This window comes from Peromyscus eremicus, chromosome 14 (genome assembly GCF_949786415.1).
Source record: "Peromyscus eremicus chromosome 14, PerEre_H2_v1, whole genome shotgun sequence".
In the NCBI taxonomy this organism is placed as follows: domain Eukaryota; kingdom Metazoa; phylum Chordata; class Mammalia; order Rodentia; family Cricetidae; genus Peromyscus; species Peromyscus eremicus.
Window position 1 is genome coordinate 28,729,451 of NC_081430.1, and position 108,248 is coordinate 28,837,698.

The window sequence follows — 108,248 nt, forward strand, 5'->3', positions numbered from 1 at the left end:
TAGAACCAGGTGGGAAATCCAAGTAGAGATACAGGGAGAAGGGCAGAGTCAGGGGATATGCTGCAAGCTGCCAAAGAACAAGATGTAATAGAACACACGACACAATAGGCAATACGTAGATTAATAGAGATGGACTAATTTAAGATGTAAGAGCTAGCTAGCAATAAGCCTGAGCCATAGACCAAACAGGTTGTAATTAATATTAAGCCTCTGACTGGTTATTCGGGAACAGGTAGATGGGAGAGATTTGTGCATCTACAGAAATATTCTCTATGGGTTACCATCTAGAAGAAAGTCACTAAGGAAAAATGGCCAGATTGACTTGGGGAATAAAAAATAAGCTTTTTTTTTTGTCTTAAATTACAGAGGTTTTGTGAATTATTTATTAGTATAACATCTTACTGTAATTTAGTTAAAAGTAATATACCTGTTTATTTGTTTATTCATTCATTCATTTATTTATTTATCTATCTGTTTTTGAGACAAGATCATTCTATGTAGCCTTGGCTAGCCTGGAACTAGCTATGTAGATCATGTTGGCATTGAACTTACAGAAATCTGCCTGACTCTTATTCCTGAGTATTGCAATTAAAATGCCTGGTGTAATAATGACTTTTTTAGGAGTTGTTTAATTATGGAAGCCACATAGGTAAGTTTATCTCCAATTCTGGGTATTCATTATGATTTGCAAATTACACATATCCATTAATCAGCAGATAAATGTTTAATGAAATTTATCTGGTTCAAACTCAGAGATTTACCTACCTCTGCCTACAGAGTGCTGGACTAAAGGTGTGTGTCACCACTGTCTAGCACCTGTCACTACTTCCTTAGGAGCCAAGCTAGCTGGAGGGCTAGGATATAGATGAAAGCAGATAAATTGCCAGGTGTAGTGGTATTTGCTCTGCCCATGCCCTTAGGTTATAGGACCCGAAGGAGGCAATGCTTCTTGCCGTTATACATGACCTCTTAAAAGGAGAGGTAGGCCGGGTGGTGGTGGCGCACGCCTTTAATCCCAGCACTCGGGAGGCAGAGCCAGGCGGATCTCTGTGAGTTCGAGGCCAGCCTGGGCTACCAAGTGAGTTCCAGGAAAAGACGCAAAGCTACACAGAGAAACCCTGTCTCGAAAAAAAAAAAAAAAAAAAAGGAGAGGGAGAGGGAGAAGGGTCACAAACTCCTTCTCCCTGCTGCCTGCTTCCTGTTGTGATCCAACTGCCAGGTAGATCAGAGGAGGACTTCAGAGTCTGCAACCAGTCTCAGAGTAATGGGTAAAATTGTCTGAGATTCTTGATCTCGGGGTCGTGAGTTCTTCCTTCTGAAGACTTCAGAGATTGCTACTGGGAAGACTTATTTTTCACTGTGGAAAACTTGAACATTATTAATATCAAAATGGAAAGTTCAGGTTTAGGGATTTGAGGAAGGATTTCCAGAAATCAAGGATAATCACAGGAAGAAACAGAATCTTGACAATAATGGTCCCTAGATTATTGGTTTTCTTCTGTCTCACACCAGTAGGCTCTTCTGATATGAGACAGAATCTCCTAATTTTTCTTTTAGCAATATGCTTAGGTTTAGAGAAGGAGAGAGCCATATTACAACTCCCAAACTAGCTTGATTTATAATTGAATCAGGATCACAGCTATTCTAGAGTTAAAGAGATATTGATGTTAGGCAGTAGAGTATATTGTTACCAATAGGTGCTTCCTTTATGTGGTAGACGTGTAGGTGTTCAAGACCTTATGATTTCTGGAAGATGGGTATTTTTATTATCCTGTAAAGACAAAAAACAGAACTCTGCCTCAACCCTTGTTTGTTGAGTTTTTCTTACAACTTGTAGAGTTGTCACAAAGTTGGTGAATGAACTGTCACTTCCCCTCATCAAAGGGTTTCTCCTGTTCAAAGTGAATTTTTTATTAATTTTGTTGGTATCCATAGCTTTACCTCTCCTACAGAAACAAAAGCAAAACTCCTTCCTCAACGTAGGACATATCCTGGTTTCCATTCTGAGGTCAACAAATCTTTGAAGTGGCATTTAAATGTTTTGATAACTTAGAATTCTGTTGACATGAGACACAATTGGTCCTGTCAGCACTGATCTGATCCCGAGAGAATGTTGGGCTTCTAAGACACTCTGCTTGGAAGTTTGTCTTCTTCTTGGCACAAAATGGCCTGCTGGGTAAAGAACTGCCCTTGCCTCGACTGCTGACAGTATGAATGCTGTCCTTTCCAGATGAGCAGGACACAAGGAAAAGCGACTACTGAAGCTTGTCAAGACAGGGTAAGATGGTCTTTCAGATTCTCCGCTTCTGAAAATGGTCTGTCAGATATTCTAGGCCTGTAGCCAAATTGGATGCCCCAATGATGCTGAGAAACTTTAGGTGACTATCCAGGCTGCCAGCTGTTTCTGTCTAGCAAGAATTTCAGAAATTGCTTGCTTGCATCTTCCATTTTCTCAGGTATTAAGTTCCTTCTCAGGTCTTTGATGAAGTAGAAGATGAGATAGTTATAGGTACAATCTTTTCATATCTTAGCTAGGACATATTAAGTACTAGAGTTATTATAATCTTCAGAATAGGACAGCTATTGGAGTAATCTCGGTAATTTGACATTTGCCTGTGACCTGGACATTTCTGGATGTTTAGCATGTGTGGTGATACATTGTGTATCTCAATAAAGCTTACCTGGGGATCAGAAGACAGAGCCAGTCACTAAATTAGACATAGAAGTCAGGCAGTGATGGCACACACCTTTAATCCTATCACTTGAGAGGCAGAGATCTGTCTGGATCTCTGTGAGTTCAAGGCCACTCTGGGCTACATGAGAAACAGAACCAGGCAGTGGTGACACATACCTTTAATCCCAGGAAGTAATAAGGCAGGACACAGAAAGGTTTATAAGGCATGAGGATTTTGTAGAGGTAAGCTAGTAGCTGGCTGCTATTCTCTGATCTTTCAGCTTTCACCCCAATATCTGGCTCTGGGTGTTTTATTATAAGACCTCATAAGATTTGTGTTTTTTTTTATTTTGTTTATTATATAAACAATGTTCTTTCTGCAAGTTTGCCTGTACACCAGAAGAAGGAATCAGATCTCATTATAGATGGTTGTGAGCCACCATGTGGTTGCTGGGAATTGAACTCATGACCTCTGGAAGAGCAGTCAGTGCTCTTAACCTCTGAGCCATCTCTCCAACCCCTCAAGCATGTCTTTCTTGTTTGATGTTGTTCTTGTTGATTGTAGTTCCATTTTTGTTTATGTTATTACCCTTTGTTTTTCCTGGACAATACTTGATAATCATTCTTATTATATACAGTTTGCATTAAGTTTAGAACCTTCTTATTTAGACAAAAAGGGGAAATGTAGTGGTATTTGCTCCACCCATGACCTTGGGCTATAGGGCCCAAAGGAGGCGATGCTTCTTGCCTTGCATGTGACCTCTTGAAAGGAAAAGGAGCAGGGGCTCATCACGAGCTGCCTGCTTCCTGGTGTGATCGAACTGCCAGGTGGATTTGCTCCTGGTCAGGTCAGAGGACGACTTCAGCTGTCTACTCCATTCTGTATTCATGAGTGTATTTCTTCAATTTACCCGAATAAACTTCCCCAATACTCCTTAAGCAGACTCCCATGGATTTATCGAATTAGCCAGGCAGTGTTTTGGACTCAGAATGGGTTATAAAAATTATTTTTGAAGAAATAATGTATTAAAGTAATTAGGTTTGTAAATGTATTTTGATTAAACATTTTGAGTTTAACAAGTGACTTTTAGTTCACAGTTCTTTATTATTTTTTGTGGGAAGAGGATGTAGATTTTTCAAGACAGGGTTTCTCTGTGTAGTTCTGGTTGTCGTGGAACTCGCTCTGTAGAGCAGGCTGGCCTCAAACTCAGAGATCTGCCTGCTTCTGCCTCCTGAGTGCTGGGATGAAAGGTGTGCACCAGCACCTCAGGACTATATAGTTCTTTATGTATGCTGTGTCAGACCTGGGTTCTTGACTCAGGACAAAAAGCCTCAAAAGCTGTCTGTTGAAGCATTCTTAACTTTGAACAAGTTCAAGGGCTCAAAGATAACCTGTATTAGAATTTAATATTACAAAGATTAAAAGACAAAGATATATTCATTTTGCTTTCAATGACCTTATGTTTTAAGTATTTTTTCAGTTATGCTCAAAAATTAACAAACCTTGCAAACAGAATAGGCAAAGTTAAGAATTCTCTGTATAATTCAGATAAAATAAAATTTCATATTGTAAGTTAACTTTAAAATGCCTTGGGACTGTTTTATGTAGAGTAGTGGTAGTGGATATACAGCTATATGTTCATCAAAATCTACCGAACTGTATACTTAGGCTATGAAGAATTAATCTTACTGTCTACAAATCAACAAGACAGCAGAGGAATTCAAGGTGGAATGTAGGTTGTGATAAGGAAATTCAAATATATTACAAATGTATGACATCACCGTCTTGCCAGAGTAGAGAGGCTGAGGGCTGACCTAAATCATTTTTTAAAAATACAACTAGACATTGTAGGTGAGAGGTTGACAGGGCTGCAGCCATCTTAGAGAGGGGTCAGACTCGGGGCGGCAGGCCGTGGGAAACCCACCGGAGGATGTGCTGCCCCTCCGCCCGAAGCCGTGGGAAACCCACCGGAGGATGTGCTGCCCCTCCGCCCGAAGCCGTGGGAAACCCACCGGAGGATGTGCTGCCCCTCCGCCCGAAGCCGTGGGAAACCCACCAGAGGATTAGACTCGGGGCGGCAGGCCCTGGGAAACCCACCGGAGGATGTGCTGCCCCTCCGCCCGAAGCCGTGGGAAACCCACCGGAGGATGTGCTGCTCCTCTGCCCTTAGGCCCTGGGAAACTCAGAGGACATGCTGCCCCTAGACCCAGACAACTAAGAGCCACATAAAAAAATGAGTTCCAGACATTTCCTGCCATAACCTAAAGGATATGATAGATTATATACCATAGCTGTCAGAGGGAACAAGTTTCCTGCAGATGAGAAATGGGACGTCTTACTGTCAGAGAAAACGGGTCTGCTGATTCTATAGATGTGATGACATCGATTGCTAGATTCCTTGCAGCTGCAGCTCTCCAGTCGGTTCAAACCAAGCATCTCTAACCTAAAGTAAGCACCAGTCCTGAACTTGTAACTATATAGAGTTGGAATTCCCCCAGATCCCCTACCCTGACCATTACAAAAGCCTTGCTTGATCGTTACTCAGGGTAATGATCTCCTGCTTAGCTGTTGCATCAGACGGATGGGGAGACCCAGGTTAACTCACAACAATAAAAAGACTCTTTGCTTTTGCATTGGATTTGGTCTCTTGGTGGTCTTTGGGGGACTTTGGGTACAACATTGGGCAAACCAGAAAGGAGAGCAGGAGAATACCTCGCTGGTAAATTTGTTCAGAATGGGGGTAGGCTATCAGTTCTGAAACTGTACATATAATGGAGAACAAGCAGGTGAGTATCTTGAAGCTAATGATCTGGGTTTCTTATCATTGGAGAACCTTCTGATAATCCTCAGGAATAAAGCAAAATTCTTGAAAGTGGGCTGGGCCTAGTAATTCTCCTCACATGAATAGGACAGGAGGAGAAAACAGTTCCTTTACTTTACAGATGTCTGGAAGATATTACTTTAGTCAGGTGACCAATGTAATGCCAACGACTTGACATATGTATTGTGTGTAACCGTGAGATGCTGCTGTTCTGTGGTGTCCTTCTCCACAGAAAGCACCAAGCAGCCCCAAATGAGGAACATTTCAAAGTGTTAAGATCAGAGTAGACCAAAAGCCTTTCGCAGAATATAGAAGATTGAGGATACAATGTGATATCTTCAATTTGATTTTTTTTTTTTTCTGAGACAAGGTTTCCCTATGTACCCTTGGCTAGCTTGGAACTTATGATTCTCCTGCCTCAGCATCCCAAGTATTGGGATTATAGGCAAGTCCCACCAAATATTGGCTCTGAATTAGATTCTTGAACAAAAAAGGAACTTTTTTTTCCCCTCCGAGACAGGGTTTCTCTGTGTAGCCCTGGCTGTCCTGGAACTCACTCTGTAGACCAGGGTGGCCTCAAACTCAGAGATTTGCCTCCATCTGCCTCCTGAGTGATGAGATTAAAGGCATGTTTCACCACCAACCAGCTTTGTTCACACTTTTTACCAATGTAAAAATTTAATAGAAAGGTTATTTGATTCTTTTTTTTAAAATATGAGACAGCAGGGGGACCATCCAACGGAACGCAGGATTTTATTTAGTCATGAGAGATGACTTACTCTCAAAGAGAAATATACTCATTAACTCATCCATCTTTGCATTATTTTGGTAAAAAAAAAATATTAAGTGCTAATATTTATGAGATTTTGAGTCCTGAAGAATAAGTAGGATCTAGAAAAACAGTCATGAAAAAACAAAAAACAACAACAACAAAAAAAAAAAAAACCCCAGAAATCATATCACCTGCTTCCTTAAAACTTTGTATGGCTTCCTTTTCTACATCAGTCCCCCCTCAACACACACACTCCATACTTCTACAGCTCATTATGATCCCATTATGACTGCATTGCTGTCCGGCTTCTGTTTCCTTTCCTACCCATTGCCACCTGGCTTCATGCTTTCTGTGTATGCAAGTGTGTGACTGCATTTGGGATGCTGAACTGAGCTCAGGACTCAGGGTATGCTGTGTAAGTACTCTACCACTAAGCCATAGCCCAGCTCTACCTTCACATTTATTGACTATACAATCATCCCTTGGGACTGGCTCCATGTCACTCCCTCTCAAAGAGAGTATATTTTACATATAAGCCACATATAAAATGGTATAATATGTATAGATATTATAGTTATAGCCAGCATATACCCTCCTCCTGTACTTTATCATATCTAAATAAATTATAATTTCTAAAGCAATGTAAATGTAATCTAAGTAGTTGCTGTAAAGCATTGTTTAGATATAGAGATATATATATATTTATATATATCTATATATTTATTTTTTTTGAGACAGGGTTTCTTTGTGTAGCCTTGGCTGTCCCTTAACTCACTCTGTAGCCCAGGCTGGCCTCAAACTCACAGAGATCCACCTGCCTCTGCCTCCCAAGTGCTGGGATTAAAAGCATGTGCCACCACCGCCAGGTTGCCTATACATTTTAAGAGGTATAACTTATAATAAAAAGCAGATTTGTGGACTGGAGAGGTGACTCAGACTTTAAGAGCACTTGCTGTTCTTGCAGATGACCAGGGTTCAGTTCCCAGCACCCACAAGGTGGTTCAGAGATCCAAGCCCTCTTCTGTAATCTGTGGGCACCAGGCACGCACACGGCGTACATCCATACATGCATTCAAAAACACTCACATACTTAAAATACACATAAATAAATCTTTTCTGAAAAGCAGGCTCCTCCTTTAGAAAAGATGAGATAGGCTCACAATCACAAATAGCCAATGAGGCCCCAAAGGGACGCAAGAATCTTCAGGTCTGCCATTTCCCTTCAGATCCAAGAACAAAGGGAATTTCTGACTCTTAGAGATTTTTGAGGTAGAGGAGTGTATTCCATACTACATGACCTCGTCTACATGCTAGAAGTAAGGAAGGCACTGTTAAAGACGAGCAATGGGTCAGGGAGATGACTCGGTGGGGTAAAGGTGCTTGCCACACAAGCCTAACGCTTAAGTTGGAGCCCAGAAATCCATAATGAAAGGAGAGAACAGATTCCTGAAAGTTGTCCCCTGACCTCTACATGCACGTCATCACACACACACACACACACACACACACACACACACACACACACACACGAAAAACACTAGCTGTCTTTGGTCTTGACAGTACACAGTAAAGGAATCACGGCCTTGCTGGTGTCTGCTGGTTTGGGTCAATGGAAAGCATCATCAGAACAGCAAAGGACAGCGAAGAATGAGGTGCTCTTGACTGAGCTTCCCGGAAGGCTTCAAGTTCCTGTTGGGCAGGCCTCTCCTGTAGCTCTCGCCAAGCAAGTCACAATTCCTCCATGCCTGAGGATGTTACTTCCCTTTCACCTAGTCTACACCTTTGTAACCTGTCCCTTCGGAACCATCCCCGGGTATCAGCCCTTAAATCTGAATGTCTATTCATTTCCTATTGATAGAAACAAAACACAGGCCAGGTAGTGGCGGCGCGCACCTTTAACCCCAGCACTCAGGAGGCAGAGGCAGGCGGATCTCTCTGAGTTTGAGGCCAGCCTGGGCTACAGAGCGAGATCCAGGACAAGCAGGGCTACAAGAGAAAGAAACCCTGTCTAGAAAAAAAACAAAACAACAGCAAAAACAAAACCAAGAAACAAAACATAAAATGGTGAGTAGAAGTACACTGTGGACTTCAGCAACACGAAACACACAAGGAAGTCACGGAGTGACTAGCACAAACGATAATAAAACATGTATGCTTACTGTTGTCTTCTTTATTTTATTTTACTTTTTTTTTTTGTCTGCGATTCATGGCTTCCGAGATTGAACCCTGCTGGAAGCAGATGCTGAGATGGGGCTTGGGGCTCAAGGGATCCATTTCCTCAAAAGAAAGAAGAAAGCAGAAAAGCACAGAGGAAGTCACATTGCAAGGCTTAGTCAGCAGGAAGCGCCGGGTGAAAGAACGACCTTGCCCTTTACTACGTTGTTTATTCCCTGGATGCACTAGAACACCCAGGAGGGGTAATCTCGGGGAAGGTGACTCCCTGCAGCGAAGGCAGACTTTGACATGGCAGCCTGCTGCAGACTGCCAGCTGACTAGACACAGAGCAGTTGGCCAGAAAGTCCTACCTGGAGGGCAGGAGACCAGGCCTCTCCAAGCCTTCCACACAAGCTTCATTCTCTCTTTCCTAGGCCTTTTTTTCTTTCTATGTGCCTGCCTACCTTGGGGACTTTATTCAAAGGCTCTGTTCTCATGCCTGGACCTTGGAAAAGCCCTACGGGTTTATTCATTCTGTATTCTAAGGCTGTCCTGACTGAACTTATCTTAAACGGTCAGAGTGACAGGCAGATGGTTTAAGGAAATACATTTTCACTTTAAGGAATTTGAGACAGTATTAAAGAAGGCAATATTGTATAGGGTTGGCAATAATATCATCACCACACAATAAAAATCAAACACTTGTGAGGATGCTATTATGTTCTGATGGAAAGGCTGCTCTGTGATTTTAGCTGTAGGATACAGTGTGTGGCTTTGATGATTCAGTCTTCAGCCTTGTACAGTAGGCTCTCTTACCTCCAGTGGCTGTATTTTGTTACCATGACATCCTCCTTAGTGCTAACTTTGTAGATGAATATAGATACATTTAATCTACACACTGACTCAACTGTTAGGTAATATCTAAGTTGATAGAGCTGGTGTGTATAATAGTTTCTTTCTTTCTTTTTTTTTTCTTCAAGGCAGGATTTCACTGTGTAGCCCTGGCTGTGCTGGAACTCACAGAGATCTGCCTCTGTCTCCCGAGTGCTGGGATTAAAGGTGTGCGCCACCGCCGCCCGGCCACTCTTTTTTCTTTGAATTTTTGAATCAACTTTTATTATTTTTATTTATTTGTGTGTGTGTATGTACCCATGCATATCATGGAGCTACAGTGTACATGTGGCAGCCAGAGGACAGCTTGAAGGAACAGTTGACTCTCCTTTACTCTATGTGGATTCCAGGAATTGAATGCACGTCTTTAGGGCTTGTGACAAGTACCCTCATCCCTGAACCATCTCCTTGGCTTATCATCTATGTATGTATGTATATATGTATGTATATATGTATGTATGTATGTATGTATGTATGTATCTATCTATCTATCTATCTATCTATCTATCTATCTATCTATCTATGTATTGTATATATGTATCTATATATGTATATATTGTATGTATGTATCTGTCTATCTATCATCTATCTGTCTGTCTATCTATCATCTATATATCTATCTATCTATCGTGTGTGTGAGTATAAGTGCCTAGAGATCAGAGGACAATTTACCAGAGTTGTCTCCTCCCACCCTGTGGGACCTGGGGTCAACTCTATAGTTAGGGCCTGGTGTTCACACATGCCTGTGCACACGCTTTCATGATGTGTGCACACGATGTGCTCACTGTCACGTGCACGTGTGGAGGTCAGACTTCGTGCAGTTAATTCTTTTCCTTCACCTGTATTAAGCTCAGTATTAGACTCAGGTCAGTAGGTTTGCAGGACAAGCACCTCACCCACTGAGCCGTCTCACCTACCCGTTTATTGCTAATTTAGAACATCAATGATTCTGAATTTAATTCATGAGGTCTTTAGTGTTGAGTATAAACAACAATGATACTTCAAGGAAATTGCTAAGTGTGCTCAATTTATTACTGGTTTTAATTTTTAAGATTTTATTTTTATTATTTTTATTTTGTTTATTCTTATGTTTTTTGTTGTTGTTTGTTTCTTTGGTTTGGTTTGGTTTTTTCAAGACAGGGTTTCTCTGTGTAACAGCCCTGGCTGTCCTGGAACTCCCTTTGTAGACCAGGCTGGCCTCAAACTCACAGAGCTGCCTGCCTCTGCCTCCCGAGTGCTGGGATTAAAAGTGTGCACCACCACTACTTGACTTATTTTTATTATTTTTAATTATGTGGCTATGGATCCTCTGCGAGAGCATAAGTGCTCTTCACAAATGTGCCACCTCTGAAGCTTCTAATATGGGCTTTGATAAAATACATTGTGCAAATAACTTCATATCAAATCTTGAGGATGAAGAGTTAACACTCTCTCTCACTGACATGGATCTTGCCCTGACTGATCTGGAAGTTTCTCTGTAGACCAGATTGGCTTGGAATTCTCAGAGATCCTGCCTCCCTGGAGTGCCAATATTAAAGGCATATGCTACCATACCTGGCCCCAAATCAGCCTGGCTGATTTTTATTTAAACGTCATTAACAATGATATTCCAGACTAATGAAGTTGGTCAAGAACCTAACCTACACTGTGTGTGTACACAACTACGGAATGCCCTGTTGCAAGCCAACTGACCCTCAAGTGCATGTTCGATCGGACTCTTTGGGGAAATGTACGAATCTTATCTTGGACAGAGCAGACTTCCATGGGTAAACAAACCAGCAGGCAATCGTATTTCTGTTCTTTTAGGACTTTGAAAGCAAAGGTCCTTTATTTTAGCTTGTTGGGGGTGGTGGATATGTGTCATTTCTGTCTGGCCCTGGAGTGCAGTGTGCTGCCTTGGGACCTGGGCACCTTCAGATCTAGTCTGTTAGATAAAATTTCTTAGTATAGGACTTTGATCTTTTAAAGCAACAACAACATTCAAAGGACTCAATTTTCCTAACTTATTTGTAAATGACTCGTGCTCATTGTTTTTTAGGAAAGAAAGCTATGAAGGAGAATCCATTCTGAAATCACATTTCCACCCTCTGGGGAGCCTTGCCAGTGATCTCCCATCTCTCTCTCTCCCTCTGCGTTCAGAAATACATGAGAAGTAATGAGAAGTGTCCACTTCTGTTTTTTCCACAGCAGTGACTTAAAACACAGTAGTTACTGTGTTGTTTCTTCATAGCACATACGTTTAATTTTTTTTTTCATTCACTGAATGACATTGGGTGACTTACCCTGTCTCGACTGTGGCTCATATGCAAATATCAGGGTGACACTGTCATCTACCCCGAAGCTGGTATGAAGCTGAAATCAGATCGTATATCTGTGCACATTATCTAGGTACTTCAGATAATATGTGGATCATAGGAAGTAGTTATTATGTTTTAACTATTATTCTGATTATGACTACGTAGTAACAGTGAAGATTTTTAAAAATACTCGAAGAAATAGTTTTTCTGATAGTCATATTTCAAAATCATACTTTTACATAAATTCATACTGCTTTTTGTACAACTATATACCTTCTTTTTAATGCCATGTGTACAGCAATTGTTTCTAGTTTAATTTCTATATTTGAAGCTTTTTTGCAAGGGCGTAAATTCATTTTGGATTATTCATTTAACTTTTAAAATTACATTTATTTATTTACACACAATCTGTCTCTCTGTCTCTTCTCTCTCTCTCTCTCTCTCTCTCTCTCTCTCTCTCTCTCTCTCTCTCTCTCTCTCTGTGTGTGTGTGTGTGTGTGTAAGTGTAGGTCAGACTACCACTTGTGGGAATCGGTTCTGTCCTTCCACCAAGTAGGTCCCAGGTAATATTAAACTCAGGTCACCTGCCCTCATGATAAATGCATTTATTCACTGCATTATTCGTTATTTTCTGGCTCTATGCCTTCTCTTTTGAAGTTAGAATTTACATGCAGTAAATATTTGGTTTGTACTTGTTGACCGATCTGCCTGAAGACAATGGTAGAGATTAACTGCCTTTTTGTGGAGGCTTAAGAACTGTCCTACTGGGCTCAAGGTTCCTTTAAGTGAGTCAGTTTCACATGGGCTACTTTATAAAACATTAGTCCAACTAAAAATTCCCGTTAATTATTAAGCCCTTCTGTCTCATCTGTCTGACGACACTGCAGGTTGAGACAGAGAGTGTTAACTCCTGAAGCTGAGCCACGACACCAACGGGAAAATGTAGCTACGAAGGCACAGAACAACACTCAACCCTTTCCTCTTATACATACTGCTGGAGAGAGTGTCTGCTGTTCTGCTGGTGTGTCTGCGACCTAACAGGCCTTCGGATGCTTGCTCAGGATCCCTGGTGTCTTGTGTAAGCATGGCGGAAATCAGTGTTCGAAGAATCCTTCTTTTGGTTATTTCTCTGGCTAAGTGTCTGGAGGGCACAAAGCTGCTGGCACACCTCAAAAAGTGTGGTGACTTGGAATGTGAAAGTAAGTTTGCGTTTCTTCTTCTCACATTAAATGTTCCTCTGGATGGACCTGGATGATGGATCAGCATTAATAATCCTGAGAAATATTCGAATGAAAAAGTATAGCTTGATATAAAAAAGGAATTTTAGAAGCAAAACATTTTGTGACAGCATTATTATACATTTAACATACAAGACAAAAATAAGACTTGACATAGAAAATGTCAGAAATGGTATTAATCCAGGTGTCAAAAACTAAATAAAAACTAAAACTTTTACCATTTTTTTTTAAAGACAATTGAGTTGTTTAAAAAGATATCAGGCAGCTTGGTAATTCACTATTTATGAAGCTTCTACATTTTAGTTTCCATTTTACTATCAAGAATTTCTGATTCTCATGAGTTTCTCCCAAAATGTTTTTATTTCAATCATGATGATTTAGCTGTCTAAATTTTATCAAGTGCTAATAATATCAAATGTTAATTTTTTATGTAAAAATGCTAAAATAAGTATTCCAATGTAGATATTTATGATTTATAACTTTCAATATTAAATTCTCTTGAGTTTCTATGATGAGAAATTAATTTCTACTTTGTTGTCTAAGAACTTATGTTTTAAATTTTTTATTTATTTTTTATTTTATATATATGGGTATTTTGCCTGCAGGTATGTATGTATGTATGTATGTATGTATGCATGCATATATGTATTATACAACGTATGTGCTTAGTGTTCACAAAATCCAAAAGAGGGCATTGGATTCCTGGGCACTTGAATTACAGACAGTTGTGAGCTTCCATGTGGGTGTTGGGAATGAAAACTGGGTCCTCTGCTAGAGCAGTAAGAACTCTTAACCACCCAATCATCTCTCCACCTCCAAGAACTTAATTTTTTGTTATCCACATGATGGCATAAAATAATTTTATCCTATTGAATATGATGGAACACACCTTTGGTTACAGCACTCAGGAGACAGAAACAGCCAGATCTCTAGTTCCAGGCCAGCTTGAGCTACATAGTGAGTTCTTCATCTCAAAATAAAATCACAACAACAACAAAAACAGAAAAAGGTTCAAGGCTAGCCTGGTCTACAAAACGAGTTCCAGGAAAGGCGCAAAGCTACACAGAGAAACCCTGTCTCGAAAAACCAAAAAAAAAAAAAAAAAAAAACACAGAAAAAGAAAATATTGTATCTTCATCTTAGAGTTGCTGAAAATGAGTTATATCTTTCCCACATGAAAACTATTTATAATTTTGCAAAATTAAAATACAAACTATAATTAAATGAAACAAAAATTCTAACATATATATGTATAAAAGATTTATTTACCTCTACTTTTTGTGTATTAGTGTTTGCCTGCATGCATGTAAAGGCACTGGGTGTGTGCTTGCTGCCCTTAGAGGCCAGAGAAGGTTCTGAATCCATCTGGAGTCACAGATGGCCACAAGCCACAATTTGGGTGCTGGGAATTGAACTCAGATACTCTTAGAAGAGTATTTATTTTTTTCAGGACAGGGTTTCTTTGTGTAGCCTTGGCATTCCTGGAACTCCTTCTGTAGACCAGGCTGGCCTCGAACTCAGAGATCCACCTGCCTCTGCCTCTCAAGATGGGACTAAAGGAGTGCACCATCATCCCCCGGGTAGTAATATTTTTATGAATAAATTTTTTGTAACCTTTCTCAGAAGTCATTTGAAACATATTTTTACTACATCTTCCCTTTCTTTTCTTACCTATCTATCTTTCTTCCTTTTTTTTTTTTTTTTTTTTTTTTGAGATAGTCTCTCTACCTAGTCTTGGCTGTCCTGGAACTCTCTATGTAGACCAGGTTGGCCTTAAACTCACAGAGATCCGCCTGCATCTGCTTCCAGAGTGCTGGGATTAAAGGATTGTACCACCACTCCCTGACAACTACCTGGTATTTCATAAGATCCTTTAATTTTTCTCTAATAACTGCTTTTTATGTTTTAATAGTATTTTTATTTATCTTTTGGCACTTTCATCCATTTATACGATGTGTTTTTGATCATATCTATTCTATATCCTACTTCCAACTCCACCTGCCGCCCCTGCAACATCCCCTCTCCTAATCCATATTCTCTTTTTTAATTTTTTTTTTTTTTTTTTTTTTTTTTGGTTTTTTGAGACAGGGTTTCTAAGTGTAGCTTTGCGCCTTTCCTGGAACTCACTTGGTAGCCCAGGCTGGCCTCAAACTCACAGAGATCCGCCTGGCTCTGCCTCCCGAGTGCTGGGATTAAAGGCGTGCGCCACCACCGCCCGGCTCTTTTTTAATTTTTTAATGAAAGTTCTTCTCAAAGACTTATTCATTGTATTTCATGTGTGAGTGTTTTGTCTGCATGTATGTTTGCATGTATGTCTGCGTACCAAGTGCATGCCTGGTGCTGGCAGAGGTCAGAAGAGGGCATGGAACTCCCTAGAATTGTAGTTAGAGATCAGTGTGAGCCACCATTGTGGGTGGGTGTGAGGCCATCAGCTGGAGCATGGGCAACCTACCAGTGGCCACACTCCTAAAGAAAAGTGACTCTTGTCCCTCAGAAGCCCTGGACTCAGTAGCTGCTCAGCCAGCAGTGGGGGCTTGTGAACCCCTCCTGCTCTGTTTTGGGGACGTCAAGGGCTTGATCTTGTACAGGTCTTTGGCAGGCAACCACAGCTGCTATGAGTTGGTGAGTGTAACACCCACCTCCTATCCGGAAGACAGCATTTCAAAATGCAAACTATGGCTAGTTTAAACGTATAAATTCCATGTGATATTTTTACGCATAATCCTTTTTTCTTAACCTTTTGGAAAAGCCATTCAGTATGTAGAGAAGTTTGCAACCACAGTACTTGATAGTGACAATTCTTTCCCGCTTTGCATTGTGTCAGCACTTTAATATTTTTAGGGTCCAATGGAAACTCAAATTCATAGTAATTTATATTGCTATTTTGACTCTTATTGAAGAACTTAATATGTTTTTAAATTTTACCCATGAGTACCATAATAGTTGTATGATAAGTGTGTTCCTTTAGACGCTGAAGAACTGAATCAAGCATATGTGATTTACTCAGAGTTATTGAGGGCCTACTATATTTCCAGGGTGTATGTCTTAATACAGTGTGTTTTAAAGGTAATAAAGTGAAATGTAAGTTGTTTCTTATTCTGTAGGAATATTAGTTTTATTTAATAATGACAAAACAGGTCAAGGTGAAACAATAGTGATATAAAATTGTAAGGATAGCAGGTTCAGACTCAGAGAGGAAGGGAGATATGAGTTAAGTAAGAAGATGTAATCAGGGGCTGGAGAGATGGCTCAGCGGTTACGAGCACTGGCTGTTCTTCTAGAGGTCCTGAGTTCAATCCCCAGCAACCAGATAGAGGCTCACAGTCATCTGTAATGAGATCTGGAGCCCTCTTCTGGCCTGCAGGACAGAACGCTGTATGCATAATAAATAAATCTTATATATACATAAAAAGATGTAATCAGCATCCCGACCTCCTGGTTCCAAATAATCACTTAGAGGTTTATATTAATTACAAATGCTTGGCTGATAGTTCAGGCTTGTTACTAGCTAACTCTTACGTTTAAGTTAACCCATTTCTATTGATCTATGTATTGCCACGTGGCTCATGGCTTTACCTGTCCTCTAGCATGTCTTGCATGTCTTGCTTCCTGGGCAGCTGGCTGGTGTCTCCTGACTCCGCCCTCCCTTCTTCCCATCATTCTCAGTTTGGTTTTCCCGCCTAACTTCCTGCCCAGCTACCTGCCTGTCAGCTTTTTATTAACCAATGAGAGTAATATATATTAATAGCGTAGACAGGATTGTTCTACAGCAAAAAGAGAGATGGATTTTTTTTTTCCTGGCCTGAGGGAAGATAGAAGCTTAGGATAAGGAAGGTGATGTTGCAGTGAAAAAAATCTCAGGGCAGATCTATCCAACCAGAGCTATATGATCAGTCCCCTAACCCTTAGCTAAAGGCTCATTTGTTAGAATGAAATGAGCTTGTAGATATGCATTGAGGATTTAACAGAATGAAAACATAGTGCATGGGAATGTAAAGATACCAGGAAGAAAGCCAGCAGCGTCCTACACACCAGAGAGCAGTGGTGACTTACTCTGAGAACAATATATTTGCAAGCTGGAGTATAGCCCTGAATCTGTGCAAAGGAATAGAAGAGGTTGCTTAACATAGGAAAGGGCAAGGGCTTCAGAGATGGATCTGTAGTTAAGAGTACCTGCTGTTCTTACAGAGGATCTGGGTTCCGTCCTCAGCAACCACATGGTGGGCGGCTCACAACCACCTATAGATCCAATTCCAGTGGATCTAATACCCTTTCTGGTCTTTGTGAGCACCAGGCACACACATGGTCCATATATATACATGCAAGCAAAACATATGGTCCATATACATACATGGAAGCAAAACGCTCAAACACATAAAATAAAATAAAACCTTTAAGACATAAGACACAGTAAGGAAGGGAGAGCCTGTGAGATGACTCAGTGGGTAAAGGCACTTGCTGCCAAGCCTGACAATCTGAGTTTGACAACCAGGATCCATAGGATACAAAGAGAGAACTGACTCCCAAAAGTTGTACTCTGACCTCTACATGTGCACTACATGTACATGCACACACACACACATGTAATTTAAATAAAAAAAAAATAGATAAGTGGGACCAGCTTGTGAATAATCTTCAGTACTGTGCCAAAAAATCTGGGCTTGAATCTGTGTGTAGTGAAAAGTTTATTTTGGCTTTTGTGATCATAACCAATATCAGTAAATTAGCATTTCAAACTTTGTTATTATTATTGTTGTTGTTATTATCATTATAGAAATAGCCTGAGGTAGTTTGAATGTTATTGACCTCAATAATCTCATAGGGAGTGACACTGTTAGGAGGTGTAGCTTTGTTGGAGTAGGTGTGGCCCTGTTGGAGGAAGTATGTCACTGTGGGGGGGTGGGCTTTGAGGTCTCATACATGCTCAAGCCACGCCCAGTGTCTCTGTTCACTTCCTGTTGCCTTCTGATCAAGATGTAGCCAGCACCATGTCTACCTGCGTGCCTCCATGCTCCCTGCCATGATGATAATGGACAGAACCTCTGAACTGTAAGCCATCCCAATTAAATGTCTTCTTTATAAGAGTTGCTGTGGTCATGGTATCTCTTCACAGCAATAGAAACCCTAACTAAGACATAGCCCAAACTCCTGAAATCCTCCTGCCTCAGCTTCATGAATGCTGGGATTGCAAGTGTGAACTATCAAGCCCAGCTATCATTTCAAAACTTAAAGGATGGATTGAAGGAAGGCAAAATGGATGGAGGTGTCAAGTATGGTGGTCTATCTCTGTAATCTTAGCACCTGGGAGAAGATGAACCGGGAAGATTTTAAGTTTGAGGCCAGTGTAGGCTATATAGCAAGACCTTGTCCGTAAAAAGTAAATGAGAAGCCACAACATTTTAAAGTGTGTGCTTTTCTTTATGTGTCTCTGCAGCTTTAATCAGCAGAGTCTTAGCCCTGAGAGATCACACAGGACCTGACTGTCGGTACCTAAACTTCACTACGGGAGAAGAGATATCTGTTTATGTTAAACTTGCAGGAGAGAGAGAAGATTTGTGGGCAGGAAGCGTAAGTATCTAGTTTTAAGAACTGAACGTAGAATAAATGGCCGAGGATTCTCGATGTTAGTCTTTAAAAGACCTCTGATCTCTGTATAAATATTAAAACCCTCGTCATATTTAAGAAAACAAACAAAAATGATCACATGCATGCCTTTAATCCAAGCACTTGATACAAGACCAGCCTGTTCTACATAGCAAGTTCCAGACCAGCCAAAGTTAAAAAAAAAATCACATTTATTGATGCTCTAAAAGAAGTTTTTGGGTAGACAGCTTGAGATGAAGGACTAAAGGAAAGCTTTGAAATTATTTTTACATAATATACATGGTTTTAAGCTTCGAGTTCATATTTGTTTAGAAAGCCTTTAGGAGTACTGACCTGTATAATGGCAACCTCTCTGTGGTGTCAGTGACCAAGTGTGAGAAAGACTGAGAAGTCAGTTCATCAGATTTCAAAGCATGTCTGTCTGAACAGAGAGAGGGCTGAAGTGTGCTGGAGAGGTCAGCAGAGAGGTTGGTACTCTAGGGAAGAAAGATATACAATTTTTTCATGGAATATAAAATAATAACTGTGAGATCCTTTTATTTGGCCAAACTAAAAGCAGCCTAAGCTATCTCTGAGGATGATTATTAATGGTTCCAGTTGAAAAGATTTGTATCTCTGATGTGTATTATGTTTTATAATAACGGCATGCTGTGATAGATGAGTTTATTTCCAAGCTCAATAAACATGACCAATCTGATAGAGTCCCACATAGTTTCCATATTGTGTATGCATCAGGTTCTTCCCTAATATAGTCTCTTATGCTCACTGGCTGAATGAGACAGAGTTTCACGTAGCCCATGCCATCCATAAATTCCCAATGTAGCCGAGGATGAGTCTGAATGCCAGATCCTCCTGAGTGTTGATGTTGCTGGTGTACAGCACCATACCACACAGACTGTATCTGAAACCGTCCTCTTCGCACGAAGAGATTCGTAACCAAACCTTTGCCACTGGCCAGATGTGCTTCCTGCTCCGTAACTCCCAGGACTCCCTACTGCTTAGAATGGCTTTAAAATGCCAGTTTGTGTTTTGAATGCATTGCAGAAATCTGATGCAGGTACAAGAAAATGACTTAGTATAAGTCATAACAGGCAAAGAAAGCAACCTTTGTTTGTTTACTAAGCATGAAAATAATAATTCTACAGAAAATGGTATTTAATGGCTAAAACTCTGGGTGAAGTCCCAGCTGCTTTTAGTTTGGTATATTGAATGTTTAGTCTAATTGCTTCTCTGCCTTTTTGCTAGATGAAATAGAGATGAATAGTCTGTGCTTATAACCATTTAAGGACTCATACTGTGCACAGACTTATAGACCATTTCCAAATAGTTATGTATTATAATACACAGACTATTATTACTATGTGATACATATTACTATTTACAATATTATTATATTTACAATACTATATATTGTAAATGAAGACTAACTGGAGAGCTAGAAGAATCATATTTAATATGTGATGGTGTTAGATCAGAATACAGAAAATATCTGTGAAACTTTAACAGACATAAGAAGGGCTGTGAGGGCCGGGCGGTGGTGGCACACCCTTTAATCTCAGCACTTGAGAGGCAGAGGCAGGTGGCTCTCTGTGAATTGAGACCAGCCTGGTCACACAGAGTGAGTGGTTGAGTGGTAACTTCACTGTTGGGGGACACCCTACATGTGCTTGAACTGGGTCAAGAGAATCTCTTACCAGGCTAGCCCAGAAAAGCCAAAAGGAGCCAAAAGGAACTGCATCCTCCCTTGGGGACACACGGACCTTAACTACCTCAATAAATCCATCTGCGGCTTCTGGGAGTTTACATCCCTTTCTTGAATGTGACACCTTGAAAACTCCAAGTTTGTCACATTTTCCAGAGTCTTTCTGAGCTGTCACCTGAATTGTTACGTTTTGATATCTCAGACATAAAAGTGTATATCTGCAGAACCTGAGCAAAGAGGGTCTTTAGGAAAGAAGGGAGGGGTTGGGCTGGAACAATGGCCAGTGGTTAAGAGCTCTCGCTATACTTCCAGAGACCGGGGTTCCATTCCCAGCACCCACATGGCAGCTCACAACTGTCTATAACTCCAGTTTTAGGGGGTCTGACGCCCTCTTCTGGTCCCCACAGGCACTACAAGCAAAACACCCATACACACAAAGTAGAAATATGTAAATCTTAGAAAAAGGAAATGGAGAGAAGGGAAGCAAGAATAAAAGGAGTATATACTCCAGTTCTCATACTGAAGTTTTTGATAAGGGCATTTTTACAGTGCAGGTCATGATGACCTTTAGTTAATATTATTCCATTAAATTACAGGAAAATGAGGCCTCACTCATGTTCTTTTTGTTGTTATTGTCTGTTTGGCACTGGGGCTTGATGCCAGGGCCCCGTGCACGCTAAGCAAGCACTCTACCACTTCAATATCCCCAGTCCCCACGCCTGAGTTTTAGATGGGATTTGATAGCCAATTACTGTTTTGTGATTTAATGTAGCTAAAAGCCAAGGTCACAGGGCAAAATGAGGCTCAATAGTTATTACTGCTTCAATCACTTTTCCTTTATAACCTTTGTTCTTTGTTTTGATAGAAGGGAAAGGACTTTGGATTTTTTCCCAGAGACGCAGTCCAAATTGAAGAAGTGTTCATATCTGAAGAAGTCGAAATGCCAACTAAAGTGAGTAAACTCATTCTCAGCTATTAATTGAATCAAAAAAGTTCTTGGCAAAAAAAAAAAAAAATGGTTTCCTTGAAATAAATGTTCGTTGGTTGTGTACCTCATTTAGTGGCTGTAAACAACAGTTATTAAGAACTTGTTCTTGGTATGGTTTGGGTATGTGAATACAATTAGATAAAGCAGGACTGAGGACAGTTAAAGACTTGGCTTTCTGAGAAACTGACAGGCAATAGGGTACAGTGGTTAAAGAGTGAATTCTGGAGAGTGTAGGTTTAAAGCCTGACCCAACCACTTACGAGGGCTGTAATACTGGATGCCTAAGTTTTATCACCTGAAAAGTAGGAACTGTGAGCATAGCGTAGCACTACCTGCAATGAACTGGAGACTAGACGAGCATAAAAAAAAAAAAAAGGACACAGAGCAGCATACAGTTTCTGTTCTTGAGCTACAGTCGCTGATAATATTGTCCTACTGGGACCAAAGGTTATTTCTTCTACCATGTTCCCGAGTTCTCACATCTGCACAAACACTTCGGCTAGTGGGTTTTTTAATTTATTATTTGATGTGTATGAGTGTTTGTCTGCATGTATGTCTGTGCACCACATGGTGCCAGCAGAGGCCAGAAGAAGACGTCAGATCCCCTAGAATTGGAGTTGCAGACAGTTGTGAGTAGCCATGCAACTACTGAGAACTGGACCTGGGTCCTCTGGAAGAGGAGCCAGTGTTTTTTGTTTTTTGTTTTTTGTTTTTTTGGTTTTTTCGAGACAGGGTTTCTCTGTGTAGTTTTGGTTCCTGTCCTGGATCTCGCTCTGTAGACCAGGATGGCCTTGAACACACAGAGATCCGCCTGCCTCTGCCTCCTGAGTGCTGGGATCAAAGGCATATGCCACCACCACCCTATGTTAAGCTTGGTAATAAGAAAAGGAATCATGGGGCTGGAGAGATGGCTCAGGGGTTAAGATCACTTGCTGTTCTTACAGAGGACCCAGGTTTAGTTCTCAGCACTCACATGGCAGCTCACATTTGTCTGTTACAGGGGACCTGGCACCCTCACACCAATACATATAAAATAAAATAAATTATATATATTATTTTTAATTTATATAGTAATTATATTTATATATTTTAATTTATATAATAATTATATAACCCTCCAGAGACACAACACACTCTAAATAAAATATGCAATTAAAAAATGAAAAGGAATCAGAAAGTGATATTTAAATATATGAATTTGACTTGCCAATTTAATTCAGATTCCAGGTTTTACCACGCGTAAGGCCATCGTGAAATAAGACTGTTTGCTTCCACAAACTGTTGTTGGCACTGGGATTAGTTGTCCACTTCCTGCAGGATACTTAGCCCCATCGCTTCTGTCTCCACACTGTACCTCTAGCACATTCTCTTCTCTGTATTTCCACTCTTGTAGACTTCTTCCAAGGCATCATCATCTCTCTTTTTCATAATTTTATTTTATTATTATTGTGCATTATGTACCTGATGAGGGGGAAGAGTCATTGCCATCGGGTGCCTGTAGAGGTCAGAGGACAACTTGGAGGAGTCAGTTCTCTCCTTCAGTACTTAAATGAGCTCCAGGGATAGGACTGACATTCCCAGGCTAGCACAGTGATTGCCTTTACTCACGGAACCATTTCACTGGCCAGGCACCATCACTTCTTGATTGGAATACAGTGGCTTTCTAACTGTTTGACCCCTTTCCAGTCCATTCTTCAAACAGCAATGGATCCTGTAAAAACAAAAACAAATGATCAGGTCATGTGATTCCTTTCATTGAATCCCTTTCACGGCTTTTCACTGGACCTGGCATACAATTTAGACTCTATTCCCCGCCTCACAGGTCTTGTTCATGCCGCTGTTCCTGTCTTGTGCCGTTCTTCTCCCATAAGCCACACATACCCTGGACAGACTGTCTTTTGGATTGTTCTTAGAATGTGCCTACCCTTACTTAGCCCAGGGACTTGAAGGGACTCTTTCTCTGGTTAGAACACACAGCACTGTTTCCATCTAGCTAGTTTCTTCTCATCCTGTAGGTCCCGATTTAAAACCTTGGTGCCTCTCAGGAAACTTTTGGAGTATTTCCCTAGATTCCAATGATGGTAACAATAATGGATTTCTGTAAACTCACAAAATTCGATGAGTTTATTTTAATGAGTTATTATGTGCATTTTTGGTGAGCTGATTATTACTCTATATAGATTGGGGAATATTATAATTAGTTTGCAATTAAAAAAAATGGGAGCCAGTGAGATGACTCAGCTGTTGAAGGAGCTTGCCACAAAGCCTGACAACCTGAGTTGAACCCTGGAACCCATGTGACCTTGGAAGGAGACAACCAACTCTACAATTTGTCCTTTGACTGCCACATGAACATCATAGTATACATGTGCTCAAATACACATATCAAGTGTGTGTGTGTGTGTGTGTGTGTGTGTGTGTGTGTGTTGTGCCCTTGTGCCACAGCCTATGTGTGAAGGTCAGAGGTCAACTTGCTGGAGTTGGTTCTGTCCTTGTACTATGTGAGTTTGACAGTCAGGTTGTTAGGCTTGGTAGTAGGTATCTTTACTTACTGAACAAATATATGAGCCTTTTGGGGCCATTCTCACTCAAACTACGACAGTTAAGAAGTTCACTATCAAGCTGCGTACATCTGTTGAGGGCATTTTTGTTATATGACTGTGGTGGAAGGAAAGAGAGTGAGAGAATTCATGACAGAGCAGGGGGTGAGTCCATCCTTTGATAGAGAATCACTCCTGGGATGATGGACCCACTCCCATGACATTCACACTGCCCTCATGGCCGAATCACTTACCATGAGGGTCCATCTCCTAAGACTGTTGCATTAAGTTTCCTATATATGCTTTTAGAGGAACACATTGAAGCTATAAGCCCGTGCCCTGAAATCACTGCACAAATGTGTGCGTTCACTTAGCATACTCTTAGGAAGTGCCAGATTTTGTAGCTACTATATATATATATATATATATTGTATGTGTATATATATATATATATATGTATGTATGTATATGTATATATATGCCTTCTTCTCAACAGAACTTATTTGTGGAATGTACTCAAAGCATTAATAATCTATGCTTTTCAACTATTTGATAACAAATAAACCATACTCTAAGAGTTTTCATTTAAGTTTATATCATTAATCCTTAGAAGTCAGATGTGACACATGTATTTGAGGGTCAGAGACCTAATTTTAGGCTTTGCTCTGGGATTAAGCTAGTTGTATATTTTTGGGAAAATCATGGTCATTCTTTTACTTTATTTTTGAAATAGTCTTTTAGTAAAACATTTATTTTTTATTTACTTGTCTCTGTGTGTGTCTTTGTGAGTGTATGCCACTTGTGGCCAGGGGCCCAGAGAGGAAAGAAGAGGGTCTTGGATCCCCTAGAACTGGTGTTATAGTCAGTGAGTGAGCCACCTGATGTAGGTGCTAGAAACTGAGCTCAGGTTCTCTGTAGAGCAACAAGTGCTCTTAAATGATTTTTGTTTGGTTTTGTTTTGTTTTTCCAAGATAGAGTTTCTCTGTGTAGCCCCAGCTGTCCTGGAAACCCTTATGTAGACCAGGCTAACCTCGACCTCAGAGATCTGCCTCTCTTTGTCTCCTCAGTGCTGGGGTTAAAGGTATGAAACAACACACCTGGCTATAGTCTGCTATATTAAAATGTTTAGGGAGAGACATTTACGATTTTTTTTTTGTCCTTTAGGAGTCTGACTTTCTTTGTCTTCTTGGGGAAGGCTACATATTTGGAAGCGAACACAGTGAGTTAAACGGAGATGGTGATGAAAATATGTACCCATATGAGGAAGATGAAGACCCAAACTATAACATATATGAAAGTGATTTTCAGCCAGAACCTGACTTTTATGCAGCTTCCGAAGGACCTTTTTTTGAAGACCAAATTTCAGCATCAGAAGCTCCTGAAGATTTCAGCATTTCTAATGAGTCTAAGGATTGGGAAGAGGCTGGAAGTGCGGGCAGTGGGGAGCAGGATTACACTCCAGATGTGGACCATGTCTTGCCATCCCAAAGCTTGCCTGAAACACAAGAACGGTTTGGACTGGGGAGAGAAGAAACTGGAGAGAAGGCTTTTGAAGCAGATACTGAACCCACACAAGAAAGCTCATTTCAAAGTAGAAAATTAACAGTGGAAGAGGAGAATGACCTAGAGAAATTAAACAATGCTGAACCCCAAATGGAACTTGAGCAGGATCCAGAATCCCAGTTTGACTCAGAGGCACCAGAATTCAGTCCAGTGCCAGAGGAACAGTATGAACTAGTGTCTGAGTCAGAGAACACCCTCAAGCCTCAAACCACTGGCTGGTTTGGTGGTGGATTTACAAGTTATTTGGGTTTTGGAGAGGAGGATCCAGGACTTGAGTTATTGTCCAAAGAAAGCAGTCCGCCATTACAAGATGTTCCCAGTTCTGTTTCACCTGATGAAGAAGCCCCAGCTCCATGCAGAGAAGTACAGACGGACGAAGAAGAAGCAGTCATTAACGACAGCTCAACTCTCAGTCCAAGCTGGTTTAACTTGGGTTTTGGTATGCTAGGCTTTGCCTATGCTGATGAAGACAAAAATATTTCAGATGATGGGAAAAGTGAAGATGGCAAGGTAGATAACCACAAACATCCTCTAGCAAATGACTTTGACCCCGGAAAGGAACGAGAAAGGAAAATGATAACAGCCGTGGAAACAGAAGATCAAATAAGTAAGGACAGGGCCTTAGAGAAGACAGATGATTCTGATTCTATGCAGTACCTGAAGAGGTTCTTTGATAACCCTTGGAGCTTCCAGAATCTCCCAGAGGACACAGAATTACCATTTTCCCAACAGATGCTGGATCAAGATGATATAGTTGAAAATGACAGAACTGAAGAACTCTCCACTGAAAAGTCTGCCACAGAGAACATGAAAGATCCCATGATGCTGGAGGGCAGATACAGCCCGTCAGGTTGGTATGAAAAGATTATAACATATTTGTTAAGGTAATTTATTTTTATAAGTACCCATCAGATGAAAGGTTCATGTTTGCGCTGAGGAGATGGCTCAGTGGATTAAGTACCTGCTGCATAAGCATGAGGATGAATTTGGATTCTCCCCACATATGAAGAGTAGGGCACGCATGGTGGCTGCTCAGCACCCAGAAGGCAGAGGCAGAGGATTGTAGGAGCAAGCTTGCTGGCTAGACTGGCTGGAACTGTTGAGATCCAAATTCAGTGAGAGATCCTGCTTAGTTGGAGCAACTGAGGCAGACAAAAGATGTCCACTCAGGCCTACACACACACACACACACACACACACACACACACACACACACACACATACACACTCTATTTTTTATTTATTTGCTTACTTTTTTCTTCTCTCATACATGCTGTGGATATCGCTCTATATAAATAAACACTGATTGGCTGGTAGCCAGACAGGAAGTATAGGCGGGACTAACAGAGAGGAGAATTGAGGGAACAGGAAGGCAGAGAGGGAGACTGCCTGGAGCCGCCGCCAGGACAAGCAAGATGTAAGGTACCAGTAAGCCACGATCCACGTGGCAAAGTATAGATTAATAGAAATGGGCTAAATACAAGAGTAAGAGCTAGACAATGACAGACCTGAGCTAATGGCCAAGCAGTTTAAATAATGTAAGCGTCTGTGAGTTTGTTTTATAAGTGGGCTCCAGGAATAGCAGGACTTGGTGGGACCCAGAGAGAAAAGCTCTCCAGCTACACATACATTATATCCTGACCATAGTTTCCCCTCCGTCCACTCCTCCCACTCTCCCCCCTACACACCTTCCCTCTTCCCCAGATCCACTCCTCCTCCATTTCCCTTAAAAAAAGAAAAAAAGAACAAGCCTCCCAGGGATGTCAACTGAACATGCCTTAAGTTACAATAAGACTAGGCACATGGCCTCATATCAAGGCTGGATGAGGTGACCCAGTAGTGGGAAAGGGGTCCCAATAGCAGGCAAAAGGGTCAGAGACACCACCCCACAGTCCCACTGTTAAGAGGCCCACAAGGACACTATTCTCACAGCTATAACATACATTCAGAGGACCTAGCTCAGACTCATGTTGATTCAGTCTCTGCGAGCCCCTGTGAGCCCTGCTTAGTTGATTCTGTGGGCCACATACACACTCTAAAGAGAAAAATGTCCATGTTTTTCAGAATAGTCAACAACCAACAAGAACTACTCTCATTGTTTGGTTTACTCTGGGACTTAGAAAATAAAACCTAAGGAAAAGAATGATTAGCAGTGTCCTGGTGTTATATGAAGATTTAAAAATATTTACAGTGTATTTTAATGATCAGAGAACTATATTATGTAAATAGATTTTAAATTTTAAATAGGGTGATGGCCTTTTAAAAGTGAAAGCAATTTCTGCTCTCTTTCTGTTTTTATTCTCGCCATTGTCCCGGAGGTCTTAGTTTCTCTTCTTTCTTTCTTTCTTTCTTTCTTTCTTTCTTTCTTTCTTTCTTTCTTTCTTTCTTTTTATTTTCCTTTTCTGGTTTTTGAAGTTCATTTAGTGTTTTCCTCTCTTATTTCCTAAATAAAATCTTTATATTATTTTGGCGACTGGAGAGATGGCTCAGTGGTTAAGAGCACTGACTGATCTTTCAGAGGTTCTGAGTTCAATTCCCAGCAACCAGATGGTGGCTCACAACCATCTACAGTGGGATCTGATGCCCTCTTCTGGCATAAAGTCAGTACATGCAGATAGAGCACTCATACATAAAATAAATAAATAAATTTTAAAAGTCTTTATATTATTTTGCTTTGATTAATCTATTTTATTTAAGGCCTTCTGACTTTCCATTCTAGTAGATAAGGATTTCACTTATTGATACTCAGTTTTAAGACATTCCCGATAGAATCATATTTCAATGGTTTTCTCTGAAACGTAAACTAATGGCAACTTAGACAATTCAAAATTGTCCAAGTTCTTTTTTTTTTTTAAGCCAAAGTCTCATTATGTAGACCAGGCTGGCCTTGAACTCGTAGATATCTGCCTAACTTTGGCTCCAGTGCTGGGATTAAAGGCTTGCACTACCACACCCAGCTAGTTTTGATTCTTAAATATTATGTTATTCCATCTGCAGTTATAGTTTGTTTGTTTCCCTAAGAAACACTATGATAAGGGATTTCTCTCTCTCTCTCTCTCTCTCTCTCTCTCTCTCTCTCTCTCTCTCTCTCTCTTTTCTTCAGAGGGAAGAGTTTATTTTATCTTACAGCTCCCACCTCTTAGGTCATGATCCATCACTGAGGGAAATCAGAGCAGGAACCGAAGCACAGACCATGAAGAAGCCCTGATTATGATTTTCTCTTTATGGCTTGTTCATTCACCTTGGCTTTTTATATGGGACCACCTGCCCAGTGATGGTACTTCCTACAGTGTACTGGCCCTTCTCACATCAATCATTAATCCAGAAAATGTTTCACAGATATTCCTACAGGCCAGTCTCATGGAGGCATTTTTTTCAATTGAGGTTCCCTCTTTCCAAATAACTCTAGTTCATGTCAAGTTAACAAAAACAACAACAACAACAACAAAAAAAAAACCCTAACCAGAATAGAAAGGAATGGAAGAAGGAAGGAGGAGATGAATGAAGGTTGAATCTAAAAATCCATATTTTTAGAGTTCCCATTGGAAGTTCTGATGATCTGACAGGTTCTAGAAACAGCGAACTAGATACTCTGGGCTTGGTTTATGGCTGTGTTTCTATGTTTCTGTGTGCATTTTGTTTTTTGCTTCTTTGATGTTGTTTTGAAACAGGGTCTCACTCTGTTCCCAGGCTGGTCTAGAATATTTTAGGCTGGCCTCAAACTCATGGTAGTCCCCCTTTGATAAGGAGTTTCTCTAAGTGTGCTAGATCCTAGAGAATTTCAGGCAGGGCTGGAGAGACGGCTTAAGGGGTAAGAGCACTTGCTGTTCTAGCAGAGGAGCCAAGGTCAGTTCCCAGAATCCATGTGGTGGCTCACAATCACCTGTAACTCAAGTCCCAGGGGATACCGTGCTCACACACACACACACACACACACACGCACACGCACACGCACACGCACACGCACATGCACACACACGGAAACAAAACATTCAGACACATAAAAATAAGACACTACAAAAATTTCAATCACAAATATTGTAAAAAGATTTTTTTCAACCTTTTTATTTCTGAGAGTTCATCAGAGGGCTGTATAGTGGGTGAATATCGAAAGACACAGCTCTATTTAGATACCCATTTATTAGCCACATGGGTTGGGCCAGTTGTGGTGATGCATACATTTAATTCCAGCACTCAGAGGCAGAGGCAGGAAGATCTCTGTGAATTCGAGGCCAGCCTGATCTACAGAGTAAGTTTCAGGAGAGTCAGGGCTACTACACACAGAGACCCTGTCCCTGTTTCAAAACAAACAAAAACAACAACAAAACCACAGAACAAAAAATCCCTCCCATGTGGGTTGCAAAGTGAATATTTGAATCACATAGTTCTCAGCTCCATTCTAATTTGTCTGTGATGAATAGATCAGAAACCCAGAAAAGGACTGGAGAGATGGCTCAGTGGCTAAGAGCACTCAGTACTTTCCTAGGGCCCTGAGTTCAGTTCACAGCATTCACACTGGGCAGCTCACAAACTCCTGTAACTCCAATTATAGGTGATATGAAACCCTTCCCTGGCCTCTTGGAACATTGCATGCACATACAGAGAAGAAGGCGCACACACATACACATCAATAGAAATTAGAAAGAAAAGATTTTAAAAATCCTCAGAAAATATTGATCAATAACACACAAATAACTGATGCTTGGGATGACATAAAACCTTTCAGAAGTAGCCCAAAATGCTGAGAACTCAGAAAGGAACACATTTGCATTAGAACCAACAGATTTTCCTGCATTTCAAGAACTTTTAATATCTCAGTATTCTCCAAAATATGAGCCTTCTACTTGCTCGATGTCAGCACTCGTATAACATGGACATCTAGACTTCACTTTTTTTCCAAATGAGAATGGTGCACGACCACAAACAGTAGAGACCTAGATTGTTGAGAGCTTCTTGTAAAGGACATTTCCTTGTTCTAAAACATTTGAGGAAAAGCTGATCAGAGCCATTGGAAAGCAAAGAGATTACAGCCAATCAAAACAATATCAAATCTAGAAATAGAAGCAATTTAAAAGACAGATACAGGGTGAATATGTTCACAGTGCACTGTATGTGTGTATAAAACTGTCAAATGTTAAAATTTAAAAATGTTTTAAAGAGAAAAAAGAATTTATGGAAAATGAGAGTTCCGACAGATTGTGCCTAATCTCCAATAAAATTATTTACTGCTCAAAGAGATTGATATATAAAAATTTGTCACAGTTTAACTTTATGATTTCAAGGTATCCTGAAAAAAAATCAGTGTTGTTAAATTTTATATATCACTTCATAAAGTAATACTGGGAAATTTCTAAACAAGAAAACCTGGGCATGGTGATGCACCCCTGTAGCCCTGGCATAGTAGTGATGCACCTCTGTAATCCTGGCATGGTGGGAATGCACCCCTGTAACCCTGGCAGTTAGGAATTGGAAGCAAGAGGATCAGAATTTCAAAGCCAACTTGAGCTATATAGTGAGTTCAAACAAATTTAAGGCTAGCCTAGGCTACATGAGACCTTCTCCCAAAACATCCCCAAAGAAAGAAAGAACAAGCTCCTAACAAATTAGCAAGTACAAATTATAACCAGTTTTAGAGAACTTTGGTGAAAATACTTAGAAATTCTTTTAAGTTTCAGGAAGTAGATACCCCACATTTAAACAAAGCAGGATGTTCTAAAACATATATGAAGTAAGTGAAAGCAACTGCAGATCATTCGGTGTGCATGTGTGACCAAAATATTCTCACCTCACTAGGCAAGCACTTTACCATTGACTCATTTCTCCAACCATAGTTCAACTTATTTTAATTTTTAATGTCATTTCATTATGTTTTTATTTGTTTGTTGACCCAGGGTCTAACTATGTAGTCCTTGCTGTCCTGGAATTCACTGTGTAGACCAGGCTGGCCTCAATCTCACAGAGATCCACCTGCCTCTGCCTCCCGAGTGCTGGGATTACTCTTAGTTTTTGTTTTTGAGACAGGGTCCTGGGTTGGCTGGGGTTAGCTGTGAATCTCTCATGCAGCAAAGGCTGTGATCTAACTCCCAACCCTTTTCCTCAGCCTCCCACTCTGAGGGAATGTGTGGCAAGTGTCTGTACCTGCTGAGCCATCCAACTTTTTCCTGAAATAAACTGATGGCTCTTTTGACCTGACATGGGCATAATTATATGGTACACCATATAAAGAGCAATTTTTGACCTATGTGTGTTTGAAATTGGAAATTTAAAAGTTAATTCTGTGGAAAATACAATTCTTTTAAAATTGTCACGCTTATTTACTTTATTTGGTGTGTGTGCACATGCATGCTATGGTGCTTGAGTGGAGGTCCGTGGAAATTCTCCTGGAGCCAGTTTTCTCCCTGTACCACGATTGTTCCAGGGATGAAACTCGCGTTTTCAGGCTTGATGGCAAGGGCCTTGCCCTGCTGAGCCATCTCCCCGGTCAGATAATCCTTTAAAAATGTAGCTTTCATATAGAATTCACCGCAGCTTAATCGGGGAAGAAATTGGAACATTTCATAATACTCTAAATTAATTCATCATCCTCTTTTATTTTTTCATCATTTTTGTCTTTTATGTTTTTTCTTTTCTTTTCTTTTCTTTTACTTTTTCTTTTTCTTTCTTTTTCTTTTTTTCTTTTTTTTTTTTTTTTTTTTGGTTTTTCAAGACAGAGTTTTTCCATGTAGTTTTGGTGCCTCTCCTGGATCTCACTCTGTAGACCAGGCTGGCCTCGAACTCACAGAGATTCACCTGGCTCTGCCTCCCAAGTTGAAGGCATGTGCCACCGCCGTCCAGCCTTTTATGTTTTTTCAATAAATTCTGGTGTTTTTTTCTTTCAAAAAAATAAAAATGTAGGTGTTTCAGGAGATGCACACACCTATTTTTATTCTGAAGCTGAATTCAGGCATGTTTTGGTTTGTTTAAAAAATGTTTTGTGGCTTGGTGGTAGTGGTGCACGCCTTTAATCCCAGCACTTGGGAGGCAGAGGCAGGCGGATCTCTGTGAGTTTGAGGCCATCCTGATCTACAGAGTGAGTTCCAGGACAGGCTGCAAAGCTACACAGAGAAACCCTGTCTCAAAAAACAAACAAACAAAGAGGTTGAGGGAAGAGGATGCAGAATCCAAGGCTAACTCGGTTACAGAGTGAGGCCCTGTCTAAAAAAAAAAAAGTAGGATAAACACAGAAAATTCAAGAATATTTTATATAAACTTGTATCAGCACTATTTCATTGAGATATGAAATCAAATTATATTTCCCTAAAATTATAAAACTTTTAGCCTGGTGGTGGTGGTGGTGGTGGTGGTGGTGGTGGTGGTGCACACCTTTAATCCAGCACCAAGGAGGCTGAGGCAGGTGGATCTCTGTGAGTTCGAGGCCAGACTGGTCTACAAAGTGAGTTCTAGGACAGCCAGGGCTATACAAAGAAACTACCATGAAAACCCAGAAAAAGAAAAATTATTAGTTGGATAACATGCCTTTAAATATTAATAAATGTGTATGAATATTTTTGCCTGCATATATGTCTGTCCATCACATAAGAGAACAATGGATTCGTTATGAGCTGCCCTGTGGACACTGGGAACTGAACCTGGGTCCTCTGGAAGAACATTCAATGCTCTTAACTGCTGAGCCATCTTTCCATCCCCAGATAACACGCTTTCAAAAACATTTTTAATTTAGACTGACAATTTTATATCTGTACATAACGTATCTTGATCAAATCCACTTCTGCTCCCCCCCTTTTCTCTGGACTCTCCACAACACCTCTTTTTGCTAACATGTTTTTCTTTTCATTTATTCATTTATTTTGTGTCTATCGGTTTGGAGGGGGCAGTTGGGCTACAGTATACATCTTGAGGTCAGAAGACAATTTGTGAAAATTTATCTTTTTCCTTCCACCATGTGGTCTCAGGGATCAAAATCAGGCTCTCTGGCTTGGCAAGGGTCTTTTCCTAAGGAGCTTCCTTGCTGGCACCTATTTTTTTAGTTTTTGTTTGTTTGGTTTTTTTTTTTGTTTGTTTGTTTGTTAAACAGAGTTTCTCTGTGTAGCTCTTGATGTCCCAGAACTCACTCTGTAGACCAGGCTGGCATTGAACTCAGAGATCCACCTCCCTCTGCCTCCCAAGTGCTAGCTTATTTTATTTTATTTTATTTTTTTTGAGTTTTGAGACAAGGATTGGCTGTCTGGCCTTGAACTCATGACTCTCCTGCCTTAGTCTCAAGAGTGCTTGATTACAGGAGTATATCATCATGCTTGGTTGATAAGATGTATTTTTATTTAAACAGAACTAATTAATTTCCGAAGGGGGGAAGGCAGTGATAAGGTTCATAATTTCTGAGATCGCTTTTAGTAGTTTGACATTCTTATCTTGCTGAAGCAGTGTGTGAACCTTCCGAAGTCACCAAAGGAAACAGTAATCTTGTGTGAGAGTTTTCCTTTGCCTGAAGAGGTCAGAGCCAAAATGATCGAAAACACAGCTTAGGATTGTTTTTAACTTCATTTCTCAGCACAGCCTTGTCCTATATTTGGCTTGTGTGTACAAACTGATGGCAGCATAGATTTCACAGTTGCTATTTTTATATTTTTACAATATCTGTATCTTCCATGTACAGAGCCAACAAAGAACTACAAAATGTCCTTGTTTTACCTTTGCTAATCTTTTTCTTGTTTGTTTCTCTGAGACAGGGTCTCATGTAGCTCAGGCTAGCTTTAAACTCACTAGCAGAGGATAGCCTTCAGCTCTTCATCCTTCTGCCTTTACCTCCCAAGTTTTGGCATAAGTGTGCACCATAATGCCTGGCCAAGACTATTTTTTTTCTACTTTGTGTTACACAACACCTTCAGGTACATGAGTCACTAACATAATGCACTCTAAAGACAAGGCATACTAAGAGCTGCATGTGGCTGTGCATATCTATAACCTCAGCATTTGGAAGGCTGGGACAAGAGCGCATCCTGTGTGAAACCGTGCTGGGCTGCAGAGTGAAACCCTGTTGCAATAAGTAAATACAAAAAGTATATAAGACATCCTGTTAGCTAAAAAGGATTCCTCTAGGCTGGGCGGTGGTGGCGCACGCCTTTAATCCCAGCACTCGGGGAGGCAGAGGCAGAAGGATCTCTGTGAGTTCAAGGCCAGCCTGGTCTACAGAGTAAGCTATAGAAAAAGCGCAAAGCTACACAGAGAAACCCTGTCTTGAAAAACCAAAAAAAAAAAAAAAAAAAGTAATTGTTTTTCTTAATATGCTCCCTCGACTGTGTAGTATGGCATGGTATATATAATGGAACGGAACAGACATGGGATTAAAGGGACAACCAAGGATGAATTTGAATTTAATGAATCCCCTAAAGAACATAAAGGACAACAATGTGTGACATTTGATCAGCAACTTATCATTTCCAAACTTCTTCCTAATAGCCTAGGAATGCTGGCCTTTTTCTGCATAAACGTTTGATCCCCAGGACTCACATGGTACAAGAAAAATATTGACTCCTGCAAAAGGCCCCTGACCTCCACACACATGCTGTGGCACACACCCGTGCATCCACACACACATGCTCAAGTGATAGTTTTTATATTTAATAGTGCATATTATTACATACACATGATCTAGTGGGCTCAGTTTTGGAACTTGGAAATCCATTACTGTAAGTTCTAGCATGGCTTTTTTTGTTGTAGTAACTATTTTGCTCTATTTATTAAGTAGGATTTGCTACCAATATTAAGCATCCTGTAGATGCTGTAAGTAGTTTTGGTCATTCTGACTCCCTGGTTATCTAACAGATAAAGTAAGCAAAATTTGTTTCATTGAATGACGTCTACATTTTATATCTTTCTGGATACATGTTTCTAACAGGAATAAATATTTTTATTTTTATTTTTTTGAAACAGGGTTTCTCGGTGTAGTCCTGACTGGCCTGGAACTTGCTCTGTAAACCAGAGTGTCCTCAAACTCAGAGATTCACCTGCCTCTGCCTCCCTAGTGTGGCGATCAAAGGCATGTACCACTATGCCAGGCAGAAGTCTTCTTTTTTTAAAAACTAACTTTATTATTAATTATTAATTTATGTGAGTGTTTTGCTTGTAGGTGTGTTTGTGCACCACCAGAAGCCAGCACTGGATCCCTGGAATTGGAGTTACACATGGTTGTAAGCTACTATGTGGGTGCTGGGAATTGAACCTGGGTCCTCTGCAAATGCAGCAAGTGTTCTTAACCACTGAGCCATCTCCTCAGTCCCAGGAATGAAATCTTTAAAAAAAAAATTACTTTAAAAATATTTATTTTTAATTATGTGTATGTGTGTCTGTATGTGTTTGGATGCATGTGTCATAGTATATGTGTGACAATCAGGACAAATTGTAGGAGTTAGTTCTCTCTTTTTTTAAATAAACTTGCTCACTTGTACTTTATGTTCATTGGTGTTTTGCCTGCATGTATATCTGTGTGAGAGTGTCAGATCCCCTGTAACAGGAAAGTTGTGGGCTGCCAGGTGGGTGCTGGGAATTGAACCCAGGTCCTTTAGTAGGACAGCAAGCAAGTGTTCTTAACCTCAGAGCCATCTCTCGAGCCCTAAATTGGTTCTCTTCTTTCACCATGTGTGTCCTGCTTCGCAGCAAGCACCTTTACTCACTGAGCCTTCTTGGTCAGTCCAAGGAATGAATTTTTTTTTTTTTTTGCGTGTGTGTGTGTGTGTGTGTGTGTGTGTGTGTGCGCGCGCATGCACGTGCACACCATGATACACATGTGGAGGTCAGAGGACAGTTTTGGGGAGTCTGTTCTTTCTTTCCACCATGTGGGTCTTAGGGATCAAACCCATTAGTCTTGGCAGCAAGCACCTTTACCAGATGAGCCATCTCACCGTCCCCATGGATTTTTAAATCTTTTTTTTGTGTGTGTGTGTTGTTTTTTTGAGACAGGATTTCTCTGTGTAGTCATGGCTGTCATGGAGCTCTCTCCGTAAACCAGGCTGGCCTCGAACTCAGAGAGCTCCACCTATCTTTGTCTCCCAAGTGCTGGGATAAAAGGCATGGGTCACCATCGACTGGAAAGGAATGACTCTTAATGGGACCTATTTATTATTCTTAATCATGAGCTTATACAGCAGAAGAAAGTTGCCGATGTTCATTAGTTCCAAGTTTTTTTTTTTTTTTTTTTTAAAGCCTGGATCTGGCTAGGTCACTTAAGCCAACAGTTTGTGTTCATTTGTCACACTTCTTTAAGAACTTGTACGGACCACAGCTAATGTTCTGTGCATTTTCTCAAATGAAGTGTCATACTGGCCATCTTGTTTCAAACAGTAACTTTCCAGAAAATAAAAGGAAGCCAACCAAGTATTTTAGCAAAGACATTTCTCTTTATGTGTTTGCAGATACGGCCTCTGAAATAGAGTTACCTATGAGAGTCCATGAAGGAATACATTTCAAAACCTCGTCTTTGAAGGGGAATGAGGAAGATTCAGAGTCACAGGTGGCCTCTGAAGGGCCTGCTGTGGCAGAAATCGACAGGTCTGTGGAAGGTGCCCTGCTCGGTAGTCAGCTGGTTTCTCAAAAAGGTAAGAAATGGTTATCTGTTCCAGTTCATCAGCTGAAGAAGAAATTAGATTCAGAAATTATATATCAAGTGGTGATATTTTTTTTTCTAAAACAACAGAGCACGATGCAGAATTTCAGATTCTGAAGTATTTCTTTCAAATTGATGTCTATGGCTTCATGAATTCTGCTTTTTCACCATCTGAAATTTTTATAGAAAGGGTGAGTCAGATTTAAAATTTTTATTTATATTTCTTTAGTGTTCTCTCTCTCTCTCTCTCTCTCTCTCTCTCTCTGTGTGTGTGTGTGTGTGTGTGTGTGTGTGTGTGTGTGTATGTGTATATGCGTGCACGTGCACACCATGATACACATGTGGAGGTCAGAGGACAGTTTTGGGGAGTCTGTTCTCTCTTTCCACCATGTGGGTCTTAGGGATCAAACCCATTAGTCTTGGCCAGCACCTTTACCAGATGAGCCATCTCACCCTCCCCATGGATTTTTAAATCTTTTGCAATTTTTTTTTACCCAATATAGGAATGACTTATAGGCTTGAGTGACTCTTCCCTCTACATGCCTCACAGTGCTTCCCTTTCCATGAAATCTTATGTGTGAGTTCTCCTTAGATAAAGGTTCTGTTAATAAATGTTGTTAGGAGTATTTTTTTTCCTGAGTCAAGGTTTCTCTGTGTATCCCTGGCTGTCTTGGAACTCAATCTACCAACTAGGCTGCCTCTGAACTCAGAGATCTGCCTGCCTCTGCCTTGTGAGTGCTGGGATTAAAGACACACGCCACCACCGCCAGCAGGAATTTTTTTTAAAAAAAGATTGTGAATAATGATTTTCTGTCTTTTTTTTTTTTTTGGTAAAATTATACTAAATGAGTCAATTGGAAATAGTATGAGTTAAAGAGTCTTGAGCAAATTGTTAGTAACAAATGACAGTTATGATCTTGAAGAGGTATAATAGGAATATAAAACCAATTGGTACTGTAATACTTTACTGTAGCAAAAATTCCAAATTCTGTTCACATTCTCACTTGTTGCTAACCTGATTATCAGCAAGATGTGGTATCCTACATCTGCAATAGGGCAGCATTTGAGAAGCAGAGGCAAGGGGATTGTGAGCTGGAGTTCAGTTTGGGCTACAAAGTGAAACTCCATCTCAAAAAGGGAACGGGGCCCTGGAGGGACAGCTCAGTGGTTAGGAGCACTTGCTGCTCTTGCAGAGGACCAGGGTTCAGTTCCTAGCACCGACATGGCAGGTTATAACCATCTCTAACTCCAGTTGCAGACGACCCCCGCACCCTCTTCTGGACACCAGGGCACTAGGCACACACATGTTGCACATACATACATGCAGGCAAAATTCTCATACACATAAAATAAAGATAAATACATCTTTAAAAAAAACTTATCACTAAATGAGATATAGCCTTGCAACAGGGCCTCACTTTAGTACTTAGCACAAAAGAAATCTTTTGCATCTAGGCGGTGGTGGCACACGCCTTTAATCCCAGCACTTGGCAGGCAGAGGTGGGTGGATCTCTGAGTTCAAGGCCAGCTTGGTTTACAGAGTGAGTTCCAGGACAGCCAGGTGTTGTTGGGGGTTTTTGTTCTTTTTTGGGGCCCTGCCACCCAACTCCCAAATAAATTCATACATGGAGGCTTATTATTATTTATTTATTTTTTTTGGGTTTTTCGAGACAGGGTTTTTCTGTGTAGCTTTGCGCCTTTCCTGGGACTCACTTGGTAGCCCAGGCTGGACTCGAGCTCACAGAAATCCGCCTGGCTCTGCCTCTGCCTCCCGAGTGCTGGGATTAAAGGCGTGCGCCACCACCGCCCGGCCTGGAGGCTTATTTTTAATTATGAATCTCCAGCCTTAGCTTGGCTTAGTTTCTTGCCAGCTTTCCTTAACTTATTCTGACTACCTTTTACCTCTGGGCTTTTCCCATCCTCTAACTTCTGTAAATCTTACTCTTTCTCTGTGGCTTGCTGTGTAGCTGGATGGCTGGCCCCAGGGGTCCTCCTCCTTCTCTGGCTCCTAGATCTCAGATTTCAGGTCCCTTCTCCCAGTTCTCTCTGCCTGCCAGCTCGCCTATCCTTTTTCCTGCCTTGCTATTGGCCAGTTCTTTTTTAGATCATCAGGTGTGTTACACAGGCACAGTAACACAACTTTAAGAGTTAAACAAATGTGCTGGGCGGTGGTGGCGCACGCCTTTAATCCCAGCACTCGGGAGACAGAGGCAGAGCCAGGCGGATTTCTGTGAGTTCGAGGCCAGCCTGGGCTACCAAGTGAGTCCCAGGAAAGGCGCAAAGCTACACAGAGAAACCCTGTCTCGAAAAACCAAAACCAAAACAAAACAAAACAAAACAAACAAAAAAAACAAAACCCACTCACATATCTAAAATACAAATAATAAACAAATGTGACATAAGCAAAAGTAACACACCTCAAAATAATATTCTACTGCAGCCAGGGCTACATAGAGAATACCAAACAAAAAGAAAAAAAAGAATATCCTCCACTAAAAGTTATACCAGAGAAATTAAGAAGTTGAAAACATAGTTTACCAGTCAGAACATGATATTTGAGTCTCTATAAAATATTTATTTAATGAAACCCACTAAGTATGCTTACTTTTGTGGGCTTAGTAAATACAGTCAAATAGATTTTCCTTAACGATCTTGGTTGAAATTTCTTAGACATGAAAATATTGAATTTAAGTTTAATTATCTTGTGGTCTTGGAAAGTTACATCTTCTTTGCAGAAGGCATCTTAGTATTAAACCTTCAGTGTTAGAGGCTGAGACTAGCTAACAGGCTCCTGGTGAGGTGGACTTGTACATTTTTTTTTTAAGTCATTGTCGGTGTGTGGAGGTGGTGGCTGCACACGCCTTGAATCCCAGCACTCTAGAGGCAGAGGCAGGTGGATCTCTGAGAGTCTGAGGCCAGCCTGGTGTACAAAATGAGTTCCAGGGTAGCCAGAGCTGTTATACAGAGAAACCCTATCTCCAAAAAAACAGACAAAACAAAATCACTATGGGCTGGTGATGCAGCTCCGGAAAAAACAAACAAAACAAAATCACTGTGGGCTGGTGATGCAGCTCCGGGGAGGGAACTTACTGAAAACTGTAACAAAAAAAACAAACAAAAAACCACACACACACACACACACACACACACACACACACACACACACTCACACGAGTCAATTGTCAATATTTAAAATGTGAGTTTATATAACAATTCGGGATTCTCTCGAACAGCTACAAGATTGCAGTAGAAAAGTCTCTAGTCCAGCAACCAGGGGCTCAGGCTGCTACCGCTGACGAATGCAGACTTGTAACTGCACAGCTGCTTGCGTGTATTTCAACTGCTTGGCTTCTCTCGGGCCCGCAGCCCACAATCATTGGATTAAATGTTCTGAAGACTCTCTAACAGACCTGAGCCTAGCAATCTGGCACAGCTTTGAGGCACCCATAACACAGATCTGAAAAGCTCCTGCAAACAAAAAACTGGAGCAATTTCCCAGTTAATTTTGAATGAAATTTTTCTTGCCTACCTGAGGTGACTGTTTCAATTAATCAGTATTTCAGGCAGATTATGTGTAGACGTACCTTCCTTGTATCACTCAAGTAACAGCAGTCAACACAACTTTTTATCAACGTTATCCTGTGGCTGAGGAACCTCTTGACGTTCTAACATCCATCTACTCCCTAGAATACTTCATTTACAGGTGTCATATAGCAGGAAATACCCACTCCTGTCGAACAGGAAGCTCCAGGTTCAATATATCCCGAGAACAACTCTTACATCACAGATACAGAGAAGAGCAATGTGGCACACCAGTGCTGATTTCCTTCCAAAAGAGGAGTGCTTCTCTGTGTGTCACTGAACTAAGTGGGAGTAGCTCGTTCTTACAGCTTTGACATAGGGCCTTCCTGAGGGTCTAGGCTGTGGACTAGGTTTTCCAGTTAGCGATGTCTAGGGTCAGTGGATGCTTTCTCGTAGCTGTTATGAGCACTAATAACATTTGCTGTCCATTTCCTTGAAAGCAGGTCCTTTATAAGATAATAAAATCTCATGTCCACTTATGGAGACCCTTCTTTGAATATCTGTCATCTGGTAGAAATTATGTACTCTATGTGAATAGACTACAGGATAAAATCTTTAGTGTTTCAGTTTCCAGTTGTGGATTTTAATGTGTGATATGTATAATATTTAAGAAAATACCTATATACAGGCATAAATATGTGTGCACACATATTTCCTAAGTTATGAGGTCGATGAAAGTGGATTATGGGTTGGTAGTCACAGCTCCACCTATAGCACCCCTTTATCTCAGTGTCAAAACAGGATCACACTCTGTGTGGAAACAGGAGTCCAGGTATTAAAATCTGGAATCTTTCTCAAGGATATGAAGTACTCAGGAGAGCTTTACTTGTGTGTTGGGGTATTTTAACATGAACTTCCTAAGACACGGAACAGGAAGGTCTGGATGAAGAGGTAAGTGTCTCCGTGACTGTAATGCATTCAGAAAGTTAGATTCAGAATTTTGTACTGACTGTTAAGTTTACTATTTTTGCTATGGAGAAATTTTTGCTATAGGTATGCTCGGGTTTTTCTGCTTTCTAAAATTCCACTTGTCTCATTTCTGCTTTTAGCATGTGGGATGGTAACTGTTGCAGATTGGAAAGGGGCACAGATGAACACAGGGAAGATCGGTGGAGCACAGCGAATTTTTTTCTTTCCTAGTTACAAATCCTAAAATCCCAATAAGATTCTGGAACCCATTAAAGGTGGGCTCAGACTCACTGAAGAATTTTCATTTGAGTAATGCAGTGTTTAAATCAAATCTTAAGCATCTTTGAAATTCTGAAGATAAAATGTCAACCACAGTTCTGACGTTAATATTCACCTAAGTTAGTTTCAACGCAGTCCAACGCGTATGAAAGTTGTGCACTACCTTAAAACTGGAGTATTGAGCAACTTCGGCTGTTTCTGATAGCAGCAGTTTCTGAAACTCCCTAGGGTGATGTGGCAAAGAACTTCGAGTTTCGACAAAGTAGGCCTCAGTTTGGTCTTAAGTCACCGGCTGTAAAGGAACCGTGGGTGTTTCTGATTTTGAGTGTGAGTGCTTGTGGCATGAAAGTGATGTTTTTCACTCGGAGATTTTATTACAGGGATTTACAAAGGGTTTATGATTTTATTTATTAAGTTCTCTTGGGCGGCCTCTCCTTTCCGAATTGCTCCACTGAAGACGCGTTCGTTTGGATAAGACGAGGGTGTTGGGAAAAGAAGACATACATTAGAGACAGGTTATCTTTTAAACCGTATGTTTAAAATCGTCTCTCCCAGCCCTTCATGCAACGGCTCCAAAAATAGAGCCCTAAATTTAGAGGGCAAGCTGCTACATTTAGTTCTTTTTCTCAGTGGGCGCCTCGTGCTGGGCAGACGTCCACAGGGGCTCGATGATTTAGGTAACCTAGGCGCTAAATGGAGTTGAAAGCTGGGGTGCGTGGCTAGGGGCCGCCAGGTGAACTCAGGTGAGCGATCCCCGAACGCTGGGCGGAGGAGGACTGAGGCGTGCGTGCACAGGAGGGGTTAAACTGACCAGTGCACACCGTTGACCCGACCGCCTGGGTGTCCAGAGTTCGAAGTTCCGACGCGGCAGGCAGGCAGGCAAGCAGGCAGGGCGCGCGGGTGAATGATGGCCGAGGCCGACCTCTCGGTGCTCGAGGGGGGTCGCCGGGGATACTAACGGCAGTGCGGGGGTTCGGACTCGGGGAGAGGACGCGGACGCGCCGAGCTCCCGGACGAGGGGGCCTCGTCCTTCTTTCCTTTTTGTTTAGTTTTAAATGCTTGGGCTGGGTTTAGGCTCTCTCTCTCTCTCTCTCTCTCCTTTTTTAATTTAAAGAAGTTTTTCCTTTTCTATACCAACCCCTGTCCCCCCCTCCCTCCCCTCCCCCCGCTCTATCCCGCTCTCCCCACTCCCCCCACTCCTCATAGCGCCTCCCTGGGCATTACCCCCGGCAGCCTCGGCGCTCCAGCTCTCCGTGCTCCCGCTCCCCGTGCTCCGGGGTTGACGGCCTGGGAGAGGCTCGTGGGCCCTTTAAGCGCGGTAGAGGGGGGCGTCTCCGCCTCGCCGGCGAGACCAAGGCCGGGGGTAGAGGCGGGCTCCCCCCGCAGGGCCGCAGTGGTGCGCGCCGCCTGCCGGCGCCTTCGCCTTCCCTGCGCTCCCCCGACCGACCGCGCCGGCCCTGCTGCTGGCCGGCGGGCCGGCTGCGAGGCCTCCCTCCGCCCGTGGGCGCGGCGATGGCGGGGCCCGGGGCCGCCGCGACCTGCGTGCGGTGGGTTCTGGAGCAGCTGCGCGGGGTGAGTCCTGGGCCCGGGAGCCGCGGGCCCGGCGGGGCCGAGTGGCTGCGGCGGGGAAACCGGAGCTTCGTCGGCCTGTGCTCGACCGCTGCGAGCCATTGCGGGGGTGGAAAAAGGGGCCCGGGGACCCGGAAGGCAACGTGGAAGTCCCGGAGGGGCCCGGATCGTTCCCGACTCCCGAGTCAGATTTGCCTGAACGTTTATTTATTTTGAACGGGGGGTCAGTTACACGTGGTTCTTCTGACTGCCGGAAACTGGAGTTTCTTGCTGATGAAACTTCTTGGCTTAAGAGGACGCCTAAGCTGGGGCCAGAGCTGAGATTCTAATTCTGCATTATTTTTCCCCAATAAAGAGTGCCCTTTTGAGATGCTTTAACCGTAGTTTCCTCCCTCCTTTTTGTATTGTAGTAACAATACAAAAGGCGTTCTTGTAAACTCTAGAGATAGTGAAGGATCAGGATCCAAAGTGTGTGTGTGTTTGTGTGTGTGTGTGTGTGTGTGTGTGTATAATCAGGTGGCAGAGGGTTTGCTCTTTAAGTGTTTGTAGATGGTTTTGTTGTTGCTGTTGACATGTTTAGGGACACACACACACACACACACACACACACACACACACACACAGTTTTTGGAAACTGCATTGCATTTTTAAAAAGACCGTTTAAATGTTGCGGCTGTTGGATGGACTAGTTCTGGTTATCTTCTTGTTCTGTGAATTTAAAGTAGTGTTGCCATGCTCATGGTGCGTTCATCCAACCGTAGTGCAGTGAGTGCACCCTCTCGTGAGTGAAAAAGCTCTATGGAGGTTCTCAATGAACTTCAGAGTTTTGGTTGTCTTTGAAGGGAGAGAATCCACAAACTTAATTCACCGGAGAAGCCTATTGCTTATTGGAGCACACATGCAGAACAAAGGGAGAGATTGTCTTTTCTTGGGTTGTTGGGAAAGTCTTTAGAGGCTGAGAAATAGTTTAAGCGGATGAGATGTGAAAACACAGCCTGGAGCATAATAAAGTGAGCCAAGGGTATGATGTGAAATAATGCCCGCTGTAGACAAGTGGGTCCCAAGGACTGCCTGCAGGGTGCAAAAGTCACTGGAGGCTTTTCAGTGGTGAGACTTTTAGAAAAAAAATACAGATGTTCCTGATAGTGTGTAGTTCAGGCGTCAGGGGACAAAAAGCAGGCAGGAGAAATGACTGTGGTAAGGATACAGAAGTTGGTCCTAAAGGATCAGATGGGAAGTTAGAGCTAACTAAAATGGGTATGACTTTCCTGAATTAGCTGTGGAGAGGGGTGGGATGTGGGAAGAATCTGGGACAATCCTAAATTTCTGCCTGTGTCCGCTAAGTTACTGAGATGGGGTTTCTGGGGAGAGAAGCAAATTGTAGATGAGAGGTAATTTCAAAACACACACGTCTCCGTTGAAATCAAGCATTAGGGCCCCGGGGGGTTGGCTCAGTGGGTAAAGTGCTTGCATGGTCTGGAGTTGGAGCCCTCACACACAATGCAAATGTGTACATGCGAGGCTTGCGGTGCCCTTCAGCTCTGGCACCAGGTGGATGTGTGTGTAGGAGAATCCCAGGCTCACTGGTCACCAGCTTTGCAAAGAATGAGTGAGCTCTAGATTCAGCAAGAGACATTGTCTCAGAAAAATTCAGGTGAAGAAGGAAGACATCTTCAGGTCAACCTCTGGCTTTTCTGGGCATGCTCCTGCAGCAGATGCAACACACGCACACACCTAACAGTTCGCAACACTTGGTTTTGATAAGGTTGATAATGAGGGACATGGAGAGATTTTGCAGACTTTTCAGAATTTTTTTTGTGGTTCAGTGGGCTATGTGGATGTGCTTGTTGCTGGTCTTAGGGGAATAGTCCTCCTCTTCACCTTCCGGATGGTGTTATCTGTGGGTTTTGTAATATCAGTGCTGTTTGTCAGATTAAGAAATGTAATTCTAGTTTGCTGAGTCTCTTGATTATTAGAGGGTGTTTGGTTCTGTTAAATATTTTCTTAGTATTTGCTGAGATGTCTTTTTTCCCTTCTTTTACTATGGTATTGATTTTTTTTAGCTTAAAAATTACATTCGTGTGTGTGTGTGTGTGTGTGTGTGTGTGTGTGTGTGTGTATGTGTGTGTGGTGCATGGAAATCCAAGGACCCAGGAGTCTGTTTTTTCCTTCTACCGTGTGGGTTCTGGGGTTCACACTTAGGTCTTCAGGCTTAGTGGCAAATTTCTTACCTGCTGAGCCATCTTCCTGGCCCAATAACTTTTTAAAAAGGCCTTTAGAACTATAAATTTCCCCTTTAAGCACTGAATTAGCTGCATTCTATAAGTTTTGTTGTGTTGCATTTTTTTCAATTTATCTGAAAGTATTTTTATTTGAAAAAAAAAACAACTATTTTATGTGCATGGATATTTTGATCCTGCATGTGTCTATGTACCACATATTTGCAGTGCCTGAAGATGCCAGAAGAGGGTGTCAGATTCCCTGGGAATGGAATTATGGACCATGTGGGTGCTGGGAATTGAACTCGGGTCCTCTGGAAGAACAATTAGTACTCTCAACTGCTGATGTATCTCACCAGCCCCTGGAAGTATTTTGTCTCCCCCCGCCCCCAGGGTTTCTCTGTGTAGCTTTGCACCTTTCCTGGATCTCGCTCTGTAGACCAGGCTGGCCTTGAACTCACAAAGATCTGCCTGCTTCTGCCTCCTGAGTGCTGGGATTAAAGGCGTGTGCCACCACTGGCCGGCTGGAAGTATTTTCTAATTTCTCTAGTTGGACTGGAGGCATGGTTCAGTGGGTAAGACAGGCCTGGTGACCTGAGTTCAGATCCCCAGAACCCACATTCAAGTTGGACAGAGCATAGGCATCTGGGATCCTGGTTGATCCCTCCCATTAGTTGGAGGAGGAGGCAGGAGACTCCATACACTTATGGGCCAGCTAGCCTGGTAAATGTGACCAGGAACGATAGGAGACCCAGTTTCAAAAAAGTAGAAGGTACGAACCAAAACCCTGAAGTTGTCTGCTGACTGTCATTCTGCACCAGTGTGCCTAGACTCACAGTAATTTCCCTCATTACTTAATTTTTCATTGATCTGTGGTTATGTAGTAGTTTATTATTAATTTCCACACTCGTATAATTTCCAGATTTCCTTTTAAAAAAAATCATTAAAAGGGATTTGTTTTATGTGTATTTAGTATTTTGCCTGCATGTATGTTTGAGTGCTGGGTGTGTCTGGTGCTGGTGAAGGTCAGAGGAGGGGTCAGATCCCCTGGAACTGGAGTTGTGGATAGTGATGAGCCACCATGTGGATGGATTCTGGGAACCAAACCTCGGTCATCTACAAGAAAGACAAATGCTCTTACCTGCTGAGCCGTCTCACCAGCCCCTCCTGGTTTTGATGGCTAATTTTAACTCACTGTAATCAGAGAACATGCTTCTCAAGATTGAATTTTTTAAATGAATTTTTATTATTTTAAATTATGTGTATGTGTGGATATGTGTGTGTCTCTATGTGTATGTGTGTATATGTGTGTGTCTCTATGTGTATGTGTGTATATGTGTGTGTCTCTGTGTGTATCTGTGCATGTGGGTCCAGGTGCCTGAGGAGGCCAGAAGAGGGCATCAGATCGCCTAGAGCTGGAGTCATGAGCAGGCAATTTGGGACTGCCTGACGTGGATTCTGGGAACTGAACTCTGGTCCTCTGCAAGAACAGTAAATGTGCTTAGCTGCTGAACCGTTTCTCTGGGATGGCCCTGTGATTTGATTATTTAAAAAAACATATGGAGGTTTATTTTAGCTTGATGCGTGGCTTTGTTCTGAAGACTCTTCCGTGTACATTTGAGAATGTGTTCTCTGCTGTGTGTAGCAGTTTGTTAGTATGTTAGGTCTGGCTGGTTTGCAGTGTTGTTTCAGTTTTCTCTTCTCATGCTGACTCATTGAAAGTGAGATCTTGAAATCCCTAACAACTATTGATGAATTGTCTATTTTTTCTTTACTTCATCAGATTTACTTCATTGTGTGGTTCTCTTGTTAGGTAAAAGATACTACATCTTAAAGACTGAGCTAGCCTTTGCCATCACGTTTTTGTTTCTAGTAACAGTTTTTGTCTTAAAGTCTTTTTTTTTTTTTTTATCTGATATCAGAGTAGTCAATCCACTTGTTTTTATGATCAGTTAGTATCTGGGGCCTGGTGACAAAATAGACTAACCCACCGAGGGAGGGGGGTGGGCCCAGGGAGAGGTAAAATATGCAGTCCACTGTGAGCCTTAAGCTGTGTGCTGTGGAAGCACTTCAGGAGGAGGAATGGAGAGGCCTTGATTATACACTCATGGTCTTTGGGGGCGAGATGGTGGAAATAGTTGCCTTTTATTGAATTCTGTTCTTGTGATCCTGGAGGCAAATCTTTGTTATCATTGCTTAACAGTATGATATCATGTTCTTGTGTATTGGACCCAGGTGAAAAAGGAGAGACAGAATCAGGATAAAAGGTTTTTCTCCCTTTCCTGTGCTCTTTTAAGGTTGGTGCTGTACCTTAAGAGGCTAACACAGAAGGGTAAAGGAACTCTCCATCAAACCCAGAGAAGAGGCTGTACACCTCCTCCTCTTTGGATCCTGTCTGGAGTCACAGATGTACAAAGGAAAATAAAGATACAGGGATTTGTAAAAAAAAAAAAAAAAAAAAAAAGAGCCTAATATTGCATGTATTTGATAGAAGTTAATAAACAATAGATAGCAGCTTGGAAGGAGTCCTTGTAGACATAAGAGCTAAAAACATTTCACAGAGAGTAACTGTTGAAGGATTTGTTTGTTGGTGTTGATTTTGTCAGACCCCGGAGTGGGAAGATTGTGGATGAAGGAGGTTCTAGAGGGTCTGTGTCGATGCCTGGAAAAGAATCAAGCATTCTTAGGGTTGTTTTCTCCTTGTGATCAAACTGTATTATTTTAACTCAAGATGAGAGATAGAAGGGAAGGATTTAAATCTCAAATTCAAAGCTCTATCAGTTGCTTTCTGACCACTCCCCTGACCCCCACCAACAAACTGCACGTCTGTGTTTTTTCTCTGCAGGGAAATTTTTTGTCAAACCCAATGCATATAGATAAATCATGAACTTGAAGTCAGGGAAAAGCACCCAACCCAGGTCGTTGATGCTCTTTTTTATTTGGTATTTTTTTTACTCTTTGGGGGCCTGCCATCCAGCTCCCAAATAAATACATGGAGATTTTTTTTTTCTTTTTTCTTTTTTTTCCTTTGGGAGACAGGGTTTCTCTGTGTAGTTTTGGTGCCTGTCCTGGATCTCACTCTGTAGGCCAGGCTGGCCTTGAACTCACAGAGATCCGCCTGGCTCTGCCTCCTGAATGCTGGGATTAAAGGCGTTCACCACTGACGCCTGGCCGGAGATTTATTCTTACTTATGAATGTCTGGCCTTAGCTTGACTTGTTTCTAGGCAGCTTTCTAACTTAAATTATCCCAATTCTCTTTAACTATGCTTTGCCTCTAGACTTTTTACCTTTCTCTAGTCTATATATCTTTGTTTCCTTCTTATTCTGTGGCTGGCCCCTGGTGTCCTCCTCTTCCTTTTCACGATCTCTCTTTAGATTTCTCCTGTTTATTCTCGCTGCATGCCAGCCCCTCCTATCTTTTCTCCTGATTTGCTATGGCTGTTCAGCTCTTCATTAGACCATCAGGTGTTTTAGGCAGGCACAGTAACACAGCTTCACAGAGTTAAACAAATGCAATATAAAAGAATGCAACACAGGGCTGGAGAGATGGCTCAGAGGTTAAGAGCCCTGGCTGCCCTTTTCCAGAGGACCTGAGTTCAGTTCCCAGCACCCACATCAGGCAGATCACAGGAGATCTGACACTTTCTTCTGGTTCCCACAGACACCTGCACATATTCACACACACGTAATTAAAAATAAATTGCAACACATCTTTGTCTCATTAAGCAGATATTCCACAGCATTGATGAATGTAACGCATCCTAAACTAAGAGTTCCCGACATTCTTTTCTTGACACTCTGTCCTTATCCTCTAACCCTCCTGGAGTTAAGCTCTGAGGAAACTCCTCATAACTGCTTTTTGAAAACCATTGTGTTTCACCATACTGCTGCTCTTCATCACTCAGTAAGAGCGATTGTGAGTTGCCAGAAAACGAGATTGGAGGCTTTCGGCTTCATATCATATGGTAGCCCATTTCATAGTAGTAGAGTGGACCATAGGCGCCTGTACCTCTTTATAGTAGCACTGTGGAAGGTGCATGTTTATAGGCGGAACTTCCTTTGTCTTGAAGGTTGTGGCAGCATTGCCTGAAGACATGAGAGCAGGCTTTGATTCCAGCGGTTTTTCATTGGAATTGGCGATCTGTGTGCTCACCCTTGGATTGCTTACTGTGCTTCTGTTTGTGTGGAGAGGCTTCCGATCAGTAAGTAACCACCGCATTCTGGGGTTTGTTTTTTAATTTATTTATTTTAATTTATTTTATTTTATATGTACGACTGTTTTGCCTGCGTGTGTGTGTTTATATCACATGTGTTCTTGGTACACATGGAGGTGGGAAGAGAGCATTGGATCCCCTGGTACCGGAGTTACTGATGATTGTGAGCTACCATGTGGGTGATGGGAATTGAACCCTGGTCCTCTATAAAGAGTAACAAGTGCTCTTAACCACTGAGCCACCTCTCCAACCCTTATCCTTTCTTTAGACTGAACAACTAATTGGAGAAACTTACTTGTTATTTCAGGGAAATAAGTTAGGTCATAGCGTTCTGGGTTACTCATAGTAATATATAGTTATTAGAAACTGAGTATAGATCTAGAGAAATGTTTTGTGTGTAAGGAATAAAACCACTGCTGCCATTTATACTCAGTTAATAACCCTGACTTCGCCCCCCTGCCTTGCTGTGTAGAGGTGCCCCTGTCCTGGGTCCTGCATTGCTTATTCCTATACTTAAGTTTTTTTCGGAGGGAGGGATAATATACCCTTCTCTTTCTCAGACTTCTTTTTAGATGTTGGTTCTTGTGCCTCTGACTTCATTTCTAGTTTCTTCATGGTTTGCTGGTTCCCCCCAGGAGTCCTCCGCCTGGTGTTGCCCCTTCCTTCTCTCCTGTTCACACATCCCATTACATCTTGTCTTTTCACTTTTCCTCTTCCAATTTTCTGTCTCTCCGTATCTTCTAGGTGGTATGAGTCTTCTTTTGTTTGTTTTCCCTGATCATTGACCCTAGCCCCACTGCTTTCACGGCGGGTTTATCCCTCCTTCATTGAGAGCTGAAGCGTAAAGAGGAAAAAGGATAATGAGTTTTTAAGAGTCAGTCCAGGTCCAGAGCCCATAATATTTTGTAGACTTTTATTTAGGCTATTAACAGTAGGAGACTTAAAAATAGGGGGTTCTTAAAATACTTTGTCTTAGGGCCAAACATGTGTGGGAAACCTGGGTTTAAGTGGACTTAAACAGGTGTCTTTAGAATGAAGCTGTTTCTGAGCCTTTAATACGATAACACGCAGTGTGAGTCTTCAATGGGAGACCTTACTATGTAGCATTGTTTAATTGGAAATAGAATGCTTTTGGGTAATTCATTCAGTGTAAGGTGGTAAGAAAGTTGTTATTTTAAAGTTGGGAGTAGAAGTCATAGATTGACTTGAAAGTATATTTGTTTTAATGTAATTTTGTTAAAAATTTGTTTCAGATTCGAAGCCGATTTTATGTGGGTAAGTTGTTTTTTTTTTTTTTTTCTATTTTAGACCTGGTGGTTGTATATAATTTAAAAACTTATAACAGTTTAGTCATAATAATAATCTTTCTTTTGCTTTCTCAGGAAGAGAGAAAAAATTGGCTCTTGAGCTTTCTGCACAAATTGAAGAAAAATGTAAGCTACTTGAAAAAGTTAGCCTTGCTCAAAAGGAGGTAAGACATATTTGAAAATAACGTCAGGCTAGAGTGTGGAACTTAACAGGTTCTCCATGGAGAGTTCCTTTGCTCCCCCCTTCATCACTTAGCATTCTCTTAGCAGCCACCCTGGTGATGTGTGGTGCTTCTCTCCCTGAAGAACGAACGAGTGGGGCTCCTTGATAGGCTTACTGCTCATCTGGATAGTCTTTTTGTGAAATTGCCTTTTTAAGTCTTTTTCACCTTAAAAAATTACTTTATTATTATTGTGTGTGTCTATATGTGTCTGTGAATGTGCGCATGTCCCAAGGCATTTGTGTGGTGATCGTAGGACATGGAGGAGTCAGTTCTCTCCTTTCTCATACCGGTCCTAGGACTTGAAGTCAGATTGTCAGTCGTGGAGCAAGCTCCTTAACTACCGAGCCGTTTTGCTGGCCCATTTCCACTCTTTTAAAGGCACTCATAATCTTTCCCCCTGTATGTCATATAGAAACAGGCTTTTGTTTTTAATGTTTTATATCTTATATATAAGGGTTTTGTCAGATGTAGGGATTGCAGATATCTTCTACCCTGTGGCTTCTATTTCTGATTTGTTTGGTGTCTTAGAAGGTAGAGGTTTAGAATTAGAATTTTAATGTAGTATAATGTGTCAGATTTTTGCTTATCAAGAATGTAGAGGTACCTTTACTTGTCATTGTGTGGAGACTTTACTTACTGTTTTCATTTGGGCTTTATATTAGCTGGCTAGGGCTGCTGTGACTAAATGCCACTTTAGCAGCAGGAGTGAATTTCCTTACAGTTCTGGAAACGAGATCAAGATGGAGGTGTAGGTAGGCTTTGCTTCTTCTGTGACCTGTCCCTTGACTTGTAGATAGCGCTGTCTGCTTGTCCTGTCTCCCCCGGACCTAGTGCTCTCTTCTTAGGGTACCAGTCATATTAGGTGAGGGTCGTCTTAACCGCCTCATGGTAGCCTAGTTATTTTTAAAGGCTCTGTCTCCAAATAACACACATTCAGAGACAGGGTTTCTCTGTGTAGCCCTGCCTGTCCTGGATCTCGCTCTGTACACCAGGCTGGCCTTGAACTCACAGAGATCCTTGTGCCCCTGCCTCCCGAGTGCTGGGATTAAAGGTGTGTACCACCACTACCTGGCTCTTTTTACTTTCTTCTTCTTCCTTTTTTTTTTTCAAACAATTTATTTTTTATTTTATGTGCATTGGTGCTTTTGCTTGCATGTATGTCTGATCCTCTGTAATTGGAGTTACAGACAGTTGTGAGCTGCCATGTGGGTGCTGGGAGCTGAACTCAGGACCTCTGGAAGAGCAGCCAGTGCTCTTAACCTCTGAGCCATCTCTCCAGTCCCATCTGTTTACTTTCTTAATGGTGTGTGTGTGTGTTTGTTTTTTTAAAAGATTTATTTATTATTTTATGTGCATGAGTGTTTTTCTTGAATGTATATCTGTATACCATGTGAGTTTCCGGTGCTTTCAGAGGTCAGAAGAAGGCACTAGGAACTGGAGTTACAGGCCCTTGTGAGCCACCTCTCCAGCCAGCCTCCTCCAGGTATCTTTTTGACACAGTGTCTTACTGTTTAGTCCAGGGAGGCCTAGAATTTCCTATGAATACCGTGCTGGCCTTAACTCAGAGATCTGCCTGCTTCTGCCTCCTGAGTACTGGAAATTTGGGCATGCGCCATCATCCCTGGCTTGATGGTATCATTTGAAACATAAATGTTTCAAGTTTTGATGATGATCAGTTTATTTACTTTATAATTTTTGTGCTTCTAGTTATAGAAATAAATAGAGATAGCTGGGCAGTGGTGAAGCACACCTTTAATCCCAGCACTCGAAAGGCAGAGCCAGGTGGATCTCTGTGAGTTTGAGGCCAACCTGGGCTACAGAGCAAGATCCAGGACAGGCACCAAAACTACACAGAGAAACCCTGGGGGGGGGGGGGGGAAGAAAAAAAAAGAAATAAATAGAGATTAATTCAGGGTGACAGAGATTTACACTTGTGTTCGTATAGTTTTACAGATTTAACTCTGTGTTTAAGTCCATGATCTGTGTGGAATTGAATTTCATATCTAGTATGAGGTGGAAATCCTCATTCATTCTTTTGCATCTGGCTGTCTGGTTTTCTTAGCTCTACTTAACTGAAGAGTATTCTTTCTCCACGGGATTGTCGTGGAATGAGACATTAGTTTTGTTAGCTGAAGAGTCTGCATAAAGGAAGTCATGCTGTTTGGTGTTGGCTTTACAGTCAGCATTGCTTTTATGAGAGTCATCTGTTGTGAACATAGTTTTTTTTTCCCTGCTGAGTAAATTTGTACTGTATCAGTGCACATACTTGCTTATCAACTCATTTCTTGGTATTATTATTTCTGGATCTTGGCTATTAAGAATAAAGTTATGAACTTTTTTTTCTACAGTTTTATTTTTGTAGCATGTGTTATAATTTCTCCTTATTAAATATCTAGTACTCTGATTGGCAGGTCATTAGGCTGGATATAGTTTAGCTTTATAAGAAGCTTTCTGGCTGCTTTAAAGTTATTCTTTCACAATTCGTACATATATAATATATTTAGCGTACTTGGATCATATTCTTCTCCCCCAACTTCCTACTCTTCCAAGCTCCTCCTTTCCAACTACACCTCCCTCAGTTACAGCCTCTTGGTGAATCGTCCCTGATGTACTATGCAGTGGCCTCCATGCCTCTCCTCACTGGCTTTGATTTGAAATCTACCCCGTTAGACACGAGAATCGCTGTGCCAGCTCCTTTGCGCCTTCCTTTTGCCGGCTAGGTTTGTTTCCAACTTGGACTCTCAGTTCTTGGATACCTTTCCTGGTTATTTGAGTTTCTTGGAGACAGCACATAGTTGGATCTTGATTTTCAGTCCAATCAACTAGCCTTCGTGCTTCTTTTGAGATAGAGTCTCACTGTGTAGCCCTCACTGGCCTGGAACTGAAAGAGATCCACCTGCGTCTGCCTCCTAAGTGCTGGGATTAAAGGTGTTAGAGGTATGAAGAGAGAAAATGTTGTGTATCAGTATTTAGGAAATGAATGAAAGGGGACATTAGAAAAAGAAGAAAAGCATAAGTGTCAGAGGTATGAAAGCAACAGAGAAAATATTGTGTATTAGGTTTGGAGGAAAAAAGGACAGATAGAAGAGACTTTCCCATCAAGACACAAGTTCCCACATATAGACTAAACACCTAAAGTATAAAAGTGTTCAGAGTAAAAAAAAATGAATGAAATTAATAATTAAACATTATGTATAAATAATTGGAAAATAAAAATGAAAGGTTAAAATAATAAAAACACAATGAGGAATAAAATGAAATAGAGAGGCTGTGTTCTTGGTCTGTGCTCCTTCCTGCACTCCAGTACTCCCCAAGTTTCCTGGGGTTTGTATAGCTCCTTCCTGGTATGCCTGGACTAGGGGTGTGGGATCCCTCAGCTTCTGCTGTCTCCACAGTGTGCTGCTGGGGCCTAATGTCTCATCTGGGTGCTCTTCCAAGTTCTGCAGCTTCTTTTCTGGTCCCAGGCATTACTTGTCCCAGGGGGCAGTATAGCAGGGGTGGGAGGATGAGGCTTGTAGTTTTTTCAGCTTGAGGGTCCTGTGTTCTGTCTGGCACTTTTGTGTCTGTAATCTGCTGACCTGGTCTCTTCTGCTGGTGGATTCAGCCTCCAAGCTAGTTCTTCCCATGGTCTGTCCCAGTTCTGAACCCTGCTCCTCTACATAGTGGCAGGGAGGGGAATAGTGGTCATTGGAAGGCTCTCTCTCAGATCCCGTATCCCTTTTTTGAGTGTTGTGGTCTGTTTTCCTCCCTGGACACTAAGTCCAGCCTCAGATTTGGATGTCTGCTTGGAATCCTTAATGGGCGCCTCCCTGGTGGGGCTCAGCTTGCCTGCTTCCTGGTGTGCCTGGATGTGCTTGTGGAGGAAATCCCAAGCAGTCTGCTTCACCTTTCTGTAGCTCTTAGTGCTCTGCTGGGTATTATTATCTTGACTTTCTTCTACCCTGCTCCTGGTCTCCCAAACACTGTATCTAAACTACCATGGTGAATCACCTTGTTAGTATCTTTTTAAGCTGGTTCATTATATGTCATAGGCTTATCATGCTGCTTTATTGAATTCATTCATTGGATCTGTAGCTTTTGGGGCAGTCTTAGGGGTTTGTCTACATATAACATGCTATATAAGTTAGGATTCTCTAGAGGAACACAATCTATATACATGGAAAGGGGATTTGTTAGAGTGGATTACAGGCTGTGGTCTGGCTGGTCTGACAATGGCTGTCTACCAACCAAAAGGCCCAGAATCTGACACTTCATTCCTTGAGGCCAGTTGTCTGGGTCTTCCGTGTACCCTGGAATCCTGAAGAACTAGGTTCTAATATCAGCAAGGAACGCCTCAGCAGCAGGGTCGATGAACCGGCCAGTGGCATTGGGGGCAGCAGGCTGCAAGCAGAAGCTTCCTCCTCCTTTCATGCGCTTTTATGTGAGCTGCCTCCAGAAGGTGTCTTCCCACCTCAGACGATCCAGTCAAGATCAGGGGGAGCCTGGCTGCGTGGGTTTTAGTTGATTACAGATGTGGTCAAGTTGACAACAGAGATGGCCGCCTCACGTGCGGTCTACAGAGAGATAATGTCGTTTTTGATCTGGTTACCTTTGCAATCTTTGTTTTGTAGTAACTGCTCTCAGTAGGACTTCAGCACTGTGTTAACAGGCTGTTGGCCCTGCCTTCAGTTCCTCTCCAGTTGTTGGGTTGGCTGCGTTTTCCATAAATGGCCTTTCTTATGTCCAGGGACATTCCTCTTAGACATAAACCTGTGCAAGTTTTGGTCAAGAAAGGAAGCTGAGTTTTGTTCAGAGCTCTCTGTTGATCTGTGTGTTTGTGTTACCTGTTTGCTCACGTGGTCGGGTGAAGTGATGGATGGCACTGACTGTGTTCAGCCTTAGTGTCGGGTAAAGCCCACATGATTAGGCATAGACTCTTTTTGAGATTCGTGTTAAGTTCTATTTGTTAGAGGTGTATTGAGGATTTTGCAGCAGTAGTTACCAGACACATTGACCTATTTTCTTTTTCTTGTGTTGCCTTTGTCATGCTTAGTTATCAAAAGGATACTTTTTGAAATATTCAGGCAAGCGCAGGATCCTGTCCTAAAGCCCATCTGACTTAGCAGGTCCTGAAGTATATACATTGTTTCTCCATGGTTTCTAATTCTCCTGAAGTCCTTACCTAGTTCCCTGCTGGTGTGAGTCTCTTTTGTAAGGAAAAAGAAATGTACGCTGCTCGGTTTGCCTTTCTGCAGGGCTCTCTCTCCTCTTATACATCTTTACTGTCTAAATAGTTCTCAGAGGCTTTCGGATTCTGTCCTTGGTGTGTTGTCTGTTGTTCAGCAGGAAGCTTGATTCAGAACAACATAGTCCTCAATTTAATCACCCCCCTTAAAGATTGGCCAAATCTTGTGATGCTTTATATTTTATTATTCTTAGTTTCTATTCCTCGATGATTATTCTGTCCCTTAAAGATTTTATCTTCCTTACTTTCCTTATTTGTCATCTGATGTAAAGGTCTGATGGCCGGTTACTACTCATTGCTCTATTGAATGAAGACTGGAGAAGCTGTTAATTTGTTCAGAGGGTGGTAGACGACTCACTTCTTTGGATACTCTTCAGCACACTCTTGCTGGTACAGTGTTCACCCCCAGCAGACTTGGGGCAAGTTTGCTGGTCACAGGGGTGAAGTTCTGCCGTTGTTGCCCCAGCTGGTGGTTGTGGTTTGTTAGCCATCCTGGCTTTGCTCTTCACAGTTGTTAGATTGCAAAACGAAGCCCAGAAAATCCAAGGGAATTTGACACATGAGGAGATAGATTCTGTTTGCTTCTTCCGCATCTATTCAGATACAGTTGGAGATAAAATTTGTAGTTTTACTCACGTGTCGCATTCTTTCACTCAGTATGAAGGCTTAGAGTCATCTTTAAAGGAGGCCAACTTTGACAAGGAGTCAACAGAAGCACAAAGTGTGAAGGTAAAAAAATATACAAAAAAACAAAAAGTATGATTTAAAAGCTAGGGAAAAGATTCTTATTAAATAACAAACTTTAAAAATTCATTATCTTTTCAAAAATAATTATTTCAGAGAAATATTAAATGGCGTATCTGGATCTTAAAACTTACAGAAAAAGTTAGAGAAAATAGAACATTTGTAGGTAGCATAAAACATTTAAAAACAAAACAGTTTTGTTTGAGCTCTTTTTATTAACTTGTTTTAAGGGATACATAATGAATTTATCAGAATCTATAGATTTATAGAAAGAAATCCTTTATTCTGTATTCCTAAGAATGCATTGAAGAGACCCTTCCTTTTTTTTGACATAGTTTGCTCCAGGAAAGAGACATAGAACTCTTTACTAATTTAAACATAGCAGGAGACAAGTAAGTTGTGACCATATTACTCTTTTTCTTCCCATGATAGTAGGTCTGATTCCCATTAATGAGAATTAGACCAGGGATTTACATTGTAAATAGTGGCATGGTAAATGTTTAATTCCTGTCTACAGATCAATCCCTATCCACATGCTATCATGGCCAGTTTTCAGTCAGTAACATGATGTCACTGAACGGGGAGTTTAGGAGAGATACACAGTTAACTTTCCTGTTTCAGAGGACACAATGATTCATCTTAGCAGACAGATTAGGATGTGATGGAGTGCCTTGATACTGTTTACAGATGGAAGGGTTGTAAAAAGTGAGTAGTGAGCCTGTATAGTAGAAGCAAGCTGCTCCTGCTGATGGTGAAATAGAAGACAGACCTTGTACCTTGGTTTACGTGTTCAGTCCAGCGTGGCAGTTCTGTCATTGTCTGTCCCAGTAGAAAGTCTGTGTCTCCTGATTTAAAATGCCCTTGTAGAATCCACACGAAGTTTGGACTCCAAAGAAGTTCCTTAATTTTTTTTCTTTCTTTGTTACTTACGAATATCCTCAAGAACACTTTGTAGTTGCTGTGTTTGATTCGGTGAGCCTGAGGAACCTTTTGTGGTTGCTATGTGTTATTTGTCGAGCCTCTGTTACAAGTGCTAACCCAATGGGAATTTATCAGTTTACCCGAATGAAAGGGATTTAGGCAGGTGTGGGGCATACCTGTCATTCTGGCACGTGGAGGGGCTAGTGTTGGAGGAGTGCCAACTCTGCCTCAAAAACCAAACACACATATACAAAATCAAAACAAAACAAACACCACAAAATGAAACACGTAAGGAGTTTTAGAAGCTGCTTGGCATGCATGCTAAAAGAAAAGTTGTTACTGGGTAACAAAGACAAATATTTATTCAGACTTGGTGTACAGGTAATATAAACATACCAGGTTGTTATGACAATAAATGTATGTGAATTACGAGTAATAGAAGTTGAGATTTGGCCACACTGAATACCTTAGAAAATTATCTAATTTTAGTAATTGAAAACATTTTTAGGTGTAGTAGTCATATTTGGACACACAATATAATGTAATATAAGTTTTACAAAGCTTGAGAGTTGACTTTGCAGGTAAAAATCAAACCTTTGGAGTAATCTTGATTCAAGTCACAAGTCCTATAATAAAATAATCAAATTTGGGGAGATTATAGGTAAAGTTTTTACAACTACTTAACACATTTTGGTTTTGTTCTTTTTTTTTTTTTTTTAACAAGTTTGTTGAAGGACCACAAATATCAGAGGTATGTTATAGTATTAAATTCAAAAATCAATCTAATAATTAATCACCTTAAATTAAAAAGATTACAGAAAATATGATGATGCAATCTTGATTTTAAAGTTTATTTTATAATGAATTGAACTGTCCTTTTTCCCCGTAACATGCTTTTTAACATGCTTTAGAACAGTTGACAAGCTGTGCTTGGTGGATTTTCCCCCGTCTTTGTAAATAAAAGTTATATTGGAATGCAACCATATTAATCCCTTCAGGGGTAGTCTTTGTTTCTCACGGTGAGCTGATGGGAGCCTGAAATACTTAGACTCTTTACAGAAGTTGCTGGCAACTGCTAGACCTGCTGTTATTTTAATATCAGAGAAATGAACAAATGCAGAAAGTGTTTATAAATTTGTCTGATTATACTCATCCGATTTTTACCCTAACTAACAGTTCTTATGTCCGGCTTGTTAAAGTTGGCTTTCTGTTTTAGGCAACTTATGAAAATCTAGAAAGCTCGAAATCTAAACTTGAAGATGAAATACTCTTTCTAGAGAAAGAACTAGAAGAAGAGAGAGCTAAACATTCTGAACAAGATGATTTGGTGAGTCTTGTGTATTCCAGGAGAATTACAAATTTTACATACTAATACAATATTGATTAAAATATGACATGTAATCCAGCCATGGTGACACAAGTCTGTAATCCTAGCACTTGAGAGGAGGAGGCAGGGGTTCCAAGCTAGCCTGGCCTGCACGGGGAGAGGAGACACTATCTTCAAAAATGTAAATAAATAAAAATAGTAAAACTCCCAAACCATCCAAACAAGTAATAAATATAACCCAAGCAAAATAAAACAAAACAAAAAAACTCGTGCATGTAAAAAAACAATGTAGAAGACCCTGAGGACAAAAATTGCCAAATCTAATCTTTTCATGTTTTAGATGGTCTCATAGGTCTTTTTTTGCATATTCCTTTTTTCTTGTTGTTTTCATTTGTTGAGACAGTCTTAGACTACACCCCAGTCTATATAACTGTGTAACTGTATAACTGAGGCCGGCCTCAAACTCCTGATCTTCCTGCCTGTGCCTCCTAAGAGCTGGGATTGCAAGTGCGTGCCCCCACACTTGACTCTCTTATACATTTACATAGAAATTTCCCACATTCGCTGTGGAAGTAACATGAATAATGTAACTTGAGTAATTATATACCTAGTGAAGGATATATAATTTTTTAACTTAAAAATATATTAATAACTTTATAACTTTCTACTTTAAATTCTGGCATAAGAAAAATCTTAATGTGTGTGAGATTATTTAAAATATGACATTAGTGGTTCATCTTGGACCTGAAGAGTTCTATGATACATTGAAGTTGAGAAGACGTACTGTTGTCACGTAATTTGTAAAGTACTTGTGAGCACATGGTAAGCAAGCTGACAAGGCCTCTTCATCTGGCCTCTCACTTTTATTGGCAATAAATTAACAAATACACCTAACTACTGCATGTTGTCTTGGAGCTAAAGGGACTTATTAAATACTTATTGTCTGATACTGTCTTTTCAGGTGGCTGATACTTTAAAAGAGATACAATCCCTAGAAGATGAATCAAATGCTCTCAAATCACAAGTAGCTGAAGTAAGTTGAATTACTCTAATTGGTCTGTCACTTTTGAAAAACGTTTATGTTTTCATGTTATTTTTATTATTAGGTATATTAGTCAGAGCTCTCTAGAGGAGCAGAACTAATGGGATGACTATTATCATCTGTCTGTCTGTCTGTCTATCTATCTATCTAATTGATCAATCCGATTGGGGATTTACTAGAGTGGCTTACAGGCTATGGTCCACTTAGTCCAACAATGGCACTCTACCAACAGAGAGTCCAAAATGCGGTAGTTGCTCAGTCCATGAGGCTGGATGTCTCACCTGATATTCAGAATACACCAGAATCCCAAAGAAGTAGGCTTTAATGCCAGGGAAGAAATGGACATGGCAGCGAGAGTGAGGGCAAGCAGGCAAAGAGCAAAGCTCCCTTCTTCCGTGTCCTCTAGATAGGCTGCCACCAGAAGGTGTCCCCGTATTGAAAGTGGATCTTCCCACCTCAAAAGATCTGGGTTAAAGGTGGATCTAAGGCCGGGCAGTGGTGGTGCACACCTTTAATCCCAGAACTCGGGAGGCAGAGCCAGGCGGATCTCTGTGAGTTTGAGGCCAGCCTGGTCTACTGAGCAAGATCCAGGACAGGCACCAAAACTACACAGAGAAACCCTGCCCCTAAATAAATAAATAAATAAATAAATAAATAAATAAATAAGACAAAACATAAAAAAGGTGGATCTGAGATCCAGATTAAAGGTGGGTCTTTTCACTTCAAGTGATTTAATTAAGAAATACCACTTACAGCTTGCTTGGGTTTTAGTTAATTCCAGATATAATTGATAACCAAGAATAGCCATCACATCAGATAATAAATTATTGCATTAGTATTTGAAATATAGGGACTCTTTTTTTTTTTTTTTTTTTTTTTTTTTTTTTTTTTTTTGGTTTTTCGAGACAGGGTTTCTCTGTGTAGCTTTGCGCCTTTCCTGGAACTCGCTTTGGAGACCAGGCTGGCCTCGAACTCACAGAGATCCGCCTGGCTCTGCCTCCCGAGTGCTGGGATTAAAGGCGTGCGCCACCACCGCCCGGCTGAAATATAGGGACTCTTAAGTATTCATTTTTTTTTTTTTAAAAGATTTATTTATTTATTATGTATGCAGTGTTCTGCCTGCAGGCCAGAAGAGGGCACCAGATCTCATTACGGATGGTTGTGAGCCACCATGTGGTTGCTGGGAATTGAACTCAGGACCTTTGGAAGAACAGCCAGTGCCCTTAACCATTGAGCCATCTCTCCAGCCCCATATTCATTTTTTTTTTAACTTGAGTAACTGTCAATGAAATTCATTTTTCCTTTGATAAGTTTAAAGTATGTCTGTATCTGAGCACTCTTGAAGTTGTGTAACATTTAACAATAGAAACAAAGTTGTTTCCTACAGTATAAAGTTTAGGGGAGGAGACAAAGAGTAAGTAGTGTGGGATCTGTGGAGTAAGTACTCCAGACACTTGTGAGCCTGGAAGAGAGGAGATGTCACCAGTGGACTGAAGCCAGGACAGTCCTGAAAGGCTTCAATCCTGGGTCTGGTTTGTATTCTAAAATGACAAAGTGGGCAGACGAGCAAGCGAGAGTTTTTCCGAAGCATCCGTGGCAGTCAGCAGGTTGTTAAGGGCAACGACCGTTATTTCAGCTCTTTCTCCAGGTCGTTCTGTTCCAGGTAGCAGGTGAAGTGGTGCGTGGCAAATAGTCCAAGCAGTGCTCTAAGTGAGTCACTAAGTACATTGATAAATCAGAATCTAGTAACTGGTCTTTTCTCTCTTTCCTATTTCAATGGTTAACAAAATTGTCTTCACAGTACATGGAAGGTTCAGTAATTTGCCCAAAGTCACGTGGCAAATGAGTGGTAGGGATAGGATGGGCCCTGGGTCTTGGCCAGCCTTTGTCTGCTGTATTAAAGCAGTGTTAATACTGCCTCTACTGTTAATAGTGGTGTGTTTTGGTCTTTGCTTAAATTTTGTGTTCTGTGGAGAATACATAAACATGAGGTTTTCTGTTAAATTGTTATACACTGTGTATTTCTTTTACTCAGGCCAAAACGACCTTGAGAATATTTGAAATCAATAAAGAGCGGCTTGTGGGAACAATAAAAGATGCCTTGGATGAAACTGCTGAACTTCAGGAAAGCCATAAGCAGGTCTGTAGTCTAGAGAGACTCTTAGATCTGAATGCAGACCTTGATGTTCTGGGTAACTCACAACTGACCGACCGTGCGTGGAGTCCTGTAACGATTGATGGGCTTTTGAGAGCGGGCAGTCTCCCACGCATACTTCCTGTCTCTGTAAAGGATTTAGAAGTGTGTCCTTCTGTCTCTCTTCTCCCATGTAAGAAATCAGCCAAGGCAGTCAGCGTTCTGACATCACAGGAGACAGCAGAGAGTACAGTAAGAGTTAATGCATTAGCGATTTGGGGCCTAAAGGAAGGAGTTCTGGGGGCTGTGAAATGGAAAGTTAGCTTCTATTCTCACCCTCCTCTCACATAGGTGCTCGCACATATATGCTCTCCCTTCTGTTCTCCCAACACAGTGTTTGGCATGAACGTTCTGTCTTCCCCGCCTCCTTTCCCTCTCTTGCTCCCTCTCTCCCTTCCTTCCTTTCTACAATGTGCATATTGAGGTGTGTGTGTGTATGTGTGTGTGTTGTGTGAGCGTTTGAGTGTGCACAAGTCATGCCTTGGTGTTTGAGACAGACTGTCTCTTTTCTGTTGTGTATGCCCGGGTATCTAGTCTGCAGGCTTCTAGGGACTCACCCTTCTCTGCCTTCCATCTCTCCGTAAAGCACTGGGATTATAGATGTTTGTGTTATCCATCTGGCTTTTATGTGCGTTCTGGGGATTTGACTCAGGTCTTCATCAATGGCAACCCTTCATCTTCCCACCCTAGCAATATGAAATTTCTGATTACATTATTATGAGTCTCAGCCGGGCGGTGGTGGCACATGCCTTTAATCCCAGCACTCAGGAGGCAGAGGCAGGCGGATCTCTGTGAGTTTGAGGCCAGCCTGGTCTACAGAGTGAGTTCCAGGAAAGGCGCAAAGCTACACAGAGAAACCCTGTCTCGAAAAACAAAACAAAACAAAACAACAACAACAAAACATTATTATGAGTCTCTGAATAGTAGTCTGTCTGAGCCACATGATGTGACTTGATTGTATATCCTGTGTTGCCCATTTTATTTCCCTGTTAATAATTGCTTGTTTTCCTGTAATACATATTTGTAATCTACCTCTATGCTCTTTGAGAGATGGAAGTGACTATTATTATTATTATTATTATTATTATTATTATTTTAGAGAGACTCTTGTAGTGTAGCTCGGGGTGGCCTGGAGCATGCTGTGGTCCTCAGCCTCCTAACTGCTGGGATTATAGCTATGTGCCATCATGCCTGCTGCCACCTCTTCTCTTCCTCTTCGTCTATTTTTATTATTTTTAATTATGTGCATGTGTCTCTTGAGTGTGGATATGTGCATATAATGTCTTCTTCTGGCCTCCATGGGTGCCTGCCCACATATGCACATACTGACACACAGAAACACACATATCCATGCCCCTGTTTTCCCTCCTTCCTTCCTCCCTCCCTGCTTCTGTCCTCTCCTAAACATGCATCCACACATCTCATCTTCTGCCATTCATCTCTTATCTTGGTTTGCTTTGTGCATACATCTAGCTGGAAGTTTCATCCCTACTGGCTAGCTTCAGTAGTGCTGGAAGGTGCTATGCATACTACCACAGGAAAAAAGTAATCATCAATCTCACCTACCTGTGAACCATGCAGGCTACAGTAACAATCTGCCTGGCAAGATATGCCCACTGATATGGTAGTGGCATAAATGTTATGAAAGTAACCAACCACTTTTTACTTGGCTTTAAGGCCAGCTCAACAAGATGGAACCGAGCTCAGCATGGTGACATACACATTTTATCTCAGTGCTCAAGAGGCAGAGGCAGGTGGGATTCTGTGAGTCCAAGGCCAGTCTGATCTGCATAGGGAGTTCTAGGATAGCCAGGATTACATACAGAGACTGTCTCAAAAAAAAAAAGGGGGGGGGGGTAGGGAGAAATCCATTCCTGACATTGTCAACAAGGCCTCTGGTCTCTACACACAGTTACACATATGTATCCACATGCACACATTAACACACTCACACAAACACACAAAAATCAATAAATAAAAATTTTAAATTATCACAATAAATATATGAAATAATTCTAGTAACCGACAGAATCGAGAGGAGTTTCCAGAATGAAAGTCTCCAACTTAGCATATAAAAAACACGATGTGGGACACATTGTCATATAATCTCAGAGAGCTAAAGATGACAGAGAGATACTAACAGTTTGTGAAGAAAAAAAGAGCAGGAAATAAAGAAGGACCCATTAAAAAAAAAAAAAAAGAAACCAAAAAAACCCCTGTATCTAAATATCAGAACCATGAAAGAGAACAAGGAGCTGCATGTATTGTTCTCCAAGACGTCTTTGTTGTTGTTGTTGTTTTTTCGAGACAGGGTTTCTCTGTGTAGTTTTTGGTGCCTGTCCTAGAACTCACTCTGTAGACCAGGCTGGCCTCAAACTCAGAGATCCGCCTGGCTCTGCCTCCCGAGCTGGGATTAAAGGAGTGTGCCACCACTGCACATCTCGAAGACGTCTTGATCTCAGTTTTTAACATCTATATCAGGCTTCTCTCAACCACTCACAACTCCAACTCCAGAGGATTCAACACCCTCTCTTGGCCTGTGAGGGCATCTTCATCATGAACACAAATGCACACAAGTGCAAAGACATTCACATAATTAAAATAATAATAATTTTTAAAATAAAATCTTTTTTTAAAAAAAATGGAAGACAACAAGAGATTTTCAGCTATGCTACCTCTTTTTAAAATTACTTCCTGTACTTCATTATCTGAAAGTTAATCAAAATAACTAACCACAAAAGAGCAAGTCTCTGGTACAGGAAATAGAATGTTTAAGATGAGAAAACAAGAATCCTTGATGGCGGAATGAACTATAGTCTCAAGACAACAAAAGCCCAGCAGATCTACAGAATTTGTTCCTTTTTGTCTGTTTTTTGAGACAGGGTTTATTTATGTAGTGCTAGCTGTTCTGGAACTTGCTTTGTTGTCCAGGCTGGCCTTAAACTCACAGAGATGTCTGTCCCCTGAGTGTTCAAATTAAAGGTGTGCACCACCACTGCCCAGCAGAACACATTCTTATTAGACAAGAGAACCTAAGTTCCCAAGAAAAATGCCTTCCAGAGGGAAATGAAGGGAGGAGAGAGAGCTCCGTGTTTGAGTGCCTATTGATCCTCCACAGGACCTGAGTTGGTTCCCCTTGCACATATCAGTTGGCTCTAACTGCCTGTAATTCAAGTTCTGTGGGGCGTCTGATGCCTCTGGCCTCCAAAGGCCCCAGTGCAGGGGCAGGGAACTGATGTGGGTCCTCTGCAACAGCAGTACGCGCTTTTACCTGCTCAGTTGTTTCTCCAGTCCCCCAGTTCTTCCCTTTCGGTTTCCACTCATCCACCTGTTACTGCTGCTTTCAAATCACGAGCCTTTCTGGACCATGTCAAATGTCTTATTTACTACTTTTCCACCTGGCTTAGGCTTCTTCTGTGTATTGTCTGTGGGGTCTTTTCTCACAGTTGTGTCTCTTCCTTCTCTCTATTTCTCCAGTCCCCCCCTCCCCCGCTTCTCTGTGTGGGTTGACGCCTCTTCCGTCTACACCTTTGCTCTGTCATCTTAGATTTCAGAGAACGAACGCGGTGGTGATGATGCCTGTTGTAAATTTCCCTTGCTGTAATCAAAAGTGCCTCCCCACTTCAGACCAACTCCTACCATGTAGCCCAAGCTAGACTAAAACTCACAGTGCAGTTCGGGCTGGGGTTTTCTATCTAGACTATCGAGATTAACAGTATTCTTCAGAGTTACCTGAAGACAGGTAACCCTGAACAAAACAGCATGGTGACTGAAAAATACTAAGGTAAGTCAGATCTGGCATATTATATGGGGTACAAAGAAAGAGTTGACTAAATTTATCAGATAAGTGTGTGTCAAAAACCTTGTACTTGATAAGAATTTACCTTGTAAATCAGTTGGAGAATACTTGTTATTTTACAGTCTTTTGTTTTGAAAGTTCTTTATAAAAGGGAGCCACATCTGACTTCCTTTTTTTAAGTAGTAGCTCTACCTTCTTAATATTTTTTAATGCTACATCTAAATATTTAAATGAATGCATCTAAACATTGTTATCTCTCACATCCTTGTTATTGTTTTTCTATCAGCTTTTACAGGAAGCTGAAGTAATGAGAGAAAAAGTGAATGAACTCAATAAACAGAAAGTAAAATCTGAAGAATCCAAAGTACAGGCAGAGCAAGTTCTAAATGATAAAGACAATCAGATCAAGGTAAACGGCTCTTTGGCTTTAGTGACTAGCTGGCCACAATTTTCCTTTTCCTTGGAAATTCAAACACTTTTAACAGCTTTTAATGCTATTGTGTCTTTTGTCACATTTCAGGTGCTTTTTGATGATACATAGATTTGTAATATGTATGTTAACACTCCATGGTTTGTCCTGTAGTATTTTAGCCTGGTATTTATCTATAAAGAAAGAAAATAATGACTTTTACCTTTTCTTGTTATACTGACATCCACTGCTGTTGGTTAAGAAGTTGGGTTTATAATTGATATGTATTGGCTGAATATTCTTTGTATCTCTATTAAGTTTGTGATACTTATTTTGTTGATACAAAAGCTTTTTTAAAAAATTGAAACTCAGGCTGGGGAGATGGCTCACTGGATAAATCAGATGTTTCATAAGCCCAGTGATGTGAGTTCAGCTCCCCAGAGCCCTAAAAGCTGATTATAGTAGCATAGCAAGTATCTAATGCCAGTGCTATGTGGTAGAGAGATGGAGACAGAGTCTGGACTCTGCGGAAGTTTAAGGGGTGGAGAGACCTGTCTCAAACAAGGTAGAAAGGAATGGGCTGACCCCAAAGCTTGTCTTCTGACCTCTGTAGGTTTGTTGTGCTGTGTGTACCTGAACCCATATATACCCGTACATAAGGCTCTCGGGTCACACACATATACACTAACTGGAACTTGACTCTAATTATAGGAATAAAGTAATTGACATTACATAGGCCATTGAGAGCACTCAGTGGGTAAAAGCACTTGCTGTACAGTCCTGATAATGTTGAGTTCCTTTGATTCTTAGGACTCACATTGTGGAAGGAGAGAATTGACTCATAAATTGCCCTCTGACCTTCCTGCATATGCCATGACACATATGTTGTTCTCCACCTAGATAAATAAATGTAAAAAATAATAAAAATGTTTTCAAGAGATTCTAGCTTTAGTTTTATTTACAGTTTGCCATATAGTTGACTCTCTGTGTCTCTCTGAATTCAACCAATCACAGAATGGTACTCTTAACAATTTTGGACTGACAAGAGGGTTTATTGAGTGAAAGTGCATGCCTCATAAACCTGATGACCTGAGTTTGACCCCCAAACCACATAAAATAAAAGGAGCAAACCACCTGACTTCAGCTATCCTCTGACTTCATGTGCTTGCCCTACTTACTTAATGTGCAGACATACCAAAACAAACACTAATAATAACTAGAAGAAAAACATTGCATCTGTACTCTGCACATAGGCTTTCCCCGTCATTCCCTGAATGATACAATAAAGCAACTGCTAATGTAGCATCTGTGCTGTATTAGTTATTAAAAGTAATCTAGAAGCGGTTTGATGTCTATAGGAAGATACATATAGGTTATATGCAAATACTGTTATTTTATGTAAAGGGACTTGAGCACCCATGGAGTTTGTGTCTACGCAGTGGTAGGCATCCTGGAGCTGATGCTCTGGATGCTGAGGGATGACTGTACTTCTCTAAACTTCCTTCCTCTACTTAAGAAGCTTATGATTCTTCCTGAATAAAAGAGGAATGAGATGTGAACCCTCAGCGCTGCTCAGAGCTGGAGGGCATTCAATTTGTGCCGGAAACCTTGAAGGAAGGGAAGAGGTTAGCAAGTAGCTTTAGATGGCCCTTGCAGAGCAGTGCATGGCGCATAGTCATCTTGTTACTTGGTTGGTTCTGGCCAATAAGCTCAGACGAGACACTAACTATGTTACTAGAAAATGTTCCTTACTTCAGAAGGTTAAAAAAGCATTGCTGAGCCGGGCATGGTGGCACACGCCTTTAATCCTAGCACTGGGAGGCAGGCGGGTCTCTGTGAGCTCCAGGCCAGCCTGGGCTACATGGAGACTGTCTGAACAACAACAACAACAACAACAACAAACGCTGTTGGAGAACTTGCGTGCTCCATTGAGATTCTTTTACAGTGTGTCTTTGTCTTATTCGAACTCTTCAGCTAGTTATTTATTTGAGTAAATCAAGAATCTATGGCTTATTTTTTTGTGGGTATGTGCATGCGAGTTTCAGTGCCCTGGTGAAGCCGAGTGTTGGGTTCCCTGTAGCTGAGGTTACAGGTAATTGTGAGCTGCTGGGTGTGGGTGCTAGGAATTGAATTTGGGCCTTCTGCAAGAGTAATAGCTGCTCTTAAGTGCTGAGCCATGTCCCTAGCCAGAGATGTTAATTTTTTTTACTCGTGTATATTTGTATGTGCCCGTGTGTGGGTATGTGCGTGTGAGTGCAGTGCCTGTGCTGGTGTCTGGCTGTGACTTTTTTTTTTAATATAGATTTTGTGTCTCTCAGAGATTTAATATCACATAACTTTTATCCCCATATGTTAGTGACCATTCTTTTAATTTTTTTTTTTTTTTTTTTTTTTTTTTAAAGACAGGTTTTCTGTGTGTAGTTTTGGTGCCTGTCCTGGAACTCACTCTGTAGACCAGGCTGGTCTTGAATTCACAGAGATCCTCCTGGCTCTGCCTTCTGAGTGCTGGGATCAAAGGCGTGTGCCACTACCGCCCCGCTTACTTTTAATTTTTTTTTTAAACTTCTGAATTTCTGTATTTGTGTATGTCAGTGTCACACGTGCGAAGGTCATGTGTGTGGATGCCCACAGAGGCCAGAAGAGGCCATTAGATTTCCCAGAGCTGGAGTTACACATGGTTGTGAGCCGCCTGACGTGGGTGCTGGGAAATGAGATTAGATCCTTTGGCAGAATAACAAGTTCCTAACCGCTGAGCCATCTCTCATAAGAAAAGACTTTTGGTACCAGGGTGATGGTTTAGTGGGTTAGTGCAATTGCTATGCAAACATGAGGACCGACCTGAATTTGAATTCTAAGCACCCACTTAAAAGATGAGCATGACTGTGCGTGCCTGTAAGGCCAGCGCTGGGGACAGAGACAGTGGATCCGAGAGCTTGTTGAGTGGCCAAGCTTCTGAAATAGTGGTGTACTGATTCTATGAGAGGTCCTGTCTCTAGTCAACAAGCTAGAGTGTGATAGAGGAAGACACTTCCGGCGTCCTGCTTCCTGCTCTTTCAGCCACATGTGCACCTATGTACTCAAGTGCATATGATACACAAAAAAGAAAAGAAAATACTTTACTGTTTTGTAATCATATAGTGTGGTTAGCAAAAATGAACCATTATAAAATATTGTGTTTGATTTAGTTTTCTCTTCTTTCTTTTTTCTTTGGATACAACGTCTCACGAGGTAGTCCTAAGCTTTCCAGAACTCATTTTGTAGACTAGGATGGCCTCAAACTCACAGAGATCTGCCTGCCTCTGCCTTCTGAGTGCTGGGATTAAAGATGTACCATGCTCGGCAAGTTTTGTATTTTATTTTTTAGGGTTTAATAGTCAATAAACGTTGCAATTAAAAAAAAAAACCCAACAAGTATTTTCGTTAAGATATATTAAGATATAGCAGGTAGAAAATTAGAGCTCATGAGGAATTACTTAGGTGGATTGATTTAAATTTTTTTTATTGTATCTTAAAACTTATTTGTGTCTGTATGTGTGGGGTTATGTGCACACCATGATGTGTGTGCAGAGTTCAGAGGACAGCTTTTGGGAGGCAGTTCTTCTACCGTGTAGGTCCTGGGGTTCAACGCAGGTCATCAGGTTTAGTGGCCGATGGCTTTTCCTGCCGTCTCATTGGCCGGGATTGAATTGTAACTACTGTGCAGTTAGACATTGAACAGCTTGTAGCCTGAGTTGTTACTTCTCTTTGTTTTCCCCTTTTGCTCACTGTCCAGTCTCTGGTGGAGAGCCTGCTAAAGATGGAAGTTTGGACTGCTGTGTTTGGAGAACACGTAGCAGATGATGGTAATCTGGATTGGGAGGTGAAGAGTGACCTAGAAAACGATGCTCACTTAGGTATGGTGACTGGTTCCTTGCTTTCTCTTCATTCTACATGTGTGCTGTGCTCCTCGTACCCTTGTACTTGGCACGTTCTGTCCATCTGCCCGAAATGCCGTGCACTCGAACCACCTCACGTAGCTAGACTTTTCTAGTAAATCCTTTTTCTCCTCTTCAGAGTTGTAGCCTCCTCTCCTTTGTCCTATGTATCATACATCTCTTCATGACAACAGTTTCAAAATCGTAACCACTCTGGTGCCTATCTTTATTGTTAATCATATGAGTGTCAGAATAACTAATTCCTGAAGCCCTTTGCTCTAGACAGATCATAGTACTTTAATCTTGGCCACCACAAATTGTTACTGCTGTTGCTGGATATATTATGACAGTCACAAAACTAAGGTTCATTTAGTTATTTACTGTATTTCCAAACTCAGAGACCCTTCTGCCTATGCCTCCCAAGTGCTGGGATTAAAGGTGTGCGCCACCACCGCCCGGCTCTAATGGTGATTCTTGAACTTCGTATCCTCTCTCTTGGCTCCCTGTCGTGCTGTATAAATAGTAGACTTCTTATACCCACAGAGCATAGTTTTAGTTTTCAAGTTGTCTAGTAGGGCCTGAAACTGTAGGCTGTGCTGAGCGAACTCTCTGTGAACTCTGCCCTCTCCTGTCCTTACATACTTTTAGAAGTTTAATTTTTTTACTTAGCCACAGTAAGAGATGAGAGCAACAATAACAAAACAGGATAGTTATTACAATATACTGTTAGGAGTTGATGGGAGTGTGGTTTCTTCCCATCCCAGTGCTGGAACAGATTGTCTAATCGAGATGGCTCAGTGATGAGTAGTGAACAGATACTGGGTGGGCGCATCTTGGCGGAAAGCAGTAGGATGGGGGAGATGTTCCTCATGCTGCTCAGGACCGCATGTAATATAGAACTTAGGAGCTGTGTGTTCTAAAGTTGTTATCATCCAAGAGATGGATGATAGATGACAGGACAGAGGAGAAGGAGGCTGCAACTCTGAAGAGGTGAAGAACGCTCTCCCCGAAAGTCTAGCTGTAGGAGTGCTGAGAGTGCAGGGCATTTCAGGCAGACGGACAGACTACCGCTAAAACAGATGAGGGAAACTGTGATCAAGCTATATTTGTAGTTTTTCATTTTTACATTATCATGTAAGAAATAGTTTTCTGATAGAATTTATGCTGAATATTACTTAATTTGGAGCCATGCGTCACTAATACTTTGGATGCTGTAATGCCTTAAGAATCTAAGCATGGTTAAGTGTGTGGCCAGTGTTTAGGTGAATATTCAGTTCCTGTTGGGACTCTGTGGCACTTTGATTGCTTGTAATGTCTAGCTTCCTAAGAGTACGTCACTCTACCTTATACAAATTATTATTTTTATTTTAATTACTGTTTTTCTGAGAAAGTGGCTCACTGTAGCTCAAGCTGGCCTGGAATTCACTATGTAGCCCCATCTGGCCTCAAACTCATGGTAATCCCCATGTGTCAGCTTTGGAGTGTTGGGATTGCAGGCAAGAGGTGCTAAGCTCAGCTCCAAACTGTTCACTGTGACAAGAAGAGGGGTTGTAGGACTAGCTGAGGAACTACTGCATTCGTTTGGATGTCTTCAATAATATGGTTTTATTTTTCATTGTAGATAATCAGCCCAAGGGAGCTTTGAAGAAGCTGATTTATGCCGTTAAGGTTTGTATTATTATGTACTATAAAGAGGAGGTGGAGGACCTATAGCAGGGATTCAGTCTAGCTGTCTTTAGTAACTAATTGAGGATCAGTCACTTTTATTTCCTTATAAAGTTACATGAGAAGTGATTAGAATTTTTTTGACTTAATTTATTTGCATTGGTGTTTTGCCAGCATGTATGTCTGTGTGAGGGTGTCGGATCCCCTGGAAGTAGAGTTCCAGACAGTTGTGAGCTGCCATGTGGTTGCTGGGAATCAAACCAAGTCCTCTGGAAGAGCAGCCAGTGCTCTTAACTTAGCCATCTCTCCAGCCCTAGAGTTTTCTTTCTTTTTTTTGTCCTGGAGCTGAGGACCAAACCCAGTAGAGCTAAATCTACCACTGAGCTAAATCCCCAACCCCGTAGAATTTTCTTTATCAATTGATTTTTTATAGTAACTGTAGAAATTCACATAATTATAGAATTTTAAAAAGTTCAAAATTATACACTCATTCCTTCAGTTAAAAATGCTTTAAAAATGTTTACTGTATTTATTCCATAGTTCCCATTGTGCAGTGTTTTCCTGCTGCTTCTATTACTTTCTTACCCCAATGGCTCCATATCCTATTTTGAGAAGTAAATAATAGCTTTGTTTTCTTCTGGTTTGTTCCTTCTGCCTGTGCTTAGCTAACCTGTGTGAGAAGTCCTGATAATGTAGTGTGAAGGCTGCTTTCCAGCAGCTGCATCGATGGCTTTATGTTTATGATGACATCATTGGAGGAGAAGCAGCTGCAGAGAGTGTGGGGTGTATCGGGAGATGTGTGTGTATTTTATGTAACCTCATTACTGTTTTTTTTTTTCTTCTCCCCTTCTTTAAAGTTAAATGCTTCTTTAAAAGCCTTAGAAGGAGAAAGAAACCAAATTTACACTCAGTTATCTGAAGTAGATAAAACAAAGGAGGATCTTACAGGTAAAGTTTACTCAATGAGTATGTTTCCTTAAGGAGAATGAATTACTTCTGAGTTTTGTTGTTTTTGGTAAAGGCATTTCAATTTCTCTTACACTTATGAAATAATTTTTAAAGCACGTAGAACTGTGGATTATGGTCTGTCTTAGTCAATGTTCTATTGCTATGAAGAGACACCATGACCATGGCAGCTCTTATAAGGAAAACATTTAATTGGGGCATGCTTACAGTTCAGAGTTTTAGTGCCAATAAACTATACACATACATTAAAGCACAGGACCATACTAGTTCCACTACTGAAGATCAATTTCACAATTGCCCATTGTCATCATGGTGGGAAGCATGGTGGCACACAGGCAGACGTGGTGTTGAAGAAGGAGCCAAGAGTTCTACATCTGGATCCACAGGCAGCAGGAAGAGAGAGTGATACTGGGTCAGGCTTAGCATTTGAAACCTCAAAGCCTCCAGTGACTGGCACATGACACACGTCATCCAACAAGGCCACACCTACTCCAACAAAGCCACACCTCCGAGTGGTCACACTCCCTATGCGCCTATGGGGCCATTTTCATTCAAACCATCACACAGTGTTATATGTGTCCACACAGTGTTACATGTGTAGTATAGTTTTAGATGTTTGAAAGTATCAAATTGAAATTTTTCTTTGTAATTTTTGTTTTCAATTGAGAAATTGATCTTCAGTAGTGGAACTAGTATGGTTTACTACTTTATGTGTATGGCTTATTAACATATATAGGAGTGATGTTAGACCTGTAAAAATACGTTGTTGTTTTTTTTTTATTGAGAGCATTAAAAAAACTTGCTGATAGTGTTCATATTGAAAAATAAGTTCTTCCAGTTGTGTTTGGGATGTTTAAAAAGTTAGTATATCATGTCTCATTTTATTAAATAAATAAATTCATATTTTTATATCTGAAAAGAATGGATGGACATATTCAAATGTCTGAACTGGTTAACTCAGAGTATAGGACCACAGGCATCTTTTTATTTTATTTCTACCCATCTTTATTTTCTTTCCTTTTTATTTCCAAAACAGTCTTTATTGATCCAGTTACATGTGCATAAACCATGCAGCATTAGCCAAAAGCTTCTGCTTACAGAGCTTCGTTTCTGCCTGCCTGGTCCTTGCCCTGCCTGTTTACAACTACAGACCAATGATCACAGACAAGGGTCCCTTTATTGGTTGCACAGCTAAAAACAAACAAACCAGAAACAAACAAAAAAAATCCACTCAATGAGGACAAGAAAGAAATGCCTCAAGTATGTCAGCCATTGCTAGAGCTACCCAGAACTTGACATTTCTCTCTTTAATCCTCAACTTCTCTTGTCTTAGAAAGAGCAGTCAGGGGCTGGAGAGATGGCTCAGAGGTTAAGAGCACCAACTGCTCTTCCAGAGGTCCTGAGTTCAATTCCCAGCACCCACATGGTGGCTTATAACCATCTGTAATGAGATCTGGTGCCCTCTTCGGTGTACATAATAAATAAATAAATTAAAAAAAAAAAAAAAAGAAAGAGCAGTCAGACCTGTATGAGTCTGGACCTGTGCTCTGTGCTGGATGACACTCTTGTTCTTTTTCTTCTTTATGACCTCCAGGACCAGTGTTGAGATCAGAGGAGAACTAGACCAGAGCGGTCCTTGTCTGATTTGTTTTTTTTTTTTTTTAAGATTTATTTATTTATTATGTATACAGTGTTCTGTCTGCACATATCCCTGCAGGCCAGAAGAGGGCGCCAGATCTCATTACAGATGGTTGTGAGCCACCATGTGGTTGCTGGGAATTGAAATCAGGATCTCTGGAAGAACAACCAGTGCTCTTAACCGCTGAGCCATCTCTCCAGCCCCTGATTTGCTTTTTTTAAATGAGCAAAATGTTTAAAAAGATTGAACTATACTGGATAGAAATTACTAAAAAATTAACATTGTTCTATTCAATGATTATAGTGGGTGTATTTTGATTAGACCTGAAAAAACATTAGTCTAACTTAAAGAGAAAAGAAAAGCTGCTGTCTGCAAAGAGTAGTGTTAGCAGCGTGGAAGCTGCACAGAGGACTAGGACTGTCCGCAAGGCGGCTTCCCTGTGGCGTGTGTTGACACACGTGTGTCTTAGTGGGAGCTGCCGGAGCAGCAAGGACCAGTTCACCAGTTAGTCCATTGCTTCCTCCGGTCTCTTGGCCAATCTTTTCCCCAGTAATAGTGGAGACCCAGGTCTGTGTGTAGTGTTCCTCCAAATCCAACTTTCTTTTCTCAGTAGGTCATAAGATTTTTCAATAATTGATTTCTGTTGTATGTGAACATCTTCTTCTAATGGTCTCTCTCCTCCTCTAGTCTCTGCCCTTTTCGGTGATCATTTATAATGCTCTCCTTTTGGAGTCAGTGTTCTATGTAATCCCAGGCCGTCTTGAAGTCCTGACCCTTCTGCCTCAGCCTCCCACATGCTGGCATTTATATAGGCTCACAATTACCATACCTGGCTGTATAGTACCCTCTTAAAGTATGTGGGCTGGCGAGATGGCTCAGTGCAGAAAAGCCCTTTCTGCTGAGCCTGATGACCGGAATTCAGTCCCCAGTGGAAGGAGAGAACTGAGCCCTGCTAGTTGTCCTCTGACCTTTGCTTCCCTGAACATGCAGGTGCACCAGCACACACACAAACAGGTACATATACACACAGACGCACACACACACTCACATACACACATACACACACTAATTTTTAAAAGTTTTAAAAATAAAGTATGAGACAAAAGAGCTAGAGTGTATAATGGAATGGTAAAAGAATTCGTGTTGTTTTGTAAGGCTTTGTATGATTCAGTTATAGTAGAGCTTATATCCAACATTAGTTTCTTTGCTAAGTGACTTGTTGGAGTTGACTGACAGCATAGATGGACATTTTTTTTCTGATATAGATGTAAAATTTTTGCAGAAAACGTCTATACACTGTTTCCTGTACATGTACCATTTACTATTAAGGTGTTTACATAAATGGTTCTTTTGGTATATATGTTTAATTAACTGGCGTTTTAGAATAATTACATACCATTACATTTAATTACTAAACTTTTCCATGTTTGTTAAGCTTTTGAAACTGCCTTTTTGAGGCATAGTGCATTTTTTTCTTATGTTAGATTGATTGACATGTTTTGGGAAATGGTGCTTTAGAGGAGTTGAGAGTTGAGGTTCTCTTCTTGGTCCCTTAATATTAGAGCTGTTTAGAGTTGTAGTAACTATGAAAGAGAAAGGACTTTTTTGGTTTTTCGAGACAGGGTTTCTCTGTGTAGCTTTGCTCCTTTCCTGGAACTCACTTGGTAGCCCAGGCTGGCCTCGAACTCACAGAGATCCGCCTGGCTCTGCCTCCCGAGTGCTGGGATTAAAGGCGTGCGCCACCACCGCCCGGCAAGAAAGGACTTTTTTAAAAGCAGCTGTATGCTAGTTTATACAGAATTCACAATTACTTAGAATTGTTCATTTCTGGGGGTGTGTGTGTGTGTGTGTGTGTGTGTGTGTCTGTCTGTGTTCGTATGTGTGTTCGTGTGTGTGTGTGTGTGTGTGTGTGTGTGTGTGTGGGTGTGTGTCTGTGTGTGTGTGTGTGTCTGTGTTCGTGTGTGTGTGTGTGTGTGTGTGTGTGTGTGTCTGTCTGTCTGTGTTCGTATGTGTGTGTGTGTGTCTGTGTGTGTGTGTCTGTCTGTCTGTCTGGGTGTGTGTCTGTGTGTCTGTCTGTGTTCGTATGTATGTGTGTGTGTAGAGGACAAGGGTCAGTGCTCAGTGTTTTCCCCACTTGCTTTTTACCTTGCTTGTTGAGAAAACGTCTCTCAGCAAACCTGGAGTGTGTTAATCTGGCTACAACAGCTGCCCAGGGAGCCCCAGGGACCCTGCTTTTGCCTCCCCAGACTGTAACAGGGCTTTGGGCTTGTTTTGCTAACCAGCTTTTATGGGGTCCTCATGTTTGTGTGGCCAACACTTTCCTGACAGCCGTCTCCCCATTTTTGTGGGTGATTCGGTAGTTGAGCAGTTGAAGTAAAGTTAAAGTCATTTTTCTGTCCAGTCTTAGTCTTGTCTGAGACATGGTCTCTCTAAACTGGAAAACGAGCATTTGTTAGCAGCTAGCTTGAATGACAACATATGTAAAATTTTGGCTTAAACAGAAGACTGGGCAATTATGGTACTGGTGATTGAACCCAGGGCTTTGTGTGTTCTCGGCCAGGGCTCCACCACTCAGCTTTGTCCACCAGCCCGAACAGCAAGCTCCTGAGGTGACTTCTCCTTAGACTGTAACAGACATTGAGCATGTGAAACAGGGAATGCTGAGCCAAAATGCCCGCCTGTGAAACACTCATCCTCATGGCCTTCCTCCAGTGACTGTTACTTCTCAAGTTGAAAGTCAGAATGTTGAAGTTTGAGAGATCTTCATAATAATCATACTAGCAATTTAAAAGTGTCTGTAGCATCTTAGTTAAAATAGTAAAAAGCAATGAGGCAAACAAAGTATCTTAGAGATTTTGTACTGCTGCTGAAGAACGTCTGCTATTACCTGTAGTAATTGTCTACAGCTGTATCAATGTCTACAGCATGTCCAATCTTGTCTGTCTTTGATAGGTTTTATTTTTATGAAATTCCTTTAGTTTTGTTCTGTTATGACTTTGAACATTTCCCTAGAGCGTATCAGAAGTCTGGAATCTGAGCAGGCGTCTTTGCCGTCAGAAGTCACAGAGTTTGAAAACGAGAAACAGAAGCTTCAGCAGAAACTCCAAGTGATGACTGAGCTGTACCAAGAAAACGAAATGAAGCTTCACAGGTGAGAAGTGTTGGGTAACTCCATTGAATGGCAAGTAAAATGGCTTTAAAGTATGTGTTACATATTCAAGGCCTTAAACGTGATTATTAGACATTATCAGTTATATTGCATCATTCACTTTTCAGAATGTTATTTGATCTTGAAGCACACTTTTCTTCTCTGAAGAATATGTAAATGATGTTAGAATTTCCAAGCTGTCTCACAAAATCTTCCTTAATGTTAGTAAGCATTTATCAAATTATTGCCTTAAACTAATGGTGACAGCCGGGTCAGGGATCTTGAGTGGTCTCTTTGGATGGAACTGCCTGGTGTATGTAAAACTGATTCCTTTCCCCTGTGCGTTAGTCTTGCTCAGTGCTCTTTGCTCTAGTTAGTAAATGACAGTATCATTTGCCTTGTGTGCAGGGCAGCTGCTTGTCATCCTTAAATGCCCCTTTTGTATCCCGTGTTTGTCTTCTCATAGGTCTTGTCAGCCTCCCTAACTTAAGTCTGATGGCATTTCACCCTCTTCCAGTACTCTGCTTAAAGCCATTATTGGTAGTAGTTGGCTTATCACTGTAGCTTCCTGAATGATTGTCTTTACACCTTAACCTCCTGCACTGTCTTTTCTCTGTAATCACAGAATAACTCTAAAAACATAAATTGTGGGTACTGTCATGGTCTTTCTTGGGCCCCCTAAGTGCATTTAAAGAGATTTAAAGCAAAACTTAATCTTAGCCTATCAGAGCCAAGCTTACAGCACCCACCTTCTGGCTATCTCTAGCCTATTCTGTGTCTTGTTTCTTTGTTGCTTTCTATTGACATGGCTTTCTTGATTTTTGGTGTGCCAAGCACATCTGTATCTCAAGGTCTTTTATGCCTGTTCCTTTTGCTTGCAGTGGCTGGTATATTTCTATGTGTTTTCATGGTTCTATCCTTCATTTAGTTTGGGATGACAGGTTTAACTGTCATTTTAAAGAGGGCTGCCCTAATTAAAGCAGTACCTGCTCTTCTGTTCCCTTCTCTTTCTTCACAGCCCTTTCTGTGCCCTAAACATCCTGTCCTTCACCTCACATTAAATTTGAACTCTGTAAGAAATGCTGGGTTTTTGTTTATATTCCCTGTGCCTAACTGAGAGGAAAATGGTAGATTTCCTACAGATAAATATGCTCAGTGCACTTAAATCTTGATGTTAGGGGGTGCTTTTGCATAGAGACGCCCAGATATAGGTAGAGAGAAGACCCTTAAGATACTGATCCAGCAATTTGCAGATTTTCAAGTACGAATTATAGCCTAGATTTTTTCATTATACAGCCCAGCAGACTTTCCTTTCCCTTGAGGAAGTTAATGAAAGTCCTTATCCGTCATACATTCTGGATGTAAAGTTGGTCCGTTGATAAAATTCATTTATAACCTTAAAGCCTGTTCTTCCAGAGCTTTCATGGCCTTTCATGGCCTTTCATGCTGAGAATGGTAAAGATTCTGAGATGCCCAGTGTGAGCACTCCCAGTTGAGGACTAACACAGCAACTTCCTTCAGTTCTCATTCTATAAACAAGTGTTCTTCTCTGAGTGCCACATCTTTTGAGAACTGTTTATTTGGTGACTTAGCTATTCGAATAGATCCCAAGCACATGCTTGAGTGCTGTCAGGTGGGTCCCTGAGGGTGAGAAGGCCATGCGATATTTTGTGGAGAAAATACGATGTATCAGGTAAAGTTCGTTTGGTCATAACTTACAGTGCTGTTGGCTGTAAGTTTAATGCTAGGAAATCTACAATATATATTAAATAAAGCATCTTTTTTTGTTTGAGGCTGTTTCATGTAGTCCATGCTGGCTTGACCTTAATACACAATCAGCTATGACCTTTAACTTCTGATCTTTCTGCTTTTACTTCCCAAGTTTTATTTATTTATTTTTAAAAAAAGATTTACTATTTTAAATTATGTGTATGTGTATGGGCCTGTGCACATGAGTGCTGGTACCTTCAGAAGTCAGAGAAGTGTTGGATTCCCCTGGAACTGTATGTAGTTACAGACAACTGTGAATTGCCATGAGGATGCTGGGAATTGAACCTGGGTTGTCTGGAAGAGCAGCCAGTGCTCTTAACTACTACTTTCCAGCCCCTCAGCCTCCTTTCTTATACAACCCAGAGGGTGGTACCACTTGTAGTGGGTGGGGACCCTCCTACATCAATCATTCATCAAAAGAATGCCCCATAGGCTTGACTACAGCCTAGTCTTGTGGAGGTATTTTTTCATTTGAGCTTCCCGCCTCGGCCCCCCCCCCCCTTTTTTTTTTTTGGTTTTTCAAGACAGGGTTTCTCTGTGTAGTTTTGGTGCCTGTCCTGGAACTCGCTCTGTAGACCAGGCTGGCCTCGAACTCACAGAGATCCATCTGGCTCTGCCTCCCGAGTGCTGGGATTAAAGGTGTGTGCCACCACCGCCCGGCGAGCTTCCCTTTTTCCAAATTGTTGTAGTTTGTGAGAGGTTGGCACAACTGTTTTGAATCCCCAAACCTTACATGTTCTGTTCTGAAGGCACTCACTACTCAAGTTGAATTACGTCACCAGGTGTTCTTCAGGGTAGGACGTAGGAAGTAGGAAGTTGGAGAACTGTTGAAATATTAAACGACTAATTAATTCTTGCCTGTGTAGGGTATAATTTAGGCTCAGTTATTTTCTAGATTTCTTTTGTTGTTGTTGTTGTTTAGTTATCTTCTTAATGTTTTTCATAACTGATATACTATGTTGCTTATACTTTTTGAAGTTTAATATTGGAAGGAAGTGAAATATTAGAACCTAGGAGTTCAGTTCAGTGTGCTGTTTTATATACGTGACTTCTCTTTGAGGCTCCATCAGTGGGGTTTACTTTCACAGTATAATTTTCAACTTTAAGGCTGTATTAGTTACTCTTCTGTTGCTGTGATAAAACACTGACTGAAAAAAAAACTAAACAAACAAAGCAAAAAACAAAACAAAACCCTAAAAACAAAAATACTGTGATCAAGGCAACTTGTAGAAGGGAGACCTTACTTTCTCTGAAGGCATACAGTTCCAAAGAGAGAGCTTGTGATGGTGAGGGGAGCTTGGGAGCAGGTTCTTGGAGAGGAAGCTGAGAGGTCATAACCTGAACTTGAAGAAGAGGGAGAAAACCGGAAGTAGGGCAAGGCTATATGGGCCCAAGCCTGCACCCAGTGACAGTCGTGTGACATGTAATGACATGTTGGTGAACTATGAGCCACAGATATGGTGCTCTCATGCCAGTGCCACCCACTGATTCTTAGCCATCTTGGTTTGTGTAAGCACACTCTGACGTCCACAGAATGATGAAATGGCTTGTGGGTTCATTTCTCAGAGACCTGTTGTTACATAGTATATGCCTGTATCTGGCTTCTCTGTGCTGTATTTTCATTTTTGGGCAATGGAGATAATAGTCCCTTCTGTTAAAGTCTAGCAACAGTTCTGGCACACACTAATGGTTCAGCGGATTACCTGTTACCTACTATCAGTACAAAAGAAATTAGTGCAGGATTAGTGCTGGTGATCATATTTATTATTATTATTAACTACCAATTAAAAATACAGGGGCTGCATACCTTTAATCTTAGTAATCAAGAAGCAGAGGCAGGAGGATCTTTGTGAACTAGAGGCCAGCCTGGTCTACAGAGTGAATTCCAGGACAGACTCCAAAGCTACGGAGAAACCCTGTCTCGACATTGTGAGACCAAAAAACAAAAAACAAACAAACAAACAAAACAACAACCCTAGGTGGTATTGGTGCACGCCTTTAATCCCGGCATGGGGAGGCAGAGGCAGGTGGATCTCTGTGATTTCCAGGTCAGCCTGATCTACAAAGTGAGTTCTAGGACAGCCAGGGCTGTTACACAGAGAAACCCTGTCTCAAAAAACCAAATCAAAAAAACAAAACAAAAAAAAATCCATAATTTTAGTTGTTGGTTTCTCGTTTACAAACATAATGCTTTATTACAGAAAACCTTGATAAATGATAGTCTTTACTGTTTTTATTAATATTTATCATGGACAAATTATGATAATGTAAAACACTTGAGACTGTTAATACCAATAGCACTGTAATGAACACTGTGATCTTGGGTTTATAATGTTAAATTTCATATCAGAAATATACAGACTTTTTTTGCATATGACCTTTGCAGTGGTGTATGGAAATTGCTTTGTGGGGTACACCAGTTCTGATGTGATTTTAAAAATGTAGTTGATTATATGTATTACATACTTAAAAGTAATAAAATACTCTTTGTTTTAAGGAAATTAACAGTAGAAGAAAATTACCGATTAGAGAAAGAGAAAAAACTTTCCAAAGTGAAGGAGAGGATCAGCTATGCGGCCGAGGAGCTGGAGACCTGCAGGTATGGAGTGCTCTTTCTCTTTGGGACGCTGAGCAGCAGGAGCAGTGACAAAATGGCCGTCCTGGATCTCACTCTGTAGACCAGGCTGGCCTCGATCTCACAGAGATCCACCTGCCTCTGCCTCCTGAGTGCTGGGACTAAAGGTGTGCGCCACCACCACCCAGTGAATTGGCTTATTTTTATTTCATTACTTTGCATTTGAATTTCTTGGTATTTTACAGATATTCAGAAAATATAAAAAGTAAAAAGTTTTCTTTTCAGGGACTTTGATATTTAAGTTCAGACATATTTTATAATAATACCAAGAAGTTTGTAAATAGTTATGAATGCTGTGTGTGGTGGCACTGGGAGGTGGAACAGAATGATCACAAGATCAAGGCTAACCCTGGCCAAATAGTGAGTTTGAAGCCATCTTGGGCTACATGAGACCCTGTCTCGAGAAGAAAACAGAGAGAGCAGCTAATTCAGGCTCCTTGGGTTTTGTTCAAAGGGGAAGAACGTGCACAGTATTAACATTCAGTGAGTGTGCCCTGAAGAGCAAGGCACACAGCATTTTAGTAGTAAATGCTTAGCTCTGTAGTTTTTGGTAACACTAGAATGTCTGTTAGAAAGAGACACAGAAGCTCCAGTCATAGGAACACTCTTTACCTTGGGAAGAGGGGTTTTGTCTAGAAGGACAAATTATTTTCTTTGTAAGTTATGTTTTTACCTTGTAAGAGTTCCTCTCCTGAGCTGGGTGGTGGTGGTGCATGCCTTTATCCCAGCACTATGGATGGAAGAGGCAGGTGGAGCTCTGTGAGTTCAAGGCCAGTCTGGTCTACAGAGCAAGTTCCAGGGCAGCCAGAGCTACACAGAGAAACCCTGTCTTGAAGAACCAAAAAAAAAAAAAAAAGAGTTCCATTCCTGGGACTCTGTTAAGATAACAGGATCTGAGTTAATCTTTCAGGATTTTTCTTCCTGAAAAAGAAAACCAGAGGATCAGGCATGGTGGCATGTACCTGTGACTCTTGCACTTAGGATGTAGAGATAGGAAGATTATAACTAAGCTTGAGGCCAGGCTGGGTGAGACCTCGTGTATTGTATAAATCTTTTGTGACGTTTTAGCCCCACCCAAGCAATAGTACTCACAAGGTTTGATTGAGGTTAGAATTAGAGGAAGAAAGGATGTACTTTAAAATCTGTCAGCATCTCTCAAAGACAAGTCTTGGGGTTATACTTAAAATAAGGTAGAACACTGTATTCTTGTAGCCACGTGCTCTCATTCCTTATTATATATTACTACAGTGGAATAACTACTTGTTCCTTATAGACAGCGTGCCAAGGATCTGGAAGAAGAGCTGGAGAGAACAATTCACTCTTACCAAGGGCAGGTATGTGTGAGGCTGCTGTGTGCACACAGTGGAGAACTCGGACTCTAGAACTGATGTAGGACTATAGCTTCCATCCCTGCTGAAGTGTTCCTGAAACTGTGAAATATTCCCAGGGAGCCAAAGATGCTGAAGTCAGACAATTCCGAACCTTTCCTGTCTTTGGGATTATGTAGCCCCCAAAAATGTCTGTCACCATTGCAGCCCCACATTGTGCTTGTTATCTGTTCCTTGGAAACTCTCGTAGTTGTTCATTACATGAGGTGTGTTGGCGTTAAAAAAGTTTACATTCAATTTTTGTTTAAAAGTTCAGTAGAGTAGATCATATGTATTCATAAAGTATGCTTTCAGAATGCTTCTAGTGCTTCAGAGATGCCTGGACAGTTTGAGTTTATGGTTTGTGCCTTAAATTTTACTGGTGGGAATGAATGTTTTTATTTAAGAATAATTTTAATCATTTTATTTTTTAGGTTATAGCTCATGAAAAAAAAGCACATGATAATTGGGTAAGTTTTAAGTTCACCTAAAGCCCTTTTGTCAAATTCCTTCCAGGAAATAAACTACTCATTTTAGACTAGGTAAAAATATAGACAATATTTAAAAAATAATCACTCTCTATTAATTTAATTCATTTTACCAGTAATGAAATCATGTTACAAGTCATACCATAGGAGGCATTAAGAAGTAATCATCTTTTATTTTATACTTTTCTTTCTGAATGCAATTAGTTAAAAAATCACAAAGGAATTCTGGGGGTTGGAAAGATGGCTCTGTGGTTAAGAGCACTTGATGCTCTTCTAGAGGACCTGACCTGCGTTTAGTTCTGAGCATGTCAGATGGCTCACAGGTGCCTGTAATTTTAGTTCCAGGTGATTTGACACCTTCTTCTGTCCTCTTACACACACACACACACACACACTCACTGCGTGTGCATATGTATGTGTCACACAGCAGGTACCTTGTAATTCCAGTTATGCCACATTCAGGTAGAACACTCATACACGTAAAACCAAACAAAATTTTAAGACATTTAAGTGAATTGTTACATTTTACTAGCTAGCATTGGTGCAACATTCCTTTTTGTTCAAAATTGATTTTATGATTACATACTGGAAAATAATTACACACACACACACACACACACACACACACACACAATCCCTTTTTTCTTTCTTTTTTTTTTTTTTAGAGACAGGATTTCTCTGTGTGTCCCCGGCTATCTTGGAACTCAATATATAGATCAGGCTAGCCTCAGAGGTCCATCTGCCTCTGCCTCCCAAGTACCACCACTGCCCAGCCAAAAAAATCTTTTTTGATACTACTAAAATATATTTAAGCTATGTTTTCTGTGAATGTTTGTTTGTTCGTTGGCTAAAGTCAATTCTCATGTGTATTTCTCATGTGAAAACTAATTTGAAAGTAGAGTTCCTTTTACTTGTAAATAGTTAATAGTTATAGACATATTATATTATATTACATTACATTACATTACATTACATTACATTATATTATATTATATTATATTATATTATATTATAGTCTTTGTCTACTGATATGGTAAGCTCACTTTTTCATTTGATCTTGTTGCTGGAGTTATCTCCAGTCCAGCCTGCCCAGGCCAGCAGCCACTCAGACCCAAATAAACACACAGACGCTTATATTATTTAAACTGTTTGGCCTAATGGCTCGGGCTTCTTGTTATCTAGTTCTTATATCTTAAATTAACCCATGTCTATTAATCTATAAGTTACTACGTGGCTTGTGGCTTACTGGCACTTTTACACCATGTTTTTTCTGTCTCTGGCTGGCGACTCCTGACTCAGCCTTCCTGCTCCCAGAATTCTCTTCTGTTTATCCCACCTATATACTTCCTGCCTGGCTACTGGCCAATCAGCATTTTATTTATCAACCAAATCAGAGTAACACATTCATAGCATCCCCAGCACTTCCCCTTGTCTTTTTTTCAAAAGGGAAGGTTTTAACTTTAACATAATAAAATTACATATAACAAAACAATTATCAAGCAAGAATTACAGTTACTAGTCTATTTGTATTTGGCAAAATTAAAGAAGATATCCTATTAGACATCCCCAGCATTGTCTATCTCATGTTTTATCTACTCTACATCTAATCTGTAGAGTCTAGTATTTGTACATTGTTCCATACTTAATAGATGTGCAATATTCATTGATTGTATTTAGTTATTAAAAGCATGACCTGTATTGGCATTCTGTGAAACTGTTTTAGACCTTTGTAGTTTCCCAGAATTATGGGCATAATAACCATCCATTTTCATTGACTTTGCCCTAAGCTTAGTCTGCCAACATGTCTCTTGTGATTGGATATTTACATCATCAAATAATTTTAGGCCCCAATTTTGCATTTAAATAGCAACATTCATTAACAAGTACCAATTAAACTCCAGCTTTATGTTCATGCTTTTGGCTGGCATGAAACTCATTCCCTTTTTGAATAATTCCCTAAGTTTAAAATGTTTTATATTGACTCAAATAAATGCAGACTCATCTAGTTTTGGTTGTGACATTATATGCCATCATGCTGATATTTATGCTGCTCTTGCATTTAAGTTTGTATGGATATAGTTTCAAAATGTATTATTTTCTTCAAGCTGGTAGCTCGGACTTGTGAAAGAAACCTCAATGATTTAAGGAAAGAAAATGCTCACAACAGACAAAAGTAAGTATTCATGGGAATACTTTAAAACGTTGAAATAATTTTTCATTATGTAACACTTGTATAAGGATAAATTTAAAAAAATTATAGCAAATCCACATAATTTGTTATGAAATATCTAGTTTTACTAGTTGTGAAGTTTTAATTTTTGTTTGTTTGTTTGTTTGAAATATTTTTCTTAGGCTACTACAGTGACTATTATACTTTAAAGAAGGTTTTACAAGTTACATTGTAAAAAGTGTCACTTAAAAAAAATTAAGCCAGTATGAATGGAGAAAAAGAAGAGTGGGCAAAAGAAAGGCTGTCTCTCTGACACAGTGATGCTTAGAGTATTAGTGTTCTCCATCACTAAGTAGATAAAGTGATTCTTGTCTCAGCCTTAGTTTGTTGTTGGGCATCATGTTATGCAATAATAAAATGAAAGAAAGAATAAAAGTGTGCAATAAAAAGGAAGCGTAAATGCTTTTATCTACGGGTGGTAGCAGTCTTGAAGAGTGTTAGACTTGCTTGCCAAACAGTACTTTTGGCATCATTAAAAACTTCCTTCTGGGCTGGAGAGATGGCTCAGTGGTTAAGAGCACTGACTGCTGAGTTCAATTCCCAGCAACCACATGGTGGCTCACAACCACCTATAATGAGATCTGGTGCCCTCTTCTGGCCTGCAGGGACACATACAGGCAGAATACTGTATATGTAATAAATAAATCTTAAAAAAAAAAAAAAAAAAAAAACAAAAAAAAAAAAAAAAAACTTCCTTCTGTCTTCTGGCTTATAGCTGAGAAATTAAAGTCAAACAGTTGCTTTATTTCAAGTCTAAGGATCAGGAACTAAACAGTTGTTTAAAAATGCAACATCTAAAGATACAAAGTTTAGAAATAAAATAGTCGTATCAATTAATGGGATTTCCAATTTTACAAGGGGAAGTGTAGGTGACTCAGAGCAGAGGTTCTGTGCTGTAGCCCTGGCTTTTTCATTTTGGAGTCAGTTAAGTCCCTGCCTCAGTTTCCTTAGTTATAAAATGACACATTTGCACTAGTTTATCTTGGATGGTTCTACTTCAGAAATGTAGACTCTGTGAGATAGCACTCATCAAAGTCTAGTTTTAAAGAGCCAAGCAGTTCTAAACATGAGTACCTCTAAGGAGAAGCCAGTCACCCCCAAGTAAGTGTGGGAATTGTAGAAAGGTATCTGGGCAGACCAGTGCTGGGCCTTTTTCTTTTCAGCAGAGGTTGAGCTTGTGAGAGGAGCTGGTTTGGAAGTGGCCTTTGCTTAAAATGTGCTGTTTTTCTTTGGCTGAGTAACTTTGAGATGTTTATTATTTGTTTACAGATTAACTGAAGCAGAGTTGAAATTAGAACGTTTAGAAAAAGATCCTTATGCACTTGATGTTCCAAATACAGCATTTGGCAGAGGTAGTCTTTTTTTTTTAACCCCTTGTTTAAAATACACATTGTGTATCCATATATATTGTATATATAGTTTACTTTAGTGTAAGTTAACATTTTTACCTAACAGTATTTTGTATTTTGTAGCAAGGATTCTATTTGAAACTGTTTCATTAACTCTGGGATGTCTTTCTGTATGCTGTGAATATGTGTTGCTCTGATTGGTTGATAAATAAAGCTGTTTGGCCAATGGTGAGACAGAATAAGGTTAGGTGGTCCATTCCAGAGAGGAAGAAGAAAGGAGAGTGGGGTAGATGCTGCCAGCCACCACCAGGGGAAGCAAGATGTGAAAGTACTGATAAGCCACAAAACCACGTGGCAATGCATAGATTAATAGAAATGGGCTGAGTTAAGTTGTAAAGCTAGCTAGCGAGAAGCCTGAGCCATTAGACCATACAGTGTGTAAGTAACATAAGCCTGTGTGTGTTTACTTGGGTCTGAGTGGCTGCAGGGCCGGGGTGGGACGACACACAGGAAAACTTCCAACTACACCAAATACATACACACACACACACACACACACACACACACACACACACACACACATATATTGTGTATGTAGTTTACTTTAGTGTAAGTTAACATTTTCACCTAACAGTATTTTGTATTTTGTAGCAAGGATTCTCTTTGAAACTGTTTCATTAACTCTGTAGTGAAAATGACTGGTGTCTCCTTTCTCAGTGAAATGTCCTCACAGGTATTTAGTGCTGTCACCTCCGTGAAAAGCTCAGCACTCTGAATAAGGTGCCATTAGCTGATTTTTGGGTTAATGAATGAGAAGTACTTAAGTGGAATAGCATTGTGACTATTTATATATTAACAATACTTTGAGATTTGCTTGATTAGAGTGATAATTAACATAACATTAAAAATTCTTAAAGTATTGATTTAAAAGCTAGGGCAAACGTAGTCCACAGTTGATGGCTATAATTATCCCAGGGGAGTTAGCCCTTTAAAGGTGCAGTTAGTACCTTTGCTGGTTTATTATTGAGTTAGCATTTTAATGATCTCCAAATAGCTAATCATTTTCAGAGTGATTTTAGTTGAAGTGGAATTAAAGTCTTGTAGTTATGAAATGAAATTTTTATAGGTAGAATCTACTTTTAATAACCTCTGAAACTCAGCAAATCACTTTTGAGAGTCAACTTTCATTAAATGTAAATGTGTCTTACATTTTAAAATATCAGATTATTGAAGACTTCAAGTTGTAACAAAGCTTGGAGTGGGACAAGTATATAAGCAGAATTTTTGTTTAACTTCAAATCAGGATTCTATGGGAGGGTAAAGCATGCTTTGATCTTTTCTGTAAACCATTTGGTTGTAACAGGTGCACACTTCATAAGACTTATTGTATTTTAAGTGTGAATTCCCTGGTGTTTAAGTTCTTTTTTATTGCTGATTTTTTTTTTTAAACCTTTGGGAGTAATTACGTTTGTAAAATGGTAGGGCTCTTGGTCACCAGGATTACAGAGAAATTTATTGGATTCATGATAATATCTAACCGAGTCTTTGACTTTACAATTCATAAGTAATTTCTGATTCTTCAGAGTATTTTATGCATTTACTTAATTTTCAAAATCTTGCTTTTAGCTGGGCATTGGTGGCGCATGCCTTTAATCCCAGCACTTGGGAGGCAGAGGCAGGCGGATCTTTGATTTCGAGGCCAACCTGGTCTACAGAGTAAATTCCAGGATAGCCAATAGTATATATAGAGAGAAACCCTGTTTACAAAAATCAAAACCAAAACCAAAAACAAAACAACCACCACAACAACAAAACTCAAAAAACTGACTGACTCTAACATTTCAGGTTGAACATGGACAAAAAACTGACTGACTAACATTTCAGGTTGAACATGGACAAAAAACTGACTGACTCTAACATTTCAGGTTGAACATGGACAAAAAAACTGACTGATGCTAACATGTCAGGTTGAACGTGGCCTGTACGGCTCTGCCTTCAATCAAGCATTTCCCTGTTGTAAACTTTCCCAGTGGAAATATTGGGAAATATAATGTCACCAAATTCCCAAACCACCGGTGCATGGTGGCAGACACCATTAATCCTACTACTGAGTCAAGGACAGGCTCTTAGTGAGTTTAAGGCCAATCAAGTCTACATACCCAGTTCCAGACCAGCTAGTGCTACATATTAAGACAAACAAACAAACACCCAACCACAAAACAAAACAACAACACAGGAAATGAACAAACAGAACAAGCAAACTCACTTACTGCTCCCTAAATCCTTCAGTAACTCCTGAGTACTGCCAGCATCCTTTGTTTAACTTGTGTGGTTACTTACGGTAGCTGATGGCTTGGTTTGTGGTTCTTTTGTTGGTTGGTTGGTTTTTATGTACACGTCTTGAGACTTGTGTTTAATCATGTAAAGTTTCTCTAGAGCTTGTAGCCTGCCCTCAGCACTGCACAGATAAAAATAAGTGACATTTAACAGAGACCTTACTTACCACCTTCACATTTTAAAAATCAGAACTCTCTCAGGGCTAAGGAGGTGGCTGATAAGTGCACATACTGCTCTTGCAGAGGACCTGAGTTCTGTTCCTAGCACCCATATTGAGTAGCTAATGGTCCCTGTAAACTTCGAACTCTAGGGTATCCAATGCCTGTGGCCTCATAGGCCACTGTAGCTTACATGTACACACCCCACGCATAGACAGACTCACACATGCCAAATTAAAAACAAAATGAAACCTTAACAACGTCGGAACTTTGTGTATAGGTGTCAAGCTGACAGAATTCAAGTTCTGAGTATTTATATATTCAACCTTATGTTTTTAATTGACTAAATGTCTGGTTTGTTAAAAAGCTTTAAAAACTCCAGGTTCTCTGTTTAATCCTGTGCAGTGTTCAGGGCACAGATTAGACATGGGCTGAGAGCAGGATGACCCAATGACAGTTGTTGAATGGGATTCTAACTTTATGGTACAGCTAACTGGATATGCATGTACATCTGTTTTAATTATTCCAGAGCATTCCCCATATGGTCCCTCACCACTGGGCCGACCTTCATCTGAAACGAGAGCTTTTCTCTCTCCTCCAACTTTGCTGGAGGGTCCACTCAGACTCTCACCTTTGCTTCCAGGGGGAGGAAGAAGAGGTATATTGTTTAAACATGTTTATCACTCTAAATTTCTTCCTTTAAAATTCTTACCTTTAAAATAATCTGTAAACAGACATTTGGAACGTACAGGCATTCCTTGCACTTATCATAGATTCACTTATTTTTTTAATTGGGTAAAGAATCTTGGGCCAGATATGGTGGCACATACCTTTTATTATCTCAGCAGTTGGGAGGCAGAAGCGGATGGTCTCTGTGAGTTTGAGGCCAGCCTGGTCTATATAATAGCAAGTTCTAGGCCATTTGGAGCTGTATAGTAAGATTCTGGCTCAAAAACAAACAGCAAAATTCTCCATACCACTTTGTTTTTCATTTTTTTCTCGTGCACACAGTTTAAGGCAGGTGGCCACCTCAACTCTGAAAATTTAGAAATCCAGAGTGCTCTGAATGGCAGACTCTTTTGGTGTAGCATTCAAAAAGTTGTGAATTTTGAAGCATTTCATATTGCAGATTTTGGGTTTATGATGTTCAACCCTTAGTGTCTATAAACACACACACAGCCAGGAGGTGGTGGTGCATGCCTTTAATCCCAGAACTTGGGAGGCAGAGGCATGTGGATCTTGTGAGTTCAAGGCCAGCCTGGTCTACAAAGCAAGTTCCAGGACAGCCCAGACTGTTACACAGAGGAACCCTGTCTTAAAAAAACAAACAAAAAAAAAACCCCAAAAACCACACACACACACACACAAATCTTAAAATTGTAAACACTTATGGTGCCATGCATTTCCAGTAAGGAATACTCAACCTATACTGGATAATGAGGAGTCAATGTGTATCTTTTAAAACTATACTATACTACATAAAACCTTTTAAAGAATATATAAGATATAGCAGTATAACCAGCATAAAATGTGTTTTGATGAAATGATCAGAATATAGAATTTTATATGTATATATTTAATTAAGAAACATTTTTTACATATTTTTTGTAGTAAATCAGAATGTGAAAGCCCCTAACCCCCCTTTTTTAATCATGAAGGAAGTCAGAAGTGCTCTTCTAGGCAGAGTTTGGATGGGGCTTTTCAGGAGTCCTAACTCTTACTGACACTTTGAGAGACGAAGCCAGGGTTGTCTGCCTTGCTCCCATACCACCTTGCTTTTTCTGAATTTCCATAGCTATGTTAAGTATAGGAACTGCTAATTAAATGTCTCTAACCATTTATGTAAGTGATTTAACAAACTAAATGTAAGGCAGGAACAAGTGAGACTATGAAAACAGCAAGCTAAACCAAACATATCAACATTTCACAGAGTCCACTCACCTCTAGAGTCTCTCAGGCAAACTGTCCTTCTGCTAAACCAACGTCATTATAACTATTTTAGACTCCTGTTCTTTGTGAGAATATCAGTACCCTAGAAATAAGTTTAATTGGCAAAACTAACTCACTGGAAGTTGAATTGCATAAGTCAAGGATTGCTTGTAGTCAAATGAATGTTTGAAATTATAAAAATTACCTTTCCTTTCTCCTCTCCTGTTAAAGTACTTTGCTCTTCTATTTAATTTTTTTAAGTGACAGTATGTTTAGATTATATGCAAGGTTATTTCCTGTCTGTTAAAAAGCTACAGAAGTTCTTGGTAAGTTACCAACAGGCCTGAAATCTCTATTTGGATCAAGTTTCCTATGACCAGTGAAAGGACAGAGTGGCTCCTTCTCCTTCATCTGATTATCTTGAATTTTGAAAGCTTGAATAAGATTGTGTATAAGGAAAGCAATTTATTTTGAGAGAGTGAATTGTAGATAACTTGTTCTTAAAACTCTTTAAGCTTTTGTGTTTTCAGGTTTGCAATGTCCACCTGAGGGTCACTTGGCCTGTGGCTTTGGTCCTGGTAGCGAGTGATGAGGAGTCTTAGAACCTCTTATTAAGGCCTGTGGACTCCTGAGTGTTCTCCTTTCCCAGCCTTCTTCTCATGAGCTAATAGGAGGAAAGATGGGGAGATTTCCTAGAATATATAATCATTGTTGGATAGAGTTAGAGATTCTTATTACAACTTCCGATGCAAGTTTTGGTCTTGTAATGTTAGGCTTAGTATAGTACACTTCCATAGTATAGTACACTTCTTCCATAGTATAGTACACTTCCATAGTATAGTACACTTCTTCCATAGTATAGTACACTTCCATAGTATAGTACACTTCTTCCATAGTATAGTACACTTCCATAGTATAGTACACTTCCATAGTATAGTACACTTCCATTGTATAGTACACTTCCATAGTATAGTACACTTCCATAGTATAGTACACTTCCATAGTATAGTACACTTCTTCCATAGTATAGTACACTTCCATAGTATAGTACACTTCCATAGTATAGTACACTTCCATAGTATAGTACACTTCCATAGTATAGTACACTTCCATAGTATAGTACACTTCTTCCATAGTATAGTAGTACACTTCCATAGTATAGTACACTTCCATAGTATAGTACACTTCCATAGTATAGTACACTTCCATAGTATAGTACACTTCCAAAGAAGTTGTCTGAAACTGCTTGATTAGTATCAGAATTGCTGATGCAGGAATATAGCCTCTAGGATGATTGATAGACTCATGCCTAAACAATAAAATCCTTATCTTTTACTTACTTCATAATTTTGCTTAGCATGAGTCTTTATAATTTACTCTCTATACCTTATTTTTCAGACTTATTATCTAACCACTGATTATAATTATAAAATAATGATGATGGTAATTCATAAAGATGAATTTTATAGGCAAGTGTTGTTGGATATTTATTTACTTATTTTGTGCTATGAGTTGACCCCAGAGCCTTCTGTTAGCTAAGCAAAAATACTCTAATCTCTGAGCTATATTCCAGTCTGAAAGAAAGTATTTATTTATGCACATTGCAAAATTATTTTCCCATTTCTTAGAAATGATTTTGGTAGAATTATAATCTAAATATTTTCTAGGGAAGCTTTCCTTGAATTTGTATTCACTTTTGAAAAAGCATCTTGATTTCGGCAGTAGGTCTTTTGTGACACTTTTTGAGATAATATAGATTTGGGTTTTCTTTAATTAGGCCCACGAGGCCCTGAGAGTCTTCTGGACCATCAGATGAATACTGAAAGAGGAGAGTCAAGCTGTGACAGGTTATCTGGTGCTCCGAGAGCACCTTCTGACAAGTCCCTGTCACCTCCATGGGAACAAGACCGAAGGATGATGGTCCCTCCACCAGGTATGTGAAAACAACAGTGTTCATTTTTGCATGACATCTTGTGTTTGGGACACAGTGAAGAGGACCATATGTGTTCTTATCTTAAAAATCTTATCTTGGGGCTGGAGAGATGGCTCAGTGGTTAAGAGCACTGGCTGCTATTCCAGAGGTCCTGAGTTTAATTTCCAGCAACCACATGGTGGCTCACAACCATCTGTAATGAGATCTGGCATGCAGGCAGAACATTGTATACATAAACAACAAAAACAAAAACAAAAAAACTTATCTTAAAAATAAAGAGTATTTAAAAAGTATTATGAGATGACTGTTCACATTACAGGAAGCTTTTCCAATTATTATTGCTTATACAAGTAATACATGCTTATTTTTGAAAATCTGAACAATGTTAGGGATGTAGAGCTACAAAAGTAAAAATTTCCATTGTTGTCTTAGCACACATTTCTTGCCCAGAATTTAGTTACTTATCTTGAGGGATTTTATATATATGTTCACAAATATAGTTGTTAAAATTCTTTTATTACTGCTGCTTGAACTCTCAGCAATCCTCCTGCATCCTGAGCAGTTCTCCCGCCTTTCTTGAGACTACCCAGATCATACTCCCTGGGGTGACCAATGTTCTGGCTGGCAGGTGTCTCCTACTTGGGAGTGAAGGAAATGTACAGGTGCAGGACCTACCTTCTACTTTCTAAATTTCCCAGGTGTGGCTTGCCTATAGAGAGGTGTTTTAGTTAGGGTTTCAGTTGCTATGAAGAGACACCATGACCACGGCAACTCTTATAAAGGAAAACATTTAATTGGGACTGGCTTACAATTAATTTCAGAGGTTTTGTTCATTATCATCATGGCGGGAAACATGGTAGCCTGCAGGCAGACAGGTTGTGCCACACTGAGTGTAGCTTGAGTATATGAGGCCTCAAAGCTCACTTCCACAGTGACACACTCCTTTCAACAAGGCCACAAGGCCGTACTTCCTAGTAGTGCCACTCCCTGTAGGCCAAGCATTCAAACATAGGTGTCTATGGGGCCATTCCCATTCAAACCACCACACGAGGATGCATCTGTGGATGCCAAGTACAGTCCTGGAGCTCCAGGTTCTCAGTCTTCGGCAGTGAAGAGCAAGCTGTGTGCCCCAGAGGCTGATTTTCACTTCCAGCCTGACCTTATGCTCTTGCTGCACATACTGTCCAGCTCGTCACAGCTGTTTCCTGGGGTTTTCTCACACTGCTTGTGGCTGGTTGAATTCAGACTACTACTGCTACTACTACTCCTTTTTTTATGTATGCTTCTCTCATATATTGCATCCTAACCATAATTTTCTCTTCCTCCTCTCCTCCCAGCCTCTCACATCTCCCCTCTCCCCCAGATCCGTTCCTCCTCCCTTCAGAAAAGGGCAAGCCTCCTGGGGATATCAACTGAACATGCTATATCAAGTCACAGTAAGACTAGGCACCTCCCCTCATATCAAGGCTGGGCAAGGCAACCCAGTAGGAGGAAAAGGGTCCCAAAAGCAGGCAAAAGAGTCAGAGACATCCCCACTCCTACTATTAAGAGTGCCACAAGAACATACAGGCTCCCTGATTGTCAGTTTAGTCTCTGTGAGCCCCTGTGAGCCCTGGTTAGTTGATTCTATGGGTTTTCTTGTGATGTCCTTGACCCCTTTGGCTCCTGTATTCCTTCCCTCCCCTCTTCCGCAGGATTTCCTGAGCTCCACCTAATGTTTGGTTGTGAGTCTGCATCTGTTTTCATCAGTTGCCAGATGAAGCCTCTCTGATGATGGTTATGCTAGGCTCCAGTCTACAAGTATAGCAGAGTATCATTAGGAATCATTTCATTGAATTTTTTTTCCTTCTTTTTTTCTGCTGGTTGTGTTTGGTTCTATTGTAGGTTCAATCATAGGTCTCTGGGCTATCCAGCCTCTGGTTCCCGGCTCTCCAGACAGTATCAGGGGTGGTCCCTCTTATGGCATGGGTCTCAAGCTGGACCAGTTATTGGTTGGTGTCTGTCTGTCTGCCTGTATGTCTCTGTCTCTCCTCTCCTCTCCTCTCCCTCTCTTTTTTAGATTTATTTATTTTTATGTGCATTGGTGTTTTGCCTACATGTATGTCTGTGTGAGGATGCCAGTCCCCTTGAACTGGAGTTACAGACAGTTGTGAGCTGCCATGTGGGTGCTAGGAATTGAACCCAGGTCCTCTGGAAGAGCAGCCAGTGCTCATAACTGCTGAGCCATCTCTCAGCCTCATTTGGTTGGTGTTTTCATTAAGGTTTCAGTTGCTAGGAAGAGGCACCATGATGACAGCAACTTTTATAAAGTAAAACATTTAATTGGAATGGCTTACAGTTTCAGAGGTTTAGTCCATCTTCATCATCGTGGGAAACATGGTGACATGCAGGCAATCATGGTGCTGGAGAAGGAGCTGAGAGTTCTACATCCTGATCCGCAGGCAACAGGAAGTGAACTGACACTGGGCATAGTTTGAGCATAGGAGGCTTTAAAGCCTACCCCTACAGTGACACACTTCCTCCAACAAGGCCACACCTCCTAATAGTGCCACTCCCTTTAGGGACCGTTTTCTTTCAGACCACCACAGATGGCTACTCCCACAAGTTCTGAACCAACTTTACCCCAGCACGTTTTTCAGGCAGGACTAATTGTAGGTTGAAAGTTTTGTTGCTAGATTGTCCCAATCTGCCCACTGGAAGCCTCGCTGGTTACAGAATATGGCAGGTTCAGGCTCTGTATCCTCATTACTAGGAGTCTTAGCTGAGATCACCCTTGTAGATTCCTGGGAGTTTCCATTGCACTATGTTCCTAGATCACCCCTAAAATACCCCCCAATTCCAGTCATCACTCCCAGTACTCTTTCTCCCTATCCTCCACCTCCACTTGATCCCTCTGTTCCTATCCCCATCTGCCCCAGTTCACTCACTAAATCTATTCTATCTTCCTTCCCAGGGAGATCCATGCATCCCACCTTGAGCTCTCCTTGTTACTTAACCTCTCTGGATCTGTAGCATAGTTATCCTTTACTTAGTAGCTAATGTCCACTTATAAGTGAGTATATACCATGTTTTTTTTCTGGGTCTGGGTTACCTCACTCTGAATGATTTTTTTTCTAGTTCTATCCATTTGCCTGCAAATTTCATGATGTTATTTTTTTCTAAGCAGCTGAGTGACACTCCATTGTGTAAATGTACCATATTTTCTTTATCCATTCTTCTGTTGAGAGACATCTAGATTATTTCCAGTTTCTGGCTATTACAAATAAAGCTGCTATGAACATAGGTGAGCAAGTGTCCTTGTAGTAAAATGGTGTCTTAGTGTTTTTATTACTGGGAAGAGACAGCAAGAAAACAGCAACTCTTTTTTTTTTTTTTTTTTCCGAGACAGGGTTTCTCCGTGTAGTTTTGGTGCCTGTCCTGGATCTTGCTCTATAGACTAGGCTGGCCTTGAACTCACAGAGATCTGCCTGGCTCTGCCTCCTGAGTGCTGGGATTAAAGGCGTGTGCCACCACTGCCCAGCTGAAAATGGCAATTCTTATAAAGGAAAACATTAATTGGGGTGGCTCGTTAACAGTTTCAGAGGTTCAGTCCATTATCATCGTGGCAGGGAGCATGGTAGCATGCAGGCAGACGTGGTGCTGGAGGAATAGTTGAGAGGTCTAATCTTGCAGGCAACAGGAAGTCAATTGAAACTCTCAGTAGTATCCTGAGCATAGGAAACCTCAAAGCCCTTTCCCACGGTGACACATTTCCTCCAACAAGGTCATGCCTACCCCAACAAAGCCACACCTTCTAACAGTTCTACTACCTATGAAATTATGGGAGCCAATTACATTCAAACTACCACATTTCCACTTCCTGGCCCCTGTAAGCTTGTAACAATATCATAATCCAAAATGCTTTTAGTCCAACTTCAAAGTCCCCATAGTCTATCACAGTCTCAACAATGTTTTAAAGTCCAAAGTTCCTTTGGAGATTCATGTAATCTCTTAACTGTAATCACCTGTAAAAATCAAAATCAGGGTTGGGGATTTAGCTCAGTGGTAGAGCACTTGCCTAGCAAGCACAAGGCCCTGGGTTCGTTCCTCAGCTCCAGAAAAGAAAAAAAAGAAAAAAAAAATCAAAATCAAAAAGCAGATCACTTCCAACATATGGCACAGGATATGCATTACCATTCCAAAATGTAGGGAAGGGAGCATAGTGAGGAAATACTGGACTTTTGTCCAGTATTTGCAAGACCAAAAACCAGCTGGGCAAACTCCAAACTCTGCATCTCCATGTCTGATGTCAAAACACTCCAGATCTCCAACCCTGTTCAGCTTTGTTAACTGCAGGACACTTCTTTCTCTCGGGCTGGTTCCACTCAGCAGCTCTCCTTGGCAGATATCCCACGACTCTGGCATCTCCAATATCTTGGGATCTCCAAGGTAATCCAGGCTTCACCTTCACAGCTTCATGCAATGGCCTCTCCACTAGGCTATTCAGGGACACCTCTGACACACTCCTGGCCTCAGTGACTTTATTCTATAACTCCTTTCTCCTGTCCTTAACTCTAAAGCCAGAACCATATGGCCAAAGCTGCCAAGTTCTGTTGCTTGCTGGGACTGGAACATGGCCCCCTCATTCAGCTACCTCTTCACCAGCTTTCTATTTTCCTTCACTGCCTAAGCTTGGCTGTCCTTGAACTTGCTCTGTAGACCAGGCTGGCCTCAAACTGGGGGATCCGCCAGCCACTGCCTTCCCAGTGCTGGCTGGGATTAAAGTCGTGCACTACCACACCTGGCTCTAAGCTTTTCTTTGGTTCTTTTTCACAAGTTGGAAACTTAGATGGGTTGAATCTTACGCCGAGGTCACCGCTCCCTTTATTCCATTTCTTAATCTGTTTATCTCCTTGAACACAGAACTTAGCTCCATTCCACTTTCTGGTGCTCCTTTTCTCCTCAAATATTTTTTGTTGCTCAGCTTGCTCCTTTTCACAATAAATCATCATAATAACCATACAACAGAGTCTATACTAGGCTGTTTTGAGATTTCCTCTGCCAGTGGAATTAACTTTAACCTCAGGCAGACTCTTCAGACAAGGGCAAAAGACAGCCACTTTCTTCACCAAAATATCACAAGACTGGTCTCTAGGACACAGACTGACATTCTTCTTCTCTGAAGCCTCTCGATCCCCACAGTTCATCAAGTCACATTCAGCGCCTCTGTCTTCCATGCTCCTGCTAGTATTGCACATTAATCAGTGCTTAAAGCATTCCACTGCTTTCCAAACCAAAAGAACCAAAGTCCAAATTTCTCCAACAGACACATAGTCTCAGTAATACTCCACTCCTGGGTACCCCACTTCTGTCATAGTTAGGGTTTCCATTGCTGCGAAGAGACACCCTGACCACAGCAACTGTTGTAAGAAAACATTTGAGGTCACTCAGTTTCAGAGGTTTAGTCCATTATCATCATGACAGGGAGCATGGTGGCATGCAAGCAGACGTGCTGGAGTAGTGGCTGAGAGCCCTACATCTTGCAGGCAACAGGAAGTTGACTGATACACTGAGTGGTATTCCGAGCATAGGAAACTTCAAAGGCCGCCCCACAGTGACACACTTTCTCCAACAAAGCCACACCTCCTAACAGTGCCACTCCATATGAGATTATGGGGGCCAGTTACATTCAAACTGCCACAGATAGCACATCCTTTGGGTGTGTGCCCAGGAATTGTATAACTGGGTCTTGAGGTAGATGAATTCCCAATGTTTTGAGAAACCACCATATTGATTTCTAAATTGGTTGTATAATTTTGCACCCCACCAGCAATGGAGGAGTGTTCTCCTTGCTCCACATCCTCTCCAGCATGAGCTGTCACTAGTGTTTTTGATCTTAGCTATTCTGACAGGTATATAATGGAATCTCAGAGTCGTTTTGATTTGCATTTTCCTGATGACTAACTAAGGATGTTGAACATTCTTTAAGTGTTTTTTGCCCCTTTGAGGTTTTTCTGTTGATAATTCTCTGTTTAGATCTGTACCTCATTTTTTAATTGGATTTCTGTTTAGGAAGTTGTCTCCTGTACCAGTTCATTCTAGGCTATTCCCCACTTCCTTTTCTATCAGGTTCAGTATGTCTGAATTTACGTTGAGGTCTTTAGCCACTTGGACTTAAGTTTTGTGCAGGGTGATAGATAGGGATATCTTTGCATTCTTCTACATGCCAACACCCAGTTAGACTACTACCATTTGTTGAAGATGCTTTCCTTTTTCCACTGTATATTTCTTGCTTATTTATAAAAAAATAAGGTGTACATAGGTGTATGGATTTACATCTGCGTCTGATTAGATTCCATTGATTGATATGTCTGTTTGTATGCCAATACCATGCGTTTTTATTACTATAATTCTGTAGCAGAGCTTGAAATCAAGGATGATGATACCTCCAAAATTCTTATATTGTACAGGATTATTTTTGCTATCCTGGGTTTTTTGTTTTTCCTATGAAGTTGAGTATTGTTCTTTCAAGGTCTGTGAAGAATTGTGTTGGGATTTTGATGGGGGTTGCATTGAATCTGTAAATTACTTTTGGTAAAATGGCCATTTTTACTTCCGATCCATGAGCATGTGAGAGCTTTCCATCTTCTAGTATCTTCTTTAGTTTCTTCAAAGACTTAAAGTTCTTGTCATATGAGTCTTTCACTTGCTTGGTTAGAATTACTCCAAGATATTTTATATTATTTGTGGCTGTTGTGAAGGGTGTTATTTCCCTGCTTTCTTTCTCAGCCCATTTTTCGTTTGTATATAGGAGGGCTACTGATTTCTTTCTTTTTATATCTTTTGAGTTAATCGTGTATCCAGTCACTTTGCTGAAGGTGTTTATCAGCTGTAGGAGTTCTTGGTAGGATTTTGGGGGTTGCTTATGTATACTATCTTACCATTTGCAAATAGCAATACTTTGACTTCTTCCTTTCCAATTTGTATCCACTTGAGATCTCCTTTAGTTGCCTTATTGCTCTTGCTAGAATTTCAAGTACTATATTGAATTGATATGGAGAGAGTGGACAGCATTGCCTTGTTCTTGATTTTAATGGAATTGGTGTGAGTTTCTCTCCATTTAACTTGATGTTGACTATAGACTTGCTGTAAATTGCCTTTATTTTGTTGAGTGTGTCCCTTGTATCCCTGATCTCTCCAAGACTTTTATTGTGAAGGAGTGTTGGATTTTGTCACAGGCTTTTTCAGCATCTAATGAGATGATCACATTTTTCTTCTTTCAGTTTGTTTATATGGTGGATTACATTGACAGATTTTCATATGTTGAACCGTCCCTTCATCTGTGGGATGAGGTCTACTAAGTCATAGTGGATGATCTTTTTGATGTGTTCTTGAATTCGGTTTGCAAATATTTTTGCATCACTGTTCATGAGTGAAATTGGTCTGTAATTCTCTTTCTTTGTTGCATCTTTGTGTGATTTGGACATCAGGGTGACTGTGGCCTCATAAATTGAATTTGGCAGTGTTCCTTCTCTTTCTATTTTGAGGAATAATTTTAGGAGTTATTGGTATTATTAGGTCTTTGAATGTTGGTTGAATTGTGTGCTGAAACTGTCTGGCCCTGGGCCTTTTTTGGTTGGGAGACTTTTAACAACTGCTTTTATTTTCTTTGGTGTTATTGGTCTATTTCAGTTATTTATCTGATCCTGACTTAACTTTTGTGAGTGTTATCTATCAAGAAAATTGACCATTTCTTTTACATTTTCCAATTTTGTATAATACAGGTCTTTGATAATTCTTTGCATTTCCTTGGTGTCTGTTGTCATTTCCCCCCACCCCCCAAGTGTAACTGGAAGTTGTCCTGTGTCCTGCCTGGGCCCTGTGGTTGGGACGAATTGCTCCCATCCCTGTCTCACAGCTGCTTGGTCCCAAATAAACACACAGAGGCTTATATTATTTTCAAACTATAGGCCTAATGGCTCAGGCTTCTTGCTAGCTAGCTCTTACATCTTAAATTAACCCATTTTTTTTATAAATCTATACTTTGCCACGTGCTTACCTGTACTTTTACATCTTGCTTCTCCTGGCGGCAGCTAGCAGCGTCTCTCTACTCTCCTTTCTTCTCTCACTGTCTCTCTTGGATTTTCCCACCTGGCTCCATCCTGCCCTGCCATAGACCAATGCAGCTTTTTTTTTTTTTTTTTTTTTGAGACAGGGTTTCTCTGTGTAGCTTTGCACCTTTCCTGGAACTCGCTTTGGAGACCAGGCTGGCCTCGAACTCACAGAGATCCGCCTGACTCTGCTTCCCGAGTGCTGGGATTAAAGGCGTGCGCCACCACCGCCCGGCCAGGCCAATGAAGCTTTATTTATCAACCAATCAGAGCAACATATATTCACAGCATACAGAAAGACATCTCACAGCACCCCAGTTTGTTTCTGATTTTTTAAATTTGGATATTCTCTCTCAGGAATTCAAATTTCTTGATTTGTGGTTGATCTCTGTTCTCATAGGTTCCCTCTCAAGATGGTGCTCAGCCTTCACCCTCCAAGTCATTATAGAGTAACAGAATGGGCCTCTTTTCCATTGCTGACTCCTGCTGAGAGAATCAGAGTCTCACCAAAACCTGTAGTTCTGTTTGAGTCAGTGAAAACTGTGGGTCTGTCCCTTCTCACCAGGGTGGCATGCTTCCCCTGCCCCACCAGAGAGCCATGTGATTGGAACTGTGTTTGGCTTGGCTTAGTTTTGATAACAAATCCATTTAGATAAACAACAGCAGTAGGTTCCCCTCTAGGTACCATGACTTCCTGAGCCACAGTCTTTTGAGCAGTGCTTTGCATGAACTTCCTCCTGTAAGGCGGGCTTCAAATTAATCAGAATATGGTTGGTCATCCCCCAAAGAGTCATGGCACTATTGAGCCAGCAGCTGATCTTGATGGAAGGTCATTATTGTAGCATCGAAGCCTCATCAGTGGTTCTATTGGGGACTTTTCTTCTCTAGTGGACTGCATAGCACCTCTGCACTATAAAAGCTAGCCTGCAGGAAAGAAGTTTCCAGTTCCAGCTTGGTTTCTCTCTGTCCTCCAACAGAAATACGTTGTGTCCTTAGAAATAGGGTCTTACAGTGCACTGCTTAATACCTGCCACGATAGGCCCTGGATCTAAAGTAACAGGTTACTTTTTGTCAGTGGAGGGCAAAATGTATATATTTTGTGAAAAAATGAACTCTGAGTTTCTGATATTTTGATGAACATTGGAAGGAAAATGCTAATGGTTATCTTGAGACCTGATTAAGGATGAGTTAAGCTTTTAGTTTTCTCTACTTCATCCTAATATTTAATCATGCCCATGTTGGAAGAAAAGCGGGGCATTCTGTGTAAATATAAGGCTTTCTATTAGCCCTCTGCTTTCATGGGACTAGTTCTGATCCTCTGAGACAGCTCTTTGCTAAGATCTGAAAGGTGGTATAAATGAGCCTTCTCTTCAGAAGTTGTAGAACTTTCCTTAGTCTTGTCCTCTTACTCTTGGGAGCTCATTAGAAATAATTCTTTCCATTGACTCTTGTTTCATCTAGGTGGTTTCCTTGGCATTGTGCAGGAGAGATGTTTCAGGGGAGTCTCCTGAGCTTAAATCAGATGAGGGGTGACATAGCCATTGCAGAGTTCAGGGAGTTCACAGTATGAACCCTGCTGTGAGGCCATGGAAGACAGTTTGGCACTTTTGCTGTTTGTAGTAGGATAGGATCTTAGGTGGGGTTCCTGTTGCTGTGATAGAACACCATGACCAAAAGCAACTTGGCAAGGAACATGTCTAGGAATAAAGTGACAATTCATGAATTTTTCCTGGTTTAATTTTTCTGTCTAGATGGGCCAGTCTCTTCAGAAAAGCAGTCCAGTAGAAATGATACCAAAGATCAACCTGGTGTAAGTACTGGAAATTTAATTCCACCCATGTATCCATAATCAGTTTCTTGATTTTACTAGAACAAGGCTAGAGCTACTCTACTTTGTGAATAACAAGATATTAATAAAATATACTTGTACTTAGCATTATTAGCACTGTTTCATTTCTGGCTTGTAACCTTTGGTGAAATAGTACAAATCACAAGCAGGTTTTGATGATGCATGTAATCCTGGTATTTTGGCAGGCTGAGGGAAGAGGATTTTGTGAATTCGAAGTCAGTGTGGGCTACATAAGGAGATCTTGTCTCAACAACAACAACAAACGAAAAACCCCAGCAAATAATGGGGTGGAGAAATGGCTTAGAGGTTAAGAGCACTGGCTGCTATGCCCTAACTTCTTTCCACTAGGCTTCTACCCCACCTCAAGTAGTACCACAGGCTGGGGACTGAGAGGCCGTGGGGGTAGCTTTAAGATCCAAATAGTAAGAGAAGAGTAAGTACAAAAGGAGTGAGGTAGATGTGAACGTGGCACTAGCGACATGTAATGAAGTGTTAAGGGGAGGGACAGGTGGGTATGGACCTTTGGATACCAGCTAGAATTATGGGAGTCCTTATCTACTCCATCACACAGGCTTAAACTACAGCAGTAAACCACAGCTGATTTATATCCTCTATTATTTCGTTTTCTTCCCAGTTTATTTGGAACTGAACCCTTGTGTATGTTATTTCATCTGTGAATATTTTTGTATGCTTCTCTGAAAGAGAAGGACTTAAAGGTGATCATGAGATATTATACTGAAAAGTAACTGCCTTTCACCAGGTGTCCACGCTGCCTGTATTTGTTTTCATATACACACATTTACAAACTCTGATGGTGATTGTCAATTGGCAACTTGATAGATTCTCAAATCACTTAGGAGCTGAGCTTCAGGGCAAGCCTGTGGGGGATTATCTTGATTGTGTTCACTGAAGTGAACTGACCTCCCCACTGTGGATGGCTCCATTCCCTGGCTGGAATCCTGGATTGTATAAGTGGAGAAAGGAAGCTGAATAACAGCATCCACTCATAGGTCTCTGCTTTCTGATTGTGGGTGTGGTATAACCAGCTGATTCAAGCCCTTTCCATCTGAACGTCTCTGCCAAGATCCTTGAAGTGTGCATCTGAATAAACCCTTTTTGCCTTAAGAAATTTTTTTTTTTTACTCTTATAAGTTCAACTTTCAATTTCTTTCCCCATTACTAAAAATAATTATTAAAAAAAAAAAAAACAACACCACTGGCTGCTCTCCTAGAGGACCTGGGTTTGGTTCCCAGCACCCACGTGGTGGCTCACAACTATTCTTGCCTCCAGTCTCAAGGGATCTGAAGCCCTATTCTGTTCTCTGAGAATACTGAATGTACATGCAGACATACATGCAGGCAAAACCCCCATACATGTGAAGTAAATAGAACATATTAAAAGAAATGAGAAAGAAACCTGAAAGCTCCCACCTTAAAGAAAAAAAAAAGTATTTTAGATGGATTTTAAAGCTTCTTTACTAGCTGAACACAATTTCAGAATTTCTTTGAATTTTAAATATATTTTAGTTTTAAAATATAACGTTGATTTTGGCCATTTTGAGATGATCAATATCTTAACATTTTCTTTTTGAGTGTGTATTTGATAAACTCCTGTTTTAGTGTGAGCTAGGTAGACTATTACTTAAGTTCTCTGTTGAGTTAGTAAAAATACTTATGATAGGGAACAAGCGGCTCCGACACTGGTGTGAAAATCTGAGCCTGTTCTCCAGCTTTCTAGAATGTCATGGACCGCTTTTGGTGTAGGTGTCTACACGCTTTCTTCTATGCCTGACACTCCCAGGAAAGGAGCTGTGAATCGAGCCACTTTACTGACTGCTGACTGTCAATCTGTTACAGAACTCAAAAGTGCCTGATGCTCCTGGTCATGGCTTCGTCCCTCCACCGGGTCCTCCAGTTCCCCCTGTGGACCCAAGGAGCCAGTTGATGGGAAGGGCCTGCCCCTTCCCCCCACCTTCTCCAAGAAACATCTATGGAGCTCCTCCAGATTATTATTCTCCACCTAACGACTTCCCTGGCCCACCACGTCTTCCATTCCCTGGTAGGCTTTTTTTTAAGAGTCCATGTATGTGTCAACGTTTATCTGTGCTTTTCTTCAAGTTCCTGCTACTGTGATAAATCCTGACCAGAACCAGCTTGAGGAGGAGAGGGTTTACATGGCTCACAGGTTACAGTCCAGCAACAAAGGAAGCCAAGGCTTCACCTTGATCCTCCTTAGCTAATTTTGAATTTTACTGTATTGTGATAGCTCAGAGAATCACTGAATGTATAAGCAGTTTTAAGATTAAAATTATGTGTATTTAATTTGATAGAAATGTATTGTGTTCATTATTAAAATACTTATATTTTAGTCAAGATTACTGACTAAAGTGTTTTAAAGTCTTTTTCATAAATAGTTCCCACCTGATCATATTTATTTAAAATCTAAGATCATATTTAGTTATTTGTTGAACCTAACTGAAATTCCTTCAAACCCTGACATTTTAAAATGAAAATAATTTGTTGCTTTTACAGCATACTTTACCCTTTGGAACCACAGGTTTCTACACAGTAAATCATGTTTTCAAGTACTAGACAAGACAGCTTAGTTATCCTAGGTAGCTGCTCTCAGATCTCATCTCTAGTTTTAAAGTTCTAGGTGAATCAAATGAATTTTGTTTGTTAAGTTTTAAGATGGTCCTTGGCATTACAGGAAATGTTTTTAGTAGAATATCAGGTCAGAATCACTGATCTGAATGGTAAGTTTGAAAATCTGACTACATTGAAAACCTGTTTTAAAGTAAGCCTTGAGTGTATTGAGAGCTTGTGTAACTGCAAAGATAGGACAAACATACCTGAAATTAATGATATTCTTATTAATCCTATGTAGTTGAAGAAGTACATTTTTCAATGTCAAAATTAATTTGTGAGATCAAATATTCTGGTGTGGGTGTTTGAATATCAGAATAACTACCAGAGCTAGTGGTTTTTAACAAGTGTGTAGTTTGGGGTTTCAACTTCCAATGCCCTTTGCTCTTTGAACAGGGAGAAATGTGTACCCACCGAGGGGCTTTCCACCTTACCTTCCCCCAAGAGCTGGGTTCTTCCCCCCACCCCCACATCCTGAAAGTAGACGTGCGCTCCCTCCAGACTTGATTCCACCTTCAAAAGAACCTGCAGCCGAACCTCCAGAACCCCAGGAGACCTGACAGTGGTGCTGGTCCCCTCAGCAGTCATTTTCTTCTCATTTTCAGTTTAAGTAACTGCTATTACTTATGTGATTATATTTTTGCTCAAATTGAAGCTTAATGGAATTATAATTCTCAGGATAGTATTTTGTAAATAAATATGATTTAAATATGAATCTTATGAGTAAATTATTTCCATTTTATTTTATTCTGAATAGTATATTTTACTTTGATTACCTCATCCATAATTATGGTAGTTTTATATATGTAATCTTATAGTTGGGGATATCTTAAACTCAAAAGGCTGTGTCTTTATACCAGGAATGTGTTCACCGTGGTTGTAGACAAATGTAAAAGTAACTTTATGTATAATGAAATAAATTTTAATTGATTTAAAGTCTTGTTTGGCATTGCTAATAATAAAACCAGCCAGTTTCACATAAACATGGTTCCATAAATTAGTCTTTTTACCTGTACCAATAATTCAGTGGTTCAAAAGTCAAGCAGTTGGGGCTGCAGAGCTGGTGGCTCAGTGGTTAAGAGTACTGGCTGCTCTTCCAGAGGACTTGGGTTTGGTTCCCAGAATCCACATGGTAGTTCACAAGCCTCTGCAACTCCAGCTCCAGAGAATCCAATGGCCTCTTCTGGCCTCCAGATGCACCAGGAATGCATGTAATGCACAGACATGCATGTAGACAAAACATCTGCACACATAAAATTATATTTTAAGAAAAGATAAAGCATTTTGTGGTCTTATAAAATATGTATCCTACATCTTATAGTTAGAT

General features: G+C 40.8%; 2 protein-coding genes and 1 non-coding gene across 7 annotated transcripts; all 3 read left to right on the top strand.

Annotated features, from left to right (window-relative positions):
* The first annotated feature begins 12,523 nt into the window (after positions 1-12,523).
* Positions 12,524-42,897, top strand: LOC131924581 (melanoma inhibitory activity protein 2-like). Its single transcript, XM_059279871.1, has 9 exons — positions 12,524-12,809; positions 18,283-18,416; positions 21,020-21,106; positions 24,847-26,095; positions 36,654-36,836; positions 36,875-37,035; positions 41,843-41,919; positions 42,170-42,291; positions 42,821-42,897. Exons 1-9 carry the CDS (start codon positions 12,695-12,697, stop codon positions 42,895-42,897), a joined length of 2,205 nt encoding a protein of 734 aa, XP_059135854.1. The 5' UTR covers positions 12,524-12,694.
* Mia2 (MIA SH3 domain ER export factor 2) lies at positions 41,192-107,904 on the top strand. 5 transcript variants are annotated; one of them, XM_059279736.1, is made up of 24 exons: positions 41,192-41,317; positions 49,474-49,605; positions 50,871-50,892; positions 51,000-51,088; positions 57,030-57,101; positions 58,762-58,788; positions 59,254-59,364; positions 60,326-60,397; positions 62,442-62,546; positions 66,686-66,808; positions 70,581-70,701; positions 72,344-72,390; positions 73,245-73,335; positions 78,005-78,143; positions 82,408-82,509; positions 83,819-83,879; positions 84,347-84,382; positions 86,506-86,573; positions 87,900-87,982; positions 91,004-91,132; positions 94,181-94,336; positions 104,178-104,236; positions 106,133-106,334; positions 107,318-107,904. In XM_059279736.1, exons 2-24 carry the CDS (start codon positions 49,498-49,500, stop codon positions 107,479-107,481), a joined length of 2,187 nt encoding a protein of 728 aa, XP_059135719.1. In that variant the 5' UTR covers positions 41,192-41,317; positions 49,474-49,497; the 3' UTR covers positions 107,482-107,904. The 5 variants fall into 5 exon arrangements, with proteins under 5 accessions (XP_059135719.1, XP_059135720.1, XP_059135717.1 ...); XM_059279737.1 differs by lacking the exon at positions 41,192-41,317 and adding an exon at positions 41,870-41,941; XM_059279734.1 differs by lacking the exon at positions 41,192-41,317 and adding an exon at positions 43,061-43,186.
* On the top strand, positions 47,687-47,811 carry LOC131924806 (small nucleolar RNA SNORA26). Its single transcript, XR_009383065.1, has one exon. It is a non-coding gene; the product is annotated as a small nucleolar RNA SNORA26 (small nucleolar RNA).
* Positions 107,905-108,248: the final 344 nt, after the last annotated feature.

What these genes read in the sequence shown, in the direction of transcription:
- Mia2 (XM_059279734.1), top strand. Translation starts at nt 43,127, where the DNA reads ATGGCGGGGCCCGGGGCCGCCGCGACCTGCGTGCGGTGGGTTCTGGAG. An exon ending in TGTGGAGAGGCTTCCGATCA is followed by an intron (nt 49,606 to 50,870) that starts GTAAGTAACCAC and finishes AATTTGTTTCAG; the next exon opens with ATTCGAAGCCGATTTTATGT. An exon ending in CAGAAGCACAAAGTGTGAAG is followed by an intron (nt 57,102 to 58,761) that starts GTAAAAAAATAT and finishes TTTTTTAACAAG; the next exon opens with TTTGTTGAAGGACCACAAAT.
- LOC131924581 (XM_059279871.1), top strand. Translation starts at nt 12,695, where the DNA reads ATGGCGGAAATCAGTGTTCGAAGAATCCTTCTTTTGGTTATTTCTCTG. An exon ending in AAGATTTGTGGGCAGGAAGC is followed by an intron (nt 18,417 to 21,019) that starts GTAAGTATCTAG and finishes TTGTTTTGATAG; the next exon opens with AAGGGAAAGGACTTTGGATT. An exon ending in ACAGGGGCTCGATGATTTAG is followed by an intron (nt 42,292 to 42,820) that starts GTAACCTAGGCG and finishes CACTCCTCATAG; the next exon opens with CGCCTCCCTGGGCATTACCC.